Source organism: Spermophilus citellus (assembly GCF_964194105.1).
Source record: "Spermophilus citellus genome assembly, chromosome: 3".
Lineage (NCBI taxonomy): Eukaryota > Metazoa > Chordata > Mammalia > Rodentia > Sciuridae > Spermophilus > Spermophilus citellus.
The window spans coordinates 88,473,290-88,595,185 of NC_138184.1; the positions used below are offsets into that span (position 1 = coordinate 88,473,290).

General features: G+C 46.0%; 3 protein-coding genes across 11 annotated transcripts; 1 reads left to right on the forward strand and 2 right to left on the reverse strand.

The window, feature by feature from the left end:
* Positions 1–7,747: 7,747 nt before the first annotated feature.
* P2RX4 (purinergic receptor P2X 4) lies at positions 7,748–22,931 on the forward strand. 4 transcript variants are annotated; one of them, XM_081282980.1, is made up of 12 exons: positions 7,748–8,446; positions 12,067–12,214; positions 14,774–14,845; positions 14,954–15,035; positions 15,567–15,663; positions 18,760–18,840; positions 18,944–19,085; positions 19,181–19,317; positions 21,302–21,395; positions 21,525–21,590; positions 21,839–21,934; positions 22,393–22,931. In XM_081282980.1, exons 1-12 carry the CDS (start codon positions 8,313–8,315, stop codon positions 22,417–22,419), a joined length of 1,176 nt encoding a protein of 391 aa, XP_081139106.1. In that variant the 5' UTR covers positions 7,748–8,312; the 3' UTR covers positions 22,420–22,931. The 4 variants fall into 4 exon arrangements, with proteins under 4 accessions (XP_081139106.1, XP_081139107.1, XP_081139108.1 ...); XM_081282981.1 differs by having other exon boundaries at positions 14,954–15,026; XM_081282982.1 differs by lacking the exon at positions 18,760–18,840.
* A 2,674-nt stretch (positions 22,932–25,605) lies between these two features.
* Positions 25,606–71,417, reverse strand: CAMKK2 (calcium/calmodulin dependent protein kinase kinase 2). Of its 5 annotated transcripts, none has more exons than XM_081282975.1 (17): positions 70,983–71,417; positions 55,249–55,775; positions 50,062–50,109; positions 48,750–48,803; positions 48,082–48,133; positions 47,569–47,702; positions 45,964–46,000; positions 42,413–42,434; positions 42,175–42,263; positions 40,848–41,047; positions 40,235–40,288; positions 38,216–38,289; positions 38,036–38,123; positions 36,812–36,940; positions 32,591–32,691; positions 32,116–32,158; positions 25,606–28,384 (listed from the first exon to the last, which is right to left on the reverse strand). In XM_081282975.1, the coding sequence occupies exons 2-17, from the start codon at positions 55,714–55,716 to the stop codon at positions 28,304–28,306; spliced, it is 1,674 nt and encodes a 557-aa protein (XP_081139101.1). In that variant the 5' UTR covers positions 55,717–55,775; positions 70,983–71,417; the 3' UTR covers positions 25,606–28,303. The 5 variants fall into 5 exon arrangements, with proteins under 5 accessions (XP_081139101.1, XP_081139100.1, XP_081139102.1 ...); XM_081282974.1 differs by having other exon boundaries at positions 26,634–28,712; XM_081282976.1 differs by lacking the exon at positions 36,812–36,940 and having other exon boundaries at positions 26,634–28,712.
* Positions 71,418–80,031: 8,614 nt separating this feature from the next.
* Positions 80,032–119,412, reverse strand: ANAPC5 (anaphase promoting complex subunit 5). Of its 2 annotated transcripts, none has more exons than XM_081285220.1 (17): positions 119,088–119,412; positions 115,263–115,342; positions 114,256–114,365; positions 113,193–113,385; positions 107,381–107,447; positions 103,815–103,916; positions 102,197–102,387; positions 96,541–96,622; positions 95,826–95,915; positions 94,093–94,235; positions 92,871–93,006; positions 88,710–88,784; positions 87,411–87,532; positions 86,845–86,952; positions 86,622–86,769; positions 81,009–81,171; positions 80,032–80,358 (listed from the first exon to the last, which is right to left on the reverse strand). In XM_081285220.1, exons 1-17 carry the CDS (start codon positions 119,292–119,294, stop codon positions 80,147–80,149), a joined length of 2,229 nt encoding a protein of 742 aa, XP_081141346.1. In that variant the 5' UTR covers positions 119,295–119,412; the 3' UTR covers positions 80,032–80,146. The 2 variants fall into 2 exon arrangements, with proteins under 2 accessions (XP_081141346.1, XP_081141345.1); XM_081285219.1 differs by having other exon boundaries at positions 94,093–94,274.
* Between the last annotated feature and the right edge of the window lie 2,484 nt (positions 119,413–121,896).

Consider the following 121,896-nt stretch of genomic DNA (forward strand, 5'->3'; position numbering starts at 1 on the left):
TTATATTTGGAAAACATGGTGGTATGGCTTAGGAATCTTACATCCAAATAGTGAACAAAAATTTCTGTCAAAGATTTTGTACAGAATCTACAAACTAAAAAGCAATTGGACTTGGGATGGAGCATCTGCCTAGCATGCACCAAATGTCAGATTCAATCTCCAGCACTGGGAGAGAACCAGGAAGTAAACACATGGGAACATTTAGGGGAAGCATGGCACACTGTTTGGAAGATAGTGCATTGATTTAAAATGATCATTATAAGTCTACAGTGACATGGAAATTGGGAAGTATGAATCAGAAAATGAAAAGGACTTTGATTACAAACTAAGAAATTACCTGCTAGAATTTGCGCTGCATGAAGACAGGGTGGTTTTTGCTTGTTCTGTTCCTGGTCAGTACCTGGCACCTGGAAGATACTTATTAATATTTGTTGAAAGCATTAGTGAAACTAAATGTTAACATTTCTGAAAACAAAGCTGAAGGTGTAACAGTGGTCCACGTTATCTTTTGAATATAGCCCTCCTTGCTCTGAGTCTTATTTTTAAAGGGACCTGTGCTTTTCTCTCTTCTCCCCCCTTCCCCTCTCTAACATGAGGGAGACAGTGTTATCTTTTCTTCCCTTAGTTAATTGTCCTTGAACACACCCACCACAGGAAGGAGATATCTACCAGAGGATCTAAGAAGTGAATTTCAACACACCTTCAGGTTGCACCTGGGATCCCCTGTCAGGACACACCTGGAATGTAGCCTTTTTTGGGGGGAGGGGGTGGGGACAAGGATTGAACTCAGGGGCACTTGATCACTGAGTCACATCCTCAGTCCTATTTTGTGTGGTCTTTGAATAGCTTCTTTTAAAGCCCAGTTCTCCCCATAGGCAGAAGCATAGCCTCAGGGACAGGAGATCCCTGTTTCTCCTTTGCTAGCAAAGCAATAAATCTTTTTTCCTTTTTCTCAAAACTATATCCTCATTATTAAATTGACACTAGGAACCAGGACCCAGCTTTCCAGTGGTTACAAAGGGAACAGACAAACATTCATGTGGAAAACTGTAGTCCCAAGGCAGAACTATGGTGCTTCCCCGCTTGCCCTCTATTCTCCAATTCTCCCTAAAACTGTTCTCTGTCCAAGGATGGCCACAGGAACACCTCTCCTGGCCTGACACTTTCTCCTCCGACCTGCAAATAAGGAAGCATGTGACTTGGAGCAGGGATGTTGGTCTGGCTTCAATTCCAGCAGGAGTATTTTACTGGGCATGAGGTTCCAGCCTGGGGCTCTGAGGACACCCAGTACTTAGTCTTTTCCCCCAGAGGCTTAGAAAGCAGCTCTGCCCCAGGTCCCCTATATAGCCTCCTGGTAGGTGCTGTTCTCTACGCCCCGGGTCCTCTATGGATGTCACTCTTACCTAGGTCACTAAGGGATCGGCCGTTGCCCCTGAAAGAAGAACCGATTCGAGACAAATCATGGGAGAAGTTCCACTTTATTTCAAAAGGCTATGTGCTTATATAGATCTAAGGATAGGAGCCAGGACTTAGGTAAACAACGGGGCGCTTGTTTATTGGTAAGTTCTTCCAGATGTCAGTTCCGGAGCCTACGAAATTAGTTCTTATTGGGCTGGGTTTTCTGCCAGCGGAATTGAAAATTAGCACCAGTGGAAACAAAGACACAGGAAGAGAAGCTGCCTGGGCACCATATTAGATAGGGCATATATGACCAACATTCCCCCCTCTTTTGTGTTGTTTTTGGAACAGGGACATCATTCGACTCTGGCTACTTCCTGCTGAGTAGGGGTGGTGTGGGGCATTATCCCTGGATGGAGGAGGTAGTTGGGGTTGTCACCAGCCATTAGGTCTCGTAACAAGGGCTCCAGGAAGCATCGGGAGCGCCAATGTCATGTCAAAATAGCGCTTCCAGTATTTCCTAGTGTCCCTGTCATAAGGGGCGTCACCAGCACCTGAAGAAGATCAGAGCAAACAAGAACAAGATGAAGATAAGAATTAAAACAAAGGTCAGTTTTCGGCGGGAGTTCCATGCTGGAGGATGACAGAGAAGAGGCCAAGGGCCATGAGGAGGCTTAAAAGGACATAAAGGCTCAAAAATCCCGGTTGACAGGCTAAGAGATCCTCTGCCATCCTGGATTTTTGTCTCCCGCTGTCCGATGTCCGTCATTTTTCATTGTGCCTGGTAGTAAGCTTCAGCACTGAATGAGCTGTTCTCTTGAAGATATTCGGGGTTCATCGGTCATCAGAGGCTGGTAGTTCCTAAGCAGAAGCTGGTTGAAAGTTTGATTAGAAATTTTCTGTAATTGGGTTTTAAGGAACTTCGTTATGTAGGGCAAGAGAGCAAAAAAGGAGTATCCCAATAAGGGGCCCCAAGAAAGGTAGCAAGTACATGGCGAGAGAAGATTGGAAGAACCCTGCTATGGGATTAGGGGAGGTGGTTTTAAGCAATTGGGTCGATAATTCCTGCAATTTAACAACATTCTTTTCTATTAGCCCAGATTCATTGATATAGTAGCAACATTCCTCTCTGAGGAACAGGCATGTACCCCCTTTTTTCTGCAGTGAGGAGATCAATCGCCAACAGGTTCTGTAAAGCCACTTGTGCTAATGAGGAAACCTGCCGCTGCAAGGAGCCCAGAGATTCAGCAGTGGTATCAAGTGCTTCTTGCAGTTTTTGTTGAAGGTCATTGGATGCCCATAGAGCATGACCTATAGCTCCACCAGAGAGTCCGAGACTCGCCACTGAGGTTGTTAATGTGAGGCCTACCAGAACTGGCAGAAAGACTGCCCTACTGGTGTGAGAAGGTGGGACCAATTGTCGGAATTCAAAGACAGCTGAGGAACTACAGTAACCAAGAAACAGGTGCCGGAGACATTGGTTGTTGCGGAGGTGGGAGGCCTCTATCAAATTAGTTATGAGAGACGAATTAGTGATCATATTACCTTTGGTGGTAAGTAGACCTCGCTCCTTCCAGATTGGAGAATGGGATAATAGAATATGGAAGACATATTTTGAGTCAGTATAAAGGGTGAGGGATTTGCCCTGCACTAGAAGGCAGGCACGAGTGGCTGCTACAAGTTCAGCCTGTTGGTTGATGGTTCCTGAAGGCAGAGCTTTGGCTTCTATAATCTCAGTGGCCGGACAATGGCGTATCCAGAGTAATGAGTGCCATTTTGACTAAAGGAATTGCTGTCAGTTAACCAGATAAGGTCGGGATTGGTGAGTGGTCCCTCAGAAATGAAAGAATGACAGGGGAGGAAATCATCCAAGGTTTCTAAGCAATTGTGAACTGGCGCATCAGGTGTGGAGGTCGTTGGGAGCAGGGAGGCAGGGTTCAGTGTAGGGCAAGAGAGGAATGTAATATTGGGGTTTTCCAGAAAGGAAGTGAGGAGTGACAGAACTCTGGATGGTGGAAGGGTTTGAAGGCCCTTATAAGCTAAAAGATCCTTCAAATGGTGTGGGGAATGGATAGTTAAAGGGGCCCCAAAAGTCAGCTTAGAGGCTTCTTTGTATAAGATTTGTCCAGCAGCCAGAGCTCTTAAGCAAGGGGCCCACCCACGGATGGTAGGATCTAATTGCTTGGACAGATATGCCACAGGTGCGAATGTAGGCCCATAGGTTTGACACAAGACCTCAAGTGCTTGTCCCCCTTTATCATGGACATATAGATGAAATGGTCTTGAAAGATCGGGAAGGTAAAGGGCAGGTGCCTTTAAGAGGAGTTGCTGAAGTCTGAGGAAGTGGTAGCGGGGGGAGGAGGCGAGAGGTTCACCAGGGGGTCCCTTTACTAGGTCATACAAGGGTTTGGCTAGAAGAGCATAATTTGGGATCCAGGCCCTAAAATATCCTGCTAGTCCTAGGAATGACAGTATTTCAGCTTTCGTATGAGGCACTAGAAGATTAGAAAGGAGTTGCCTCCTATCTAGCGTTATTTCCTTTTTTCCCAGTGCAAGGCGAAAGCCAAGGTAGGTGACAGTAGACTGGGAAACCTGGGCCTTGTGGGGAGACACCCTATACCCCTTATCTGCCAGGAAATTGAGAAGCTGGGCGGTGTGGGATTGAGACTTTTCCCAAGAGGAACTACATAGAAGATCATCATCGACATATTGAAGGAGGGTAGGGGTGGAAGGATGTGATGTCCTGGGCAAGAACCTGGCCAAAGAGATGGGGACTATCCCTGAATCCCTGCAGAAGGACAGTCCAGGTAAGCTGACAAGAATGGCGGGTGTAAGGATCAGTCCATGTAAAAGCAAAGATATTTTGAGACTCTGAAGAAAAGGGAATAGAAAATAAGGCATCCTTTAAATCTAGGACTGAGAAGTAGGTAGTAGTAGCAGGGATCTGAGAGAGAAGGGTGTAGGGGTTGGATACTAGCAGATGAATGGGGACCACGGAGGAGTTGACGAGGCGAAGGTCTTGAACCAATCCATAGGACCTGTTGGGTTTCTCAACTGCCAGAATGGGGGTGTTGAAAGGAGAGTGCATAGGCCTGAGATACCCCTTCCGTAATAAGTCCTGGATGATGGGTTCTAACCCGAGGAGGGCTGTGGTTGTAAGTGGATATTGTGGTAGATTAATGTATCTTAAAGGGTCCCATAAAACAATATGAATAGGACTGCATTTAGCCACAGAGGGCGTAGTTGTGTCCCAAACCTCGGGGTTAACTGGTTTAGATAGTCGTGGGAGAGTGCATGATGGACGTGTATCTGTCCCTAGGATCATCATGAGGAAATGAGAGGCGGGGGAGGTGAGGGTGATATGTGAATGGTGACCTTCAATAGTGAGAGTATGTCCCTTCCCAGAAGGGGAATGGGGCAATGGGTCATAATGAGAAAGGAGTGTGTGAAGGACAAAAGGGATCCCTGGATATAGCATGATAAGGGGGGAGTTTTTCGAGGGAAAATCTGTTTACCTCCTACCCCGACAAAAGGAGTTTTTGAAGGCGTGGTAGGACCCCAATACTCCCTCAAGACCGAAAAAGTGGCACCAGTATCCAAGAGGAAGGTAATGGAGCGTCCATCCACCAGGAAGGTGACCCTGGGCTCTTGCTTCTTGATGGTTATAGTCGGGAGGAAAGGCCCAGGGCTCTGTCAATCCTCCTCTGCCAAGCCTAGGAGAGGCTGGGGTTGCAGGGCGGCTGACCAGCCTCCCCTCCAGGTTGTTGGACAGTCTGACTCCCAATGTCCACTTTGGTGGCATTTTGGGCAGGGGGTGGAGGGTGTCCTTGGCAAAGGACAAACCTTGGCCCAATGTCCCTCCTTACCACATTTGAAGCAAGCTCCAGGGGGCGTCTTATTAGGACGGTGTGGTGATGGCCTTCCCTGAATGACCTGGGCCAACATTTGGAATTTGGCATTTTCAGCCTTCTGCCTGCGGCATTCACTTTCGTCTTCCCTACCATGGAAAAGCTTGAAAGCGACCGTGAGGATTTTGGTCTGAAGGGTAGCAGGGCCCTGTTCAAGCTTCTTAAGCTTGGCCTTAATGTCAGGGTAGCTTTGGGCCAGAAAATATGTCATTAAGACATGGCGACCATCAGGGGTTTCTGGGTCGAGGTTTGTGTACTGTTGGAAGGCCTTAGTTAGTCTATCCAAGAATTCTGAAGGTGTTTCTTCCTTCTTCTGAATGACCGCCTGCACCTTTTGAAAATTAACGGCCTTGCGGGCAGCCTTCTTCAGGCCCACCAAGAGGCAGGATGCAAAAAGGTCACGAGAATGCAAACCTCCAGGGGTGTTGTAATCCCATAGAGGATCCTGCTCTGGGACAGCGTGTGGGCCCGAAGGGTGGTTGGGATTGGTTCTATGATTTTCATCGGCCTGGGCTAATTCCCAGACCCGTCGCCTTTCCTCAGGGAGAAGTGTATAGGCCAGGAGCATGTAAATGTCATGATGAGTGAGGCTATATGCTTGCAGAACCCATTGAAATTCCTGAATGTAAGTGGTGGGGTCAGTGGTGAATGAGCCTAGCTTCCTTTCTAGCTGCATAAGGTCCGACATGGAGAAGGGCACATGTACTCGGATAACACCCTCAGGGCCAGCAACCTCAGGAAGGGATGCTATTGTCATGGGGGTGGGAAGGGGTCCCTTGGACCTGGTAACAGGAGGGCTGAAAGAGTCGGTCGGCGACGGACAGGAAGAAGAGGAAGGGGAAGGGGACGAAATGGAAGGCTGAGGATCCGTGGGATCAGACGAAGGAGGAGGAGGGGATGTCGGGAGAGGAGGAGCAGGTGGGGCTGAGGGATAAAGTGGGGGTTCGTCTGCCAGGTCAAATGAGGAAGAGTCCACTAGGTCAGGTGTGGAAGTAGGGGAAGGGAGGGGTTTGCAAGCAAGGAGAACTTGAGAGGGAGAGCAGGAAAGGCAGAGAGCAGGGTGCTATGCGAGAAGGCTAAAACCTTCAACGTAGGGAATCGCCTTCCATTTTTTCAGATGCTGGCAGTAGTTAAAAAGGTTCCAGAGAAGATTTGGATCTAATGAGCCTTCTAGAGGCCAATGATTGCCATTATCCAGAGGATATGTAGGCCAATCTTGGGTTCAGAATTTGATCAGGAGTTTGGGCTTGATGTCTGGTGTGAGAGAGAGTGTGGCCAGATTTTTCATTAGACATTTGAGGGGTGAGGTTTCAGGTATGGACGAGGAGGTGCTCATGTTCAGAGAGAGAGAGAGAGAGAGAGAGAGACAGAGAGACAGAGAAGATAGTGATAGACCCAACCTGATCTTTTCTTAAAATTGGGAGCCATCTTGCCACAAAGCCATGAAAAGATAATTTCGGCCTTACTATAAATTACCGCAAATTCCGAACCTGCTTGGAATGCCTGGCTCTCTGACCAGGTAACAGCCCTCTCTGAAACTTAGTGACACCTCATAAATATTGGCCTTCCCTGGCCAGACAACAACCCTCTCTGAGGCTCTAATGGTCCTCATAAATTCTGATGTTGGGGCCAGCAAAAAATGTAAACTATCATTAGTGTGATGCTTGTCAGAGTTCTGTTATCTGTAACCCCCCTTTGTGTAACTTTCTGGGCTATAAAGCTGGGCTGCAGGAAAGCTGTCTTGTTCCTGCCCTTTTGGGAGGGAGAGGCAGCCCAGCAGGTCGAAATAATAAGCTTGCTTTAATTTGATTTTAATTGGAGTCAGTGGTCTTTTCTTGCGTCCTGGTCTAACAATAGGGAAAGAGAGAGACTTCGGGCGGAAAAACGATCAGCAAGGGCTAAAAAGGCATCCCCTTCTAAGACCTTGGGGATCGTGGAGACTCTAGGAAGAGTCGGGAAATGAGAGGCAGTGAGGGTCGACACCCAAACTGCAACTCTCAGGGGCAAAAGCCGGAGGCCACGAAGAACCTAGTACTAGGATTCACTGGTTACAGAACAACGAAGAAACAGAGAAGTCTCTCACCTGAACCCAGAAGCCTCACACCCCAAAAGAAAACGGGTTGTCAGAGAGTTCACTGCAGCTGTAAAGGCCTTAGTGGGGTGGGTTCTCTCCCCTCTATCGGGCGTCAGGAGTGTGCCAGCCGATCACGGTCCCGGTTCTTGCTATAGCCCGTGGAGGGTGACAAGCCAGGAGGGGAACTTACCTAAGCCGGATCAGTGGTGGGTGTAAAGAGCCAGCGCCTGAAAAGGTGAAGGAGATGTCTCCTGGAGCCGGAGATGGGGCTCTGTTAAAATGAGCTCACCTGTCTCCAGTGTTTCGGGAGACAAATCACCAGAGAAGTTCCACTTCGTTTCAAAAGGCTATTTGCTTATATAGCTCTAAGGATAAGAGGCAGGACTTAGATAAACGGGCGCTTGTTTATTGGTAAGTTCTTCCAGATGTCAGTTCCAAAGCATACGAAATTAGTTCTTATTGGGCTGGGTTTTCCGCCGGCGGGATTGAAAATTGGCGGCGAGAAACGGAGACACAGGAAGAGAAGCTGCCTGGGCGCCATGTTAGATGGGGCATATATGACCAACAGCCCCTACCCGACCTCAACCCCCTTGTGGGGTGACTCCTTCCAGAAAGAGGACCCTCTTCTCGCTGGCCCCATCCTCCAAGGGAGGGACTCTCACTCCATCGAGCCCTTCCCATGGGTCACTACCCACGCCCGCCACGCTGGAGGCTGTCACCGCACCCCTGCACCCGCGCCGGCGGTCACTGGTCCCTGAGAGGGAGGTAACCCTTTCCTCCATCCCCGAGGGGTGGTGACGCCTCCCCGGGCCCGCGCCGCCTCCTTCCGGGCCCTCCCCCGCAACGGACGGCGGGGCGGCGGCGGCAGGGCCTCCTGGGCGGGGCTCCGGCGCGGGGACCAGGCGGCGGGGCGCGCGGCGGCGGCTGGGGCCATGGCGGGCTGCTGCACGGTGCTGGCGGCCTTCCTGTTCGAGTACGACACGCCGCGCATCGTGCTCATCCGCAGCCGTAAAGTGGGGCTCATGAACCGCGGTGTGCAGCTGCTCATCCTGGCCTACGTCATCGGGTGAGCGAGCGGTGGGCCGGCGGGGCCGGGGCTGGGGGTCCCCGACGGCCGACAGCGGCCCGGCACCGTGAGCCGCGCGGGCACCCGCCCCCTTCGGCCCGCGCGGTGCACCTGCCCACCCTGGCCACTTGCGCTGTGCACACACCCGGGCTCGGGCCACCGAGACGGGCTCTGTCCGGGCCTCGGCGACGGGAAGCTGCTTTGATTCAGGGTGCTGAAGGGAAAGCCTGGCTAGACCGTCGCCTTGCACGTTTACCTTTCAACTTGCTCCTTGATGGCCCTGGGCTGTGGGAACTTTGCCCTAAACGACTTAGTTTTCTCTCTTCACTTGCCATTCTGATGACCCACTGACAAAACCAAGGCTTGGGGTTTCCATTTGGTTCCTTCTGAGTCTGTGGCTTCCTCTCCTTTCCTTTGATCACTATGCGGTAACCCAAGATAGTGGAGAGGTCGCACTTCCCAAAAGTGTTTAAAGGACAGTGACTGTTTTACAGCATTGTTTGGGGCGGAGGGTGTGGATACCTGCTTTAGCATAGTCATTCCCTCGTGAGCCGCTTGTGTTTATATATGCCCTGCGGCCTCGCTAAATGTTTGATTTAATTGAATGCACCTGTTATAGTGTAATTCAACCCAGGGGAAGAGGTAGCAATTACTTTGCCAGCTGGGCTCTCTTTCAAGGTGGAGCATTATGGTGTCTACAGATGCTGGGTTGACAGATACATCTGCTAGGTCACTTTCCTAAAAGGCCTAGAGTAGTGGTCCCCAAACTGCTCATTGGAACCATTTGGGAATCTATAGAAAATATTGATTGATGGCTCTCATCCCATACCTTCAGATTCGGCTATAGAGTATGGCCAACTCCCCAGCTGATTCTTATGTTCAGCAAAGTTGTCGATCGGGTGACCTGGTGTTTTGCAAATTTACCTGATTAGGAAAGATCATCTGAGGAATTTTTGAAAAGTAACAGATTCCCCCACCTTGGGATGAAGTTTGGAATCTGTTTACCCTGCCCAGGGGTATTCACATAGTCTGGTAGTTTTGGCTTCCAGCATCAATCAGCCCTGCATCAGCTGGTACTGAGTGTTCATGAGTATGTCTTGCTGGGGTTCAGTTCAGTGGTGAAGTGCATGCTTAGCATGCATGAGGCCCTGGGTTCCATCCCCAGCACCCAAAAAGTTAAAAAATCCAGGTAGAGACTCAACATAAGAACCTCCTGGGCTATACCTGGGTTTGGACTCATTAAGTCTTAGGGATGAAATAGTTCCAACATGACCAGCATCTGCCCCACAATGGTTGTGATGCACTCCTGCAGAATTTGGGATCAGAAGTTCTAGGCAGCTTTTAGGTCTTAACTTTTATTCTTATGAGAAGATCGGTTCACTTCTACCTTTGGGTACTTATAAAATTCTTACACCTTAAAGAAGCCACTAGTCACAGATGGCTATTGAACACTTATCCGTTTCTACTCCAAATTGAGATGCACTGGAATTGTAAAAATATACACTGGATTTTGAAGAGTACAAGAAAAAGTAAAATATCACATTGATACTTTTTGAAATTGATGACTGTTAAAAAAATATTTTAGACATATTGGGCTACCTAAGAATTATTTTTTTCTGTGTCTTTCTACTTTTTAATGTGGCCTCTAGAAATTTTTAAATCACACATGGGATTCACCTCATGTTTCTAGTGCAATTCTAATTGCTTCTTGTCCTTTTGGCTAAGATCAAGTGTAGTGCAGTTCTGTGGGGTTCTTAGAGAATGTTGTCTGCCTTGATTATGAGGGTTTTTAAGCAGCAGTGCCTTGCTTTTAGACATTTTGCTATAATCAGAGCCAACTCTGTTCTGAGGAATGGGCTTTTAAAAAAAAAAAAACTTTTTAAACTTCCTGATCTAGTTAATCTTGGTGAAACTTTGGTCTCTTCTCACAAACAATTATTCCTCATAGAGACTGAACCCACAGTCCCCAGTCATCTAATTCAGTTATCAGTCACATGATGAGGAAATAATCACATGATAATGACTGGTATGAAACAATCTGTCTCTGATTTCGCAACTCCCTGTACTTGGTAGTAAAATAATGATGACCTTCTTATTGAATGGGAGCTTTCCAGCAGCTGAATTTCTTAAAGCCCCAAAGAAGAGGACTTGTCAAGGGCAAAGCCCATCTCTAGGATGGGCAGTGAACTTGGAGATTCCTCAGATCAAATAAACCCATAAATAACCCAGTGTCACACAGCTGATGAGTGGCAGAGTCAGGATTTGAACTTGAACCAGAAGCCCTTAAGCCTCTCCCATGGTGCTCCCTCTAGAAAAGAGAATCCCACCTTGACCTTTCAAGGTACTTTTTTTTCCCACAATAACTTTATTTTATTTGTTTATTTTTATGTGGTGCTGAGGATGGAACCCAGTGCCTCACACATGTGAGGCAGGTGCTCCACCACTAAGCCCCAGCCCCTCAAGGCACTTTTTATAGTAGTTTGTTTCTTTCTCCCAAGAATTCAGGTCACATGTATGATTCTCTTTTCTGAAATGAGAAGGTTACTGTTATTTTGAGTGATTAAAAATGCGAAAGCATTTGTGGGTTGCGGTTAGGACACCAAAACACACTTTGGAAATAGAGTCTCAGTTCACAGCTCAGCTTGGCTCTACTGCTCACTAGGCATAACTTTGGCCAAGTGACTAAACCACTCTGGGACTCAGTTCTTCCCATCTATCATATGGAAATGGTCATAGAGCTTCACCACTGTTAAAGAATTAAATGATTTAGTGTATGTCACATGCATAGAATAATGTTTGTTTCAGCCCACCACTGGAACGTTATAGCAACCAAAGCTCCTCCCCACCAGAGCTACTAAGCATATGCCACAGACTATTATTACTATTATTTCTAGAATCGAGAAGTGCTAGGATCCACTTCCCTTCCTTAGAAGTACTAGATGCTAAGATTTCAGAATTCACTAGTTTGGGTTACTTGTGGGTTCGTTTGATCAGAGCAGTCTCCAGATGGACTGCCCATCCTAGAGATGGGCTTTTCCCCTGCAGAGTCCTCTTCTTCAGGACTTCTAGAAATTCATCTGCAGTAAAGCTCCCATTCAATTCTAGTTTGACACCTGGATGCTCAGGGCAGGATGGCCACCTGTGTGTCTCCAATCCCTCCTCTGTAAATTGGAGATGATAATAATGATACTTGCCTCATGAAGTGGTCAGGATTAAATGAGTTCATACATATAAAGAGTTTAAAGCTGTGCCTGATCCTAAAATCACTCAAATGGAAACTATTCCTATCACAATGTGTCATCTCTTGGTCATTCCCTTAGGCCCCAGTGTATTGAAAATGCTCAAATATCCAATAAAGACAGTATTCATTGAGCTTTTCCTCTGTGATACTGGTGCTTTTCCTACACCATCTCATTTATTTCTCACAAAATAAATAAAGGGGCCACTCTTCCCCTCTTGCACAAATGGAGGTGGAGCATCCAGAGGTTAAGCAGCTTTTGCAAAGTCGCAATTAGTAAACATGGTGGTACTTTAAGCCTCTGGCTATCAGAGGCTCCCTGGCGTCCATTCAGATTCTCTGGATCCTAATGGCCACTTAAGAGGCCTGTGTTATTTTATAGGTGGGTGTTCGTGTGGGAAAAGGGTTACCAGGAAATGGACTCCGTGGTCAGCTCAGTGACTACCAAGGCCAAAGGCGTGGCTGTGACCAATACTTCTACACTTGGGTTCCGGATCTGGGATGTGGCTGATTATGTGATTCCAGCTCAGGTAGGTCTCCTACTCTGACCTGTCTGATACTGAAGCCTCCAGGTGTCACTTTCTCTGTACTAACTTGTCATGCCTGCTTAATGATCGGTACCCAGGGTTCTACCATCTCTGATACCCAGACCGGTTGTTTTAGCCCCAGAAAGCAGCACAGCCATGTCTCTTTTGGGCTTCAGGTCTAAGGGGTATCATTCAGTCAGCTGTGGCTCTCCAACTCTAAAGTGTGGCTGGCCTCAGATGTCCTTCCATGTGGACATCTTGGTCTGTCTCAAGCTCTAAAAGGTAAGATAGCGAACGTCTTAAATCCTGGGAGAAGTTCACGGGGAAAACAGCACCTTCCCACATTTTGCATTTGCTTTATTATCTTACATCTACAAGGTCAATCATCTCTGTCAGTGTCTACCACAGTTAGAGGACAAACCGCAGACCAAAAGGAGACAGCACAGGATTCCATCAGGAACAAAGTCAGGGGAGAAACTGATGGTGACATTCTAGTCTCCAGCCCATTAAGCTGCAAGTTAATATTTTGGTCGTTTTTTTTTTTTTTTTTTTTTTTTTTTTTTTGAAGGCGTTGGGGTTTGAACCCAGGGCCTCAGTAGGCAAACACTTCACCACTGAGCCACATCCCCAGCCTCAAGCTGCAAGTTAAATATTGACTCTTTAGCTATGTGCCACATGGCCAAACCCTATCATACCCCTCCAGATGGCTGATGTGTGCAGTGCCCACAGTGGCCAAATTCAGATGAGTTGCCAACTCTCTTTTTTTAATTGGTACACAATTAAGAAAAGGGAAGCAGAGGCTTCAGCAGCTCTCCAATGTGTCCATTCCCCTGCCTTCACAAGAGAATGGTCTGGTGGGGTCCAGAGAGAGGCCGGAGATGATGAGCTTTAAAGGTGCAATGGAACGGGGTGGTCCTGGGGACACCTGTCCATGCTCCCCGTGGAGGCACGCCCTCATCCTGGCAAGCTGTGGGACTGTCCTGCCCAGTCTGCTTTAGCCAAGGAAGGAATGAGCCCTGCTTCTGCCCTGAGTGGAAAGGACCGCCCAGCAGCTCTGCCACCTGTCACTCATGGGAGCTGGGGCTGTGTGAGGCCCATGGGGCTCTCTGCTCTCACTGTGTCCTCGGGCTTCTCCGTGGAGGGAATCCAACCACTGCATCTACTTGGCTCATCTTCAGACTGAAGTTTCCCTAAATTTGAAATAGATCAGAGGAAACAAAAAGTAGACCACACTGAATTGTTGGGAGTCCAGCTCCGAGAGGCTCAGGAGCAGCCTTCCCTCAACCTGTGACAGGAGTGTGTTTCTCTTCGACACTTTGGGGACATGACCGGGTATCAGGAGAGACTCCCACCTCGGGCCTCCTCTTGTGGCCATTTCCTTGTCTCTGCAGGAAGATACCTACCATTTCTAAAGCTTCTACCACCTTGACATATTGGGGGGTGTCCACAGTGACCTTGGTCCCTGAGACGGCTCCCAGAGCTGACTGCTCTTTTCAGGAGTATGAAATGAAATGCTGGACGCTGCTGGCATCTCTTTAAAAAAATGCCGGTGCCCAGTGGAGGGGAGGGGTCCAACCAGAACCTTCTGGGGTCTTTATCTTTAATTCCTTATATTAGGTCCTTATATTAGGAGATCATAATTAGCAATTTTTGTTTGCGGCAGTTCTGGGGATAGACCCAGGACTTGCACACACAAGGCAAGTGCTGGACCACTGAGCCACAGCGCAGCCAGTACTTAGCAACCCTTCAGTATCAGCCCCAGCAAGTGGCTTTCCAGAAACAGGACCAGTGCTTTGGCACCTCCAGATCTACAAGGAGAAAACAGAACCTTGTCAAGGACAGAAATGTCAGAAATGCCCCTGAACTTCTTCTCTAGAATGTTTTATTTCTTTTCAATTATAGTTATAAAAGAAAATAAGTCAGGAGGATCTCAAATTCAAAGCCAGCCTCAGCAATGGCAAGGTGCTAAACAACTCAGTGAGACCCTGTCTCTAAATAAAATACAAAAATGGGCTGGGGATGTGGCTCAGTGGTTGAGTGCCCCGGTACCCTCCCTGCTAAAAAAAGAAGTCAAGTTTGAGGCCTTGGGGGCTTTGTGTTTTAATACCTCAGAAGTCATTGGTTGACAGAGCAAGTTTTGAGCTACTATTGGCTCTTTTCCCCTAATAAGTCAAAATCTGTTGAGGATTTGTTTCAGATTGTAGATTCTTTAAAAATTGAGGTAAAATTCACATAACAGGAAAATTAAACTTTTTTTGCAGGGGTGGGAGGGCTTGGAGATTGAACTCAGGGGCATCCTTTTTACTTTTTTTTGAGATAGGGTCTTGCTAATTTGCTAAGGCTGACCTCAAACCTTGCAATCCTCCTTCCTGAGCCTCCTAAATCACTGGGATTACAGGCATACACTGTGCCCATTAGAGTCCCTATTAGGTTATAAACTCTTATGGGAGACCATAATTTTCGCTTTTTAAAATCATCCTATTAAGGAGATACCTAGCTTTTTTAATGTCCCAGCCCGACTCCTCTGAGGGTGATCTGACAAGGCTCTCGCCCTCTCTGCAGGAGGAAAACTCCCTCTTCATCATGACCAACATGATCATCACCATGAACCAGACCCAGAGCATCTGTCCCGAGGTAGGTGGCTCCTTGGGAAAGCCCTGGGCCTCACACCCCACTCTCCACAGCCCTGAGTGAGTGGCTGGACCACATGGAAATTGTTTTCACTCGATCTCCTTTGTTTAGATTCCTGATAAGACCACTGTGTGCAAATCAGATACGGACTGCACTTCTGGGTCTGCCGACATCCACAGCAATGGTAGGAATGGTTAGTAGTGACCCCTCAGCAGATGCTTAGCCCCAGGAAGGCAGCTCCTGACAAGATCACTGTCTCCACACAGCATCTCTGAAAGAGAAGTCTCAGGGATAAATAAATCCTCCCTATGCCCAGCGGACTGGGGGTGGAGCTCAGATGTAGAGGTGAGCTTAGCATGGCTGAGGCCCAGGATTCAATCCCCAGCACCAGAAAAAGATCCCCCCACCATTCTCCAATGCCACGCAACCCCGGGTGAGCCTGATGTCAGAGGAGGCCCAGGGACCCTGTGTCATTTGAGTCCCAGAAGCCAGCCCAGATCTTGCTGCATTCTGTGACTTGATAGCACTTTGGTCCTGAGATTGCAAAGCAGAGATGTGGCCAGCACTAAGGCAACCACCTTCCAGTTCCAATTTCTGGACACCCTAAGTCCCAGAATTAGAATTGTTCCAGACTGGCTACATAGGATGTTATGAGGGGCTTACTCCCTACCTCACAAAGGGAGGAAATAGCCCCCTGTAGACCTGGCTCCCCATCCCGCCACAGGAGTCAAGACTGGAAGATGCGTGCCGTTCAATGGGTCAGTGAAGACCTGTGAGGTGGCAGCCTGGTGCCCGGTGGAGGATGACACACATGTGCCGAAGTGAGTTCTGCCTGAGAGTGCCCCCAACCCTGGTTCTACACCTTGAGGGAGGCGGCAGGGAAGGTTTGGGGGCCATCTGTGTGCTCTTGGTGTCTGGGTGTCTGGGACAGCGCTCCTTAACCACAGAGCATCAACCTTCAGTGGTGAGGTGAGCCCCAAGTGGTCACTTATGATAAGGGTGCAGTTTGACTTATTGTATGTTAGGACTCCGTTAGTTGCAAATAACTGAGAAGAGACAGATCTCAGTGCTTTATCATGGGTGTACACACACACACACACACACACAGATCAGGGGTACTTCATCATTCAGCTAGCCTAAAAGACCTAGCAGGGCTCAATCTGAGGCTCAAAGACCGTCTGTCCCACATCCTGCCTCTGTCTCTTTCCATGTCGGGTTCATTTGTTGGACCCCTGGCATAATCCCAGGGGGACCTCCCTTCCTAGCTGTGCAGAGTCTAGACCTGTCCATAATCACGTTCTGGGCTACATCCCTTGATCTGTCACCGTGGCTAGGGGACAGTTTGTTTCTCAGCATGCCTGGGTCACATGTCCACCTCTAGAGTTCGGGCTAGAGTCGCCTCACCCAAATGACCCAGGCTGAGAGTAGGGGAAGTGTGACTTCCAAAGGAAATCTGGGGTTCCATTACCGGAAAAGGGGGGACAGGAAAATAATAAAAATCTGCCAAAGGGTATTCTATAAACCAGAGCAGGTTGGGGGTTGCCCTAGGATAACATTCTTCCCAGTTGCAATTTGCTGTAGTTTGAACGGGTGGAGTCTAAGACCTTCCCTTGAGAATTCCTGTTGCCTGGGGCTTTGTCATCCAGAGATCAGACTGAAGGCCAGGGGAGCAGGGAGCTTCTGCAGCTCATCCTGGGCGTAGAAGAATACATGGAGACTGCTGATGTGGACTAAGGAGTGCAACACTGAAAGGAAGGGAATCCTAGCTTTTCAGAGTCAGAAAGATCTCCCAGAGCTGTGCTCTCCAGCAGGGGAGCCACTGGCCAAGTGTGGCTGCTGAGTACTTGAAATGTGGCTGGCTCTTCTGTTGGTGTGAAGTACACTGTAGGGTCTGAAATTAATTATGAAAAAAAAAGAATATAATATGTACTTAATATGTTGGTTACATGCAGAAGTAATATTGTGGATATTTGGGGGTTTTATATAAAATTAATGTTGCTATTTTTATTTTTAAATGTGGGTACTAGGAAACTTTTAATTATAATGTGGCTTGTAGTATGCCTCACAGTACATTTATATTGGATAGGGGTATAGTAGATCTAAGTCCGTGTGAGACAATTTTTAAAAGCAAACTGATGCAACAAATTGCATTGAGTCGCATGATGAGAAAGATATTCCTATTTCCATTTTGGGTGGAGTGTCTTTATTACCTGTCACGTGCTTATTTCCATTTCTCACACTGAACAAGCCCCAGATTAGGAATGTTGGGCATAAAATAATATTAACTACATGTTTTAGTAACATTGTTTTTATTTCATTATATTTATTTAAACAATGACATCTGACCTTATGCGAGTGATTTTTTTGTATGTGTGCAGTGCTGGAGATTGAGCCCAGGACCTCATGCATGGTAGGCAAGTGTTCTACATCCCCAGCCCTTTTTAAAAGATTTTTTAAAAATCTTGAGACATGGTCTTGCTGAATTGCCCAAACTGGCTTCAAACTTGTGATCCTCCTGCCTAACCCTCCCAAGAAGCTGGGATTACAGGCACATGCCACCACACCCAGCACAAGTGATATTTTTATGGTCATGAGGGAAAGTTTCATTTCAAAGTAAATATCAATAAAAAAAAATGAGTTAGTCTTAAAGGTGGAATCAACCCAAATGCCTATCAGCAGAAGAATGCATAAACAAATTTTGGTGTGTGCATAGCATAAAATATTACTCAGCCTCATAAAAAGGAATGAAGCACTGACACCCCCTTACAACCTGGGTGAATCTTTAAAACATCACTGAGTAAAAGAAAACAGACACAAAGACCGTATGTTATTTGATTTTATTCATATGAAATGCCCAGAACAGACAGATCTGTAGAGATAGCAGAGTGGGGTCTCAAGGCACTAACTCCCTGGTGGATGTGCAGGTCCTCTAGGGCGATGCAAATGTTCTGGAACTAGATAGAGGTGACGGTTTCCCAACATTGTAGATGCACTAAATGCCACTGAATTGATTGATTCTTAAATAGTGAATTTTATGTCGTGAATTCCACATCGACTTTGTTTTAAAAGGTGAGTTGATCTTAAGTATTGCAGACAGGGTGCAAAGATGTAGCTGCAAAAGCTTTGAAATGGAAAATGGCAGATGTTTGCAAAGCTCTGCAGAATCCCTGCCTCTTGAGGGAATGGGGACATGGAGCCCGAGGGATGTGCATTGCTCAAGGCCTTTCCTTGGCAGTGGGGACTCAGCAGCCTTGTCAATGGCCTTGCTCCTGTCCCTCCACTGAAAAGACCACTGATGTCACTTGTAGCTCTGAAATTTACACCTGGCTCAGGGAGCTGCCCCAGCCCCTCCACAGAAGACTTAGCCCTGCGGTGCCAGATTCTCCCATAGACAAATCCACCAAAGAAACAGAGTCCCCTTGGGACAGGTTCACCTGGTAGTCAGCTGGGAGTCCACGTGGCACCATTGGGAGGAGGCAGGTGTGCCGGCGGGGTGGGGGGGCAGTACTTGTGTACTTTTCAGGTGAGGCCAGGACGCAGCCTGCAGGTGAACTCACCTGTTCTGTGACCTGTAAAGTCCCATCTTTCTAGCATCCCTTCCCCAGAGTGAGCCTGAAACTGGCAGCGGCCAGGAATGATTTCCAGGGAGGCTGTGAGACAGCAGCCCGCTTCTCAGTCCCTCAGGTTCTCCATCGGCCTCCCAGGGGAAGGATCCAGAAGGCCAGCTTAGACTCAGCTCTAGACCTAGTGCTTCTGCAGAAGAGAACAGAAAATGCCGGAAATGCTGCACCTCACTTTTGCTTTGACAAAGTGACACTGTAAATCATGTCTCTGTGTTAGAAATATTACATAGCTATCTAAATGCATTTTATTTTTTACTTCTAGTAACAGTATGTTGCCTTCTTTTTTTTTTTCAGGCCTGCTTTTTTAAAGGCTGCAGAAAACTTCACTCTTTTGGTTAAGAACAACATCTGGTATCCCAAATTTAATTTCAGCAAGTAAGTGGTGGCCGCTGTGTGAGTTCACCAGTATCTTGGAGAAACTTCTGGCCCTTCTCCAGGGTTTTCCTCACAATGGATTTCTGCTTCCTTCTGGCTCTAGGAGGAATATTCTTCCCAACACCACCACCACCTACCTCAAATCATGCATTTATGATGCCAAGACAGATCCCTTCTGCCCCATATTCCGTCTTGGCAAAATCGTGGAGAACGCAGGGCACAGCTTCCAGGATATGGCCGTCGAGGTAGGTGCAGGCCCTGGCTTCTCACAGTCCTGGACATTTCTCGTATCCAAGCCAGCTGTGACGAGAGCCTGGGTGTGTCTGCTTCTGTCCCACAGGGAGGCATCATGGGCATCCAGATCAACTGGGACTGCAACCTAGACAGAGCTGCCTCCCTCTGCCTGCCCAGGTATTCTTTCCGCCGCCTCGATACCCGGGACCTTGACCACAATGTGTCTCCTGGCTACAATTTCAGGTGGGCATGAGCTTGGACCATCACTCACTATGAAGGGGGGTTGATGGATGAGTTATTCCTCCGTGGGGGCATCTGTACCTCCAAAGACTAGCACACGGGCAGCACCCCAGGGCAGGCTGTGCAGGAAGGCATGTGCTTGGGAGAGCACTTGAAGCAGGGTCTTGCTCTCAGGTTGAGCCTGCCCCAGGCTCTCGAGGGTGCAGTGGGTGCAGGTTTTAGGCCCAAGAAAGGCCTTTGCTTGTATCTCCTGATGAAAATGCTGTCACAGTAGTTTCTCTAGGCTGGAGTAACAGAGCTGACTGCCTTGACAGAGATGTGTTCTCTAGGTTCTGGAGGCCAGAAGTCAAAAATGAAGGTGTCTGCAGGGCCAGCCCCCCACTCCCAAGGCTCTAGGCAGGATCCTCCCCATCTCTTCCAGCCTCTGATGGCTCTCAGCAATCCTTGGCCTACAAATGTGTTGCTTCTGTCTGTCTGCACGTGGCCTTCTTCCCTCCATGCATGTTTCTGTGTGTCTTCTCGTGAGAACAGTAGTCATATCAAATTTAGGGCCCACCTGAATCAAGTACGACCTGATCTTTACTAATTGCACCTCCAAGGCCCTATTTCCAGTTAGTTATTTACAGTCACATCCATAGGTTCCGGGTAACATGAATTTTCAGGGAGGCACTATTTAATCCAGTGCAGCTAGTCATCTGATAAGAGGGCCAGGAGCGTATTTTCCATTTCCTCGAGGCAGCAAAATCTGTAGCTGTGTACTTTTTCATATGCTCCTTGAGGAATTTTCCCTAAATGCACTTCCTCCTAAAACCAGGCCCTGCAAGGAACACTGGAATGGATCAGAGTTTTTTGTTGCTCTTGTCTCCCTCTAGTGGTGGCATGTGGTATCAAAAGCGCATTGCATCGTCAGAATCTCTGCAGATCCACAGTCCCTTTGAACCATCCCACTCCCTGGTGGATGGCAGGGAAGGTATTTGAACTCTTCCCTAGGAGTTAGGTTTATGTTGCTCTCTCTACCAGCACACAGTTCTTGTAGAAACCACAAGCTTGGATCAGAACCCTAGAGCAGAGAGCAGCTGGTGGAGCCTCGGCCAGTACCAGCCCTGCTGAGTCTACCAGGCCTGGACCTCAACATGGAAGCCGTAAACCAGCCAGATCCCAGGCCTCAGGTTTAGGCCTCAGCTCCTGGAGGAATGGGACCGCTCTCAGTGATTCTCCCCTCCACCATTCCTTGCTGGTTTTTTGTTTCATTTGTATCTTTGAATTTTATGGCTGAATTAAGACTACTCTGTGAGCAATCACCCATTAAAGTCTGGAATCCAGTAATTTTTATATATTTACACATATGTTCAACCAGTCAGTTTTAGAACATCATCTTCAACTCAGAAACCCCGATCCCTCTAGCTGTCACCCCTCCCACCCCGCAGACATAGGCAACTACCTGTCTACTTTGTGGCTTTGCAGATCTGGACTCCTCTGTTAATGGACTCATACACCATGTGTCTTTTCATGACTGGCTTCTTTCATTTTGCTTCATGTCTTCAAGGTTCATTCATGTTGTAGCAGATAATAAAGCTTCACCTCTTGTTATGGCCAAATAATATTCCATTGTGTGGATGGACCACATTTCATTTCCCTCTTCATCTGTTGATGGATCAGTAGTTCTTAGTTCTTTTTACTTTTTAAAGGTGATGCTAAGTTTTGTGACCACACAATGCAGTCTTGGAGATTGCTGCTGGCTGGCCACATTCTCAGTTAGTGGCCAAGTCCCCTTGAGAGAGGTAGGGAGGTCAGATGTATCAGGAAGGACACTGAGAGCAAGGATATTCAGGCTTATGCTACCTTGTGGAAGGAGAGGGTGAAGACAGAGAGGGGTCTACCTGTGCCTCCAGTACCCTCCCTCTGTAAGAGATTCACTGCATCCTGCTCTAACATCCCTCTCCCAGAACCCTGTGCCCTTTCCCTCTGACCTGCCCTATGCCCACAGGTTTGCCAAGTACTACCGGGACCTCACTGGCGTGGAGCAGCGCACGCTCATTAAGGCATATGGTATCCGCTTCGACATCATCGTGTTTGGGAAGGTAGGCCTGCCACCAACTCCCTGTTGGCTGTTGTGGGGACCCCGCAAGGACAGGGGTGTCTTTCTACCTTGCATCTACTCTCCCCTACCCCTGTCAGAGCTTTTCCTCTTCTTCTCCTGTCACATGCAGGCTGGGAAGTTTGACATCATTCCTACCATGATCAACATCGGCTCCGGCCTGGCGCTGCTGGGCGTGGTGAGTGGTTGGGCCTCCCCAGCAGTCAGCAGCACTTTCTAGTCTAGAGCCTCCAGGCTTCTTTCCTTGCCCACCCCCACCGTCCCTCCTCCCAGACTACTCCCCTCCGGGCTGGGCCGTACTTCACCCCCAGAGATGAAGGTGCTTTTCCTTCCTGTAAGAGATTCCAGACTTCAGGGGGAAGTGCACACACAGAGCAGCAGGAGCTAAAGCACCGGGCTCATCCTCTCTACCCTTGCTATGTGCAGGCGACGGTGCTGTGTGACGTCATAGTCCTGTATTGCATGAAGAAGAGATACTACTATCGGGAGAAGAAGTACAAATACGTGGAAGATTACGAGCAGGTGGGCACCTCCTGTGCTCCCTGCAGGCAGGGAGCCTCTTGTCCTGGGGAGGGAAGCCCGGGTCCTGGGCCGCCTGGTATGGCCCTTGGACAGAGGCTGGTGCTGCTCTGGCAGCTGACAACTCATCCTCTCAGGCTGGCAGTCAGATGCCAGCCTCGGCGCCTGCTCTGTCTCTGGACCACCTGTTCTAGTATTTACTTCAGACTCTTCAGAACCTACTTTGGTTTCGATTAGTGATCTCTCGAGTTAGTCATGATAATGGGACCACCTACATCCTCACAGTAAATTCACCTTGCTTAACAAGAAGGGTTAGGTACCCCATTCTAGAACCAGCTGGAGTCCTCTTGTGAAGGGCTGTCCAGAAGCCCTCAGGAAAAGCTCCCTATTCCTGCCTGCCTCAGATGGTCCAGGGGCAGTGACTGCTGGGTGGACACTGACCTCCTTATCCCTCTTTGCAGGGTCTTGGTGGTGAGACAGGCCAATGATGCCTACCCGACACCTGGGCTCCCCAAAGCCCTCATCAAGCACAATGAGAAGGAGGGAGAAATGGCTGCTATGTCACCCCAGAGAACATTCCAGATTCTGATTCACTCTCCATAAGTACTCAGGATTGCCTGGTAGCTCCTACATTTTGTATGTGGGGGTTCATTTGTCCCTTGGGCACAGTGGATTACCAACCAGTGTGTTGTTGGCTGGGGTGAGTTGCTGGGGCCTTCTGCAGGCCCCGGGTCCAGCTTTCCCCAGAAGCTGCAGTCTCCAGCCCTTGCAGACGGGGCCAATCCTGTGAGCCAAGACAACACCGTTCAGGCACTTTGTAAGGAAAAGAAAGCCTCTAGGCTCGTGCTCCCTAGACTTTAACAGGCCCAGGCTGCTGCTCCTCTCCCCCAAACCAGGAACATTGTCCTTGCAACCGTGGTACAGAGTTGGCTCTCTTCCTCTGAGAACAGCTGTGAAGAGATGGTTGAAGATCAAACATTAAAACAAGTGGTTTTTCTTACTCCTCGCATGCTGTCTCCTAGCATGGGCTAGAGCTCTCCTTCCTTCTCTTACTTCAGGGAAGTTAATATAGGATGGGGGGAAGGTGCCCACATATTTGCCTGATGACAAGAACAATTACCGTCGGTTCTGCCCACATGCAACCTTGCAGCGAAGGCCACTTCCTGGAACGGCCAGTCCTAACGGCAGCCTCACAGTCAGCTCGCCTCTCCAAAGAACTCTCCTGGCAACGGCTGCACACACGTCACAGTCTGCGATAAGCCCCTGCCACCAAACAACTTCTGTTTGGAAACATCTTGCCTGCACTTCTCCTTTTTAGTCTTGCTCCCCTGGGCCTCAGCCCCCCAAGGCCATGGCACACATAGCCTGGGTTGCAGTGACCCCTGAATAAACCCCTCTGCTGGTATTTCAGGTTGACAATTTCAAGTAAACCCATTTGTTGTCCAGCTCTGTCCTCAGGAAAGGTCTCTTGAAACAATCGTCTCTGCAACTCAGGCATTTCCCCTGCCTGGCTTTTCTCTTAAAGCCTAATTAAGCGTTTTGATCTTCACTAAGTTGTAAGTTTTTTTTCTTTTTTTTTTTTTCCTTAGTGGCATCTCACCTGTGCTGGCATTTTTTTACATAAGATGGCAGTAATACACTGTAGGTGGCACAATTTTAGGGAACATGGAAGTGGCTCATCCCCTTCTCTGTTTTCTTCCCAAGCCTTCAACCCAAAGCAGGATCACCTGCACCTCTCGGTGCACGTGTGACATGGCAACGGAGCTACTTCCAGCTGTAACTTCAACTTCGTGCTTGATTCTGCATCAGGGGTTCAGGATTCCTCCAAGGGGGGCAGCCTGCCTCTCCCCTTCCCCATGAATCACTTCATTTCCAACTACTCTGGGGAATACTTTAGAAGTACTCTGCTTCAGCGGGAAAAAATGATCCACCTGGACTTTTCTTTGGGGGTGGGGGTTGCTAAATACTTTTCAACAATGTCGTGGTTCAGGCCAGGTGTGGTGGCACCCGCCTGTAATCCCAGCAACTCAGGAGGCTGGGGCAGGGGGTGGCAAATTTGAGGCCAGTCTCAGAAACTTTGTGAGACCCTGTCCAAAATAAAGGGCTGGGGTTGTAACTCAGTGGCACAGCATGGTTGGGTCACTCTACAGTACCAAGGGGGTGAGGAGCTGATTCATGTGGCCTTTTTTAAAATGCTCATTTGGCACTGGGGATGTGGCTCAGTGGTAAAGCGTTCCTGAGTCCAACAATCCCCAGTACCCCCCCTCCAAAAAAAGTGAGCTAGAATCTAGGAATCGTGATATGATCTAAATGTGTCCCAAAAAACTCATGTGTTGGAAACTGAGTCCCCAGTGCAACAGGACTGGGAGGGAGACTTGGTCATAGTCCTCATAAATGGAACTAGGTGCCATATAGAAAGGGCTTGATGAGGAGCTCATCCCCTTGCAGCCCTTCCATCTTCTGGGCACATATGGAAGCAGGGAGCAGCCCTCACCAGACCCCAAACCAGCCAGTGCCTTAATCTTAGACTTCCGAAAAACTAATTTCTGTTCTTTGCAAATTACCCCATCTCAGGCATTCTGTTATAGTAGCACAAACAGACAAGACAAATGGTTTGTCTATTACCCTGCAGCTGGGGAGTGATGGCAGTGGTCTTCTGTAATGGGGGGCTGCATTTGACCTTCTCTTTTCTGAAATGGAATGCAAAGGCCAGTTGGGGTGAGGGATGGGTGTTGGGCAGCACTGCTGATTTCACTCACCAGTCTCATCTTGCTTCTGACCATGTCCCTTCTCACTGGCACACCCTGGTGCCATTAGGAGTCTTCTGTGCCCCTGGAGCTCTGCTCCATGATGCACCTGTGTGCACCCCTCCTCCCGTCCCTCAGATTTGCAGTGGGGTCTTGGGATAGCAGCCCCTTGCTCCTGAGTCTTGAAGGCCCGCATTTCAATGCTTTTCTACAGCAGTGGAATGGGGATTTGTTAGACTTTGCCTGCTGTCCCCTAGTAACAGAAAAATGAAATTTAAAGCCAAGAGAGCACCTCCAAGGACTAGAGCCACACTTAAATGCAGAGACTCCTCTGCCTTTGGCCTGGAGGAGCATCCAGATGCCATCAGAACCAGCAAGCACCAAGACTCAGGACGCCAAAGACCAGGGGCTTTGCTGACAAATTCCAGCCCTTGGACAACCAACTTAACTTTTCTGAGCCTCAGCTCACAGGTGATGATCCTCATTATGAGTTTAATACCCACCTCCTGGGGCGAAGTGTAACAGAGCAGGCCTGGACCACAGGACACATTCCACATGATGGAACTACTCACCTGTCTGGCCTCCGCCAGAATCTTGCCCTTACCTGTCCACTAGAGCAGGGCTTCTCAAACTTCAACCTGCAGGTGGGTCACCTGTGAGCGTGTTTAAGCGGGGCCTGGGCGTGTGCATTCTGCCCTGCTCTCAAGTGCTGTTGACACAGCTGGTCCTGGAGTCACACTGAGCAGCAGCATATGAGGACATGCCCTAAATCAGGGGTCTGCTGGCTACATTAGCATTGACTGGGACATGTAACCTGCTGTTCACCTAGGGAAGGAGAGCAGACACAAGGACAGATGGACAAAATAAACAACCAACCCAAAACAAAAAAAAACCCTGAGGCCCAAACTTTGCACCATTTTGCTGTCTCTTTATTTCAAGTTTACAGAGAAGCTTAATCATTTGTGGAAAAACACCAAAGGCTTATCTTTCTCTTAAGTTCATGTACTTGTGATAAATACACAGTATTTAACTTTGTACACCTGATAAAAGGAAAATGCATAGTAAAAAGGATCAGGAATAAAACAGAAGCATCGGGCATCGAAGAGATCACAGAATAGAAAAGTCAAAAGTCCCATGAGACTCGGCCCATGAAGCTGAAGAAAAGATGGGACCCGTGACCATGAGACCTTCCCTAGCACCTTGGAAGCAAGTGGGGGTCCTGGTTCCACCATCAGCAACGTGAAGCTGCCCTCGGGAAATGGGTGAGGGCCACAGCCTGGCCCAGCCTCCCCCTGGGCAGGGGTTCTCCTTGTTCCAGAAAGGCTTTGTGGACAGGAGCTCCACCCCATGGAAAGGCCAGAGTAATGGCCTCCGCAGGCCCAAATGCCAACAGGGGGCTTGATAAGGTTTCTGGGGACCACTGGCCACCTCTGGAATGGACAGGGGAGGTGGAAACAGGCAGAGGAAAAGAAAAGCATGTGGGAGGCTTGTGCTTTCTTCCAGGCCACAGGTGCAGGCCGCAGGGCTCACACCACACTGGTCCCAGAGGAGCCAGCAACTCGAGGAAGCACAGGCATCCTTTTTGCCCACTGGAAAAAGCTGCTCCTGACAGCTTCTCCCTTTTCCTGGCCAAGCTGGCTTTTAAAAACTCCACGTTTGTGCTCCAAGAGTGGTGGCCCTAGTGACAGCCATGTCTACTTATGCTTTCCATGAGGAGAGGTTCCTTTCCACAGCTTTCTTTGGTGTTTATTTTAAAAACTAAATAAATAAAAGTTATGGTGTGGACCTCCCCCACCCCACCCACCCAAATGGCTAGGTGCTGCCTGGCCACTGGGCTTCCCCATAAGACATCTGGGATGACGAGTTCATGGTGGGGAGAAATGGCATTGCCCGATGCAGCGTGTAAACACGAGAGGAGTTCTGCAGAGCTCTGCATGCAGCCTGCCCTCCTCGGCCACTCAGCCAGGCAGAGTCCGTGCACGCGGGCTGGGGCTAAGCCTAAGGACTGGCGACTTTAACCACTGCAAGGTGCTTATTGCAAACGCACCAGACCCCATCTGCTACCAGAAGGGGTGGAGCTACTGGGTCATTTCCCCTAAATTTAAAGCAGTGGGGAGACAAGCGCAAATACTAGGTTACAAAGACAAAGCAAGCAAGCAAGACGACCCTCCTTACACTGGAGTCTGTGCTCTTTGGAACCAGCATTCCCTAATTCTATCTGCTTCTACAACAGCACGCGAAACCTGGCTAAACTACAATCAAGAGCTCAAGAAAATCTATGGAAGCCAAGGAATGCCCAGGCTTTGTGAATGGCTGGGACGGGACACAGGCTTTGCTTCTGTCTCTGTGCGAAGTCCTTGAACCTAGGCTTATCAAACTGAAACCACAAAAAAAAAAAGCAGTCTTCCAAGGCCCGGCACTGAATTTACCTCCCAGGACCAGATCTCAAAGTCCTCCCAGCACAAAGTCCTTCCAGTTTCCCACCCCCTTGAACTTCACACTCACCAGTGTGTGGCTCTGGGGGCAGAGTCACATGCAAACCTCAGCCAAACATCTCAGCATTGGGAAGTTTCTTTTGGTTGGAAGTCAAAAGATCAAATTTTCTGGCTACAAAAGGGAACATCCCATGCTAGCACCCAGTTCCTCCATATCCCAAGGAATACTCTGAGTTTCAACAATCTTTCTCTAAAAGGGTGATCCAAGGTCACTGTGTGGACCCTACCAAAGCTTTGATGCTAAGGATGATCATTTGTGTCTCAGCCAAGTGAGAGTATTTCCCTCAGAGCCCTCCACAAAGCAGGTAAAGTGTTTGGCTGACTGCCGCGAGTGAGCGGTTAAGATGCAAACTGAACCTCAGCAGGCTCAGGAATACACAGGTCATAAACAAGCTGAGCTGCTAATATACAGGCATTAGATTTCATTGGCTCTCACTCAGATCACACGGGGAAGCTGTGGCGTTTCCTGGAAGCTCTAAATAACCTCTGAACTTCTCTAGAGTTCAGTCTAGTTAGACAATTGAAAATATTTTTGTGTTGAATCATAAGCCATGTAATGTACATGGAAGTGTAGGATTTCACCCTGAAGTTTTTGTAACTGAACAAAGAGATTTACTGGAGCCCAGCCAACCTTTCCAGAAACCCACTTTGAGTGGCAGGTGTAAGGGCGCGCATTCAGTCCTCCAGGCAAACCTCTCCCCCGCCCCGGCTGCTGAAGGCTCCTAGGGTTGGCAAATCCCCTTCAAAAAGCAATTAAACTTCAAGCCCTTTCAGTTTTCCTGACTACAATTCTACCCATAAAAAAATTTAAAAGTCCTTCTTGCAAATAAGTTGCATTGATGCTCTCTGCAGCTACTGAGGGCTAGCCCTGCTCATCCACGGTTCTGGAAGGTGCCTCGATTCGGGGTTTGCAGAAGGAGTCGCGAAGCCTTCCTTCCACTCCTCAAATGCAGCATCTGCTCCTTGGCCCCAGTCCTGCTGGAGTCTCCTGCTCATTCCTCTGCGCTGTTCAAACCCCGCACACATTCATTCCCTTGGTATATCTGACATGGTTTTGAAGGATTTTTGGCATAAAAACATTTTTAAAAAGCAATTATCCCAAAACGCACGTGGGTTTGGTCTGCAATTCCTCACACCCGCCGGTCCGGCCAGCCAGCGGCCAAGGTCGACGTCACGGAGTCAAGTCTTTTTTTTTTTTTTTTTTTTGTCCCCTTTAAAACAATAAAGGAAAAACACATAACCAGAGGTGACGGTCAAGGCTCTACACACGTGCTCGGTTTCCGTAGGACATGCTGCTATGGAAACGCAGGGTGCAGCAGCCCGTGCAGGGCAACATGGCCAGGCATGCGAGGTCGAGCGTCCAGGCAGCTACTCCAGCTCCAGTGCCTCCTCGGGCTGCTGTGGAAGCACATGTGTGGGGGAGCTGGGGCCGGGGGCCCCCCAACTTTCCACGCAGGGACCACCTTTCACAAGAGCACTTCCTCCTCCCCCACGGGGGCTGGCTCGGGGCCCCGGAGGCTGTCTTCGCTGCCTTGCTTCCTGCTCACCGAACAGAAAACCAGCGTTAAGGCCTGGAGAAACCATGGCAGGGCCCTGACCATCGCCCACCTCAGGACACCAACCGCCCAGGCGTGCTGCCTCGCACCACCTGCAAAGCGATCACGTCACCTGCCCTTGATCACTTAAATTTTTCCAAGGAGACCGCGTCCTCCATAAATGGGGAAGCAATGCTTGCCCAAAACATAAAACTACAGCAGATGCAAGCAGGAGGTGGGCCCCTCTGTGGGGTGTCCCCGAGGGTTGATAGTCTCACCACCCCCTCCCCAGGAGGCCAAAGCTCATGCAGGGCAGGAACTGTGAGTCCCTATGGTGAGCTCCTGGGGGGGCAGTGGCGGGGCCTGCCCAATTTGGACTGGCACCTAGTGGCATTCTGGAAATGGCCACAACATTGGCCCTAGCTCCCTATACCCAGGCTCAAGGGAAGACCACCTGGGAGGGAAAAGATGGCCCCTCCCTTCTCAGAAGAGGGAGGAAGAGCCCTTCTGCCCCTGAAGAGCCCCCCACCTCATTGGAGCTGCTTGGTGTGGCTGCTGTGGGTTGAGTCTCAGGTCGTAGGAGGGGAAATCTCTAAGGAAGGGCCCAAGGCCCTCAGCATCCTCAAGGTAAGCATGCCACTCAAAGCTACTGTCCATCATTCCCAGCGAAGACTTGTGTGCCCCTGGCCAGAAGGGAGCCTCTGTCCCTGCCCAGGGGCTGGGAAATCACGGTGCCTATGCATCCCTAGGAAAATCACATTTGCTGGCTTCTTGTTTCTGACAAAGAACAAGATGTAAAGTGCCCAGGGAGGACAGAGCTGTGACTAGCTGTCTGATGAGACCCTTGCTTTCTGCCCTCCGTGCCACCTGCTGGCACCAGCTGGGTCTCACTGCAGACAGCAGGCAGCCCGTGGTCCAGGACCCCCAGTTCTATAAGCTCCTAGAGCAAGACGTCCTGCCCACAGCTGCCAGCAGGCAACTCCCAGGGTTTCTAGCACCAGAGGTGAGGAAATGAAGCAGCAGCAAAACACCAAGGGCTAATCTCAGTCTGTTGGTGTCTTGCAATTATGAACTGAAACAGAAATAAACAATAGAGCCAGGCTTGGTGACGCACGCCTATAATCCCAGTGGCTCAGGAGGCTGAAGCAGGAGGATCCAAAGTTCAAAGCCAGCCTCAGCAACTTAGCAAAGTCCTAAGCAACTTAGCAAGAGCCTGTCTCTAAATAAAATTTTAAAAGGGCTGGGGATATGGCTCAGTGGTTAAGTGCCTCTGACTTCAAACCCTGGTCCCCTCCACATCCTGTCCCCCCCAAAAGGAAACAACAGACTTGCTCACAGAGGGGAAGCAGCCTTACTTTTGGCAGACCCTAAGAGGGAGACTAAGGAGAGAATGCCCAAGGAAAAGTCAGCCCATTAGGCTTCTACTATCACACTGTGAGGCTCAAACCAAAGGCCTGCCTAGTCACTGGGCTTCTGGGATATCTGGGAACAAGACAGGGTCTCAGGCAGCCTTCTGAGGCTGCTGAAGGTCGGACATGATTGCTAATGCCAATGTGTTTTCCCTGCTTTTGTCTCAAAAGCACATCTCCAAAGCAGGGCCCCTCCTAGATTACTGCGTAAGCACCTGGCTCATAAGTCAACTTCCCCTTATACACAACTGCATGCAGCATTGTTCACTTTTAACAACCAAAAAATAGAAACAATGTCCATCAATTGATGAATAGATAAACAAAATGTGCTCCATCCAAACAGTGGAATATTATTCAGTCATAAAAAGTAATGAAGCACTGATCCATGCTACACCAGGGAGGAACCTAAGAAACATGAGGTTAAGTGAAAGAAGCCAGACACAGCCAGGAATGGCAGTGTGACCAGTAACCCCAGCTACTCAGGAGGCTGAGGAAGGTGGATCCCAAGTCTGAGGCCAGCAACTTAGCAAGACCCTGTCTCAAAATAAAATTTAAAAAGCAGAGAATGGGGCTGGCTTTGTAGCTCAGTGGTAGAGCACTTGCCTAGCATGTGTGAAGCACTGGGTTTGATTCTCGGCACCACATATAAATAAATAAAACAAAGGTTCATCAACAACTAAAAAAATATTTTTAAAAAATGGAAAAAAAAAAAAAGAGCCTGCGCACAGGCAGGCGGGTGTTACTTTGGGCTCAGACAGGGGCTCCCACTCCCTAGTTGTTTTTTTGCTGGAATTGCCAGAGGGAGGGAAAAGGGAAGTGAGAAGGGGCCACGGGGATACCACCCCCCCACCCCCCCACCCCGTCCCAGGGACAGCAGCTCAGTGGTGAAGAAGTGCTTGCCCAGCTTGTGTGAGGCCCTGGGTTCGTTCCCCAATACCAAAAAAACAAAAACAAAACAAACAAACAAAAAAAAAACAGACTCAAAAGCATTTATAGAAAATGTCCAGAACAGACAAATCCATAGAAAACTGCAAGTAGATTAGCAGTTGCTGAGAAATGAGGGAGTTGGGTGTAGACAGCTCAGAGGTACAGGGTTTCTTCTTCTTGGGCTCATAAAAATTGATTGTGGTGATGGCTGCATAAGTGTCAATACATTCAAAGTCATTGAACTATATCTATGTGTGTGTGTGTGTGTGTGTGTGTGTGTGTGTGTGTGTGTGTATTCTGGGGATTGAACCCAGGGCCTTGCACATGCTGAGCAGGGGTCCTACCGCTGAGCTGCACCCCCAGCCCCAATGAAGCTATTTTTAACTGCTTGGAGCTGCCAGTGGAGAATCAGATGGCCACATCAAGCCTGTGGGAACGACACTGGGGTCTCCACTGTGCTGCAGGTACTTGGGGAACGAGCAGTGGTTCTGCCAATCAAAGCTTCCAATCTTCTAGGGACAAGAATTCTCATTTGTCCTGGGAGGTGCTAGTAACATTGGCATGGAAGTGTGTTTGGAGGAGGGTCGGCCATCCCAAAGAGGAAAAGGCTGAGCTCCTACTCAGGCCACAGGATTCTTATGCCCCTTTGCAACAGGCAGAGGGGACTTATTTTCTAGATCTTAAGCCAGCAGACAAGTCACAGGGCGTAGCAGGCCTGATGTGTGCTCTAACCACTGCGCTCAGTAGCGGCAGCCCTGGGCCTGTGACAGAGCTTCAAAGCCATTGCCGTGCACTGAGTATGCAGGGACTGGGTCTAAAGACCAGGGTGAGTTCACGGGCATTCCGGGCGGAGCGCCATGCACCCGCAGCCCCAGCCCACATGCAGGACCCGCCATCGGTCCCAAGCCCCTCGAGGCCCCTAGTTTTATCCCTAGGTCTAGAGGCCCAAAGTAAGGCTGAGCACAGCAGCCAGGCTGGAAGGAACATGGCCTGGAGGAGACGCCCCCGTGCTCTGCACCTGCCCCCCCCCCAGGCCCCCGCAGAGGCTGCGCACAGGCAGGCAGGCGTTACCTTGGGCTCAGACAGGGGCTCCCACTCCCTGGTTGTTTTTTTGCTGGAATTGCCAGAGGGAGGGAAAAGGGAAGTGAGAAGGGGCCACGGGGATACCACCCCCCGCCCCAGAGACAGCAGACCCCAACGCCTACTTCACATGGCCAGTGCCAAGCAGGTGGGCAGACAGCTCTCTGCATTAAGACGTAGAGCCCCAGGGCAAGGCCCAGTGCTTGACCATTACACAGTCTAAAACCCCACCCTCTGGGACTATGCTTCAGGGCAGGGGTGCTGGTTATCAGGAGACCCCCAGTGAAAAGGCCAGACCTCAGTCTGGAGGAGCTCCCGACACAAGGCTGTGGGCTGGGCAACGGGAGGAGACCCAAGACAGGGAGCACAGTGTGCAGGGCGGGTCTCCTGGCCTTTGATTTTGCTCCAGGGATGCCCCGGCCTACCCTCCAGCCCCCACCCTGAGAGGAAGGCGGTGGACACTCACAGGAGCAGGCTCCCAGGGGCAGACTGCGAGCGCTCCTCCCTCCGGCTGCCCTCAAATGGGTTCCCGAAGGAGCGTTTCCGAATCATGGTCTTCACCAGGATCTGAAGAGGGAGAGGCGGCGGCAGGTGACTGCTCGGTCACATGGGGAGATTTCAGGCAACAACCTTTCCCTTCCTTCTCCCAGGCCCCCAACATCTCCCTCAGCTCTCCACGGACGGCAGGCCTTTGTGGCGGCCCCCAACATACACCATCCAGACCCATCCCCATATCCCATGGGTCCACTCCCCGCTTCCTGGAGGCCAAGTTCAAGTCCAGACTCCTTGGTCTAACATGCAAAGCCTGTCATTATCTAGTCCCAGCCTACCTGACCCCACGGACCCCAAGCTCCAGGACAGCTGGCCTGCGTGTCCCTTGGGGCACACCTGGCACCATCTGTCTCACCTGAGCTGTTGCTAGGTGGTCCTCCCAGCCCATCAACCTGTCTCATCTTCAAGCCCTTCTTTTCAGGGAAAGCCAGCTGTGACTGCCCCAGTGACAAACCAACCATGTCTCCCCAGGACAGCTCTGGGGATGACGTGGGGGAGGGTGCTTTTTTAAAACCGAAATATAATTCACATGCCTTAATTCACCATTTTAAAGCCCAGGAGCATCAGCTCAGAACGTGCCCCACACCAGCTCCGGAATGCTGTGGATGCTCAAACCCCCTCACATAAAACAGCTCGGCGTTTGCACATCTACACACACTCTCTTGGTAGGCTTTAAACCATCTCTGGATGACTTACACCTAACAGAATGGAAATGCTACGTAAATACTGATCTCACCATACCGCTCAGGAAAGGACGAGGGGAAAGTCTGGACTATGTTCAATACAGAAGCAACCACTTTCTCTGAACATGTCTGATACATGTTTAAATTCACAGACGTGGAACTCGCAGCTATGGAGGGGCGAGTGTATACAATTCAGTGGCTTTTAGTATTTTCACATCACCATTATCTAATTTTGGAAAAGTTTAGATTACCTCAAAAAAACACACACAAGCCTGGGGTGTAGCTCAGAGGTGGAGCGCTGCCTGGCAATGCAGGGAGAGAAGGAGGGAGGGAAGGCCAAACCCGGCAACAGCCACTCTGGGCCCCGACCCCCAGCCCTTTCGGTGTGGGTGCAGACCAGCTCTTCTGGACGTTCCTTGTAAAGGGAATCCCACAATCGCAGCCTCTTGCGTCTGCCTTTCACGGGGCTTGCCCATGTTGTAGCAGGCATCAGTCTCTTTCCTTTTCATGGCCCTATAATGTTCCCGGTGTGGATGAGCTGCACTTTGCTCACCCACCCGTCTGCTGGACATCTGGACAGTTTCTGCTTTGGGGCAGATGCGGACGCACCGGTGCCAGGGTGGACGATTGAGTTCATATTTGTGTGTGAACGTGTTTTCGCTCCTCTTAGATAGGCATCCGTAGAACTTCTGGATCCTGTAACTGTACTTAACATTTTGAGGAACTCCCTGAGTGTTTTCTACAAAGCCCGAACCACTCTACACTCCCCCGGTCAGGCACAGCAGGAGCGATTTCTCGGGAGCCTGCATTTTAGTTGAGGATGAGAAACACCCCAGGACAAGGAGACCACCAGTTCACAGGCTGGTGTGGCATGAGGGCACAAGGGCACAGAGGCCCTGGAAGGTCCCACTGAGGCTGGGAGTGGCTGAGCCCTGGCCCAGCCCCCTGCCTTGCCCACTCTAGCCAGGACTGGGTAGAGGCTGCCTAGAGGAAAGGCCCCTCCTGGTCCCTCAGCCCTGCCCAGCTTCTTTTCTCTGCTTCTACTGCCTTGTCTCCCCTCATCTGTCCCCAGCTTTCTTAAAGCCCAGCCGGATCCCCTCAGCCCCTGATTAAGAATCCCTCACCTATAGGAAGTTGGAACTTAGCCTGTAACCATCCAGGGAGCCCTGGAAAGTTCCTTACCAATCACCCTTGGATATTGTCAAAGGAAGCAGGGTCACTGAAAGGCAGGGCTCACGCTCTGGAGCATGGTGCCTCTTTAAGCAGGATTATGGATTGACAGCTTCTGATTTTTTTAAAGGGTTTGTTGCTAATAATAATATTTTAAAAACACTAATTTATCAAAAAGTGGCCAATGTCCATTAGTTGAAGAACAGGTAAACAAAATGTGGTCTACCTATACAATGGAGCATTACTCAGCCACCTGCTGCAGCAAAGATGAGCCCTGAAAAAGGCCACATATGCGTGTGACTCCATTGACATGGAACGTCCAGACAGGACACCTGTACAGAGACAGTAGATCAGCGGTGGCTGGGGTGGAGGGGGAGGAGGACTGGGGAGGGAGTTCAGGAGTAAGAGGTTTCCCTGAGGTGATAAAAGCGCTTCAGAACTATCAAGGTGACAAATGCACAACTCTGTGAACATCATAAATGCCACTGAATTGTTCACTTTGATATAGTTAATGGAACTTTTACCTCAATAGGAGGAAAAAAGGAAAAAAGAAAAAAAAGGCAGCCGGTTTGAGAATGAAGGTCTCGACCCCAGCCAGGTTCCCACAGTCTAGCCAGGTGGGCCTAGACCTGCCCACCACCTCCCCTGCCAGCAGGGATTCAGACCCTCCCTACCCTTGGGGTCAAGATTTAGTTCTTTGTTGCACTGTCTCTGCAGTGCCTTGCTCTGCTTCAGCAGCCCTAACTTTCTAGAAGCTTCTGGCTGGCTGAGCTCCCTCCCAACAGGGGACAGTGCCTGCACTCTTCCCTCTTGCTGGACTGCCTGCCCCGCTACCCTCTCTTGGCCGGGTCAACACCCTGCCCCTAACTTGTTGCACTTCCACTACTTTCAGGAAGCTATCTCCAACCCACCACCTGGGCCAAGTGTCCCTGCTCCAGGAGCAGCCCCGTGGCCCCCATTACACTGTGCCTGTATCTGTTGGTGGTCTCTCCAGGACGGCAGGGGCCATGGTAGGGGCCACATCAGTATTGTTCATCACCACGTCCCTGCCTGAGAAACCGCTCTTAATTTTTAAGAAGTGGTTCCTGAATGGCTAATGCCTACTCCAGTCCCCAGGGATCAAGGGCTCTCTCTCAAGAATCTGCAGGGGGAGGGGGAGGGGTCAGGGCGACAGCCAGGAACAGAACCCACAGTAGGCACAAAGTCCCACACCAGCTGCCTCCCAGGCCACAGGCACGAGATGGGGTGTGGTGCGTGGAAGGGTGGATGAGGGAGAGTGGGTGAGGATGAGGGAGAGTGGGTGCGAGTGAGTCTACGGTGAAGGTCATGCAGAGGACTAGGCGGGAGGAGACATAGATGAGTGTCCTGGGGCTCAGGATTTAGAGGGAGACAGGCAAAGTGGGAAGCAGAAGTGAGTAGTGCAAAGCTAGAAGAGGAAGAGCCAGCATCTGGACTCCCCAAGCGGGGAAGCCCCTCCAGGCTGGACGCTGGCTTTGCAGGTTCTCAGGTCTCTCCCAGAGCCCAGGGTCCCCTAGCCTGCTGGGGCTGGAGCTGGCCAAATGCACCAGGGCTTTCAAGGTGGCCACAGAGGGCAGCCAGCTAGGACTGTTGCCTGGACCCCAGACCCCTGGATTCTTCCTGGAGCCAGATGCCCTCAGGGGCGGAGGCTTGGCGACTGGGCAGTTCCCACAGTCTCCAAGGTTAAGGCTGAAGAATTCACATTCTGCTTCCTTCTTCCTGTGTCGGGACCCCAAAGTCAAGGCCACAAAAGGGGCTCAGTTCTTCCCAAGCCAAATTGCACCCTCGAGAGTTGGGAAGAACTTTCTGAGGTATGCAGAAAGGAAGCCCAAGTCCTGGCTGGGGAACAGCCCACCAGGCTGACGTCACGTGCTGGGCTGTCTGCTCTGGAAACTGAAGCTCCAGACAGATGGGAACCTCATCTTATAAGACCTCGGCTCCAACCCCCATCCCTGGCCCCTGCCCAGTCCTGCTCCTCCTCCTGGCTCCTCTCCCCTGCCATGCTCTGAAAGCAAAAACTCAGGAGTTGCGGTGTGGTCTTGCAGAGAGGCTGCCTCACTCTGGAAACATGGGCCACGGGGCCTCACAGGAGACCGAGGCCAAGGTTGGCAGCTGTGGGCCAGGGGCAGCTCCCGGCCGCTTCCTGACTCTCGGGCCCCACATCTGCTTCCCAGGCCTCCGCTGTGTCCTGGCCCTGTCCTCGCCGCTGGCGCGCCTCAGGCTGTCTTGGGCCCTGCTCGTGGTTGGTGGTTCATCTGCCTTACCACGGTCGCCAGGCTGGGAATGTGTTTGACAGAATTCTCCACCTCCTCTTCGGTCACCTCGACCAGCGTGCAGTTCTCATCCTCCGATGGCAACGGCTCGGCCCCGTGCCTCGTGACCCAGGGGTGCAGCTTCAACGAACGACAGGATGGGTGAGGGGCAGGTGCAGCCACCTCCCAGAAGGTCCTGCCAGCGAGCGGAGCCAAGAAGGGCATGCAGGAGGGAGCGGCCGGGGCCTGCGGCCAGGCATGCAGGAGAGCTGGTGGGCAGGCCGAGGGCGGGAGTGAGATGGAAGGAAACAGGCAAAAGCCAAGACAAGAATGGGAGGGGCCACGGGGCTGAGAAGCGTTTGGACCCCACTCTCCATCTGGTCCCAGATCTTGTGTGGCATGGAGGTGACTAGCGCCCATCACTCTGACACCTAGAAGCTCTGCTCGGAGCAGGCAACATCCTCCGCACTGCACAGAAGGGAAAATGGTGGCCTGGGGAGGCAGTGAGACTAGCTGGAAGGACATGATCAGGAGGACCCAGGCCAGAGTTGTCCCCGGCCCCACTCCTCAGGTCCAAGTCCTTCTATGTGACCTTTTGAACTGCCCTCTCTTAAGACACCTTTCAGTGCTAACCGCCCAGGTGCCTAGGAGACCTCAAAGCACATCTTAGGATTCCTAAAGGGCCAGATATGTGTTCGTGGCATTGACAGGCGGGTGGCAGATGGACACAGGTTTCTCTAAAAAGCTTTTTCTGCAACAGGGTAGAATCTGGCAGGTTGAGGAGGTGGAAGTGCTGACAGATTCCCTCCCACTCTCACTATAGTTCCTCAAAGGGACTGGCCCACATCTCTACATTCAAGGTCAAGGAAAGGACCCAGAGTTTTAGCAGCCAGTGTATGGAGCATATAAAGTCCCTAGATCAGTCTGCATAGGGTAGACGCCCCATCAACCCAAGCCAGTTGGAGCAAGAGCAAGGCTGCCTGGTTGATTGGTCACAGAACCCACAACACAGTCACAGTGAACACAACCCCCAGAACCTCCTCACTACCCCTTGCCAGCCCCAGCAACCCAGAGGCCCAGGGCATGGGAGGGCTGCGGTATGGAGGAGGGCGTTGTGCTGTGGACAAACGGACACAGGGCTTGGCCAAGGCGGGGTGGAGCCAAACAATTCCAAGCACAGGACACAGGCTGAACCCAGGGTGTCAGCCTCGGGGGCCAGCAGTGGCTCCCAGGTACCTTGATTTCCGGCACCACAATCCTTGACTCCGGGTTCTTATCCAACATACGGGTGATCAGGTCCTTCAGGTCCTCAGCTATGTCAGGCCTGGGGGAGGGAGACATGTCAGGGGTGGGAGATAAAATGCACAGGACCGCAAGAAGACTCGAGGAGAGGAAGGACGGACAGGCAACACTCACTGGTCTGGGAACTCCAGGGCCTGACTCTTGATCTTACTATGTAAACACATGATCCGCTCATCCATGAACGGGCACTGTGAAAAGAGGCCGGGGAGAGAGTAGTGGTGACCAGCTGCCACCTGTGTCCTTCAGAGGCCACCTGTGATGTGTCATTCCCTGTGAGTTACAGGACAGAAGTCAACAGCCATGGCCCAGTCTGGGGAAGGAGCGTTCCCATCTGCCCAGGGATGTCCTAGGAGGGACAAAAGCAAACACTCTGCTCCCCCCCAACGCCCACCCCCAACAGTAACCCAGGCTCTGTGGGAGGCCTTGTGACCAACACTTAATCCACTGTCCCCCCTACCCAGTGTGATCTTCCCAGGGAAACTTGCATGGCTTATTCTCTCTGTAATGCAAGTGACCAATAAGCTCACCTTCCCTGTCCACCCCCACCCCTGCCAACCACTCCCTGTCAGTTCCAGGAGGGCAGGGATTTGCATCTGTCTTGCTCACTGTAGATCCCCCATGTCCAGGACATTCCTGATTGGAAGCAGGGCCTCAGGTCATAAATACTGGATTATCTCTGTCCATCCCCTCAGAAGCCATAAGGAATAATAAGTGCTGGGATATAACTCAGTGGGAGAGCGCATGCTCAGCATGTGTTCAAGCCCCAGGACCCAAAAAGGAAAAAAGAAAAACAATAAGTATTCTTTTTACTGAGGAGAAAAACATTAGTTTAGAGAGGTCACGTGCCAGCTCAGAGTGGGCTTTTCACCTCAATGGGACTTTGCACCACCTCCCAAGTGACAAATCGACTCTCACCAGGTGGAGAGCCTGATCCCATAGAAGCTGGTTGTCTATGCTGGTAAAAAAGAACTCTGGGGCTGGGGATATAGCTCAGTTGGTAGAGCGCTTGCCTAGCATGCCCAGGGCTCTGGGTTCAATCCATAGCACAGCACACTGGGAAAAGGTAACAAAGTCACCTACTCCACTCCTGTCCAAGGAAAATGATCTCTTTAAGAGCAATGTGTGGGCAGCAGCGTCCGCTGGGCAGAACTCATTAGGAACATAGCACATTTCATTGTATGTAAGTTGTACCTCCAAGGGGGGGGTGGGGGAAGACCACAGGTAAATATGGAGTTCTAGCCAATGACTGCCTTCTAAAGCACTTGGAAGAACAGTAAAGGTGCTGGCTGGCCATCTTGCAAGGCACTAAAAAATAAGATGGGTGGGGGAATGGAGAGCCACGCGATAAAGTAGGTATAGTGAGATAGTCACCGTAGACTCCAGTGGCGGGGGGGGGGGGGGGGTCCTGGGTGTTTATGCAAAATTTTTTCAATTTTGTCATGTGATTGAAAATTTTCCAATCAAATGCTGGGGGGGGGATAGCTACAGACTCCCTTCCGCCTACACGGGATCAGATTCTTAAGCTTTCCTCAACAGGAGCACAAGCTCATGGAAGGGAAAATTTCACATTTTTAATTGCTCACATAATCAAACTGAACTTCACAGTTAAAAAGAGAAGCCTCTAAACATCAATAATATTGAAACCACCACTACAACAAGAGTCACAATGACAAAAAGGCAGATTAGCACTCCCTTTGTCAAAAAAAAGTCAAAGGGACTTTTAATTCCCATTCCAATTCTGTCCCTGACAATAGAGTCTCAGCACACGCTGAGGAAAAGAAGCTCAAAGCAATATGCAGCAAGGAGAAATAAGTGCAGCTATTGATTAGTGATGTCTGTCTGGGGCCCAGGAGTGGGAGAGGTGGTGTGTTTGTTGAGCTTGCCCTAAACTTAGCAATACCTCCAAACTCCAGTCTCTGCCAGCCCTTCTGTTCTATCAGACTCTTTTTCAGAAATCTGAGTGTCATATACAGATCTGTACCATGTCTAGGTGGGCTTTCTTTTCCACATTCACATCTGGCCACAGAGATAAAGAAATTTCAGATGAATAAGTGCTATCTCTCTGCAAGGATGACCATTAGTCCAAAAGGTCAGCCAGCAGCACTCAGGAGACAGGACACCCCACCCTCTTACCTGGCCAAAGACAAAGCAGTACAGCGTCACACCCATGGCCCAAACATCCAAGGCCTGCAAGGAAAAGAGAGCTTGGCAGGTGTGGCCAGGGGCAGGGAAGGGCATCTCCTGCTTTTGCCTGTCCAGCACCATTTAGAGAAGCACCTCTTCTCAGTCCACATAGCTGGGGAGGGTCAGGTCTTGGTCCCCCAACCTTTTTAGAGAGCACATGACCCAGGCATGGCCAAGGAGAGCACTATTCCCCCAATCATAGGATGGTCCAAGGACCGGCACATAACCCACACTTGGCTAATTACAACCAGCCCCAGAGTTCTTGCTCTGCTCTTTAGAAAGAGGAATGCTCTTGCTACTGAGGTTGGTCAGCTGAAAGTAGCCTGGAGCTGCTGGTGCCTGATCCGCCTGCAGAGGAAACCAACTCAGGAAAGCAGCCAAAAGCTGGAGAAAGACAAATTCCTGTTTGCGTAACTGGCTGGCAGAGCGCAAAGCCACACATGCCCATTCCTCAGCTGTACAACCCCAGTGCATTTGCTATTTAAGTTGTATTTGTACCACTTACAACCAAAAGGACCCTAACACAGGAAGATATCAGCGGTTCAGACAGGTCCAAACCTACCTTCCCAGAGAAGATCTTGCGGGTCTCCGAGAGCGACTCGGGTGCCATGAAGGCAGGTGTGCCGACGGTGTTAGACAGGAGGGCATCACTGCCCTTGAACTCATTGCTCACACCAAAGTCAGCGATCTTGATGTGCCCATCTTCTCCAACCAGGAGGTTGGAAGGCTTGATGTCCCGGTGGATGATCTTCTGGTAGTGTACTGGGTGGGATGGCACCCAGGGAACAGAGGGGGCAAGAAACCCCTGTGAGGATCTGCATATGGCCACACGGCTCAGAGACACAGCGTGGCATCACCCTGGTGCCTCCTCTGCCATGGCACCTGGTCTTTCCCAACCCTCCCCTCCCAAACCTGCTGGGCACCTCCATCCTCTAAAAGGTAAGGGGGGGAAAGTGTCTTCAAAAGATACTCATTCTCAAAAGAGACTCGTTCCCAAAACAGTGACTGCCTACAGCCATTCGTAACCACCTGTTAGAATGTGTAACCCCCCTGTCTGTGTGGTTACCAGCACACACGGAGTTTTCATTGGGTTTGGTACCCTCCTAAGAGCCTCAGGACTCACGCCAGTCAAACACAGTTTCCATTACCAACGGCCAATACTAATTCACCGGAGCAATGATGACCAGAGCAGGCTGATTTGAAGTGTGAACCAAAAAAATAGAACTGAGGACTTGGCTCATCATTCCTGTCTGGTGTCAGCCAATGGCAATGGGCGGTGCTATGGTCTGGAAACCTAGGTGTAGTTTCTGGGGTGGTGATGACGATCATAGTATCAATGAGTACAGAGGGTGTCACTGTTGGGCACCCAGTCCTGGGCTTAGCTCTGTGCTAAGTGGTTCACATTTATCCCAATTAAACTTCAAAACAATCTTATGTGACAGGCAGGGATAAGAGTGGAAATGTTTAACAACCAGGAGCAGAAAGGACACCTGCCAATCAGAACCACTGATATAACCACTCAACCCTGCTGAGAAATACTTTTACAGATGAGGAAACTAAGGTCCCGGGAGGTTAACAGGGTCCCCGTCCCAGGGTCCTTGGGAGGAATGAGAGATGACGAAGGTAATGCCCCAAACAGTGCCTAGTTCACACGGAATTCACTGGAGAAATGCTCATAACTACTATTGCTCTTCATTTTCTCTCTGTGGAAGGAAGAGCAGCTTCTGCTTGCCCCCGAGACTGCTCTCCGAAGCCAGCCCTGCTCTGCACTCACACAGTCTGTCTGCTGCCCACTGCCTTGCACACCAGGAGACCCTCCCACTTCCACCCACCAGCTGGGAAGGCTGATCACCACCAGGCGTGAGGATCCTCCCACGGGCCTCACTTACGGTACTCGATGCCTTTGATCAGATCCTGGAAGTAGAAACGGGCCTGGTCTTCAGACAGGGGTTTGAGGGTGGGCACATCCATCACGGGCCTGAAATGTCAACATGTATGACACACAGATCAGCCCTTGCCCTCTCCCCCCAGCAAAGCCCAGCACCACCTCCCTCAGCCTCGAAGGTCACAAAGCCAAGGGCATCACACCTGGGAGCGGGGACCATGCCTGGGAGCAGGGACACTCACCCTTGGTTGACAAGTTCAAACACTATAAGGAAGAAAAAGGGGTTAGGGTTAGGGGTTAGGGGTCAGGGTCAGGGTCAAAGAAGAGAAAGGGGTCAACTGTTACACTGGGAAACTGTAAAACTCCCTCGGGGTGCTCCCCATGTCCCATCCACCTCTAGAAACACCAATAAGCACACAAACTGACACTGGGGGACCAGAGAGAGAGAGTACACAGCACCCAAGCCACTCAATGTCCTGCTTTGCCGAGTTCCCACTGGGAGGCCAAGGAGATTTCTGTCGTCCCCAGGATCCCAGCCTGGCTTTTTACCTCTAGTGCTCAAAATGGCCAAGGATCCATTGGTGAAGGAAAACAAGGCAGGGGAGAAGGGAAGCAGGACGGGGGCTCCTGGGCTCCCTCCTGTCCCTCCACTTGTACCTTGGAGGTTCCAAGAGATAGGACTGACGCTCAACTACATCCTCTGGTCACTCCCAGGGATTCAGACACCATAAGCTTGAGTTAAGATAGACCTGCTGCTGGGCGCAGTGGTGCATGCTATAATCCCAGCAGCTTGGGAAGCTGAGGCAGGAGGATCGTGAGTTCAAAGCCAGCCTCAGCAAAAGTGAGGCCCTAAGCAACTCAGTGAGACCCTGTCTCTAAATAAAATACAAAATAGGGCTGGGGATATGGCTCAGTGACTGAGTGCCCCTGAGTTCAATCCCCGGAACCCCCCACCCCCCACCCCCCAAAAAAAGACACAGCTGCTGCTGCTTCAGGCTGTGGTGAGAAGCTCCGGCCTTTCCTGCCTCGGTTATTTATGTCTTAATTTGCAAGTTTCATGATTTCTGCACCTTCCTCCCACCCAGCCAGCACCGTAGTCAGCCGGCCTGGGGGAGGCTGGCCTGTTGGAACAGGTTTATTTTCAGTCACCGACAGTTCAGCTACTCTTGGGGTTGAGTGGTGGGTGGGAATTTCCTCTAGAAATACAGGCCGCACAGTCTACCTTTTGAAGGTCAGACCTGTGGTTCAAGTCCCTTCTTGAAACCTATCATCTGGCCCGTCTCCTCAGCACGCACGGCCGTGGATGGAAAGTAAAAGTAACCACGTGGGAATTTTCCCAACTGCTCGACAGCCTGAGCAGCATGGCTTCTCTCCCTCTGTGGCCTCGGTGGCACTGCCGCCTCACACAGCCTGGGAAACTCCTCTGTGATGCTTGGGCCACACTCTGTACCCATTCCTCTCTCCAGTCTGCTCAAAACCCCACAATGGCACCCTCCCTGCTAAGAGCTCAGAGTCAAACCCATTTTTGTTGTTGTTTTTTGTTACCAGGGGCACTTAGCCACTGAGCTACATCTAGCCCTTTTTTTATATTCTATTTAGAGACAGGGTCTCACTAAGTTGTTTAGGGCCTTGCTAAATTGCTGAAGCTAGCTTTGAACTCACAATCCTCCCATCCCAGCCTCCCGAGCTGCTGGGATTAGAGGTGTGCACCATCATTCTTACAATGGTGTAAAATGCCCTCTGACACCTGGTCCCCACTGTCCTGCCTAAATGTCCCCTCAGAAGCCATTTGAGTTCCCATCCCCCTGACCTGGAACTCCCAGCTCCCCTCACCCTGCTAAGCATTTGTTATTTTTTTATAGTGTTGTCACCTTTAAGGCCTACACGTAACACTTAGGTAAATGCCAAGGATGAGGAGTTTTGAGTTTGTTCCTGACAAATTGCAATGTTTACTGAATGAACAAATGATCTCCACAGAAACAGCCCAAAGCCATTTGGAGTTGGGTCTGAGAAAATTACACCAGGGGCACCATTCTAGGCACAAACGACTCTGTCCTATTTCCCTGACCTGCATTCGATCACTTACTAGGTGTACAACTTGGCCAAATACATATGCTACGTAAATAATTACATATTTAACTTTTTTAAAATTAACTTAGTTTTTAATTTTTTGAGGTTGTTGTAAGTAATAACATTCATGAAATCATGAGTTTAGTGTATTGGTTATAGTTTTTCCTATAGAGTTTTAAATTAAATGCAAAAAAAAAAAGTTTTTTTAAATGTTTTCTATGTGGCACCCAAAATTATCTCATATGCTTTTTGTTTGTTTGGTCCTGGGGATTGAACCTAGGGTTGCTCTACCACTGAGCTACACACCCAGTTCCTTTTTATTTTTTGAGACAGGGTCTTGTTAAGTCACCCAGGCAGGCCTTGAACTTGCAATTCTCCCTCCTCAGCCTCCCAAGTTAGCAAGCATTACAGGAGCGTACCACTGCACCCAGCATCTAAATTGTTTCCAAAGGAAGTCTTTAAAAAGTTGTAAGATTCAAATTTGGGCCACATTAGATGCTCTCAAGGAACAGGGATAATTCCATTTGGTTCTGGGTCACGTACGAGAATGTCCTTACTATGGGATGCACACTGAAGTACGCAGGGACTGGAGTCCTGAGATGTCTGCTACTTTATTTTTGAATGGTTTGGCAAAATAAAGAGACAGAGATGGTTGGAAGACAGCAGGGTAGATAAAGTCAACTGCTGAACCTGGGGCTATGTAGACAGCAATCCACCAAACTATACTGCCTTCTCTGTAGGCTGAGCTACACCGCCTTCTCTTAGGCCGAGCATTCTCATAATAAAAACCTGGGGAGGGCAAATGAGGAAAGAAAAAAATGTCCTAGGAAAGAACAGCATCCTTGGAACTGAAGGGCTGCTGCCTTAGGGGAAGTCACACCCTGAGCTTTGTCTTCAAACCAGACTCATTACTTTATGAGCACACCCTGTGTAGCCCAGGGTCACTGTGTGGCCATCCAGGTGGCTGGCCTGCCACCTCCACTGCCCTCACCTCCTCAGCCACTCCCCAGGCTGTCCTCTCTGTGCACTCAGAATGCACAGGCTCATCTGGGCCCACCCCAGCCAGGCATTCCTGGATACAAGGCCTGTCAGTCCGTGCCCCTGGGCCCGACAGTCTGCTGACAGGTCTCTGTGGGTCCTGTCCTTCCTCCCTCATCAGCATTTAGGAGGGCTGACAGGGCTGGCTCATGTCTGGTTTTTTTTTTTTTTTTCTTTAATGGGGTCTCTGAGGACACACCTGGGTCCTTTTATTTCTATGTCCAGTGCTCAAAACCTTTGGTGCCCCTGGCTAAGGCCCCAGGTGTCCCACCCTGGCCTCTCCCTGCTCTACTCAGACTCAGCCATGTTTTCCTTGAACAATATTAATCTCCTGTAGCCTCAGGGCCTTCCCATGGCTGGTCCCTCAGTCTGGAATGCTATTCTCCAAAGGTTACAGGGCTGTGTCCTTGACACTCAAATGCTGAGCGGTCATCTCCTACCTAAGGTGGCCTGCCCATCACTCTCTCTACACTATCTTCCCTGACTACGACAGCTTCACTTTGAACTCGGGGTGTGGCCTTCTGTAGGGCTCACTGCGGGGCCCAGCTGGACCAGGAAAGGAGAAGCTGCCTTTGGTCAGATGTGACTGGGCCATGGCTGGGTCCTGGCTGCCTTGAAAGGACGCCTGGACACTGGCAGGTGTGGTTGCCCGAGTGAGAGCAGCAGAAGGAGAGAGGTCTCTTACCCATGTACAGATGGTCCTCATTGGGGTCATCCAGGACCTATTGGCACAGCCACCAGGAACAGGCCAGGACACGAAGTAGAGGAGAGGACAGAGAGAACTGACATGAGCAGGGAGGAGGTGTGGGAGGGTCCCTCTTCCTAATCAAGATGGAAGGCCCAAGAGGACTCCTCAGAGCATGAGATCCAAAGAGTGGAAAGTAAGCACCCCCAGCCCAGTCCTCGAGGTTCCCAAGCACCCAGAAAGGAGGTGACCACAGGGAGAGGCAAAGCCTCCTCTGGCACATGTGGGTGAGAATCCAGCCCATCTCCTAGGAGAGACACGGACTGGTCTTCAAGATGAAATTCAGAGCCCATCTGGCTCTAGTGGCACCTCCATGAGGTGGCCCTGTCCCTCCCTACCCCAGCAGGAAATGACATTTCCCTGTCCAGAACTGCCTCTCACCAATGGACAGCACAGGGGTAACCACCTCCATTATGTCAATGGTGTCTGAGGCAGGGCTGGGCACACGGGAGGTGCTCAGGGACACCTCGGGAATAAACAAGCCAACAGACCAGCAGAGTCTTGTTGGGCAGAAGACCAGATACCACAGGACACTAGGGAGAAGGGAGACTTTGCCAGGACTCAGGGCCACTTGCAAACCAACTGCTCCTGGAACTTCCTCTAAGATGGCCAATTCCAGCATCAGGGAGTCGAGAGCATGAAGCTTGGAAGCCATGATGGAGGGAGTGACCTGCAGCGCCATTTCTCTCCTTGGACAGACTAGGCCTCCCACCTTTTCCCATATTCTCCAGCCACCCGAGAATCACCAACAGGCTTGGGAAAGGTGTGCACCCAGGCAGAGCTGGGCTGCCCATCAGGAGCCCTACGCCCCTTCCTGTGGGCAAGTCAGACCCGGGCCTTGCCCACCCAGGGTTTAGGGTCTGTAGGTCCCGGACAAGGTATGGCAGTGGCCTCCCACACACCAAAGGCAGGGATGTGCTCCCCAGGGGCCTCAACCTTGTAATCCTCCTGCCTCAGCCTCCCAAGTTGCTGTGATTATAGGCATGCATCAGAGCATATGGCAAGATTATTGCTGTTTTTAAATCAATCAATAAATAATTTTTAAATGTCTCAGTTTATACTCTTAGAAGTAATATGAATAAATACAACCTGCATAGGCCACAGTGATTTGGGCCTTTCAATCATCTTTAAGAGCATAAAGGAGTCTTGAGATTAAGATTGTAAATACTGCTGACTGCAGCATGGGTTGGCAAACGTCAGCCTGCAGGCCAAATGCAGCCTGAATCTGTTTTTGTAAATAAGGTTTTCTTGGAATTTATACCATATGTGTTTCTGCTTCTGTACCACAACCACCCACAGGAGTAAGCGAAGGCAAACCTGAGTGGCCCTCGACCTCAACGTCTCCATCTGTAAAATGGGAATAAGGAGGGGTGACAGTGACACAAAGTAACAACAGTTAGGGAACCTGAAGCAAAAGACCACTTGGCTCTGCAGCGCCAGGTGGTGCGACCTGGCTCTCCCTGGAAACCGGTGGCTTCGAAGCATCTGGGTATTCACAAAGCAAGGCAGGACCTCCATGCCTCTGTCCTCCACACCCCACCTCACCTCCACCAGCTTCACCACGTTGGGGTGGTCCAGCTTCTTCAGGATGGCGATTTCCTGGTACACCTGCTCAATGGGGCCCCGGGGCTGGATGCAACCTCCAGGGGCAGGACGGGTGCCTCGGGGTGGGGGGCGACCTGCAAGGAGACACAAAGGCCGCCTAGGTCAGGTCAGAGAGACTCCCCCCTGCAGAGGGCAGCTGTTGGGGGGTGGCAAAGGTAGAAGAACTTAGCAGGGCAGGAGCAGCTGCTGCCACCAGGGGCCCTGCAGTGAATGCTGGTGAAGACTCAGCGACAAAGCACCCATCACGCCACAGTGTGGAAAAGCTCACGGGAACAACACCTGCGTCACTTCAGTAAATATTCTTAAATGAAAGTGAACATAGAATGTCCGCAGGAGGCCTGGCACTGTCCTCAGGGGAAAGCTCTGGGGAGGGAGGGGACACCATACGTGGGCTCTGTCCTTCCTTGCCCCAGCGGCGCACCACAGGGTGAAGGCCCCGCCCACTGTACTCACGTGGAAAGCCAGCCTGTCGGATCAGCTTCTTCTTGGACAGCACCTTCATCGCCTGCAGAAGAAAAGGCCCCAGGTCCAGTTAAAGCAGCAAGGAGCAAACGTGAGGAAAGGCTCCCTCCACCCCAGGCCTGGCGGACCTCCTGGCACCACGACAGCCTCGGGACAAGGCAGTGAGCTCCCCATCAACACAGGGGCCAAGCAGCCATGGGTTCCAAGGAGGCTGGACCCAGAACACAGCTGGAAAACCTCAAGCCTTTGACTCTCTGCCCCTGAATCCAAATGTGAGTGGGCTGCAGGGATGGTGAGGAAGGCTGAGGAAGGACGTCACTGGATGCTCTACACAGGGGAACTGAGGTGCCAAGGAGCACCCCTTGCCAAGGGCACATACTTGGCACCCGCTAGAGCCAGGTGTGAACCCACATTGGACCACCTCCACAGGGGCAATTTGCCCAGCTACTGCCCTTTTCTCAGTGCCACGGAGGAGGCAGAAGCTGCATTACTTCACCTTCCCATCTTGCCCTCTGTCCAACGGGCACCCTGCTTCCTCCCTGAGGTGCTACGAAGAAGATGAGCCCACAGATCTGTCCACCTTCCAGGAAAGTGAGCACTGGAAAGAGGGCTTTGCTTTGGATAAGGAGGGGCCCGGGGAGGGGAGTGTGGGTACTCACATAGTACGTGTTGTCGTTCTCATTGTAGGCCAGCTTGACCACACCATAGGAGCCCTGGATAAAGGGAGATGCCCGTGACACAGCTGCACAATTAGGACCCTGACACACAGGCTGCAAACCACTGCCTATTGGTCAAACATGCTCTGAAACTGTATTTTGTTGGATCTGCAGTTTCTACAAAGTTTGAATTTAGTTGACAATATTTGAAAAGATTTGATATTAAAAATCCACATTTCTTTTTTAATTGGTTGTTCACAACATTACAAAGCTCTTGACATATCATATTTCATACATTAGATTGAAGTGGGTTATGAACTCCCAATTTTACCCCAAATGCAGATTGCAGAATCACGTCGGTTAAAAACCCACATTTCTGGCTTCTTCTGAAAAAAGCTGGAAGGTCTAACCACATGTAGATATCATTTTGCTAATGTTCACCATTGATTTCACTATTCCTTACTTTCATACCTAGCCTGCCTTGCTCAGGAGCCCTCATTTCCATAATTTAATGCTTTGCCACAATCCTCACTGCTCACTAGTATCTTCCATCTCGCATCCACGCCCACTTATATTACTGACTTATTCTCTCCTGGCATTTGGGCTTTTGACCCTGTAAAAATACTGCTCTTTGGCTGAAACAAAAGAAAAATACAGATGTGAGAGTAACTTCAGGGGGGAAAAATCTACTAATGGATGCATACGATCAGCACAGCAATATGGCATTGCTCTGGAAGCTTTCTGAGCTTTTGCAGAAACATTTAATTTTAATATACAAAAATAGAAATACTAGACCATTAAAAAAATACACTAGACTGCCATCCATGGGCTGAGTGGGGGCTATGTTGCACACAGTATTAAAAAAATACACTAGACTGCCATCCATGGGCTGAGTGGGGGCTATGTTGCACACAGTAGCCTAATGAGGGGATAAGTCTGGCATTGGGAAACTCCTGTGGCACCCCCACAGAGACTGTGAGCCTGACGCAGGTGCACTTCCCCCTCAAACTCTTCCAGAGATCCCACACAGAATCTGAGATGGGTGTGGCCTGCCAAGATGTCAATAAACCTGACTGAGACATCACAGGCAAGACTCCGCTCTTGAAACCTTATCCCTGCCTTTGCTGTACCCCCTTAAATAAATGACGGGAGCCATCTTTTCTCTGTCCAGTTGGTTGCTCCTATTACTAGACGCCCCCATCAGCCTTGCCTCCAAAGACTCCTCTCCCCGCTCCCAGCTCCAATAAGCTCCTTCCACAGTGTCTGAAAGTCCCTGGACAAGGTGGAAAGCCAGCCCAACTCTTGGGGTATTTACCTTTCCAATTTCATCCTTCAATGTGTACTGATTCAGCTGCACACAGTCCTAGAAAGTAAGTAATTTAAAATTTGTAACAGATACATTTTCCACAAACTGAACCCCACACACACAAAACCAGGACCCAAATCAAGAAAATAAAAACTCCCAGCTCCTCAGAAACACCTCCCAGGCAGTGTCCCTTCTCCAGAATGACCTCTGTCCTGACACAGATCTTCCTCATTGCTGTGCTTTGTCCAACTGTGATCACACAGGACTGGAGGGTGCAGCTCAGTGGGAGAGCACATGTTTATTCAGCAGGGCCCTGGGTTGGATCCCCAAACCACCCCCACAAAAAAAGGTGGGGGAGAAATCATATAATATGCAGTCTTTATATCTATTTTTATAAGATCATTCACACTTTAAAAAAGTAAATTTTAAATTTAAAAAGTATTCATGTGTCAGGTGCAGTAGCACATGCCTGTAACCCCACTGACTCAGGAGGCTAAGGCAAGAGGATTGCAAATTTGAGGCCAGCCTCAGCAACTTAAAAGAAATAATCATGCGAGCTGGGGTTGGGTTCAGTGGTAGAGTGCTCACCTAGCATATGTGAAGGACTGGGTTAGATTCTCAGCACCACATATAAATTAATAAAATAAAGACCCAATGACAACTAAAAAATATTTTTTAAAATAAAGAAAGAAGTAATCATGCCTACATTGTCATGCAAAAATACAAAGGGGTAAAAAAAATCTCTGCAAACTTGGAGGTAGACAAAGGTTTCTTAGATCATACACAAAAAGTACAAAACACAAAAGCAAACAAATGATACTTCTGACTTCACCAAAGTCAAAATTTTTGTACCTCAAGACACTATTTTAAAAGGTCTGGTGGTGTAGCTCAGTGGGAGAGCACTGAGCATGTGTGAGGCCCTGGTTTCTATCCCCAGAACTGGGGGGGAGGGGGGTTGGAGAAAAAGAAAAGCCAAGGCCCACACTGGCTGAGAGGATTCATCACACATACATTAGACAAGAAATGAAATCCAAAATAAAAGAACTCTGGGGGGAGGGAAAGAGAGAGAGAAGGGAAATTGCATGGTAAAGGAAGGAGACCCTCATTGTTATACAAAATTACATATAAGAGGAAGTGAGGGGAAAGGGAAAAAAACAAGAGAGAGAAATGAATTACAGTAGATGGGGTAGAGAGAGAAGATGGGAGGGGAGGGGAGGGGAGGGGGGATAGTAGAGGATTGGAAGGGCAGCAGAATACAACAGACACTAATATGGCAGTATGTAAAAAAGTGGATGTGGAACCGATGTGAATCTGCAATATGTATACGGGGTAAAAATGGGAGTTCATAATCTGCTTGAATCAAATGTATGAAATATGATATGTCAAGAGCTTTGTAATGTTTTGAACAACTAATAATAAAAAAAAATAAAAGAAAATAAAAAAATAAAAGAACTCTGGATCCTGGACCGGGGACGCAGCTCAGTGGTAGAGTGCTTGCCTACAGTGACGAAGCCCTCTGTTCACTCCCAGCACAGGAAAACAAGCAAACTAAACTCTATGACTCAATAATAGTAAGTCCAACAACCCAATTAAAAAATGGGCAAAAGTTTGAACAGAAATTTCCCCAAAGAAAAATAAAACAAGTGGTCAATAAGCACATGAAAAGACTATTAGTCATCAGGGCAATACACACAAAAGCTACAGGGAGAGGCTGGCAAAAATCAAAACTGAGCAGACCAAGGCTCAGCAAGAATGCAGAGCAGACAGAAGCCTTAGCATTTGGCGGTTTCTTAACACACACCTACCATATGACCCTGCCATGCTGCTCCTGGTCATTTACCCAGGGGAAATGAAAACATGCTTCATTGGTAATGCTCAAAAACTGGAAGTAACCCAAAAGTCCATCAACAGGTGAATGGACAAACTGTGCCTCATTCATATGATGGAAGGATTCTGCATAAAAAGGCACAGCTGATCCAGCTGTCCCTCATACCCACAGGAGATTGATTCCAGGACCCCCTGCAGAAAATGAAATCTGCAGATGCAGAAGTACCCTGCATAAATGGCACAGCTTTTGCATGTAACCTCCCTCTTATGCTTTAAATCATCTCCATATTGCTTATATGTTTAATGCAATGTAAATGCTATGGAAGTAGCTGTCATGTGGTATTGCTCAGGAAATAATGACGAGTGGGGGGTGGTAACACACTGAGTGCAGATGTACTTTTTTCTTTACACATATCTTCCACCCCAGGTTGACTGAATCTGCAGCTATGGGGACCGTCACTATACAGAGCAACATGGATAAATTACAATAAACTAAGCTAAAAAAAAAAAGGGTGCATACTAAATGATCCCACCTCTATAAAATTATAGAACTTGCAAATTAATCTCTAGTGATAAAAGAGCAGATCAGCAGCTACCTGGGAAATGAGAAGTCAGGGAGGGACGGTTGCAGGGCATGTTAGAGAAGCCCAAATGACTGGTTGTGCTGATGGTTTCATAGGTGAAGTCATGTATCAAAACTAATTTTTTTGAGGGGGTACCAGGGATTAAACCCAGGGACATTTAACCTCTGAGCCACATCCCCAGACTATTTTTGTATTTTATTTTAGAGACAGGGTCTCACTAAGTTTCTTAGGGCCTCGCTAAATTGCTCAAGATCCTCCTGCCTCAGCTTCCCGAGCTGCTGGGATTACAGGCATGCACCACTTCACCTGGCTCAAAACTAATTTTTGTTCATTTGAAACGTGCAGTTTTTTATTTTACCCTTCACTTCCCTCCCCCATGATTCTAAGCCTTTTCCCAAACCTTGATACAAGTTCCGCATCCAAATTTGCAGGCCTTTTTTTGGTAAGATGCCCTGTAGAAAACAGAGTATTGCCTCAGGGAGGAGCTGGGGCCATAAATAGTGGCATCGTACTACCCCATTTCTCAACTTCCTTTTCTCTCTCACTGAGAGGGTCCTGAGATGGTCCTGGTTTCTGGCCTGCAAGTCACCTCCAGGGCTCATGGAGCCCCTCCCGAGGGTAGAAGCTCAGGCTGCTTCCAGCTTCCTCTTCTGTGCTGCTTTCATTCCCCTGAGCCCTGGAGGGATGTGACGGGCAGTTCCAACAGTCCAGCGCTGGCTTCCTGCCACTTCACGGCTGCAGGCTGACTCCATGGCCTGGCCTTCAAGGGCCCCTAAAACTCTGACCTTGCACAAGGCACTTAGTTGTCCACCAAATACTAGTTTTCCCCTTTCTCCTTCTAAACAGACCTCTGGGAGGCAATGTCCCATCTGGCAAACTTCACTTCCAGCTTATTACAGCTTAGGGTGGCTGTGTGGCTGTGTTCTGGCCAGCGGGAGACAGGCAGGAGTTGGTGGATAGAACTTGCAGGAAAGAGGACTACCTTAGGAGGCAGCCACTTTCTGCCCTTCTCCCCAGCTCCCTCTTCCTGCCTGGAACACAGCTGTGAAGGCAGAGGCCACCACCACAGAACCACCACACCAAGTCCCCGAATGCCTGGCACCAGATTTATTCTGCATGATAAACAAGCCCAGTTGCCTTAAAGCCACTGTTCCGGGAAGGGGAGTGTCTGTAGCATGGCACCCCTCATTATGGGCCTTATACTCCAGCTAACTAAACCCCTCACTCCCCACACCATACCTTCTACCCCTCGGCCTTTGCTCAGGGTGCAGACTTCCTTCCCTACACTGACCTTTCTATGTACACATGTCCAATTATGGAAGCTCTACCTTGCCTTCAAAATGCAGTCCCTATAGCCAGGTTGCTCCTTTAAAACCAGCCAATTAAGAGTTTTCTTCTAATTCAATTATTATTGTTAATATTTTATAGTAGGGGGGCTGGGGATGTGGCTCAAGTGGTAGTGTGCTCGCCTCGCATGCATGAGGCACTGGGTTTGATTCTCAGCACCACATAAAAATAAAGATATTGTGTCCACCTAAAACTAAAAAATAAATTTAAAAAAATATATATTTTATAGTAGGGATTGAACCCAGGAGTGTTCTACCACTAAGCTATATCCCAGCACTTGTTAACTGTTTGAGACAGGGTCCCACTAAGTTGCCTGGACTGGCCTCCTGCCTGAGTCTCACAAGTCACTAGGATTACAAGCACTGTCACCATACCCAGCTTTCATTCTTTTTTTTTTTTTTTTTTTTTTTTTTTTTTGTGTGTGTGTGTGTGTATGTGGTGCTGGGGATGGAACCCAGGGCCTTGTGCATGCGAGGCAAGCACTCTACCAACTGAGCTACATCCCCAGCCCCTCATTCCTTCTTAATATGCTATGTTCAAGTTCCTCCTGTGCACCAGTGCCTGGACCAGCTGCTGAGGACCCAGCGATGTGGAGGCAGCTCTTGGGGAGCCGCAGCTCCAGCCTGGGGGAGACAGGCAGTAACAACCAGAGAAACACACAGGTCATGAGAGGCTGAGAAGCACATGAAGGAGAGAAGGCAGGGCCACAGGAGAGAGGGCTGGGCTGCTCTGGAGGGGACCCCAGTCCTAACAAGGTCGTTGGATGGAGCTGGCCTTGGTGAGCCAGCAGCAGAGGGCAGGAGAAGGGTGAGGGCAGATCACAGGCCCCGGGAACGCGATGGGATCTGAGTATGGATTCACCTCCCAGAAGCAATGGTAAGGACCCTAGGAGAAAAGGCGCTGCTTCAACCATGTGGCAGGGGATCGCCATTGGACCACGGGGGCTCTCTCTAGGGACTGCCATCTCTCTGCACCTGCACACCTGCTAACCCCCAGCACCTGCATCCATCTTTCTTCTTTTCTGGTGCTGCGGCGGGGGCTTGAGCCGGGCAGGAGCATGCGCTCTAGTGCTGAGCCGCACCCCCAGCCCTTGCCTCTCTTGGCAGGAGACCCCCTGGCTCTGGAGATGCTCTGGTCACCCTCACACAGGTGGCCTCCCACCCCAGTGTTCCTCACAAGGACGGACGGCAGCCTGAGCAGAGCATTTGGGGCTCCCTCACCCTAGGCTGGGCATTGAGGCTGCTGGGCTGCGTGTGCCCAGGGCTCCCCGAAGCGTCAAGGCCGCTGCCCACATGCCTTTGCGGACTTTCTTCCTTCTAAGGCAGACTCACTCCCCGCCACCCTGCCAGTTTCCTGGGGTTCCCTCCAGCTCCATGGTTGCACGGGATCCTCCTGGGATGCCCAGCTGACTCAGACACGGCAGTGGCAGCTCACGCACCTGCATCCCTGTGATGGAGACGTGGTGAGACTCCACGGTGGGCCGCCGGGGCAGCCGCGGCGAGGACTGCGGGGAGCTGACGGGCGAGTAGGGCAGGGACGGGTAGATGCAGCGGCCGTTCATGTCTAGGTTGCTGCTGGCCGCCGGCCCACCCTGGGACTGCTCCTGCAGGGACAGCTTGCGACCTGAGAGGTGGGGCAGAGCCTGGGGCCCCGAAGCATCAAGGGGGGCCTCTAGGCCATCAGCCTCCAGGGGCCGGTCCCTGGCCAGGCCGAGGTCCACAGCACCGCCCGGCTCACAGTCGGTAACCACGATGAAGGACTCCATGCCCAAGTGGATGCTCAAGGACGAGAGGCCCTGCAGGGCCTCACAGGGCTTCTGGCCTTCGCTACTGCTGCCCCCGCCCCCCAGCTCATCCTGGGGGGCGGCCCGGTGGCTGCTGGGCTGGCTAGTGACACATGATGACATGGTGCGTGCAGCCACTTCATCCAAGGGGCCTGGGCTCTCCCATCCGGCAGCAGCGCCACCTGCAGAGAAAGAGAGAGTCAGAAAGCAGGGCCTGGGGGCCCAGGCTGGGGCCTAACCTCTGCCTTGGATCCACATCCTAAAAAAACAAAATCCTGCAAAACATGATGTGATCTGACCTCTGCACTTCCTCCTGATAGGCCCTCCTCATGCACCTCATGAGGAAGGAGTCCAAATTCAATTCCTGCAGGAGCCAAGTAACCTCCAAGAGAGCAGGGGCCCTGCAGAGCTGGCAGCTACTTCTGGCTCTACCCAATTGTTGTTTCCTAATTATTTCAAATATTTTTAAACACTGGGTAAGCCAAATGAAACACTTCTACCTGACTGCATCCTTCCCAAGGCAATGATCCAGACAGCACTTTACAGTTTACATGTATCAGTATGATGTCATAGCACCAGAGGTTGTGAGTCTACTGTTATACCCCTGTGTTGAGGAACTGAGGCCCAAGAAAGGGAAAAATATTTGTCCAAGGAGTACAAGCAGCTGTCTGGTCTGGCCTAGCCTCAGCAGATGATGCTCAACTGAGAAGTGGGGGTCAGGGTCTCATCAGAGAAAGGACAGTCACCAAGAGAATGGTGTGTAAGCCAGGAGAGTTGGAGGCTGAGGCAGGAGGATTGCAAATTCAAGGCCAGCCTCAGCAACATAGCAAGATCCTGTCTCAAAAAAAAAAAAAAAAAAATTTAAAATGGCCCTGGGATGTAGCTCACTGGCAAAAAGCACCCCAATACCAAAAAATTAAAAAAAAAAAAAAAAAAAGCCAGTGGCGAAAGACTTTGACTTGCATGATTCCATTGATATGAAATTTCTAGAACAGGCAGATCCATAGAGACAGAAAGATGAATGGTTGCCTAGGGAGTGGCTGCTTAATGAATGGTGGGGTTTCCTTTTGGAGTGACAAATGTTTTGGATCTAAACAGAGGCAGCAGCTGCATAATCTTATATAAGTGCTAAATGCCCCTGAAGTTTGCTTTAGCTCAGTGGCAGAAAGCTTGTGTAGCATGTACAAGGCTCTGGGTTCCATCCCTACCAACACACACACACACACACACACACACACACACACATTACTTCCATGTTATATGAACTTTTATCTTGATTTTTTAAAAAAGAGAATGACACTCTCTCTTAGGCTGCCAGCTCCCTCCATCTCTGGGACAGAAATATTAACCTTTAGTTCATGTGTTTGACAAATTCTGCCGGACAAATGTCACAGGCGCCGCTGGTACTCAGTGAGTATATCACAGCTGTGGCGGCAGTGCCATGCTCATCGCCCACACTGGTGGTGAGCACACACAGGAAAAAATGCAAGGGTGGCAGTGCACTGTCCCTGGGCCCTCGTGAAATAGTCCTTCCTCCTGAGTGGGGGCACGTAGCAGGGAAAGTCCAGCGAGAAAAGCAGTGAGGAAAACAGCCTCGTCCCAGCACTGGCACACACAGCTCCTGGGGAAAGAACCTCAGTGAACCCAAGCGTGTGCCCGGAGGCTCAGCCTCCTTTACAGTAAGTGGAAATTCAAACTTGCAGCGCAGTGGCTGGGTGAGCTGACAGAGCCACTCCTCTCCCTGTCAACACACCCAAGAACTGAAAGCAGGGATTCAAAGGCTCATAAGTCAATGTTCACAGCAGCGTGAGCGCGACCTACAATTGCCAAAAGGTAGAGAGAAGGCAGGAAGAGTCCAACGATGGATGAATGGATAAACAGAATGTCGTGGAACCACCCGAGGGCCATAAAAAGGAAAGAAACTCTGACTAATACTAAGAATCCTGAAGCCACCAGGCTCCACCAAACAAACTGGTTACTAGATGAGCGGTCTCACTTCCATGAGGCACCAGCAAGACTCTAGTTGGCAGAGGAAGCAAGCAGAACGCAGGTGACAGGCTGAGCAGGAAATGAGTGACTGCCTCAGGGGCACCAAGTTTCTTCTGGAGATGTTGGAAAGTTCTGAAACTAGATGGTGATGGCCACATGACACAGTGGATATAGTTAATGCCACCAAATTATAACACTAAAAGTGGTTAAGAGGGTAAATTTTATGTTCCATGTATTTTAGTAAAATTAAGAAGAAAACTAGCCGGGCATGGTGGCACACACCTGTAATCCCAGAGGCTTGGGAGGCTGAGACAGGAGGATCACAAGTTCAAAGCCAGCCTCAGCAAAAACAAGGCACTGAGCAACTCAGTGAGACCCTATCTGTAAATAAAATGCAAAATAGGGCTGGGGATGTGGCTCAGTGGTTGGGTGCCCCGAGTTCAATCCCTGGTACCCTCCCCCTAAAAAAGAATAAAACTACAATTAAAACACATTTCTTTCATCTATCAGATTGGCACATCTGGCTCAGCTGCAGGGAAGTGGCCACTTTCATCCAGGGCTGCCAGGGTGTGAACTGGTACCATCCCTATGGAGGGAAATACGTCAGTATTTAAAATTCCAAATGCACACACCTGGGACCTAGCAATCCTGCACCTGGGTATTCCCTCCATAGACAACCTTGCGCATGCAGAAAATGATGTAAACACAACATGATGTTGGCAGTGTGGTTTGAAATGACCACCCCCGGCAAACAAAATGAGGTACATCTATCCTGGGAGAAAAGCGTGCATTTTAAGACAGGTGGTTCTATGCATCTTGTGTGAATTAGTGCCAAGACACACTGTTACAGGGAAAAACCAAAACAGTAGTGGCTACTGCTGGTCCAGGAGGAAAGGTCCACACGCATGTCTAGGATGGCACATGCACTGTGGATTTCTGGAAAAATACACAAGAAGACAGTAACAGGGGTTCCAAGGAGAAATAACTGTTTTGAGGGCAGGGGTACAGTGGGAGGGAATGGCTTTTCACCATCCTTACTTTTGTGCCACATGCATACACTCAATATTAAAAAATGTATTTTTATTGTTATTTTTTGGTACCAGGGATTGAACCCAGGGGCACTTAGCCATTGAGCCACATCCCCAACCCTTGTTTTTGTATTTTATTTAGAGACAGGGTCTCACTGAGTTGCTTAGGACCTCGAGAAGTTGAGGTTGGCTTTCAACTCGCGATCCTCTTGCCTCAGCCTCCTGAGCCACTGGGATTATAGACATGCACCACCGTGCCCAGCTCAAAAAACGAAAACAAAATTTTTTTGGGGGGGTGCTGGGGATTGAACCCATGGCCTTGTGCATGTGGGGCAAGCACTCTACCAACTGAGCTACGTCCCCAGCCCTCAAAATTGTATTTTTTAAAGAAATCATCTCCACAGCCCCCACTGTATGGCTCTGCATATCCTTTTTATGATCCATCCAGAAGAGGAAAGCAGGGCCCTGGAGTCACACAGCTTGGGATCCTCCTTCTCCTGGCTCACCTTAGCCTCCGGCAACCTCAGCTGTCTTATCTCCAAAATGGCCACCCACCACTGGTCAGAAGCTTCACACAAGCCAGACACTTTGAACCGCTCCTGGCATAGGGTCAGATGCTCGAAAGCTGTTCTCTCAGCTGTACCTGCTGAGCGCCTACTACCCGCTGGGCTGTGGTCGCATGTTCCTGTGATGTACTAAGGACCTGGAGAGCCCCCTGCTCCTGTGTGTGCTCCCCAACCCCGGCAGTGTGGTCCTTCCTCCCGGCGGGGCCGGTGCCTGTCTCCCCTTCCAGAGCGGCCTCCGACAGGCCACCAGCATTCCTGAAAAGAAGACAGCCTGGCAGCGCCTGGGAAAGTCAATGGAGAATTTTTTTCCTTGCCAACAGAAAAACAATTGCTTATCGATCTCCACTCCAGACCAAGGACACAGAGCCACCCGCCCATCTCCCTGGCAAACCAGCATCTGGCCTGGGCCTCCCTCGTGGCCTTTGACGTAGCCTCAGCCTTCAAGGGCTGGAGGAGGGAGAAGTGCCAGCTCACACCTGGGTCAGGGGCCACCATGCTGGAGGGACAGGGGTGTCCAGGCCTCAGGACCCTGGCCTCAGGCACTCACAGGAGACATGTCCAGATGAGACAGCTCCAGCCCCACAGGGTCTACGCCAGTGTTAATGGCTTGGGGGTCACAGATCCTATGAGGATCTGATAAAAGCAGGCATGGTGGCACACGCCTGAAATTCCAGCTGCTTAGGAGGAGGGCAGGAGGATTGCGAGTTCAAAGCCAGCCTCAGCAATTTAGCAAGGCCCTAAGCAACTCAGTGAGACCCTGCCTCTAAATAAAATATAAAAAAGGGCTGGAGATGTGGCTCAGTGGTTGAGTGCCCGGAGTTCAATCCCTGGTACAAAAAAAAAAAAAAAAAAGAATCTGACAAAAGCTATCAACACTTTCCTCAGCAGAAAAATGTCATACAAAATGACAATAGTGGGCTGGGGCTCCGTGGAGCGCTCACCTAACATGTGTGAGGCACTGGGTTAAATTCTCAGCACCACATATAAATAAATGAATAAAATAAAATCCATCAACATCTAAAAAAATACTGAGATGCCTGTCAAAACATACTTATTACAAAAATGTCAGGACTGAATGTCAATAAAATAAAAGAACTGGGAATTCTTAAAAAAAAAAAAAAGACAATAGCATGAAAACGCAACGCTGACATCACGCTGCTGAGCACACATGGGATCAGGCACAGGGCTGACTGCTCTGTCTGGTCAGGTAACACTCAGAGGACGGCCCTCGGCAAGGGACCAACAGCAAACAGAGTGTTTGATTTCAGGGGGTCCAGGGTTAAGAAGTCCATTCTGCAAAACTGTGTGGATGTGACAAAATGCTGAGTCCTCACTGCTGTGCCTCCTGTCCCTCCCTGGTCCTTCCCCCAGGAAATCTAAACGAGCCCAGCTCGGAAGGCCTCCCCATGACACTCAGCGTGAGCCGCCAGACCCTTGCTACAGCAGATGGACCGGACCCCAGCCAGGACGAGAATGTTCCTTCCTCTGCCGGGAAGCCAAGTGGCACAGACCTCCAGGAAATGCTTTCCCATCTCCTGGGGGCTGCTCCCACCCTGTGCCTGCTGCCGTCCAACCGCAGGGCTCCAGGGCAGAGCTCCCGGAGCTGCAGCACAGCAAGAAGCTGGTGGTGGGTTGGGGAGGAGACCCCACCCCAAGGGCACCCTGCTCAGGATCCCTAGGTCCCCTCGTCCCAGGTACTACAGGACAACCAAGAATTCAAAACAAGCCGGGCATGGTCCTGCTTGCCTATAATCCCAGCGGCCTGGGAGGCAAAAGGATCTCAAGTTCAAAACCAGCCTCAGCAAAAGTGAGACGCTAAGCAACTCAGTGAGACCCTATCTCTAAATAAATAGAGTGCCCCTGAGATCAATCCCCAGTACCAAAAGAATTCCAAATAGCTTCAAGGATCCTGCCAAGGCCAAGGACAACACTCTCCTTTGAGATAATAGGCTCAGCCAGCCATATCTTCTCTCATCTGAAGAAACTGAGGCCCAAAGAGATCCTAAAAGAAATTTGCTCATTAATTTGTGGGATTTGTTTTCGATCTTGGTTGGTTTGTTTTCCAGTACTGTGGATTGAAACCGTGGCCTCATGCATGGTAAACAAGTGCTCCACCACCAAGGTCCATCCCCAGCCCTTTTTATTTTTTTATTTTGAGGAAGGGCCTGGCTAACTTGCCCAGGCAGGCCTGCTTCAGCCTCCTGAGTTGCTGGCATTACTGATGTGCTCCATGCCTAGGTCATTTGTTCTTTAACAAGTCATTTTGGAGGACATACTCTGTGCCAGGAAAACCAAACAGAAGTAGTTTCTGCCCTACAGAGACAACAGCCTCTGAAGTAGACAAGCATTTTAAAGAACGAACACCCGTGATTCCATGAACACACCCTGGGGAAATGCCCGGGGCAGGGCAAGGGGCCCAGGGCAGTGTTTCGGGAAGCAGGGGAGGGAAGGCCTTTCCTGGGGAAACCAGCAGCCCCGCAGGCAGAGCAGGTGCCGAGGGGGCAGAACTTGGTCCAGGCAGAGGAAACAGCTTGAATAGGCCCCACAGCTGGAGAGAGGTGGGAGAGTGGAGGGACCAGAAAGGGGCCAGTGGGGCTGGACAGGAGCCCGGGAGCAGAGCCAGAGAGGAGAGGGAGGCCGGCAGGGCCAGAGCTCATAGGAAGCTGAGGAGGAGAGCAGAGGGGCAGTCAGGCAGAGCCACAGCCACCTCTCAGACCTTGCCATCAGGTAACTGTGTCCCCTAGAAAAGATATGCTGGAGCTGGAGCCCTCGGTCCCTCAGAATGTGGCCTTACAGGGAGGCAGGTATTTACAAAGGCATTTAAGTAAAAATGGGGGCCTCTGGGTGAGCCCTAAGCTAACAGGACCCAGCTACTCAGGAAAAAGGGGAAATGCGGACAAAAGACGGGGGTGGGGGGATGCTTCTGCAGGATGAGATGCCGGAGACCATGAGCACCCACCAGAAGCAGGACAAGGGAGGACAGGACCCTCCCTCATAGCCCCGTGAAGGGACAAACTCAGCTGCCGCTCAGACCTCTGCCTTCCAGCCTCCAGCACGGGAGACAGTGCACTGCTGCTGCTCAAGCCATCCGGGCCTCGGACTCTGTGTAGCAGCCCCGGGACAGCACCCAGCACCCAACCTGCCCCGGGGGCCAAGAAGCTGGCTGCCTCCGCAGGGAGACTCGAGCCTGAGAAGCTTGGCCATGTCAGCTCAGGCAGTGGTGGAATATTCCAGGTTCTGCACCCTGGTTCAGAATCTTATCCAAGGGCTCATGCACCTTTTCTCCTTGAAACACATTTGTTTTTTGGTACCAGGGATTGAACTCAGGGGCACTCAACCACTGAGCCACATCCCCAGCCCTATTTTGTGTTTTACTTAGAGACAGGGTCTCAACTGAGTTGCTTAATGCCTCGCAGTTGCTGAGGCTGGCTTTGAACCTGTGATCCTCCTGCGTCAGCCTCTTTAGTTGTAGGGATCACAGGCCTGCACCATGGCACCTGGCTCCTTTAAACACTTTTGAGTTGAGGGGCACCGAAACTCACAGTGCCCAAAGACAAAGGCCTTCCCACATGAGACAGCAGGAAAGAGATCTCTGGCTTTTGAGTGCACAGACCCATCACGGTCCCTAGAGCACAAATAATGCAAATGATGACTCTTAAGTGACATCTGGCTACTGATATGTTTTGCTTGGCATGCACCATGTTTAAAACTATTGGATTGAGAAGGCCAACATTCCAGAGCTAGGAGATTTCAGATAAAAATCAGAATTTCCAGAATCTAAGGCTAGAAATGTAGCTCAATGGTAGAGCGCTTGCCTGGCACGCATGAGGCCTTGGGTTGGATTCCCAGCACTGCTAAAAAAAGGAGCAAAACAAAATTTCCAAAATCTCTAAAAGCATCAGACACTCCGATAGTACTAGGCTGGGTCCCAGCTCTTGGCAGCTTTGGCCAGAGAAACACTCACCAGAGTGTCACAGAACTTACATCCCCCAGTACCCCACCCTAATGTCAGGCTGCAGGCCACACCCTGTGCCCTTTCCTTATCCTAGGTCCCATGACCTTCCTTACAGGTTTCTGAGTCTGCAGCCCCTGCTTTGAGGGTCACTGGATGACAATGTTATAGGGGCATGTCTCCATGGTCACCTGCCCCAAACATCTCATTTTGCCGATGAGAAAATGGAGGCTTGTGATGATTTACTAATTTGTCCAAAGTCACACAGTGGTTCCAGGCAGAGTAAAATTGCTCTGAGTTTTGTTTAGTTTTGTTTTGAGGTGCAGGGACTTGAACCCGGGGCTTCGGGCATGCGAGCCAAGTGCTCAAGCAGTGAGCTACTCCTCTGTCCTGGTCTAATTTCTCAGGAAAGGACTAAACATTACAGGGACAGTCTGGCGATGGCCACATATTGTACCCTGAATAAATCTCAGGCTGGGTCAGAATCCCCAACCAAGGGAAACACGTGGCCCACACCTCTGTCTTCCTGGGACCTCAGCTTGTGTCCAAAGGGGAAAAAGCAATGGTGTCCTGCCTCAACAGCTCGGAGAAGGAACGCATAGGAAGAGGCAGAGACTCCCGAGTAACTGGAGAGAGTGTGGCTTTGTCTCTTGTCTATTGCTGAACTCCAGGGCCTAGAACTTTCTAGGACACCATTGGCATTTGATAAATATTAGCTGGAAGTTATCGTTTATTTCATCTGTCCCAAGGCCACTCAGAAGGTCAGAAGTGATCTTAGCTGGCGTAGAGTCTACATTCCAGTAGTCTGAGAATAGCAGCCCCATTTATGTCTGGGGACTCATCCCTCCGTATGAGAAGTGGCCTGTGGAGCTGACCCCACCACCAGCTTCAGGATTCACACATGACTCAACCCTGGCCAGTCTGGCACCAGCTCTGGTCAAGCGATTGAATCAAGATTATATATGTGACCCAACTCAAATCTATTGGGTCTTATTCTGGGATTTTTTGGAGAAGTGTTGAAAAGAATGTCCCTTTTTCTACAGTAACCAGGGGATGGGGAAACTCTGCCTCAGAATGAAGTCAACAGGGAGAAAAGAGGCAATAGATGGAGAAGAACTGATTTGGCACAGACACGCCTGAAGCCCATATATCCCAGGAGTTTTTAACTGCCTGAGCCAATATATTCCCATTTTTGCTTAAGCCTATTTATGATTAGCTTTCTGTCATGAACCAAGTTCTTTTTTTTTTTTTTTCCTGGTACCAGGGATTGAGCCCAGAGGCGTCTAACCACCGAGCCACATTCCCAGTCTTTTTTAAATTTTTATTTAGAGACAGGGTCTTGCTACATTGCTTAGGGCCTTGCTAAATTGCTGAGGCTGGCTTTGAACTTGCGATCCTCCCGCCTCAGCCTTCCAAGCCACTGGGATTACATGCATGCGCATGGGCACCCAGCAGAAACCAAAGATCTTGACCTACAAGTGACAGAGTTGATTGACAGAAAAGCTTCTTCACTAAGCTTCCTGCAGACATACAGTTCCTTACATCCTAAGCCCCTCTTTAGGCCAAACTGCTAGGCGTAAACAAGTTCCTTGGCAACCTAGGGATAACCTTCACCTTGACAGGCAGAAGCTAATACTTCCCAAGACTTTTTTTTTTTTTTTTTTAATCTTAAGGAAAAAAGAATTAAGGTTGCAAAGGGAAGGGCTGATAAAGAAAATGAGGGACAGGAACTGGCTAACACGCTCAACACTAGACCCCGTGGTCATGGCAGCACGGCATGCCACGGCTGTAGATGTAGTTGTGGCTGACCCTGGTGGCTGCTTGGGGCTGTTCTAAGCCTCTATCACGGTAACCTTCTGAGAGTTAGACACTGCTATCATCCCTGTTCACCAGTGAGGAAGCTGAAGCACAGAGAGGCTGAGTGATAGCCCATGATCGCCCAGCTAATGTCTCCGGAGGTACAGGTGTGCTCGATCACTAACCAGAATCCAAGAAAGAACTTCAGCAGGTGTCAAGTCAAACCTCCTCAACTGGTTTTAATTTATATTAAAACAAGTTTGGGCTTTTTAAATTTTTAATCCCACCACGCTAACTTAGCTCTGTTCATCTCTTCAAACCCTTGTCCAGATGCATCCCTTGTTAGGAGACCAAACACGTCGCATGCAGGTAATCTCACACCCTTGCCTCCCTGTGTCCAAAGAACCTTCACGCATTCACACAGCTCCTGCAATCGATGCACCAAAGGCCAAGAAGGGACTCTGAGACCTGAAAAGGGGAGGCCACCTGGCCAATGCACTGGGCAGGCCCAGGGCTAGGCCCGACAACAACCAGGGGTACTGACCCTGCAGCCCAGTGCAACTAAGGACACTTGATTTGGTCTATAATTAAGTATCATTGAAAGAAGGGGCCAGTCTGAGTCAGGCATCAAAAGCCAGGTGTGCACAGGTGGCCCAGCCTTGACAATCCAGGACGCAGGACTGAGTGGCTGAGTATGGGAAGGGAGAGGCAGTGGGAGGAGGGGCCCTTCCCATGCCTTCCACTTCTCCCACCAAATTTCTCCCTGTCTTCCACGGAACCCAAGGAAGCAACAGAAAAACAAATGGAATTTCAATTTGTAATGGAAAGAAAAAGACTTCCTCTCCAACATTATGCAACTTGGCAAATCAGAGACAGAGGGGGACAGCCTGGCGCCCACGGGCATCCGTGCCTTGCCCACCCACAGGCCCTCTCCTTCCCTGCCTTTCGGGGGTGAAGCTTAATCTAGATCCTTCCCTCCCTGCCTCCAGCACAAACTACCCCAGCAGAGAGGGCAAGGAGGGCCCTGGAACCAGATATGCAGGGCCGACTCCATCCCCCACACCTAGAACTGGAGGCCAGAGAAAATGTCTTGGAGGAACCTAAGTAAATTCTCTACCCAATGAACCTTGAAAACAATACCCCAGGTTTGTTTGTTTTGTTTTAATATGGTACTGGGAATTGAACTCAGGGATGCTCTACCACATCTCCAGTCCTTTTTATTTTTTATTTTGAGAAAGGGTCTCTGGCTAAATTGCTTAGGGCTTTGCTAAATGGCTCTGGCTGGCCTTGAACTTGCAATCCTCCTGTCTCAGCCTCCAGGGCTGAGATTACAGGCAGGTGTTACCAGGCTGGGCTCCCAATGCACTTTCAAAAGCTCAAAGGGGAATGTGCTCCCCTTCTTGCCCCCCACATCTAACCCCCTTTAAACTCCTCCAACAGAAGTGTGTGTCACACACCACCCACCAAGCCCTCCCCCATGGGCTCAGTTCCTACCACCTGCCAGAGACAAGGGGGCAGAGGGGTAAGATCTTGGCCCCTGCTCCACCACCCCCATTTCCTCAAGGAACCATCCATCTCCTTTCCAGGTTGGAATTAGCATTTTTATCTCTGCAACTGCCATCTCTCAACTATTTACAGAAGCCACCAGGATAAAAGAGGCAACATAAAAATAGCGGCTTCAAGGATGGGGTGGGGGTGGGGGCACCACAGAATCTTCTAAGTTTCTTTCTCTCCTTGTCCAAAGGGAAAAGAGGTTCTTCTTTTCCAAAGGGCTCCCCAACAATTCACAGACCACTAACCTGGAAGCTCCTTGGGGACAGGGACCAAGTCCCAGTGTGCCTCAGTTCCCCAGGGCAGAATTTGGTCACCAGACCCCTCAAATAGAGGCAATTGACTGAATAATCATGGATCATCATCAAGGTTCCAGAGCCAGGGCTGCAGAGAGGCAGCACCCTGCCCTGCCCTGCCTGCCCCTGTCACTTCCTGGGCTCTGTTTAGTCTTGCAAAATATAAGCCACTCCAAAAAACCAACCCAAACAAAACTCTGGCTTTTTTTCACTGCTTAAAATGTTTCGTAATTAGGAAAAAAAAAATCAGCAACAACAAACACGATTAAAACTAAAAACAGTGGTGGCTAAGATCATCCCTTCCCCATTTTGATCACTGACATCCAGGCAGGGAACCAGGGGCCTGAGGGCTTCCCAAGTCTCAGCACTAGCCTCAGTTTAAAGAAGGCTTTTTGGGCTGGGATTGTGGCTCAGCGGTAGAGCGCTCATCTACCACAGGCGCGACCAGGATTCAATTCTCAGCACCACATAAAAATAAAGGCATTGTGTTGTGTCCATCTTTTAAAAAAAAAAAAAAAAAAGAAGGATTTTTGTCATTATCGAGGCCCATCAGGGAGGAAAGAAAAATAATAATCTAAAACCTTATTTTTTTGCAAAAAAAATTATATATATATATGTATACATATATATATATATATATATATATATATATGTATATATATATATATATATATATCAAAATGATGTAAAGATGGTCCCCATGCTTACCTCCTGGCTCCACCCGAGAGAAAAAGACATGATCTACCAGCATAAGAAGCCCAGGCAGCCTAAGAGCTCAGGATGGGAAGAGGTGTCAGCAAATTACACAGATCCCAGGGGACCTTGCGCCCGTAGAGTAGCTCTTCTCTAGGAAAGTGCCCAGCACACAGAGACCACCACGCAAAGCCACGGTCCCCCTTCTCTCTGGGACCCCTTCCCATCTTCACAGGAGGCCCGAGGAGCAGCCTGGCCTCCATGGTGTGGTCCTGGGGCTTCCATGGTGTGCCTCCCAGCACCACCACCTGGGAAGACCCAGGACACTCCACACCTGGCCACAGCTCCTGGCACTGGATATCTGGTGAGGTTTTCTCTACTTTGTGTTGTTACTTCTCTGGAAGAAGTCTCACGAAATACAGACCCACAAAATCACCGAAGGAATCACCAGGACGGAGTGAAATCTGAGTGTCCTGAGAAGGCGCACCTGAGGACTCAGGGGGCGGTGGGCTGGAGGGGGCTGGGTTCTCATGGACAGTCACCAAGTACAAGAAGTTATATGATCCACTGTGTGAAAAATCCAGAACAACCAAATCCTAGAGACAGAACGTGGGTCGGTGGGGGCCGGGGCGGGGCTGGGGCAGGGGCACTGGGAACAGGGAGGGACTGCTCTACAGTGCAGGGTTTCCTTTGGGGATGATGAAAATGTTCTGAAACTACACAGGTTGATGGTGGCCTGGCACCATGAATATCTTAAAGTGCCACTTGATTGTTCACTTTAAAATGGTTAAATTTGTGCTACAGGAATTTTTTCTCGTTACTTTTAAAAGAAAGAGTCGGGGATGTAGGTCAGTGGAAAGAGCCTGGCTTAACGGGAGTGAGGCCCTGGGTCCAATCCCTGGCGGAAGGGGAAGGGGGAGGGTGAAGAGAAGGAGAGGGGGAAGGGGGAGATGCCATTTCCCAACTTCCAAGAAAATCCTGGGGTGAAGGTCACTGCAGCGCTGAGCTGCCCCCTGAACCCACCTCCAGCTTCTCTAACCCGCCCGAAGGGGAGCAGCCACGGAAGGAAAAACATCCGAGGAAAAGAGGCTCTGACTCAAAGGAAAATCTGAAATAGCATTTGCCCCAAATCCCCTAGATGGCGAGAGGAAATGAGATCCACATGCTTCCCCCAGCCACCAGGAGGAGGCGTGTTGGGGAGGGAAGAGGGTGGCAGGTGACCCTGAGCAAGTGACTCAGCCTCTCTGAACAGGGTGACTCTAGGGCCCATATTAAAATTTGAGCTAAAATGCCATGAACTCAGGCTTGCCTGCCCCACCCGGCGCGGCTGTTCCCATTGCAAGTTGCCTGGGCAGCTCCTTCCTCATCCAGGCTGAGGTCCCCAAGTTCTACTCTGAACCAATCTCCACTTTCCAGTCCATTCTTCCAGATTCAGTACACATGACACCTCCTTCAGGGAGCCTGCCCAGATTCACACCCAAAAGAAGAAATTTCTCCAGGACTCCCAGGGCCCCTGCTCAGCCCAGTCCCCCAGCACTTCTTGTTTGTGGTTTCTCAACCGTGGAGTTACTGCCATTTAGAGCTGGGGCACTGATCTGCTTAGCGGACAGTTGGAATCCCCACTTCCTGCCTACCAAAAGCCAGGAGTGCTTGGCAACATTCTGACAACCAGAGATCGCCCCCACACTCCCAGATGCTCACCAGGAGGGTGGCACCCGCTCCCCTGATGAGAACTACTACATAGTTATTAGCGAATATATTTGGCTACCGGCCCACTAACAACCTGGAGGCAAAGACAAGCCTGAGGCCACGGGCATCACCACAGGGCCTGCTTAGATCTGGGTCCTCACCTGCTGCTTGGTAAACAAGTCTGGCCTACTCACATCCAGGAAGTCTTGTAAAAGCCTCTGCTCTAGAATAGGTGGTAATCTTGACCTGCATTGGCTGTGTGACCCTGGGAAAGTTAATTAACCTCTCTTTGTAAGCCTCAATTTACTCATCTCTACAATGGGAATAAAAATCCCTGCCTTGAAGGATTCGGGTAGTCAATACATGAGATAATGCAGGCAGCATGTAGCATAGGATCTCGCACACAGCAAGAACTCAGTAAATGTTAATTATCAGGAGTGAGCGTGTAGCTTGGTGGTACAGTGCAAGTTTAGTTTGCTTCAACCCCTGGGTTCAATCCCCAGCACTGAGAGAAAAAGTTATTAACATTATTATTATCCTAGGTGGGGGCTCACCAAATGAAGTTATTAATCTGGAAGGAGGGTCTGGGATTCACCGGAAAGCTGTTTATATGGTATGCATTCTATTCATTCTGAAATTGCAGGTTTTGGTTTTAATTTGTGGTGACAGGGATAGAACTCAGGGCCTCCTGCATGCTAGGCAAGCACTCTACCACTGAGCCACATCTCCAGCCCCTGCCCCTTTCAAGGAACAAAGGAGCTTCAGGGACAGACACCCTCCCCCTCTTCGCAGGGGACACAGCCAGGGGAGGAGGAGTAATGGAAGCACAGACCCAGGGCACCTGAAGTTTCTGCTCTAGGACTAGGGCGCCAGGCCGAAGAAAGCAAAAGTAGCCTGTAGGCAGGTGAGCACTGCTTGTCCCATTCCAGGCCAGTCTGCCCCTCATGATGCTGGCACTGACATGCCCCTACCCAGGCTCCATCTAGGAGGGGCCCAGGTGCCACATCTCAGCACCAAGTGAGTGCAGCCACAGCTGTGAAAACACCCCACTCCCCAAACCCGGCAGGCATCGGGTGGGGAAAGCCAGAAAAAGCTGCACCCGAAGGGCTGCACCCAGGTCACTAAGACCCAGTGCAGAGCCCGGCTGGGCCCGGCGCCCCGGACCAGGAGGGTGCCGGGGTGGGCGCTTCTCCGCATTCACAGTACGCTGCAGCTCAGAGGTAAATTTAGGTCAAAAGGACCAATTCGGCCCGTGAGGTACCGGCTGGGGTGGGGATGATCAAAGAGCGCACTGAAGAGCAGCAAAGGTCCCCGGGACCCCACCACAGCTGGTCTCTGGTTCTGCCACCTGGCGCCCAAGTCACCAGGGCCTGGGTTGCCCACGAGACCTGTGAGACCTGCGGGCTGCGGGGGTGGGGATGCTGCAGGTCCGCCGGCCACCTCCCGCCCTGCGCGGGCCGGGTGTCCCCACCTGTCAACGCGAGGCGGGGGCCTAGGCCGCCCCCACGACCCCGACAGACCCGGCCCGGTGACCTCAGCACCAAACTCCCGGACTGCCCCTGCCACCGGGACGGGCGCGGCCCAGACAGAGGCCACCGAGGCCCCGGCCTCTCCGAGGACGCTGGGAAAGGGGCGCGGGGGTCCGCGTCCCTCCACGTGGCGGGACGAGGGGCGGCGCACGTGCGGTCCCCTCGGTGCCGGGCACCCGGGACCGGCCTCCCGCTTTGTCTAAATCCGGGCGGTGGTCCCCGCCGCGGGAGGACGAGGGCGTCCGGGGCTGCGGCGGCGGCGTCCCCCGCTCGGGCCGGCCCGGCCCTCGCCCGCTCACCTGGGCTCCGCGCCGCCGCCTCCCGCGCTCAGCGCCCCCGGCTGGGCTCCGCTCGGCGCGGCTTGCTCGGCGCAGCGGCGCGCTCCTCTCCGAGGCCCCGGCGGGCGGGGCGGGGGCGGAGGAGCCGCCCGGCCTGTGCGCGGGCGCGGCGCCGCCTCTGGCTGCGAGCCGATTGGCCGCGGCCGCTGGAGTCCTGCGCGGGCCGCGCGCCCGCCGCTGGGCCACGCGCGGGGAGCGGAGGGGAGGGCCGAGGCGGAGGGGAGCGGAGCTACGAGAGGCCCGCAGCGGAATCGGCCGGTGGCGCCGCGGGAGCGCGGAGAGGCTAGCCCGGCGCTCGGGCGCGCGGCGCTGCCACCTTGCCCCCGCCCGCAGCGCGCACCTTCCCGGGTCGCCCCTCCGAGACCGCGGCCCCCTGGGCCAGCGGGGTGCGCCCCCAGCGCTGCTGTGTTCAGCCAAGCGCCTGGACCGCAGGGCAGCGGCCACGTGTCAGGAAGTTTCCCCAGCCCGCGGGGAGACCCAGGGTCCTGCCCTGCGGCCTGGCACTAGGCGCCGGGCGATGGATGCGGTCCGGGTTTCGGGGCCCACCCACTGGGGAAGCCCCTTTCCGCGCCGCCTCTCAGCCCACCAGTGCTCCCAGGCCGGCCCTAAAGGCTGAGGGACGTTCTCTCCTAATCCCACTCCACCCGGATGCACCAACTCCAGGCAACCGTTGAAGTCCTGGTTTTTCCACGAGACTTTTTAGAAATGATTGTGAAACACATTCTCTTCCCATCCAGTCTCCCCTTTGTGGTGCCCGACTTTGCTGGAACCTTAAATGTGTGTTTAATCTCCCAGCTGGGTAACAGCAGGGCCAGGAGAAGACATCGGGTGGGACTTCATGGGATCCCTGGCCCGCTGGCCTTGGGAGATCTGGCAACCCTGGCGATCCTGCCGAACAGCCGAAAGGGAAATCAAGAATTGGGTTCAAGCAGGGCGCGGTGGCGCACGCCTGTAATTCCAGCGGCTCGGGAGGCTTGTGGGTTCAAACCCAGCCTCAGCAAAGGCGAGGTGCTAAGCATTTCGGTGACACCCTGTTTTTTCTAAATAAAATAAGTAAAATACAAAATAGGGCTGGGGATGTGGCTCAGTGGTTGAGTGCTCCAGAGTTCAATTCCCGATACCAAAAAAAAAAAAAAAAAAATTGAGTTCAGAGGAGAGTCAAGCACAAACTAAAGGTTCAATGCTCTCTTGACAAGTGGATGGATTTCCAGACCCCTTCTGTTAAGCTTCTCTGGTATTTCTAGGCTGCACAGACACACACACACACACACAAAAAAAAAAAAAAAAAAAAAAAAAAAAAAAAAAAAAAAAATTCCAAAGAGATGACAAAGATTCCAACAAGCCTTCCAATGAGATGACCACTTCTTCTGATGCACTTGTTGGTAAGAGCAAAAACCTGGCCACAACCTCCTGCATGTGAATTCTAAGGAATGAATAAACTTCTTATAGTCATTTGGTGGCATACTACAGTTAAAAGGAGTGTGTTAGACTTATCTGTGCCAACAGGAAGAGAGCACACACACACACACACACACACACACACAAAATGTTGAGTACAAGAGCAAACTACAGAATACAATATGATGTCACGGCTAGGTGGCCTGTGCCTGTAATCCCAGAGGCTCCAGAGGGTGAGGCAGGAGAATCACGAGTTCAAAGTCAGCCTCAGGGGGCTGGGGATGTGGCTCAAGCGGTAGCGCGCTCGCCTGGCTTGCATGTGGCCCGGGTTCCATCCTCAGCACCACCTACAAAGGTGTTGTGTCTGCCGAAAACTAAAAAATAAATACTAAAAAATTTAAGAAAAAGTCAGCCTCAGCAAAAGCAAGGCCCTAAGCAACTCAGTGGGACCCTGTCTCTAAATAAAATACAAAATAGGGCTGGGGATGTGGCTCTATAGGGTGGAGTGCCCCTCAGTTCAATCCCCAGTACCCCCCCAAAAAATACGGTATGATGCACAATTTATGTATATATTTTTTAAACCCACACTGTGTTGTTTATGTACATATGCTTACATACAAGATTTTTTTTTTTAGAGAGAGAGAGAGAGAGAATTTTTTTTAATATTTATTTTTTAGTTTTCAGCAGACACAACACCTTTGTTTGTATGTGGTGCTGAGAATAGAACCCGGGCAGCACGAATGCCAGGCGATCGTGCTACCACTTGAGCCACATCCCCAGCCCCAGCAAGATTTTTTGAAAGACAAAAGGAATGAATATTAAATTCATGACAGTCTGCCACAAAGAAGGAAGTACAGTACTGGGGTTGTCACTTAGTGGTGGGACTCTTATGCAGAAGGCCCTGGATTTGATCCCCTGCACCAAAAAAAAAAAAAAAGGTGGCAGGGGGACAGAGAATGGGACAGGGAGTGTGAGGAACATTGTGAAGTTTCATTCCTTTTATTTATAAATGCATATGAAACAAATGACAAAATATTACCAACAATCAGTTCTGAATGGTGAATGCATAATTCTGTATTTTTATTTTTTGGTACTGAAGATTGAGCCCAGGATGCTTAATCATTGAGCCACATCCTCGGCCCTTTTTATTTTATTTAGAGACAGGGTCTCACTAAGTTGCTTAGGGCCTCCCTAAGCTGCTGAGGCTGGCTTTGAACTTGAGATCCCCCTGCTCAGCCTCCTGAGCTTCTGGGATTACAGGCATGTGCCATTATGCGCAGCTTACTTTTCAGGAGACAGGGCCTTGCTAAATTGCCCAGATTGGCCTCAAATTTGAGGTGTTCCTGCCTCAGCTCCTAAGTCGCTGGAATGACAGGTGTGCACAACCACAACTGGCCGTGTGTGTGTGTGTGTGTGTGTGTGTGTGTGTGTGTGTATGTATGTATGATTTTTTTCCCAAAAAGTATGTATTAGGGCTGGTGGGGAATTCCAACCCTTGGAACATTTATAACTCTAAGGTAGAGATCAGCAAGCCCTTTTCTGTAAAGAGCAGATAGGAAGTATTTCAGGCTTGCAGGCCATACGCTATCCAAGGAAATGGCTCAACTAACAGCCACAGATAGTGGTACATGAAGAGGTATAATGGGGTCCCAATAAAGCTTTATTTATAAATGCTGAAAGTTGAATTTTACATAATTTTCACGTCATAAAATATTACTATTTTGGAAAGAAAAAAAGTAAAAAATTTACTGTTTTGGTTTTCAACCATTTAAAAATGTAAAAACCATTATTAGCTGGTCTTTAAAAAAAAATGAGTGGTGTGCCAGATTTGGACCATGGGCAAGAAATACTTTGGCAACCATACTTAACCAAAATAGATTTTGGTGTCTTTTCCTGTTATTTGTTAAAATATACAATTCCATGTATTTACATTATGTTACTAAATGTCCTATGTTTCATTTCAACACTGTAGCTAACAGGCAAGAATATATCTGTATAAACTTAAAAACCAAGTAAGAAAGGATAAAAAGTGCAGGTAAGAATTTAAACCCGAGTCCAAGATTCACTTCCTCTTTGAAGTTTCCTGAAATGTTATGACCCAGGCCCTCCTTGACTTCTCTGTCTCTCTGATCTACTGAGTTAAAGACTGTACCATTTATTTAATGCTTAGCTACCATCTTGATTCTTTCCTTCTTGACTTGCATTTTTGTTTCTTTGTAGTGCTGGGGTTGGAACCCAGGGCCTCTGCATGCTAGGCAAGTGTACTACCACTGAGCTGCACCTCCAGTCTCACTTGGGGTTCTGACTTGCCAATAGAGCTGTAAAAATCTGGCATCTAGGCAGGTACAATACCCAAAACATTTGTTTGCTGTCAACATTGTGATTGAAAGGTGTGATTTGGGAGTCAGACAGACTCAGTTCAAATCCCAGATCCATTAGTTACCAGCTCTGTAAGTTTGGGCAAGTGAGTTGATCTCTCCCAGGTTGGTTTCATCTGCTGTCAAATGGGGATAATAATAGTACCTAACTCACAGGCTTGGCATGGGGTTTAAACACCAATAATGTGTGTAAAGATATTAGCTCAGGGCCTAGCGCATAAGTGCTCAATGCTGCTATTAATATACTTAGCACAGGGCTAAAAATCCCATCAATTTATGTGCCTTTTTATTAAAGAGAATTAGAACAAAGTACAGAACATCATAATTGCCTGTCATTGACATTGAGCCCCTCTTAGGATAGGAATCATCCCACACAAAGAAACCATTTTCTTCTTAGAGATAGGATAATAAAAATTAGCTTTGCTTTTTGGGTCTCCCCCTCCAAGAATACCAGAAAATCCTATTCTAGGCAAACAGATCTTGTTGTCCTGACAACATAGATTGTCAAGAAAATAAGTAAACAAAGCTTCTGAATGTTATTTTTAAAGAAAACTTGAACAATACAGGGAGGGGGCAGAAATGTAAGACTTGAAAATTGTCTCGCCCACTAGAAAGGCATCATGATCTCCTGCCCAGGCTTTGTCCTTCCTTCCTGTGCTCTTCTGTGTTCTTCCTCCCTGGCCTTGAACATCCAGAACCAATCCCAGCAACTCAGGAGGCTGAGGTGGAAGGATTGCAAATTCAAGGCCAGCTTCAGCAACTTAGCAAGATTGTCTTAAAATTGGGCTGGGATTATGGCTCAGTGGTAGAGTGCTCGCCTAGCACAGGCAGGACCCAGGTTCAATCCTCAGCACCACATAAAAATAAAGGCATTGTGTGGTGTCCATCTATACCTAAGAAAAACAAATATTAAAAAAAAAATTTAAGAGCTCAGTGTAGAGCACTTGCCTAGCATATGTGAGGCACTAGGTTCAATTCTCAGCACTGCATTTAAATAAATAAAGTCCATTGACAAATATAAAAAATATTTAAAAGGGGGGGGGGGCGGCAGCTAGAGATGTAGCTCAGTGGTAAAGCATCCCTGGGTTCAATCCTCAGTACCAAAACAAAATGAAAATACCCAAAATGTCAGGGCATTCAAACACTCAAAACTAAGTATAAATATCCCAGACATTTAGGTGATTGTAAAGGAAGCCCAGTGGTGAAAGAGGATCTGTGGAGCCTCTAATAACTACAACATGATCTTCATTCTGGTCCTTACCCCTAAGGGGGCTGGGACAGGCTATACTTCCAATGCTCAGTTTCCTCACCTGGAAAATGGGGATGGCATTGAGTTTACAAGCATTAAAGATGGTATGTGTGAAAATAACATTTTCTGGCTCACATTGGGTACTAGATAAATGATATTAGATGTTCAACAAACTGAAAAAGAATGTTCAGAGAAACTATTTAGTACTTTTTAAAACTTGAGAAGGCAGCTCCAGGATTAGATGACACATCAAGTAGGTCAGAATCCCAACTCTTCGAGCCACTGGTTCACAAGCTTGAGCAAGTGTCTTAACCTCCTTATGCCCAGGTTCTTTTTTTTTTTTTTTTTTTTTTAAAGAGAGAGTGAGAGAGGAGAGTGAGAGAGAGAGAGAGAGAATTTTTTAATATTTATTTTTTAGTTCTCGGCGGACACAACATCTTTGTTGGTATGTGGTGCTGAGGATCGAACCCCGGGCCGCACGCATGCCAGGCGAGCGCGCTACCGCTTGAGCCACATCCCCAGCCCCCCCCAGGTTCTTTATCAATGGAATTAAATGTTGTTGCCCACCTCTTAGGTTTGTGTTCATATGGGAAAAGAAAATTTGCAAATATTAGCTATTGTCATCTACCTCAGGACCAGAAACTCTCAACACCAAACATTGGGTAGAGTTCCCACCATGCCCTTTGGGTCAGAAAACCTTTTTCTCCTCCTTTGAGGACATATTCTGGTCTCTGGTATAGACCCAAATGCCTACTGGCTAATAAGCTTCAACCGAGCCCTTTTCCCCTTTAACCAGATGATAAATTCCTACACTCCTCCATTAACCCATCCATAATTATACAATTATATAATTACTCTCTTCTCCCACCAAATGTTCCACCAGAAAAAAAGGTAGTTAGGGGCTGGGTTTGTGGCTCAGTGGTAGAGCACTTGCCTAGCATACACGAGGCACTGGGGTTTGATCCCAGGCACCACATTAAAAAATACTAATAAAAGATATTGTGTCCATCTACAATTTTTTAAAAAATGCTGGTTAGCTGTCTACCCAGAAAGTTCTGCATTCTGAGGTCACTTTTGATATTTGCACTTTCTATTCAACCCACTATTCCCTCCTGAAGATAGGCTCCGGCCAACAGATCTGTCGACAGCAGGAAACCACAGACGAACTCTGTTAGCTTTGGATTTGAGATTTGCTTCCAGGCCAAGATGAACATGGAGCCAGCTGAGAACATAGTTTGTGGGTGCCAGCCATTTGGAGCTCTGTGCTCTTAAGGGCGCCAATACTTGGCTTAAGACTGTTGCCATTTTGAAATTATTTTGTGTGGGTTTGTGTGTGTGTGCATGCCATATATATGAGAACTTTTTTTTTTTTTTTGGTACCAGAGATTGAACCTGGAGTGCTTAACCACTGAGCCACTTCCCCAGCCCTTTTTGAGTCAGGATCTTCACTAAATTGCTGAGGTTAGTTCTGAATTTGTGATCCTGCTGCCTCAGCCTCCCAAGCTGCTGGGATTATAGGAATATGCCACCACGCCTGACTCTGAAATTCTCATTTTTTGTGGGGCGGAGGGTACCAGGGAACTCAGGGGCACTAAACCACTGAACCACATCCTCAGCCCTGTTTTGTATTTATTCAGAGACAGGGTCTCACTGAGTTGCTTAGCACTTTGTTTTTTGTTTTTTGTTTTTTTAAGTTATAGATGGACATAATACCTTTCATTTTTTTTTTTAATGTGCTGCTGAAGATAGAACCCAGAGCGAGCACTCTACCACTGAGCCACGATCCCTGCCCAGCTCCTTGCTTTTGCTAAAGCTGGTTTTGAAATCACAATCCTCCTGTCTCAGCCTCCCAAGCCACTGGGATTACAGGTGTGTGCCACTGTACCTGGCCAAGAAATTCTCATTTTTAACAGAGGCTTTCCTTTGTTCCTCACAAATTCCACAGTTGGTCCTGGTTGGGTTTGATGATTTCTGGTATTTGATACCTGTGGGATCAGCTAACAACCTGATTCCATTTCTTGGACCTCATTCTGCAGAGGCAGAGTGGTTACAGCCACTTCTTGGTTGGATCTTACTTAATATGCATTGATCAAAAATAACATCATGGGGGCTAGAGTTGTAGCTTAGCGGTAGAACACTTAAGCCTTGCATGCGTGAGGCTCTGGTTTGATCCTCAGCAACACATAAAAATAAACAAAATAAAGGTACTGTGTCCATGATAACTAAAAAATTATTTTAAAAACATAACATCATAGGTCTAGAGGGTATAGCTCAGTAGTAGAGCTCTTGCTTAGCACATGAGAGGCCCTGGGTTCCACCCCTAGCAACGCCATATCCCTCCAAAAGACACCAGATGAGAAAATACATTTGAAACAATATAAAAAGAACTATCACTAATAGTAGTTATGTCCTAGAATACTTATTCCTATATAGCCTTTAATGTTTTAATTTTTATCACCTACAAACATATAACTTTCAAATAAATGTAAAGAAATATTTTAAACATCAACACACCAAATTAATGTTTCTACCTCCACACTAAATGTTTCCAGAGCAGACGTCTTTTGGCCAGAAAACATTCTAATAGATTCGATTTTTTTTTTTTTTTCCACTGCTTCAGAAAGAGCTCTGGAGAGAAACTGTTTCTCATTAGAAAGTTTAAATTTAACTGAAAAAGAGGCAATGACAAATCTGCAAATTTTGGTTGGTTGTTGGTTGCTTTATCAGGGCTGTATGGGCATAGCTGCAGCCTTGGACTTGAAATACAGGCATTTTTCTGTTCATACTCAATAGGAAATTCATGAACAGACAGCAGTAACTGGCCCTGCTTGACTACAGGGATGAATTGTAAATTATGCACACTGTATGTTTGGTGAGCATATCTACACACGTCTGAGCTTTGAAACCTTTCTCAATTTATAATCACCTTTTCATGAATTCCTAGACTTAATTATCAAAAACCCCTTATTTATATAGTTAAGTATAGAAAAAGCATACCCATACAAAAGGTATTAAAAAAAGCCAACCCCTAAGAAATGGTTGAAATAGGATTCTTATCATTGGTCTAAAAACCAATTGGGGGGCGGAGTACCAGGGATTGAACTCAGGGACACTTGACCATTTGGTCACATCCTCGGGCCTATTTTGTATTTTATTTAGAGACAGGACCTCACTGAATTGCTTAGTGCCTCACTGTTGCTGAGGATGGCTTTGAACTCATGATCCTCCTGCCTCAGCCCCCCAAGCTGCTAGGATTTCATGCATGACACGCCCACCTTAAAAAACAATTTTTTGAAAATCACTTTTTTTTGGCAGTGGTGGGGATGACATCTAGGGCATCCTGCATGCTAGGTAAGAGCTACACCCTTAACTCCCCTGTCCTTATTAATCTCTGGAGTGGACATGTGCTTATGAGCACATGTGAACCACCAGGCCCACTCAGGCCAACTAAAGGAGAAGGAAAATCCGTTCATTTGCCCTTACCCTCCTACCAAACATGCATGTGGAAACACTTTATATGCTGCATAAAATTTCCTTCCTCTCAGAAGGAAATCCAAGCCTCATGAAAACCTTTGGGGAGACCTGCCCACTCCCCAAGTAGCTCCTCTCTGTTCACATGTGGTAAACAGATTTATATATATAAAGATACATTTGGGGGCTGGGGATGTGGCTCAAGCGTGCTAAGCAACTGAGTGAGACCTTGTTTCTAAATAAAAAATACAAAAAATAGGGCTGGGAATGTGGTTCAATCCCCAGTAGCCAAAAAAAAAAAATGCATTGTGCATCTTTGATCCTCAGCAACACATAAAAATAAACAAAATTTATTGGCAATTCTGCCCAGAGAGAACCTTATCTCAGACACCTGAGCTAACTGGTTGGCAAATCAGCTGTTACATAACAAAAAGTTGGTGTCCTTTGCTACCAAAAGGAAATAAAAGGGGGAATAAAACAAATACATACTTTCTAGCAATCAAAAAAGACCAACTGATCAGAACATAGTTTATTAATAAGACAGGGTGTCATGGATACACCATTGATATGGTGGGTGGAGCACAAAGTCTGTCTTAAACTCTGGCCATAGGCCAGTAAAGATGTGTTCTCTAGAGATGGTTTATCAAAGGCACCCCGTGGGAGGGCAGTTCCTGATGCAGCTGTCGGAAGAGCATCGCACACCGGTTCCTCTCCTGTGTCTTCCCCAGGGTGTGGTACAGTCTGGCCTGGAAGTAAACGACGTCCCTAATTCGCTCTTTGCAGTCAACTTTTGCAAAATAGTTCTTGGCTTCATTGAGGTTCTCGATGGCGGCCTCCAGAGCTGATAGAGAGTGGGTAAAAGGTCATACACATTTACTCAATATTTCTTTTCTTTCCTTTTTTTTTTTTTTTTGGTACTAGGGATTGAATCCAGGGGCGCTTTACCATTGAGTCACATCCCCAGCCCTTTTTATTTTTTGAGATAAGGTCTTGCTAAGTTGCTTTAGGGCCTTGCTAAATTGCCAAGGCTGGCTTTAAACCTGTGGTCCTCCTACCTCATCCTGGGATTATAGGCATGTGCCACCCCATGCCCGCTTGGTAAAGTATTTTTAAAAAATATTTTTAGTTGTAGATGGACATCATACATTTTATCTATCTATTTATTTATGTGGTGCTGAGGCTCAAACCCAGTTACTCACATGTGCAAGGCAAGCACTCCACCACTGAGCTACAACCCTTGCCCTCCTTGGTAAGGTTTTAAAACAGATTTTAAGCCTTGGAGGTTAAAACTGCCACTCAGTTGCCCCTGACCCTCCTACTAAACATGCAGATGAAAGCACTTTAAAATGCTGTATAAAATTTTAAGGAAATATTTGTGAACACTCAGAACTTACTGCCCCCATTTTAATGTCTTTTCCTCTTCTGAGTCCTAAATTTTAAAAGCTTTCATGAAAATGAGCAATGCCTAACAATCTTTGCACAGTTTCCTACCTTCTGCTTTCTTTGGTGGATCATAGGAAGCTGCTGAAGCCACCTGGCACTTGGCTACTAAGAACATGGCACGGCCTTTGTCCAAGATAGCCCCATCAGCCAGGATGGGCTCGATGGCCATGTGGAGGAGGGTTAAGGCTTGTTCTGGGATTCCAAGGATGAGCTGAAAAAGAAACACCACGGCACTGTACACACCACGCCCACCATGCTGCTGGGAAGAGTGGTTTCTGGTCGTCCTCATGACACTCTAGCTTATTTTCTCCCTGACATACACTGCATTATGGCAGGCACCACATTCCTGCAGTAGGGAGTAGTTACTCACATGTGGAAAAGTTCTGTCTTTACAAAGCTTCAGAATTGATATCCTTTACATTGGTGATTCTGAGAGTTTGAACTCTTATGAATTACTGGGAGGAGAATAAAAACTAAGAAAATCTAACTCAAAAAGTGTAGAGTGAAAGAATGGCAAGGGAATTAAAATAATGAACTAGAAAATAGAAAACATCTATTTAACACAAAAGAACGCAATAATGAAGGAACTGTGGTTCAAAGAAGGTATGATATATAGAAACAAATAGCAAATTAAAAGCAAGTCCTTTATTTACATTCAATGACACTGAGTGACAATGAATATAAATGGATTAAATGAATTTAAAGAAATTCACAGAATGGATTTTAAAAATTATCCAACTATATGCTGTATATAAGAGACTCACTTTAAATTAAAAGGCACAAATAGGTTGAAAGTAAAATGACAGAAACATATTCAATGCAAACAGTAACCAAAATAGTACTGTGTCTATATTAATAATCAAGCAAAATAACCTAGTTCAAAAACTGCTATAAGAGAAAAAGGCCATTATATGCTCATGAAAGGATCAATTTATCAAGATATAACAACTGTAAACATATATACACTACAAAGTCTGAACATATACAAAATCTAAAAACAGGCAGAACCGGAGGTAGAAATAGACAATTCAACAATAAAAGCTAAAGAGAGCTGGGTATGGTGGCGCACACCTATAATCCCATCTGCTCAGGAGGCTCACGAGTTCAAAACTAGCCTTAGCAACAGCGAGGCACTAAGCAACTTAGTGAGACCCTGTCTCTTAAAAAAAAAGAGCTCAGAGTGTGCAATATCTCACTTTTCAATAAAATAGTAGATAGAAGATCAGTAAGGAACCAGACCACCTAAACAGACACCTATCAAGCACATCATCAATAATATCAGAATACAAATTCTCAAGTACATATGTAATATTTTCCAGGAGAGACCATATGTTAGGCTACAAAATAACAGTAAATCCCCAGCCACACACACACTTTTTGATACCAGGGATTGAACTCAGGGGCACTCAACCACTGAGCCACATCCCCAGCCCTATGTTGTATTTTATTTAGAGACAGGGTCTCACAAAGTTGCTTAGGGCCTCACCATTGCTGAGACTGGCTTTGAATTTGCGATCCTACTGTCTCAGCCTCCAGAGCTGCTGGGATTACAGGCATGCGTCACTGTGGCTGGCACCCCAACATTCCCCTCCTTTCTTTAAATATTTTTATTAGTTGTTCATGGACCTTTATTTTATTTACTTATTTATATGCAGTGCTGAGAATCGAACCCAGTGCCTCGCACATGCTAGACAAGCCCTCTACCACTGAGCCAAAACCCAAGCCCCCAACCCTTTTTTGTGTGTGGTGCTAGGACTAAACCTAGTGCTTCACTCACACGGCAGAGAAACAACTCAGCAAACTTAAAAAGAATGGAATGATGAAATGACTACATGAAATGAAATTAGAAATTAACAGAAGGAAATTAGGAAATTCAAAAATACCTGGAAATTAAACACACCCTTAAATAACCAAAGGAAAAATCACAAGACAAATTAGAAAACGCTCTGAGACATACAAATACACAACTTAACAACAAACAACTTTTGAAATTTATAAGATGAGGTAAAAATTCATGGGATGCAGTTCTCAAGGAAATTTTTAACTGTAAAGGCACACATTACAAAACAAAGATCAAGAAAGATCTCAAATCAACAAGCTAATCTTCCACTTTAAGAAACTAGCAGGAGTAGAGCAAATTAAACTCACAGCTAATAGAGGCAAGGAAATAATAATGTTAGTGGAGACAAACAAAATAGAGAATTAAAAAGCAAGAGAGAATCAATAAAAGTTCGTCCTTCAAAGAGATTAGCAAAATCAACAAACTGAGTCAGATTGACCAAGAAAAAGGAGGCGGCACTGGGATTGATCCTTAGCACCACATAAAAAACAAATAAAAGATTTACAATGGAGCTTTAAAAAAAGGGGGGGGGAGGATTCCGCCTTTTGGGCCCCTTCTTCCTCTGGGGGAAGTCTTTTACTTCCACTTCTACTCTTTTACTTCCACTCTAACAAAAAAAAAAAAAAAAAAGATATCTGAACAGACCTACAGAAAGTAAAGAAATTGGAAGAGGTGGAAAAGAAGGAAGAGGAAGTGGTGGTACAGCAGTAATCAAAGAGGCAAGAAAGGGAAGGAAAAAATCGAATCAATAACCAAAAAGAAGCAGTGACAAGGAAAAGGTAGGAGCCAACTCTGCCAAACTTAAAATAAAGATATTGTGTCCAACTACAACTAAAAAAATTTAAAAAAAAAAAAAGGGTTAACATCAATTCTTCTCAAACTCTTCCCAAAAACAGAAGAGGAAGACACATTTCCTAACCCATTTTGTGAGGCCATTATTACTTTAATGCCAAATCCAGTGCTGCTGGGTTTGGTTTGCTAGTTTTTTCTTGAGAATTTTTGCATAAATGTTCATATGGGATTTCAAAAAAATTTTTAATATACATTTTTAGTTGTTGATGGATCTTTATTTTATTCATTTATTTGTGTGCAGTGTTGAGGGCTGGGGTTGTAGCTCAGTGGTAGAGCGCTTGAGCACATGTGAGGCACTGGGTTCAATCCTCAGCACCACATAAAAAAGTAAATAAAATAATGGTAATATGTCCATTTAAAAAAATTTTTTTTTTTAAAAAAAGAATATATACAGATGCTCAATAAGCTCATGAAAAGATGCTCAACATTACTGGTCAGAAGGGAAGTGAACAGAAGCACAATGATATACCAGTCCACTGGGAAGAAGACAGCAATAAAAAACAGAAAATGACAAGCACTGGCAAGACTGTGGAGATTACATTCTGACCTTGCAGGTTGGAATATAAAATGATGGGATGCAGTCATTATGTACCATTTAGCACCATTTGTGCCAAAAATATTTTGGCAGTTTCTCAAAAAATCTAACTAAATGATGTGACCCAGCAATTCCATCTACCCAAGAGAACAGAAAACAGGTATTCAAACAAAAGCTTCCCCTTGAACATGAAGAGCAGTTATTCAAAACATCCAGAAATTGAAAACAACCCAAATGTCCATCATCTGATGCAGGCACAAACAAAATGCAGCCTCTGCATATCATGGAATATGATTCAGACATTCAGACTGAGAACAGTCTGCTAAGTCAAAGAAGCAAGACACAGAAAGACCACATAGTGAAACGTCTTCAATAGCCAAATACACAGAAATAGAAAGCATTAGTGGTTGCCAAGGGCTGGAGGAAAGGAGGGAGGATTCAGGAGTGAATGTTTTAATATACAGTTTCCTTTTTGTATCATGAAAATAACTCTGGAATTAGACAGTTACAATGGTTGTACAACACTGTCAATATTCTCAAAATTACTGAATTGTACATTTTAATTTAATATTTTATTTTTTAGTTTTAGTTGGACACAATATCTTTATTTTTATGTGGTGCTGACAATCGAACCCAGTGCCTCGCGCATGCCAAGCGAGCGCTACCACTTGCGTCACATCCCCAGCCCCTGAACTGCATACTTTTAATGGTTAAAATGGTAAATTTATCTTAACTAAGAAATAAGAATCACTGATGAATTTGGCTTATAATGAACAGATTGCTAGACTCTATCCCTAGAGATTCTGACTCAGGAGATCCAAGACAAGCCCAGATATGTGGATATTTTAAAAATCTCCCCAGGAATTCTATGAACCTCTGCTTTAGCCAATTCCTCAAGTGATTCCCCTCCCCCCGCTCCCTTTCTTCCTTCTGCACCAGGGATTTAACTTAGGGGTGCTTTACCACTGAGCAACATCTCCAGCCCTTTTTCTGATTAAAAAAAAATTATATATATATATATATAATTATATAAAGTTATATATATATAAAATTATATAAAATAATATATATATATATATTTTTTTTAAGTTATAGACGGACACAATACCTTTATTTTCATGTGGTGCTGAGGATCGAACCCAGTGTCTCATACTTGCAAGGCAAGTGCTCTACCACTGAGCCACAATCCCAGCCCCTCCCCCACCCCTTTTTTGAGACAGGGTCTTACTTAGGTTCCTGGGGCTGGCCTTGAACTTGCAATCTTCCTGCCTCACTCTCCTGAGTGGCTTGGGATTACAGATGTATGCCACCATGCCTAGCCTCAAGTGGGTTTTAAATTGACTGAATTGCTCAACAATATTTACTAGGTATAGGTCCTGCTAGGTATCAAGGGATACAGCCATGAATAGAGAGTCCATCATGGCCTTTACCAGGGGAGAAAAAAAAAAAAAAAAGACAAAATATAATCTGATTTTGAAAACTTTTCAGGGCTGAGGTGTAGCTCAGTGTAGAGTATTTTGCTTAGTTAGCATCCAAGAGGCTCTAACACACACATAAAAAGAAACAAACTTTCAACATATAACTCATTTTCTCTTTTTTTTTTGCCTAATGAACTTATTGAAATGGGAGGGGTTTTATTTATTTAAATTTGAAGAAACGTTAATATTTGTGTATTTATTACATACAACCTTATTCTACATTTAACAGAGACAATTTTATTTATTTATTTATTTATTTATTTTTGTTGCACATGGACACAATGCCTTTATTTTGTTTATTTATTTTTATGTGGTGCTGAGGTTTGAACCCAGTGCCTCACACATGCTAGGCAAGCGCTTTACCACTGAACCATAACTCTAGCTCAACTTAGATTTTTGGCGGTGCTGGGGATTGAGCCCAGGGCTTTGTGAATGAGAGGCAAACACTCTACCAACTGAGCTGTATCCCCAGCCCTCCTTTTTATTTTTTATTTTGAGAAAAAGTCTTGCTAAGTTGCCCAGATTGGCCTTGATCCAGTGATCCTCTTGCCTCAACCTCCAAATAGCTGGGATCAGAGGTATGGGCCACTCACTACACTGGACCTCTTCTCTATATTCACATTCCTTTGTTGCTAAACCAAGTATCACTCTGTGCCAGCTACTAATTACAATGATGGAAGTGTCCTCACTGAAGAGGTGAGTCCCCTTTACTAAATGCACATATCAGGAAAGTCAGTGCTGCTGGAAAGTGTCACCTTGTCAACGGGTTCACAATTCTACAGGTGTCCTTGGAGGGCTTGCACATGGAGGCTCCCTTTCCAGACTCCACCACTGAGCTACACCTCAGCCCTGAAAATTATTAGCCCTCAATATTACTCTTTTCAATACCAAAAAGTAGTAACAGACTCACCAGTTGTTAAAGCACAAATGTGCTATAAAAACAGAGATCAGCTTACCTGGGCAAAAGCCAAATTCAGCACAGTTTCGGAGGCCAAGTACTGTAACCGATACTCCTTGGAAAGGGCCAGAGCCTGCAGCAGCACAGGCATCGCAATGGTAGGGGAGGAAGATCGCCAATACAGCTCTGCCACCGAAAGCAGGACACTACAGCAAAGAGGAAAACATGGGATGAGAAGATCCACCACACCATCTCCATGAAAGGCACAAGAGACCCCTTACCTGATCACCATTTCTGTGTTCTTTAATTTCTGACAGTATGTCAACAATTTTTGTAAAAGCTTGTGTGCCTCTGACATTTGGTTCTGAGCTTGTAGTACAACTGCTTTTCTGAAACAGATTCAAAATAAACACAAGTAGTTGTACTGATGCTTGCAAGTGTTTTAACTATAACCACTTCAGGGGTGAGACTATTTCCTCAGTTAGACTGTAACCTCCCAAGGGGAAAACTGCCTATTTTAATTTTTTGTTCAAAGAAAAAATACAAACAAAAAACCCTGTATGTGTGTATAAATGTATATGTGCAAGCATATACATGTATATGCACACACATGCATGCCAGAAAAAAGTTTAGAATTACAGTTATCGCAATATTAGTGACTATCTCTGGGACATACTTACTTTCATTTTGTTTATCAATTTTTAAATTTCTGTAAAAAAGTTTTTTCTTTAACTAAAGTAAATAAAATCAATACACACAGAAAACAAAACTGCAGTAAAATTAAGCCATCTAAAAATTATTTTATTCTAGGATTAAAGTTTTCCAACTTTCTTTCCAACTTTCTTACCTATATACACCTTCTATGCCATTAAGAGCTGTGATTCCTGTGACAAGTGAATCAGCCAAATGATATTTGCCATCATTCATTGCTCTGTCAAATTGTATTTTTTGATCACATAGCATCCATAACTAATAAGGAAAAAAAAATTAAGCATCAAATGACAAATGTTAACATTATTAGCCAATGAGGACACAAAAGTATTTTATAAGTACTTACTTAGCAAATATCCTTACTATAATTCACACATATTCCCTTTTTTGAGATTAAAGTTTTATAATATTTCAAGCTTGCATAAAAGCATGAAGAACAAAATAACAAATATTTAACAAATATAAAATAATGCGCCACCAATTAACTTTATCAACTCACATATCGCTTTTATTAGCTCACGTATTTACTCCAACACTGTGACATACTATTGGAGTTCTTTGCAAATTCCATTTTCCTCTCACTTTTTCAAGTAGCAAGCACTCAGTTCGGTGTCTGCTATTCCCATTCCTATTCTTTTATAACACATATACTTACCCTTAAACGCTCATAGTATAAGCCTATATGTTTTTGTTTCTTTGTTTTGTGGTACCAGGGATACAACTCAGGGCCTTACGTACTGAGCCATATCCCCTGCCCTTTGTATTTTTTATTTTGAAACAGGGTCTCACTAAATTGTTCAGGTTGGCCTAGAACTTTCAATCCTCCTGCCTCAGTGCTGGGATTACAGGTGTGTGCCACCACACCTGGGGAGCCTGTATTTTTTTGAGCTTTGTACTAAAAATAAATAATATCACCCTGTATGTGTCCTTTAACAATTTCATTTTTAACTCAATATTATTTTTCTTTTTTTTTTTTTTTCCTTTTAGGTACTGGGGATTGAACTCAGGGGCACTCAACCACAGAGCCATATCCCCAGCCCTATTTTGTATTTTTTTTTTAATTTTTTAATATTTATTATTTTTTAGTTCTCGGCGGACACAACATCTTTGTTGGTATGTGGTGCTGAGGATCGAACCCGGGCCGCACGCATGCCAGGCGAGCGCGCTACCGCTTGAGCCACATCCCCAGCCCCCCTATTTTGTATTTTATTTAGAGAGAGTCCCACTCGATTTTTTTAATGCCTCACTTTTACTGAGGCTGGCTTTGAACTCACGATCCTCCTGTCTCAGACTCCAGAGCTGCTGGGATTACAGGCATATGCCACTGCACCTGGCTCAATATTATTTTTCTGAGGGAACATTGTAAAATACCCTTCTTTTTGTTACAGTGGAAAAACATTGTTTTCAGAAGTAAACCCAAGATCATGATGGTTACCTGGGCATGTTGGGTATTAGGTGGGAATCGTTCCTTCAAGTGCTTTAACACTTCAGCAGCTGCGGCAAAACAGCCCTAAAATCAAAGGACAGGTTTTGATTCAGATGTGTTGAAACCACATCTGAACACCACAGGCAGGTCCACACAGTCCAACTCTTGACACAGCCAGCGAGAAGACACTAGGCAGACTGTGGAACTGCATTTCTTTTTTTTTTTTTTTTTAAGAGAGTGAGAGAGAGAGAGAGAGAGAATTTTTTAATATTTATTTTTTAGTTCTCGGCGGACACAACATCTTTGTTTGTATGTGGTGCTGAGGATCGAACCCTGGCCGCACGCATGCCAGACAAGCGCGCTACCGCTTGAGCCACATCCCCAGCCCAGAACTGCATTTCTAAGGGCTGTTCTTTTAAAGGTTCTAATGAATTTCGTTCATTTTCAAAAACGTTAAGAAAATTATCATGTAAGATATGTTTTTTTCTAGGAAAAAAATTACAAAACGTGTAAATAGTAAGAAAAGACAAATTACTTTTAATTCCATGAAAGCTAATCACAGTTCATGTTTTGGCTTACATACCTCCTTCTAAGCTTCTTTTACTCATATACATATTAAATACATAAATATTCCAAAAATACCTACCTATACATGTTATTTTTGTCAATTATGTATAACACTACCAACATGGTAGTCACTCAATAAATATTTTTTAATAAATTAATCTTTCCAGTGTCCATAAATGAAACCTGTACCACCATAATATATTATTAGGCAAATTAATTGTGGTACATCAAAATAACCTTTTAGGTTTGGATATTTTGGTTGCTTTTAATTTTTCCATTTAAAAAATATTTTAATGAATATCTTGATGCCCAGTTTGCATGATGTCCAATTATTTCCTTAGAATTAAACCAGAGAAGTAGAAATGATGGTCATTTTTAAGTTCTTTGATATAGGTTAGTAATTACCCTCTATAGCCACACCAGTATTTTTGTAGCAGCATCCTATCCCTTCCTCCCCCCTAATAGTTTTGCATCTTGGCCTGATACTGAAAACTACTATTCCATTGTTTAATTCTTCCACAACTAGGCTGAAATTGATTTTTGGTCATTTAGGCCATTTATGCTTTTTCTGTGAATACTATTCATTTTTATACTCATATACTATCTAACCCCAACTCTTATTAGGTAATGCACACTTTGTAAGTGGAAATTACACTGAATTACAATAAAGATCGTTAATATTTGTTCTTATGATTTTAACTGGCCAATCTTTTGTTCTGGTAGTAACGGGGATTGAACCAGGGCTGCTCTCCCACTGAGTACAATCCCAACCAGTGTTATTTTGACACAGGATCTCACTAAGTTGCCCAGGCTGGCTTTGAACTTGCGACCATCCTGCCTTAGCCTGTGGTGGGATGACAGATGTGCTATCACGCTGGTCTTAATTGGCCAACCTCGCCACGTATTTTCATGACTGTCACAATGAGCTGAACATATGGATAGAGGTGAGCTGTCAACTTCAGGCCAAGCAGAGACACCTTAAATTGTATACCCAAAACACTCCCATTGTGCCCTGCTACACCCAAGGCTAACAGAGGACCCAGAACTACTCAGAGAACACAAAAGGGGCTGGCAACCTTAGAAAAAGAACTAACTCCACTCCCTCTGGGTTGCAGCAGGGAGCTCCACGAGCAGTTCAAAGTCCCTAACTACTACTTTTTTTTTTTAATATTTATTTTTTAGTTGTAATTGGACACAATATCTTTATTTTATTTTTATGTGGTGCTGAGGATTGAACCCAAGGCCTCGCACATGCTAGGCAAGCGCTCTACCACTGAGCCACAATCCCAGCCCCCAGAATCCCTCATGTCTTTACAGGTTCTACCCAAGCACTGCCACACCAAAAACACAGTGCAGCATCTAGTTTATTTGGAGTTCAGTTTAAAAAGCAGACAAAAGAAATGAAACAGACTCATCATAAAGCTGCCTTCTCCACAGTAGGCAAAGCTTAATTTCACAGGTGCAACCTGTGTAATTAAAAATGTGACAGTCATCAACCCAGGGAGTATATTCACATGCTTCATGTTCTAAAACTAGAAAAGTCTTTCTAAAGCAGGCAGGAGAAGGGGAGAAAAGGACAAGTCTTGAAACAACACTTTAAAGGCGAATTAAATGGCACTGAACTATATCTCAATAGAGAGCTGTAGATAAAGTCACAGGAGGCTCATGCTAAACATTTGAGTGTTCACTGACTCCCTCATTAACAAGTGCTCCACTTACCCAGGACACAGAATGAAAAACAGTGGTACTGAAAGTTCCAATGCCATTAAGAAGGAAAAAACAAGATGTGGACATGAAACATTCCTGGGGGAAAGTGAACAGCAAGCATTGCTGGTCTGCTCTTTTGACCTGGTATTGCCCAAGATGTGTGGGCACAGGAACAGGAAGGAAGCAGTCCAAGGACACAGTGGCATCCAAGAGCCAGAGCCCAGCTACTGAAAGGACTAAAGTGCTAAAATGTGCTCAGCAGAGGGGAAGTGTTTCCAGACTTCTGAAAGGGGTGGAAACCACCCTTCAATCTTCACACTGGGATGAAGGAATACTGAGCATTATGAAACAATCTAACAATAATGTACACCACAAAACTATCAAGAAAAATAATGTGATCAAGGAAATGTACTTATAGACATAGTATGTTCAGTGAGATGGAACATACACTAAGATGCAGATAAACAGGCTTCCCGATCTCTAATCACCCCCCAAAAATTTTCACCACAGGGAAATTTGCTAGAGCAGCATGAGAGAAGCTATAATTCATCCCTTTTAAAGAGAATCAAGTAAAATAAGTCAGGCTCTAAGTCAAGGTTATGCTCAATTGCTACCACTCCTCTCTGGGGTCAACCAGACTTGAATGGAGACAGGACTGACACATACTGGTAGCGGGCATTGAGCCAGCTCTCTGGACCTCAATCTCTTGTTCTGTGAAACAGGGGTAATGATAAAGCTGACTTCATGGGCTGGGGCTGTAGCTCAGTGATAGAGTGCTAGCCTCGCATGTATGATGTACCAGGTTCGACTCTCAGCACTACACAAAAATAAATAAATGGTGTCCAGCTACAACTTAAAAAAAAAATGCTGACCTCATGAAGCTACTAGAAGGTTCTGTAAGACAATACATAAAATAACAAAGCACTGGCCTGGCACAGAACAAATGTGAACAAACATTAGCTATTATCATTTTAGCTATCCATTCATTAGTCTCTTCCCCTTTCATTTAAACACAAACCTGTACTCCACATTTTAATGATTCCTCTTTGTTCTATTTTTTAATGGAACTAGCCAACCTCTTACTTCCTATACTAATGTCAAAAAAAGATCCCAACTTCAACACATCTTGTAGACTCCACCTTTAAATCTTTTTCCATAAGTGAGATTTCACTTGACTCACAACACCAATGAGACCCATTCAAGACACATGCAGTGATTTTTTTAAGTACTAAGGGAGAGAAGTGGCAGATCCTCCAGTACTCCAGAAGCATACTGACCTTACCACCTGTGCTACAATATGGACATGAAATGTCCCCCAAAGGCCTATATGTTAAGAGGCTTGGTTCCCAGCCTGTAGTGCTGCCGGGAGGTGGCAGAACCTTTAGAAAATGGAGCCTAGTGGAAGGAAGTTAGGTCATTGGAGGCATACCCCTGAATGCAACATTTGGACCCACACCCGTCTGTCTCTTGGCTTCTCAGCTGCCATGAGGTAAGGTATATAGACTCCTCCGCTGTGTTTCCACCTTGATGTACGGGGCTACTACAGGCCCAAAGAAATAGGGCCAAGTGACCATGGGCTAACCTCTGAAGCCATGAACCAAAATAAATCTTCCCTTCTTTTAAGTTGATTATCTCAGGTATTTTGTCACAGAGACAAAAAGCTAACCCAGGGGCTGGGGATGTGGCTCAAGCGGTAGAGCGCTCGCCTGGCATGCGTGCGGCCCGGATTCAATCCTCAGCACCACATACCAAAGATGTTGTGTCCGCCGAGAACTAAAAACTAAATATTAAAAATTATTTCTCTCTCTCTCTCTCCTCTCCTCTCTCACTCTCTCAAAAAAAAAAAAAAAAAAAAAAAAAAAAAAAAAAAAAAAAAAGCTAACCCAACCTGCCTACCTGCTCTGCATGTAGCTCTGCAAGATGACAGAGCGCGACAGCAAAGGACTCTGTGTTGTTCTGCTGCACTCCGGAATTCACTGACTCCAGGCTGTTCATGCTCAGCAACATCTGGGCTTGCTGCAGTGCCATAGTGCTGGGTGAGGAGAGGGAACAGGATTTCCCTTCAGACAACAGGCCCAGACTTACCCCTTGGCCATAACCTACAGTTATCTTAAGTGGAAACACAGGAAATTAACCCCTCTGCAGGCTCGGGCCATGTAGAAGCAACTACCTCCCAACACCAACTCTCCGGCCCTCAAGTCAAGGAGAGCAGAAAAGTATCCTAGATGTAAGGCCCCCAGGAAATGTGGAGTGGTTACAGCAGAGCTGGGAGCTCCAAGTTCCCAGATCCCCCGCCCCCTACCTCCCCACCCTCGATTTCCCCTGAGGTCACAGAATGCTAATTAGGTTTCACGGGTAAATGCAGACCCGATGCCATCCTGGCACCGGCTGCTCTGGCAATGCAAGCAGTGGCCAGTGTCGGCAGCTGTTTCAGAGCACGCCGTGCCAAAAAATTATCTGAAATACAAAAACAAGACTGGTAAAAGAGGCACTTCCTTTTATTACTGAATTCCTAGAAATAGCAGATTGTCTAGGTAAAAGGCAAGGTAGTGACAGGGCTCCAGGGTTACAATCTAGTTAAGTTTACTTCCAAGCTAAAGGTGGCTAAGTGGAAGAGGAAAAACATGAGGCTAGAAACATTCCAGACAAAACACCTTGGGTAACAGAATAGGTGCAAGGAATGAAGGACGCTCAACTTGCGGGAGGAAGGCCATGCAACCTACAAACTAGAAGAGAGGTTCTTGTTGCAAAGCAAAGGAGCAAAACGCTTGGGATCAGAAGATCTGTGTTTGAGACACTGGTCAACTACATTTGAGATCTTGGGAAAATGTGTGAACCAGAAGGAGATCACCCATCAGTTATTCACAGAGCAGTTGGCAGGAGTAAATAATGTGCATGGGGAAAAAACCTTGCAAAGGTCGTGCAAACTACAAAATGTTTTCAGATTTTAAAGCATTTTATCTAATCCCCTGCATGAACAACTTCCAAAGGTGGTTAAAAAAAACCTTGTATGTCTGGCCTTTCATAGAACCAGTGTGCTAGCTTCTGCTAACCTAGATTCCTGTGAATCTTAAGGATTCACACCACCAAGGTCTTGGCAATGTGCCTAAAAACCTACCTGCGGCCATAAAGTCTCCAGATGGCCGTTTTCTGGGCGATGCTGATATCGATGAGCTCCGACAGGCTGTGTTTCCAGTGCAGGAGGTCAGAGTCCTTTAGGGCATCCATCAGTTTGTTGGCCGTCTTCCCAGCAAAAGCTCTCTGTTGAACAAGGGACTGTATTCCCAGGGAGGCGAGGTACTAAGGGGACAGATATACCCACGACCCAAGATAGAGATTACATGACAGAATTTGCTTTGCTCTTCAGAAATGTGGTGGATTTCACATTTCAGCACATGCACAGTGATAGCTCTACTTAAAAGGAAAGTACCTACAACCTGACCTTAACCCTGACCCATGTGAGATGTGTTGCTGAAAAACTAAGGCTGGAAGAGAAGCAGAGGATACACAGGAAAGAGCCAGGGCTTTGGCATTAGGTGAACCTGGACTTAATCACTGCCTCTGCTACTTACTGTGTGACTTAGGGCCAGTCACTTAGCTTCTTAGCTAAGCCTCAGCTTCCTCATCTGTAAAATGGGCATCAAACCTATCATAAAGAATTGTTGTAAGGATTACAATGAAATAATATGTCAAACAGTGCCAGGCACATTAGGTTATAGGAGATCAAAAGAGGATGCCTATCAAGAGCAACAAATTATCTTCTCATGATCTACTAGTATAATCTTCAAGGATGAAAGCTCAACTAGAAAGAGTCAGCTTAAATCCATAGCAAAAACTGAACTTAAGAAATCTATCATTTATTTCAAGGAGCCACTTCATTTCTACCGTGTTAAGTTTCCTTTCTGAGAAGTAAATCACACGGATGATTTACAGACTTGAGAAGCATGTGCGCTAAATGACTGCACATAACCACTTTCGTTTTTACTGAAGATTCTAAGACAGAAGCTTAAGCAGTTCTATTTCCTATGATCCAGTGTGTGGTAAATGTTTCTGAGATAGACTAAGGTTCTTCAAGCAACAGTAATCTCAACTTTCAGTCATTACTACCTCCTGGAAACAGACTATGACCTAGTAATGCCCTCTGTATAGGTCACTGAGGACTATAATTCAGGTCCTTTCCCGTCACTCAAAATGAGAAAGGACAAATTTGCCTGTCAGGTTTACTGGTTTTTGGATTTGAATATGGTTTAAAACAAGGATCAGCAAACTTGTTCTAAAGGATGAGAGAGCAAATAATTTAAGTTTTGCAGGCCATATTTGGTTCCTCTTACGTAATTTGCTATGTCTTTTACTCCACAACCATTTAAAAATGTAAAAACCATTCTTAACTTGAAGGCAATACATAAGCAGGCAGAACACCATATCTGGCCCACAGGCTGTAAAGTTTGCCAACCCCTGGTTTAAAAATAAAGACATCCTGGACTGGGGATATTGATAAATGCTTGCCTAGCACTTGTGAGGCCCTGGGTTTGATCCCCAGCACCACTAAAAAACACCTTTCCTAAAAATCTTCCTAAGTGTCTAGGTGCTAAGTAAATGTTGCTCAATAAACTAAACAAAGATCTCTTAACAAAGCAATAGAGCTTCCACAGATGATGTTAATAAAAGGAACAGAGAGAAACCTACCAAACAGAATTTAGTAGTTTGATTAATAGTTAAAGTCAGAGAAAACTACCACACGTCATAATACCCGTCCTAACCCTATCACTGGTTCATGACAAAGGTGGGTGGAAAAGAGACAAAGGCTCAACACCACTTATTTAAACAATCTCACAGAAAGATGAGCCTTACCGGTAACCCAAAATGTACTGCTTTCTTCACAGAATGCTCCAGCAGAACATAGCTATCGGATCTCTTCTGCCCCAGCACATAAAGCCAGCTCTGGCAAGAGACAATCACCAAATTATATCATAACATGGCTAATGTTCTAGTGAAATATCAATATGGGCACAAGAATTAAAAAGGGAAAAAATAACCCCCCTAAAATACTATCACAAATTATGATCCTAAATGAAACCTATCAAACTGAAATAAACAAGTCACAGCTTCCTTTGACAGTGGCTGAGTGGCAGGTGTTTCAGAGAAAAGCACAAAACCCCCAAGTGGCCTTTGAGAAATGAGATTCTCAGGTGATCCTCAAATGACTTCTGCTATTCTAGCTGTATTTCATGATTATATTTACAGAAATGTCTCACCCAGTTACTAGGTGTAACATACATCTTTTTGTTAATGCCAACATTAAATGTTAATGCCAACATTAAATGTGATAGTTGATATTTACTTTTATTATGGTAAGTTGCATTAAAATATAAAGACAGGAAATGCCCCCAAAGCAGAAAAGGTAAACAAACATGGGTTGCCCTTTCTGAACCTCCCACCACCAAAGAAGTTTCCCTTCATTACTGAAGAACTTTGCTCCAACTGCAAAACAACTTGGTTCAAATGAGGCCTTTGGAAGGCCACCTGGACCCATGAGCAAAATCCCAAGACCAGAGGACGGCCTCACCAAACAGTGCTGGAGACACACGTGATCGTTGGACTCCTGGGCAATCCTAATTGCCTCCTGCAGGGCGAGCTCTGCCTGTTGACTAATGACAGACTAAACATTAATAACCATTAACAATTACAAACATGTGCAAACATCGGTAGCAGGAAGTCATCTGTACACAAGTCATTGGAGAGCAGGACTCTGGGCTGGAAGTTATGACTATTTACGGTTGGTTCTCTCGGAGGCGTGCCCCAACCTCTACAGCAGGAAACACCAACAGCCGAGATACAAAACATGTGCCTTCTAAAGTGAATGTCTACTAAAAAGGGAATGAAGGGATGGCTTTTATGTCTGTTTCTGAGATGTTTCAGTTGTCAGCCACTGAGAGGAGAGGCAAGGAGAGGGGTAATATTTTACTTTTCACTGCATTCCTTTCTGCATTGATTTTTTTTAATATGTGCATTTGTTGCTTTTATTATTTTTTCTTTTTTTTTTTAAAGAGAGAGGAGAGGGGGAGCGAGAGAGAAAAAGAGAATTTATTTATTTATTTATTTATTTTAGTTCTCGGCGGACACATCTTTGTTTGTATGTGGTGCTGAGGATCGAACCCGGGCCGCACGCATGCCAGGCGAGTGTGCTACCGCTTGAGCCACATCCCCAGCCCCTTTATTATTTTTTCAAAATTAGTTTTTAGAAGTGTTTTGAGGATTCCCCCCACTTTTCTTTTTTTTAATTGTTGATAGGCTGTTTATTTTATTATTTATTTATATACGGTGCTGAGAATGGAACCCTCAGACATGCTAGGCAACAACTCTACCACTGAGCCACAACCCTAGCCCGAAGATTCTTTTCCATGAGCGTCCCTGCCAAGTCTGGAATGTCTCTTCCATCCTCTCAATTTCTGTGGACGTCTAGCCAGCTATTCTCAGCTCTGCTGAGCACTCACTTCTATAAACACCCTGTGTGTTTCATTAAATATTACTATGTACTACCTTCTACTTACTAAACCTGTATTAATTTTATTTCATCAACCACTTTATAAACCTCTAGATGGTAAAAGCCACATCTTAAATTTTGGTCTTCCCAATGGCAAATTAACAGAATAGAAGCTTTAAAAACACCAGGTTACTAAAGATCTAAAAATAGGACCAGAAATTCTTGGGTGTCACTTAAGGAAAAACATACACAATAAATTTTCTTCCAACATTAGCAATAGCCTCACATGAGTAATCTGAATTGGGTAGTGCTGAATTTTTTTTTCTCAATAATTGTTTGTTCAAATAAAGAAACCAAGCAAGGGCCAGTGGCATATGCCTATAATCCCAATGACTCAGGAGGCTAAGGCAGGAGGATTGCAAATTTGACACCAACCTGGGAAACTGAAAGACACCCTGTCTCCAAAAAAAAAAAAAAAAAAAAAGAGGAGCCAGGCGTAGTGGCACACACCTGAAAGAGGCTGAGATAGGAGAATCATGAGTTTAAAGCCAGCCTCAGCAATGGCGAGGCACTACGCAACTCAGTGAGACCCTGTCTCTAAATGAAATACAAAACAGAGATGGGGATGTGGCTCAGTGGTTGAGTACCCCTGAGTTCAATCCCCAGTACCAAAGGAAAAAAGAGGAAACCAGATACATTTTACCTACTTTGCCCTTCTTTTAAATCCCTTTTAATGTTGCTCTAGAACATAAGCTATTTAAAGGCAAGAAGCATAACTGCACATATAAGTCCTTCACAAATATCAGTTGATTTAACTTCATGGAAAATTGATAATCAAATAATGTTATGCTTAGGGGGTGAAAACACTTTAGGAGAATTATACAGATAGTATTCTAAAACTGGCCTAAAAAGAGATATTTTTTCCAAGACAGGAAGAAAATGTAGATTTACAACACAGAAATGTCAAGAAAGTCAAGACAAATCCTAAAGGGATCTTCTTGTTTTCCATTGCAGTTAATCAAAAAATCCTAATAAGAGTTTTCAGTGAAAGAGAAGAGACAAATTGGTTACAATATCTGAAATGAATGAGGCGTCTGCTATTTTCCAAATGCCAGAGCAGACAGGTCTGTAGCCTCTGAACAAGGGCTTTCTGTGTCACTTAGAGTTAAAGCCAAAGTCCTCACCTGGCTTCTAGGACTGCTCTGATCCTGCCAGCTCCCTAAACATATTCCCCTCCTCCTCACTTATAGGATTCCAACCACACTGTTTGCTCCTCAAATGTGCCACATAAACCCTGCCTCAGGGCCTTTACACATGCTCTTCTCACTGACATGAACATTATCTCCACCACAGAGCACTCAACTCCCATAAATCCTTTAAACCTCTGTTCAAATGTTAGGTCAGCAGAGATCAGAGAAAGCTGAGCTGCTACCTGTTTATAGTGTCCATCTCCTTCATGATAAGCTCCACAACAGGTTGGTTCATTTCTCACTTCTATATCCCTAGGAGCTGAACTGTGCCTAGTGCATGGTAGATGCTCCACAAATAAAAATTAAGATTTTCAAGAAATCTCCACAATTCTTTTAGTCAAGTGACACAGATTTATACAGGACCATAGATATAGGAAGGGGGGGGATGTCTGGACATGAGTAAATTGAAAAGAATGACACATTAATAAAAACCCTCTGCCAGGCATGGTGACACACGCCTGTAATCCCAGCGGCTCAGGAAGATCTTGAGTTCAAAGCCAGCCTCAGCAAAAGCGAGGTGGTACGCAATTCAGTGAGACCCTGTCTCTAAATAAAACACGAAATAGGGCTGGGGTGTGGCTCAGTGGTTGAGTACTCCTAAATCCAATCCCTGGTACCCACCCCCAATAAATAAATAAATAAATCCCTCCTTTTCTCACTTGGATTCATCCAATTTTAGCTGTCTATCCACTGACAATATTGTAAACACAAAGAAATTCTGCAGACCAAAAGTTTATTTGTATCTAAGAGGCTGTATACAAATTTCTTTTTAAATTTTTAGTTGTTGATGGACCTTTATTTTATTCATTTATTTATATGTGGTGCTGAGAATTGAATCCAGTGCCTCACACATGCAAGGTCAAGTGCTCTACCACTGAGCCACAACCCCAGCCCTGTATACAAATTTCTGAACACCAGCGAAAGCTTTATGTATTTATTTTTGGATACTGGGGATTAAACTCAGAAATGATTTACAGCTAAGCTATATTATCAGCCCTTTTTTATTTTAAAACAGGATCACATAAAAACTGCTAAGGGTCTTTGTCAGTAGTCAATTTGAATTTTCCTGCTTGAGTCTCCCAAGTCACTGGGATTACAGGCATGATGCATGTGGCAGGAAAGCAGTTTTTAACACAAGTTACTGGTGCCAAGTGTAGTGGCACTTGTCTGTAATCTCAGTAGCTTGGGAGCAGGCTGAGAAAGAAGGACCATAAGTTTGAGGCCAGCTTTAGCCACTTAGTAAAACTGTCTCAAAAAAGAAAAAGGCCTGGGGCTGGTAGAGTGCCTGCCTCACACGTGTGAGGCACTGAGTTCGATAATCAGCACCACATAAAAATAAATAAAGATATTTGGAAAAAAAGAAAAAAGAAAAAGACTAGAGATGTGGCTCTAACCCTAACCCTAACCCTAACCCTAGGTTCAATCTCTACAAACCTCCCCCAACCAAAAAAAAGAAAGCAAGAAAGAAATTATTGGCAAATATTACAAATGGTATTGCTATTATTTATGAATATATAAAATAATGAAAGGTCCTTGCTGCAGGAATGTACCTCAGTGGTAGAGGGAGTGCCATCACACACAGGACACTAAGGGTTCTATCCTCAGCACCACAAAAAAGAAAATACAAGACAGACCTTAATCAAGTGGTTATTAAAGCTAGGCAAAGAAAAATTAGTTATTATAAAGTATTATGCAATGTCACAAAATCAGGGAGTTTGGACTATCCTAAACATTTCCAAGTATCAATCTGCTGTTTGAATTCCCGTGATGACATTCCTGGCCTAAGCCTGAGTACCCCACTAACACCTTTATCAGGAAGTTCTATATAGAGAAATTTGCACCCCCTCCATTGTGGGAACTAAAATCAAGGCCTCAGACATGGTAGGCAAGTACTCAATCACTGAGCTACATACCCAGCCCCTTTTCATTTTTTGAGCCAAGGTCTCACTCAGCCTCTCAAGTAGCTGGAACCACTGCACCTGGCATCTACATAAAATGAAGCACTACACCCTTACCTGGTGCTCACCCCCTCTCAACCTTATCTGGCAGCCACATCTCAATCAATCCAAATCTTTTTCACATGACCTTTCACTACCTGAAGATGTTAACAGATACTTGGCTAACATGTTCTCCAGGCTAAATGTTCTTACATCCTTCCCACGTTATTCATGTGTCCTAGCTTTTAAGACTGTCCCCCACACAAGTTCCAGCTTGTCTACATCTCTTTTGAAACCTGACAACCAGGAAGGACATGGTGGCATGTGTCTGTAATCTCAGGTTTGAGACCAGCCTGGGAAACTCAGCAAGACCCTACCAAAAAATAAAAAAGTTTGAAAGACCTGGGGATGTAGCTTAGTGGTAGAGTGCCCTGGGTTCAGACCCCAGTACCAAAAAATAAAACAAAATCTAACAACCAGAAATTAACAGAATTCCCTGGGTGCTTCCTGGTACTTCTTTATTCTTGAACTTTGAATACCATTCTTCTATTAACACACCCTAATGTCTCTAATCAAAGATGTCTATAGCAGAGATGTACTGGGGAGTGAATCACGGGGTGTTCAACCACTGAGCCACATCCCCAGCCCTATTTTATATTTTATTTAGAACTATTTTATATTTTATTTAGAACTGAGTTACTCAGGTCCTCGATAAGTTGCTGAGGCTGGCTTTAAACTCACAATCCTCTTGCCTCAGCTTCCCAAACTGCTGGAATTACAGGCATATACCACCATGAGCAGCAACAGTTTTGTTAAATAGTAAAAAGTCACAGGGTGGGGTGTACGGGACAATATAACTCATTCAATTAGTAATTTCCTACATTTCACCATTATTCACATCATTTCCTCATTTCCAAAACAGCCTCTGGTGAGTTATTGAAATCTAACTCTATTTACTAAATAATAATTTATTTTCCTATTTTTATACATTAAAAATACAGGTATAGCTTAGCAATAAAATAAACCAGTGTCACCTTACTGGCTGCCTGGACTCCATCCAGAAGCAAACATGTGGCTTTTAGCAAGCATGTGCAGTCTTTATTCCAATAGAGGAAAAACTTCCTTTTCATTTTTTTTTGTGCTGTCTGAAACAATTTTTACTTATTTTTATTTAATTCATTTTTGAAAATACTAAAAATGGCTTTTAAAGTCCTATTATTACCTCCAAAAATTCCTGCTGGGGATTTCTGGCCTAATTGCCTAATTTCTTTTTCACTGAATGGCTGTGCTGTTTCTCAGAAGTAATGAATCCAGAGGCCTGGCACTAAGACAGTAATGCTAAATTGTGACACCAGGGGGCGGACTACTTAGGTAAAAGGCTTTCATTAACCTGTGCCAGTGCAAAAGGGTCTATTCACTCTTTGAAGTCAGTGAAAAATTAAGTTGAAGACTTTCTTTTCTTATTTTTAAAAAATACAATATTTTTTAAAAGCACATCTCAATTAACATCATTTTTTCAATGTCTACATGGAAAAAAATCTATAAACTTACTAGTGACCGAAGCGGCAGTGCAAAGCAGCCAGGTTCAGAGCAGCATATCTCAAGCTACGGCCATAGCCCTCTTCCCCGTTACTCTTACTTTCAGCTCCAGTGAGAATCAGGCGGTCAAAATAATGAAGGAGGCTGTGTGTTGAGCTGAAAACATCCTGGACGCGGAGGTTGTTCAAGTAGCTAAGGTAATGCTGAAACAAGAAATAATCCACATTTTTAAAAAATATTTATTTTTTAGCTGTAGTTGAACACAACACCTTTATTTCACTTGTTTATTTTTTATGTGGCGCTGAGGATCGAACCCAGGGTCTCGCACATGCGAGGCGAGCGCTCTACTGCTGAGCCAAATCCCCAGCCCCCCCACATTTTTAAAAAAGTTGCTCTTCCTCTGCTGGAACACTATTATGGAGAGCACCATGGGCTACACACTTGTTATTTCCCCTACCCTTGAGAAAAGTCAAGATTTATCTTATCTTTTCTCAATAAGAGCTAGCACAGTTGCTCCAGAGGGAGTCCACGAATAAAAATTGGGAGTGTCATTACTGTTTGTGTCAATTTTATCCCAAACATACATCCATTAAGCCTCTGATTGCATTAGGATCCATGAATGACACACAAGGGCAGCAGGCCTCACCTAGTTCAGGTATTGAGGAACACTGTAAGCTCAAATCTAAATATCTTAAAACCTAAATTCATTGCAAAGTACAAAACTGATTTTTCTAAATGCCCAAATTAAAACACAGTGAGTTACTGAAATTAAAATTCATTACTTTCTTTTATTTTGAATCACTGAATCAAACTTTTTGCTAATTTACAACAAAGAAAAATGGGCATATTTCCACATATAAAAAAACTCTGATGTCAAACCCAGATACTAAGTCAAACTTAGTGAAGAAAAATTTTCAGAGTTAAAAATCCTAAGGAATTAAATTATTAAAATTTAAGGAAAAAACAGCTACACATTATGTTGCTCGCCTGTAATCCCTGTAACTTGGGGGGCTGAGGCAGGAGGATCACAAGTTTGAGGCAGTCTGGGCATTCAACAAGACTGTCTCAGAATAATATAAACAGGGCTGGGATGTAGCTCAGTGGTAGAGCACTCCTGGGTTCAATCCCTATTAAGGGGTGAAATAAGGGGGTGATAAAAATGTTCATAAATGGACGCAGCAGTGCACACCTATAATCCCAGCAATTCAGGAAGCTGAAGCAGGAGGATCACAAATTCAAGGAAAGCCTCAGCAACTTACAAGGCCCTGTCTCAAAATACAAAATAATAAAGGCTAGGGACAGCAGAATGCATCACAATTCTTATTACACATATAGAACACAATTTTTCATATTCTTTTTCTTTTTTTTTTTTTTTGATCAGTCTTTTCTATCATCATCTGTCCAAAGCTCACATCATCAGAGATGACAAATGAAAGAACATCAAAAGCTAAGCAATGCCCTACAGCTAGGTGAGGGTGGGAGGAGCTTTGCAACTTGTGCTGTTTCTTGTCAATATTCTTTCAAGAACTTAGGCCAATGTTAAGATTGATCCTCATTTGTGTGGCTATTTAATATACCAAACAGCCTTGACCTTCTTCCATCTCAGCAACAAATTCCAGAAAAGACTCACCGCTTCAGCAAAATCAGGATTAAATTTCAACAAGTTGTTCAATTCTTTCTGCAAGGAAGCTGGAGTGAGGGCTTTAGTCTCATCATTCTTTAACAAAGAAGCCTGAAATTTAAAATGTCAACTCAGTAAAAAGATATGGTTAATTAACACATGAAAATACATACTAACTAGCATCACTTGATGATTTTCTTTTCCACAGAGAGCCCTTAAGGTCCAGTCCTGGTCTCCTCAGTCCTTGCCTTCTGCCCTCACTCCAGGACCTGACTGGAACACATTCTCCTCTTTACCATCCACATGGCTGCTTCCTCTCCTCAAAACACCAAGTATCCTGAACACTATTCCCCACCTGCACACCCTTCCCAGGACTAGCCAACTATGCCCACATCTAGCTCACCCTCCAGGTCCCAATTTAGATTTCAGCTACTTGTTTCTATCACTTTCTAGACTAGGCGAGATCTTACAAGCCTTCTGTACTTTCCCTTCCTGTAGCACCTAATAGACTACATTAAAATGGCCAGTCTGACCCTTCCCAGAAAGTAAAAGCTCCTTCCAGGCATGCAACGTGTTTACTTATCCTTCTAACTCCAGTGCTTACTTGCAAAGTGCCCTGTGATATCCAGGTCCCTGTCCCACCCTAGTTGTTTCTTATGGGTAATATCAATAACAATTATACAAATCATGTTGCAATAGTTTGGATGTTAAATGTCCACGTGTTAAAGCCTTGGTCCCCAGGTTGGCAATGCTGCAGGGAAACCTTTAAAAGACAAGGCCTATGAATGACTTAGGTCATTCAGAGCATTCCTTTGAAAAGGACAGTAGAATATTGGTCTCTCAGTCTGTTTCCTCAGTCTCTGTTTTCTGGTGAGAGACGTGATCACCAGCATATATTCCTACCAGGATGTGCACCCCTCACTAGAATCCCAAACCAATGGGGCCACCTGATCTTGGACTTGAAACTCCCAAACTGTGCCCAAAATAAACCTCTCTTTACCTCCTAAGCAGCCTATGTCAGTTATTTCATTACAGTGATGCAAAGCTAATGCATGTGTAGAAAACTAGTCTCAAACTAAATGCTAATGAGTTTATAGACAATTTACTCCAATTTTGTCTAGTTTTTGCATAAGTAGTAGCAATTTCTCATTCCACTTTTAATTCATTATATCATTTATAGAAAATTCCAAAACTATGGAAAAGGTACAGAAGAAAAATCTATAATCCAACCACACAAAAATAATATTAATACTCTAGTGTATTTTATCCTATTTTTTCCTGTATGAGATTATGAATGTGTGTGCTAAGTGGATGCACATGCACAACACATTTTTAACAAGATTAGAATATGACATAATTTTACTTCCTGTTCATAAAATAATAACATTTTAAACTGTCTCATCATCAAATAGTCTTTGAAAATGGTTTCTAAAGAAAAGGTATTCCCTTTCACTCACATTTTTATTTTTTTAATATTTATTTTTTAGTTCTCAGCGGACACAACATCTTTGTTTGTATGTGGTGCTGAGGATCGAACCCAGGCCGCACACATGCAAGGCGAGCGCCCTACCGCCTGAGCCACATCCCCAGCCGTTTCACTCACATTTATTGCAAATGCTTTTACATTTTGTTGCTTGCCTTCTAATTTTGTTAGAACATGTTATGACAGGAAGATATTAATTTTTATGCTGAAAAAGCAAATGATCTTCTACTTGTTTTCTTCCCCAGCTTTTATGTTTAGAAAGTCTTTCCCCACCCAGATCAGTTAAAAGTTAATATGTAGTTCCTACTGTTCTAATTATAACTTTTTTTTTAAAGAGAGAGTGAGAGAGGAGAGAGAGAGAATTTTTTTTTTAATATTTATTTTTTAGTTCTTGGCGGACACAACATCTTTGTTGGTATGTGGTGCTGAGGATCGAACCCGGGCCGCACGCATGCCAGGCGAGCGCGCTACCGCTTGAGCCACATCCCCAGCCCTCTAATTATTATTATTATTTTTTTTTTTTTGAGAGAGAGAGAGAGAGAGAGAGAGAGAGAGAATTTTAATATTTATTTTTTAATTATCGGCAGACACAACATCTTTGTTTGTACGTGGTGCTGAGGATCGAACCCGGGCCGCACGCATGCCAGGCAAGTGTGCTACCGCTTGAGCCACGTTCCCAGCCCCTCTAATTATAACTTTAAGCGTTCACATTTAACTCTTTAATCCATCTGTAATGTAATGAGATGTGGGGGAGAGGAGGATACAGCTGACAAGCATTTTTTTCCTTAGAGTTAACCATTGTGTAGGTGAGCTTTTCTAACCTGTCTGAAATTAACCTGCAGAAGTGAGTACATAAATTTTATCTAGATCTAAATGTTATATCTTCCTGCAGAAAAAAAACTCTTGGGGAGTATGGGGGTATTGGGTATTGAACCCAGGAGTGCTTTGCCACAGGGCCACATCCCCAACCCTTTTCATTCTTTGAGACAAGGGTCTCAAACTTGCCATCCCTCTGACCCAGCCTCCCAAATCACTAGAATTACAGGCATGTACCACTGCACCTAACCAGAAAGAAATTAACAAAATCAGAAAAAGCTAGAAAAATAGGACGAAAAATAAAAATTCTATACTGAAAATAACAGAAGGAAAAATGTTCAGCTTACATTACCAAGAAAATGAAAACATGTGGCTCAAAAGCAGCAAAAAGAAATGTCTGTATCTGGGCTGGGGTTGTGGCTCAGTGGTAGAGTGCTCGTCTACCATGCATGAGGCACTGGGTTCGATTCTTAGCACCACATAAAAACGAAATAAAAATACAGTGTCCACCTACAACTAAAAAAAAAAAAGTCAAAATAATAATAACAATAATAATAAAAAGGTATATTAGAAAAAGAAATGCTTATATTAAAGTATACTGGTGTCTGCAACTTGCAATACATCAAAATGTAAGATAAAGCTGGGTGTGGCTGCACAGGCCTGAAACCCCAGCAATTTGGGAAACTGAGGCAGGAGGGTCACAAGTTTGAGGCCAGCATGGGCAACTTAGTTAACTATGTCTCAAAGTAAAAAATATAAAATACAAAGGCCTAGGGATGTAGCTCAGCTGTAAAGTGTCCCTAGATTCAATCCCTAGTACTGCAAAAAAATAAAGATGAAATCAGATAGAGGATGGGTAAATATTTATAATTGGCTAAAAGATAGGTAAGTATTTGGTAAACACAACAAAATATTAACTGTGGGATAAAGGTGATGGGCTTACGGGCATTTATAATTTTTTTTTGACATTTTTAATATATGAAAAATGTCCATAAAAAACAAACGTTGGGAGAAGGGAAGCACATCTTCTAACTCGTGTGTTTCTGGGCACACACCATTACTAAAGGAACCTTCATTATAAAGTTAATAGAAAAATAAAATCACAAAAAATAAGGGATACATAGCTACAACTACACTGTTGGTGGAAAAGGTAGAACCAAGAGTCAAGGATAATGCAGATTCACTAATAAACCTCTCAACATCACAGGCATATGCCATAATACAGAATGTCACAAAAATCTTTAAAACTTCATGATAATTTGCAGAATTAACATACCTGCTGAGAAAGAAAAAATTCTGCTTGTTTTTGAGATAGAGGTCCACTGCAAGATACCTCTTCTTCTCTGTAAAATAACAAAAATAGTAATAAATTAAATAAGAGTAAAAATGACAACATTTACAAAATCATAAAGATTTTTGCATAGAATCCAAAAACTTTAAAATAATTCCATCTTCTCAGACATGTAATCGCAAAATGATCCATCAATTCCACTTCCAGCTATACACCCAAAAGAACTGAAAGGAGGGACTCACGCAAGCAGATATTTGCACACCCAGGCTCATACTGGCATTATTCACTACAGTCAAAACATGGAGCCAACCCAAGTGTCCTATGACAGATAAACAAAATATAACATGTACACACAAAGAAATGTTATTCAACCTTAAAAAGGGAATTCTGGCATGTGCCTCAACATGGATCGATGAAATAAATCAATCAAAAAAGACCAATCCAGCTGAAAGCAGTGACGTACACCTGTAATCCCAGCAGCTTGGGAGGCTGAGGCAGGAGGATCACGGTTCAAAGCCAGCCTCAGCAAAAGCGAGGTGCTTAGCAACTCAGTGAGACCCTGTCTCTAAATAAAATACAAAATATGGCTGGGGGATGTGGCTCAGTGGTCAACTGCCCCTGTATTTTTTTCCCCCAGTACCAAAAAAAAAAAAAAAAAGACGAATACTGTATGATTTCACTTACATGAGGTACATAGGATCATCAAAATAGTAAAAAGCAGAATAGTAGTTGCCAGGGAGTTGGGGGGAAGGTGGAATGAAGGGTTATTATTTAATAGGTATAGGTTTTACAAGATAAAAAGAGTTACAGAAGCTGGAAGTATAGCACGCATGAGGCCCAGGGTTCAACCCCAAAACCAAAAATCCAAATTATGGAGATGGATGTTGTATAAATGTACTTAATGTCAGTACACTTTTTACCACTTAAGATGGTCAAGATGATGGGGCTCAGGTGGTGGCTCAGCAGTGAAGTGTTTGCCTAGCACGTGCAGGGCCCTGGGTTTGATCCTCAACACCACATAAAAAAACAAAATTTAAAAAAGGTATTGTATCCAACTACAAATAAAAAATAAATATTTTTTTTTAAAAAAAGAAAGATGGTTAAGATGGCAAATTTTATGTCAGGTGTATTTTACAATAAAAATTTATTGGGGGGAAAAAAAAAGTGATGTTGAATGACCTGCCAAAGCTCATAGAAGATAATCATATAGAAATATAGATCTAAATTCTACACAGCTTCCTTTCTAAAATGCAAATCTACCATATCACCTGTGATGTAAAGCCATTCAGGAATTTCCCACCACCTTGCAAACTGAAGCTTAGCCAGGGAAGAGTGGTGCATTAGGTCCTGCCTCTCCCTCTTACCTACATTCTGGCCCTTACAGGCACCCCAATGCAACTAGACACTGCCACTGCTTCCTCAGCCTCAGTGCTCTTCTCCCAACCACTGTTGTACTTCATACACCATCCATCATTCAGGACTAACTCAAAGGTCATATCCTCCAGGAATTCTTTCTACCATCCCTCACTTGAGCTCCTACCTCTCCTAGTGATGGCCATCATGCCACCTATGCATCACCACCATGGCTGTTCCTCACCTGTGCTGTAGGCAAACACCCAGTACACTCTGTGCCTCCACACACTTCAGGCACTCAATGTTTGGGAAATGAATGAATAAAGTTTGTAACTCCTTACTAGAGAGACAAGATGGTTCTACAATAAAAAGAAGGAAAGAGGCCTTTTCTTGGAAACCACCATTTGTTAGCAGTTTAGATTACACAGAACAGATAAACAAGAAGTATACTATTATAAATCTTGACTCCAGGACTGGGGATGTAGTTCAGTGGTAGAGCACCTTCCTACCACACACAAGAACCTGGTTTCAATCCTCAGCCATGAAAAACCAAACCAAACAAAAAACATCTAGACTTTTAAAAAAAATCCATATTTGCACAAATAAAAAAATTTCATATTGAAAGCAAAGTATGAAAAATATCCCTTTGCCACATGACTCTGAAGAAATGTTTCTCTGTACAGGATTGCATAAGAAAAAAAAAAAAAAAAAAACAGGCTGGGTGTGTTGCCACACACCTGTAATCACAGCAATTTGGGAGGCTGAGGCAGGAGGATCCCAAGTTCAAAGTCAGCCTCAGCAACTTAGTGAGGCCCTAAACAATTTATTGAGACCCTGTCTCAAAACAAAAAATAAAAAGGACTGAAGATGTAGCACAGTGGTATAGCACCCTTGGCTTCATTCTCCAGCACGAAAAGAAAAACAAAAACAAAACCTCCAATGCTCAGGTTGTACTGTCCTCCATTGCATCCATGTCAGTTTGTCCTGTGTCGGGACACCTAGCTCCCAATCTTAAGAGGTCCTCTCTACAGCTCCCCTACCCCAGTCACTCTATATCCCTGTCTTCACTGCGTTGACACTCTCTGAAACTACATATTTATACTCTATTATCTGTTCAATTCCACAAACTACATAAGGAGAGGGACTTTCTCTCTCTGCAGACACACAGCATCTAGCACAGTGCCCCACAGTGCCTTCCAATAAATACTTGTTGAATAAATTAATGAGTTTGGGAGACTGACATTAAGCCACTGATGAAATACTAGAGAATTCCTACATTTGTGAGGCTCTTGTAAAAACCCACAGAAGAGGTGGCTGGACTAGCCTGCAGCCTACCAACCTTCATGACAAGCTCATGTGGTGTAACCCCACAGGTCTCTTCTAGTGCAGTATGCAAGAACTGCAGCATAGTAACAGCAACCCACAAAACACACACACTAACTCTCAGGCTATTTCTTCCATAAATGGATTTTCAAAACACTTGGTAAACATTTATTGACTGAATATTTATCTCCTCACTGCTAAACTAACAGTTGTATTCTCATTTTCAAACAGGAATAATTTCATTGTGAAATGGGAAATCAGCAAGCTATGCAATATTACTTAATGTGCATATTTTTTACCTTTTTAACTTGAATACAAATTTCTAAAGCAAGAAAAATTATTTCCCTGAAGAGCATTAAAAATATTCTAATAACTATAAGAACAAGAGGGAAGGAAGGAAGGAAGGAAAGACTTTCTCAAAATGCAATAAAACATTAGAAAAGATTACAAAAGGGCTAGAGCACTTGCCTGGTACACATGAGGCAATTGGGTTCAATTCCCAGCACCAAAAAAAAAAAAAAAAAAAAAAAAAAAAAAAAAAAAATCACAGAAAAAACTGAAATCTTCCTTCTCATACAGTTAAAAAAAAATTCTCTAGGGGCTGGGGTTGTGGCTTAGCAGTAGAGCACTCGTCTACTGCAGCAAGGCCCTGGATTCGATCCTCAGCACCACATATAAATAAATTAAATAAAGGTATTGTGTCCAACTACAACTAAAAAATAAATATTAAAAAAAGAGGCTTTAAAAAAATTCTCTAGCAAAATAATGTTTTGGACAAAGAACAGTACTTGTATTTATATTCAAATAATACTTCTTTAATTTTCATGATGAAATTCAGTTTCCTAAAGGTACACTATTTTCTGAAAACATACCTTTACAGTAATTATTATGTTCATAAATGAATTCTTTTTTTAATATTTATTTCTTAGTTGTAGTTGGACACAATATCTTTATTTTATTTTTATGTAATGCTGAGGATTGAACTCAGGGCCTCAAATGTGCTAGGCAAGCAATCTACTGCTAAACCACAATCCCAGCTCCATAAATTCTTTTTTTTATTATTATTATTTAATTATAGGTGGACACAATGTCTTTATTTTACTTTATGTGGTGCTGAGGATTGAACCCAGTGCCTCACGCATGCTAGCAAGCACTCTACCTCTGAGCCACAATCCCCCCCCCCCCGTAAATTCTTAAATAGGGAAAAACAACAAAAAGATGTAATTGAATTAGCACAGGGGGCACACATCTGTAATCCCAACAACTCAGGAGACTGAGGTAAAGAGGAGCCAAAGTTTAAGGCCAGCCTGGACAATTTATCCAGAGCCTGTCATAGAATAAAAATAAAAAGGGCTGGTGATGCAGCTAAGTGGTAAAAGCACTCCTGGTGTTTAATACCCGGTTCACCAACCAACAAAACCTAATTAAATCATATCAATTTAAGAAAAAGCCAGGGGCTGGGGATGTGGCTCAAGCGGTAGCGCGCTCGCCTGGCATGCATGCGGCCTGGGTTCAATCCTCAGCACCACATACAAATAAAGATGTTATGTCCGCCAATAACTAAAACTAAATAAATAAATAAATATTTTTTAAAAAAGAAAGAAAGAAAAAGCCAAAATAAAACATGAAAAGTCTAAATTAACATTTCCAAAGAAGTGATGCTTCCCTACTCTAAGCAAACAAAGTACCAGAACAAGGATTACACTATAGCATAGAGGCACTGCTTAGGGAAATTGACTGAAAGAGAAGTTGGAATAATAATAATTAACATTTATTGAACACTTTCTATTTACTAACCATAGTTTTAAATACTTAATATAATATAAACTAATTTAATTCTTCTAACACTCTTCTGAGGTGGTATGAGCCCCATTTTGTACATGAGGAATTTGAAGCACAGAGAAGGTGAGTAATCTGCCCAGGGTCTAAGAGGGAGTAAGCCTCTGAGAATTAAAAAATTCTCTCTAGGGCTTGGGATGTGGCTCAAGCGGTAGCGCGCTTGCCTGGCATGCGTGCGGCCTGGGTTCGATCCTCAGCACCACATACCAACAAAGATGTTGTGTCCGCCGAGAACTAAAAAAATATTAAAAATTAAAAAAAAAAATTCTCTCTAAAAAAAAAATAATAAATAAATAAATAAATAAAAGGCTATCTGGTGATGAGAACGATGAAAGAAGTAAAGCTGAAAGTGTTTGGGATGGGGGAGACTCATACCTGGTCAGGGAAGGCCTGTCTGAGGACATGGGAGCTGAGTTCTGGATGGTAAAATGAAAAAATCAGGTGAAAAATCAAGAAAGAACATTCCAAGAAACCTGTGACACACTGGTCTGGAGTATTGAAAAAAAAAAAAAAGAAAGCCAGTGAGACTGCTGAGAGCCGAGAGGAGAGCAAGAGCAAGAGGTTGGAGAAGAGTACAAGGCTAAATCAGGCAGGCCTGGAGCCACGGCAAACTGGGATTTCTGTCTCTGAATTCCAAGAACAACCAATGAAGGGTTTGGGACAGAAGAGTGCAATGACCTGATTCACACTCTTACAGGTTTCCCAGGAACTGGGTGAAGATGGACTGCAGAGAGACAAGAGACCAGTGAGGATGCTGGTAAAGACATGCAGTAGAGATCTGGTGCTTGACTCTCAGGGCATTAGTGGTGATGAGACACGCGAACATGATCAGAGCATGCTGGGAAGGAAGGACTGAATGGACCTGCAGAGGGACTGAATTTCAGGGTGAAGGACAGGAAGGAACAAAGGGTATCGCTAGTTTCAAGTCTGAACAACTAGGTGAGCAGTGATACCACCTGCCCAATGCCTAGACCTTAGGAGGCATTCAATAAAATTTCACTAAATTAATGATTGTTAATTCACTTTGATATAATGAATACTACCAGTCACAGCCTCCCAGAAAAGAAACAACACATTGAAATTGCATAATTTCTTTTTTCTTTTTTTTTTTTTTTTTTTTTAGAGAGAGAGTTTTTTTTTTTTATTTTTTAGCTCTCGGCGGACACAACATCTTTGTTGGTATGTGGTGCTGAGGATCGAACCCGGGTCGCACGCACGCCAGGCGAGCACGCTACCGCTTGAGCCACATCCCCAGCCCCTGAAATTGCATAATTTCACTTACCTTACGGACACATCAAGTTCTTCTTTTTCCATTTTTCTTTCTCCTTCCTCTCTACTTGTCAGTTCCATCTCAGTATCCTCCACTGTCTTTTTTTCACCATTTTGGAAGTACTGTTGAAGGGCAGTGTATAGTTTAAACACTTGACTGAAAGAAAGTTTACTGTAGGCCAAGATCATGTGACGCAGAAATAAACCTAGAAAATAAGACCACAGACAAGATGAAAGCATTAACTGAAATCCAGCTACAGGATACCAATGACTATGTGGCACAATCCTTCCTTCACAAGAACCAAAGAGACACTTGCAGGTGCTGTTTCCTCCTCCTGGAATGTTCTTCCCTCATTCTTACAAAGCTCATCTTTCCTTATTTGGGGCTCAGTCCTCCCATCCCAGTTACTCCATTTTCATCCCGCACAGTCTCTATTTTAGTTTCTTTATAGTTGTTTTAACTATCTGAATCATCTTATTTATTTCTTTACTTTTTACCATCTGGTTTCCCCCACCAAAACATCATCTCCATTAAAGAAAAATCAATGTCTACCTTATATATCCAGAGCCTGGCACAAAGGAGGAGATCAATAAATACCTGATGTTGAGTAATATAAAAATTACCATGCAAAAAACCCAGAGAGATGGAGCATGGATACAAAGCTAACAGAAAAACTTAAAAAAAAAATATATATATATATATATATCTATCCGCATCTTATATACTGTTAACAATAATATATTTTTACTTACCTCTCTTCGTAAGTTTGGTTGGTGACCCTCACTTACAGTTGCACAATGCAGGCAAGTGATCCAGAGAACTGTAAGAAAGAGCTGGCAAACCCTAAAAACCCCAGAACCAGGCTCGGACTCTGACTATTACAGAAAAAACAGAAGGTACTTTTCCATAATTATTCTTAAATATCAATTCTTCAACAGCAAGGCAATAAATACAAACCATAACATGTCTAATATCCCTACTGTTTGTTCACAGATAAAGCAAAGTAAAGGTGTCACTTAGAAAGTTGCTCACTTCAATGAAAATACTCTCTGCTCTTCTTAGAAGAGTTTCATACCTACTACACTTGTTTTGTGAACCTCTGGTTCAGTTCCAGAAAAAGAATCTGAAAGGTCATCAAAAAACTGTTCCATATCCTTCAATTCGCCTTCAGCCATCAGTTTGATTCTGAATGAGAAAAGTGAGGTGTATATTTTAGGAAGGCCCATGCTCCATATTTCTGAAGTATTTCTTCCCACTTTCCGTACTCCTGAGTTATCTATTTTAAAGGTGATTCAGAGATTTGTATAAAACAGTAACATGTAAAACAAACTTCATAATCTGAAAAGTCACTCCCGTATTTCTGAAAAGTAACACTGCTGCTTTCTTTTTTTCTCTTTATATATATTTTTAGTACCAGGGATTGAACCCAGGGGTACTCAATCCTGGGCCATATCCCCAGCTGCCTTTTAAAAAATATTTTTATTTAAAGACAGGGTCTTGTTAAGTTGCTGAGGCTGGCTTTGAACTCTCAATCCTCCTGCCTTAGCCTCCCAAGATGCTGGGATTACAGGCATGCACCACCATGCCCAGCATCATTGCTGTTTTCTTGATCATAAAATTTATCCAAGTATCAGCCCATAAAAATAAAATTATCTGCAACAATTAAAAAAATGAGGTAGATCCATACAAAATAAAAACTTCAAGGAAAAAAAAAGCTGCAAAAAAGTATGTTTAATGTATCCATTTTCTTTTAAATTCATTAAAGGTACTTAGGAAAACAACCCTTAGAATAAAGATAACTTTATTTTTTGGTGGTACTAGGAACTGAACACAGGATCTTGCATAGGTTTGGCCAATTCTCTACTTTTGAGCTACAACCCAGCTCATTTTAAGTTTTATTTTTAGGGGGGAAAAAATGTTTTATTTGCAAAAGAGTCTAAGTTGCCCAGCTGATCTCAAACTTTCCATCCTGCTGCCTTAGACTCCCATATTTTACTTAAAAAATTAATTACCACATGCCCTTTTGTAATTTTTATCTACCTTGAAATCTTTTCTGTATATACAGAAGAAAATAAAATTTACCTGATCTGTACTGAATTTGCCAGCTGAGGACAAGAGTCTTCAATTAACTTGTATAGTTTTGACAGTGTAATGTCTGGGCCCTGAGGAAGGGAGAAATAGGAAAATTACAGGTAAATGTTAAAGACCTGTAGACTGACAAAGAACTACAACATAAATTAATTTATCAACCTCTCTGCTTTAACAATCATTTCAAACATGAAATATCAAATCAGATTTTTCTTATCTACCTAAAACATTAAACTAATATTTCAAAACTGCATAGTCTTTTAGTCAGTAGAATAGTCTAAAATGAAATTTATTAATTTATTGTATGAGGACGTATAATTCCTTCCTTCAAGCTCTATAATCACGGCAAAATTGTAACTTCTGAGTCCCAGTTTCCTTCATTAGTTAACAGATGTAATAACAATTATCTTCCTTATTTGCAGCAAAGATCAGGTAAGATAATGTAAAGTGCTTTGTAAACTGGAAAACACTATTAAAATGCAGTTACCATTTTTCACAAACATAATCTCATTTGATTCTTTCCCAGACTTGTAAGGCAGGCAGACACAGTATTTGCTAAGACCATTAAAAGTACCATGATGGGGCTGGGGTTGTGACTCAGAGGTAGAGAGCTTGCCTAGCATGCATGAGGCACTAGGTTTGATCCTCAGTACCACAAACAAATAAAATAAAGGTATTGTGTCCACCTATAACTAAAAAATAAATATTAAAAAAAAAAGTACCATGAGCATCAAACTTCTGCTATGAAGATTATAATGGGGGGGCTGGGATTGTGGCTCTGTGGTAGAGCACTCACCTAGCATGAGAAGGGCCCTGGGTTCAATCCTCAGCACCACATAAAAATAAATGAAAGGAATAAAGGTATTTTGTGTCCAATTATAACTAAAAAATAATAATAATAATAAAAAAGATTATAATTGGGGCTGGGGTTGTGGCTCAGTGGTAGCACACTTGCTTAGCATGTGTGAGGCACTGGGTTCAATCCTCAGCACCACATAAATAAATAAAATATTGTCCAACTAAAAAAAAAAAAGATTATAATCTAGGGGCTGGGGTTGTGGCTTAGAGGTAAAGGGCTTGCCTAGCATGCGTGAGGCACTGAGTTCAATCCTCAGCACCACATAAAATAAAGATACTATGTCCACCAATAACTAAAAAATAAACATTTTTAAAAAGGCTGTATCTAGCTGTATTTTAAAAGAAAACATTGAGTCTTTTTTGAGCAAAAACACAGTGTATACACCAAGTTTAGATGTGGATAATCCAGCAAATCTACTTCAGGGGAAGTTATATTTGGCACACATTGTTTGAAATGAAGAAAAACTGAAAAGAACCTGTAAGCAAAAAAAAAAAAAAGACTTAATTCATTATAATAAAAAGTTAAACTATGTTGTTTATTTTACTATGAAATATACTGCAATCATTAAAAAGAATATTCAAATGTGCTGACATGAAAATATCTCCAAGACTTGTTAAGTGAAAGGAGCAAGCTGTGGAATAGAAGTAGCATTTATACAAAAAAAAAAAAGCAAAATGAAATTAAAAGCACACACATATATATTTATATATACCTATAATCATATGCATCTAGCCATCTAGAAAGATCCATTCCAAAGTGTTACTCAACAGATGAATTAATGTTTATAATGATAATCTTTGGAAAGAAAAAGAATTGGAAGGCATGCAGAATTATCATCTTTCCATTGATTTTTGTATTAAATAAAGTTTTTACAAGACACCTTTGTGCATTACTTGAGTGGTTACAATTTAAAATTTGGAGGCTCAGTTGGTAGAGTGTTTGCCTTGCATGCACAAAGCCCTGGGTTCAATTCCCAGCACAACGGAAAAAAAGTCAAACAGTAATAAAGGAGCTGTTACTAGAAGAATTATGTATAAACTTTGATTAAAACTACATAGTAGTTAGCCAAGCAAGGAATCAGAAAGAATTCCGGTGGAGGGCGGGGGGACGGGACGGGACATATGCTAAGGCAGGAAGATGGGATTAATATACCAGGATTATTGCTACTTTTCTGTTCTTACTAATTTTAGTATTTTCACTTTTATTTAAAGAACAGGGAGAAATGCACTTATAGTAATAGTAATGTGGATAAGACTACAGCCAACAAGTTATAGAGATGCTGTCCCTTTTATTTAACTAAGCAAGACACTTAAGCACTATGTCCTAGGTTGCCACCCTTTCCAGTTCCCCTCCCCCACAAAGTCAGGTGAAGGGATATTTTGTGTTTGTGGTACTGAAGATTAAATTCAGAGATGCTTTATCACTGAGCTAGCCCCAACCCTTCTTTTATTATTATTTTTTTTTTGAGACAGGGTCTCACTAAACTGGCCTCAAACTTGTGATCCTCCTGCCTTAATAGCTATGATTACAGACCAGCAACACCATGCCCAGCTGTGATGGATTTTCGAACCCCTTATAAAGTATACTGTGTGGCAAAAATGCAATTCAGTATAATTTTGTTAAGTTTATCACTTATGATCTCATCATTTAGAGGCCCAGGCGCAGATCTGTTTCTGTCACCACTATTCCTTAACAAACAATTGCTCATACTTCAAGGTCCACCAGCTTAACATTCCATCTTCTCTAAAAAAGGGCAAATCAAACTGGGTGCAGTGGTGCATACCTATAATCCCAGCAGCTTTGAAGGCTAAGGCAGGATTGTTAGTTCAAAGTCAGCCTCAGCAACTTAGTAAGGCACTTAGCAACTCAGGGAGACCCTGTCTCTAAATAAAATTAAAAAGGGCTGGGGTTGTGGCTCAGTGATTAAGCACCCCTGGGTTCAATCCTCAGTACCAAAAGAAAAAAGGTAAATCAGGTGGGTGTGGTGGTGCACACCTGTAATCCCAGGACTCAGGAGTTATGTAAAGAGGATAGCAAGTTTGAGGCCAGCCTCAGCAACAAGGCCTGCAGCAATTTAGTGTGATCCTTTCTCAAAATAAAATTCTAAAAAGGGTTCAGGATATGGATCAGTGGTTAAGCATCTCTTGGTTCAATCCCTGGTACAAAAAAAAAAAAAAAAAAAGGAGGGGGGAATCACATTTCATTCCTTCCAGGAATAACTTCTCAGGCACTTTACAAGGCTTTGGGGAATGCAAGGGTGAATAAAACAGGGCAAGTATTGTGTTCGGATACAATCTAGTGAGGAAACAGACATCAATCACATAAACACACAAATACATGGAAAAAACAATTGAGGGGCTGGGGATATAGCTCAGTTGGTAGAGTGCTTGCCTCGCATGCACCACAAAAAAAAAAAAAAAAAAAAAAAACACAACTGATATAAAACTGAAAGCGTTAAGGAACTTGCTCAAGTGACAGCTAGTTAAGTTGTGGAGCTCCGTGGCGTGAATCTGGAAAATGAAATAGGGTATGTGAAGTGCTGAACACACAATAAATGTTCAGTCTTTGCTCGTTACTAGGTTTTATGTCGTTATTACTACTTATTATGGTCTCCTAAAGTAACTCAGCCTGTATGATTCATCTCCGTCTCTGCAAAGCTCAGGACTGTGTAGCTCCACTTTACAAAAGATCTAATAAGATGATACCTCTCCCCCTGTCACTCAGATAATACTGGTGCCAGACGAGAACCTGCAAAATAATGCACGTAAGGCGCCTAGCCCCTACTAAACGCTCATCAAGTGTTAGTTGGCGGGATTTACTACCTTTATTTTTTCACGTTCCTCTAAAGCAGAAAGAGTTATTTGATGAACCCCGTGTCCCCAGAACAAGGCCAGTGTCCTGCACAGAGCAAATGTACACTAAGTTTACTAAATGAGCAGGAGCTAGTGGGCGCCCCTCACCTGCAGCAGCGGCAGGAGTAGCTGGTTGAGCTTCCGCCGCTCCAGGAGGCTGACCGCGCCCTCGCCCGTGCGGCCCATCTCGTTCAGCAACACCAGTACCGCGATCTTATATGGCGTCACCCAGTCCTTGATGCCGAACACGTTGGCGTGCACCACTCCATTGGTCATCATTGGATTGAAATAGAGGCTCTCGTGGACGCTGGCCATGGCGGCCCTCCGAGACTAAGTCTCGGAGACCCGCCACGCGCAGCGCCCAGCCGACGCCTCACGGCATACCTCAAGCGAGCCTGCACTTCCGCCCGCCAGCCCGTATTTCAGGAAACTGGCATCCAAGCTCTTGGCGGCATGTGGTCGGCCAATCATAGAGCACAGGGGAAGGCTATCACCAATCAGGATATCCAGTGGTACAGTGAGGGTGGGGCAAGTATGGTGTATCAGGTGACTGATTCCCTACGGAAACAGTTGCCAAAGGAGAGCAAATTCCGGGTCAACGTGGGCAGAAAACAAGAATTGTAAAGAAGAGTTGGGGCTTGTTGTCCCAGACTGAAAGGATTGAGAGGCTGCCCATTTGTTCATTCAATTTGAAAGCAGTTCAAGTTCGATTTTGAAACGGATGTGTTTAGAAACAATTGAAATTAGCTGGGCTTGGGGCTGGGGCTGGGGCTATAGCTCAGTGGCTGATCACGTGCCTACCATGGTTTTTTTTCAGTATTTCACAAATGCCATTTGCACCCAGCCAAGTCAGGTTACATAATATGTCCTTACGTGAAATAGAACATAAAGAATAACCCTGCCTAATAAACTACAAACTTAATAATGTGGCATTCAAAATCCTCCAAAAGCAAGCTCCAGCCAATATTTTCAATCCCAGTTTTCATAATTTCCCTTCATCTGCACTTCTCAAGACATTTGGTTCTCTCCAACCTGAATTATTATTACTAATCATTTACCATTCCTAATCGTTTTTATGCCCCTTGAAAGAAAAAAGGATGTATTAATTCAACTTTGGCTACACACAAGCATGAACTTGTGCCTAGGTTTTGTTGTCTGAATCCCATTTGTTTATGAATCCAGATGTTAGTAATGAGCAGTGAAATGCAAAACAATATAGCAGGGTCACAGGTTTCTTTGAAATTGCCTTTAATGAACAATGGAGTAACTTGTAGAACAACAACAGGTGTACTAACCTGCACATAAATAAAGGGAAACAATTAAGAAATACCTGGAGAAAAATAGATCGATGGGGCTAACTTCTGGCAGGGTCCACAGAGGTTAGTGTAGCTGGTGCAAATATCCACGGGAGACAGCTGAGTTCAAGCAGAGGTTTATCAACAGAGAATATCTGCCAGGCTGCCCTTCTGCAAGGCGCAATAGCCTGCTGGAAAAAAAACCTCTTAACTATTTAGTCAAGTACAATGGAGTAGTTAAAAATTAACCCGTCTGGTCCTGAGAGTGTTACCTGGTGTCTTTGCTGTGGTTTTGGTAGTTAGGGACTCTTCCAAGGAGGGCAGATGCTGATTTTCAAAATGGAGTTAGTTTGGCCTAAGGACCTAATAGGAGGTCATTGAAAAAATAGGATTTATGGCCTTGGGTTTCTCAATGTATTTCAGAAGGGAAATTTTATTAATGGTGCAAGATTGAGAAGATGAAGTGTGCCTGGTCATTGACCCCAGCACCCACGTTAATATAGAATTGACTTGTATGAAGTCCCCCTGAATAGGAAGGTCACCATGACAATTTCAGAGAAGACCCCAGTTGGTCCAAGCCTCCCCTGCTGGATGTGAAAGAAGAGTTACATGTCTGATTGACAAACACTGTGGAAGGTGAACCCTGGCTCTCAAGGCTAGCATGAAACAGCAATAAATTTGGAGGCAGCATGGTTTCCTTACTGGTTCTCAGCTCAGAGTGTTCTTTGCTCAGGCCTTACTTTCATTTATGATAAAATTCCCTTACTTGACCTTCCTTCCTTCCTTCCTTCCTTCCTTCCTTCCTTCCTTCCTTCCTTCCTTCCTTTCTTTCTTTCTTTCTGTTTCTTCTTCTTCTTTTTGATTTAAATCTTTATTTTTCCATATCTTTATTTTATTTATTTTTATGTGGTGCTGAGGATCAAACCCAGTGTCTCCCATGTGCAAGGCAAGTGCTCTGCCATTGAGCCCCAGCCCCAGCCACAGCCCCCTTGCTTGACTTTTCGTGTCTGACTTTAAGTTTTCTTTCTTCAAGACACAAGAACTGGGGTTTGGAGCTTCAGTTCCCCATGCTCCTGGGAGGGAGATACCTATGGGCTGAAAAACAGAGAAAGAAAGCCATTGATGGAAGCTAACTTCTATATCTTGAGAACTCAAGCTGGCTTTTTGCAGGGAATTAAATATTTAAATAATCTCTTTCTTTGCCTCAGTTTTACTCCCTCTCCCTTTTATGAAAAAAGCAGACTTACAAATTCGCAGCTCTCTCAAGATCTTTTTGCATTTTATACATAGAATTAAATGAAGTTTGACAAAAGGTATTTGTGGAATAAACGTCTGTCCAACCTGAAAATCCCAAATAGAGACACTTAACAAATGTAAAGAGCCAAATAATTTTACAAAATCCTGAACAATTTTACTACTTGGTAAGACTTCCAAGTCATTCTTTTTTTTTTTTTTTTTTTTTTTTTTTTTTTTTGGTATTGGGGTTTGAACCCAGAGGTTCTTAAGCACTGATCTACATCCCCAGCAGTTTATTTTTTAAATTTTTAAAAATTTTTTAGTTGTTAATGGACCTTTTTTTAAATTATTTGTATGTGGTGCTGAGAATCAAACCCAATGCCTCA

Coding starts and splice junctions, on each gene's coding strand:
- P2RX4 (XM_081282980.1), top strand. CDS start 8,313: ATGGCGGGCTGCTGCACGGTGCTGGCGGCCTTCCTGTTCGAGTACGAC. Junction 18,841..18,943: donor CCCAAATTTAATTTCAGCAA/GTAAGTGGTGGC, acceptor TTCTGGCTCTAG/GAGGAATATTCTTCCCAACA. Junction 21,591..21,838: donor GCCTGGCGCTGCTGGGCGTG/GTGAGTGGTTGG, acceptor TGCTATGTGCAG/GCGACGGTGCTGTGTGACGT.
- CAMKK2 (XM_081282974.1), bottom strand. CDS start 55,716: ATGTCATCATGTGTCACTAGCCAGCCCAGCAGCCACCGGGCCGCCCCC. Junction 48,804..50,061: donor TGAAGGATGAAATTGGAAAG/GTAAATACCCCA, acceptor CCCTTTATCCAG/GGCTCCTATGGTGTGGTCAA. Junction 41,048..42,174: donor GATCAAAGGCATCGAGTACC/GTAAGTGAGGCC, acceptor CATCCCACCCAG/TACACTACCAGAAGATCATC.
- ANAPC5 (XM_081285219.1), bottom strand. CDS start 119,294: ATGGCCAGCGTCCACGAGAGCCTCTATTTCAATCCAATGATGACCAAT. Junction 93,007..94,092: donor TGGAGACTTTATGGCCGCAG/GTAGGTTTTTAG, acceptor CTCCTCACCCAG/CACTATGGCACTGCAGCAAG. Junction 87,533..88,709: donor CTAATACCCAACATGCCCAG/GTAACCATCATG, acceptor TTTCCTTATTAG/TTATGGATGCTATGTGATCA.